The 144179-nt window shown below is 47.0% G+C and overlaps 2 protein-coding genes and 1 long non-coding RNA gene across 3 annotated transcripts; 1 reads left to right on the top strand and 2 right to left on the bottom strand.

Moving 5' to 3' along the window:
- The first annotated feature begins 26239 nt into the window (after positions 1–26239).
- Positions 26240–44364, top strand: LOC126524514 (monocarboxylate transporter 12-like). The gene is made up of 2 exons (XM_050172815.3): positions 26240–27081; positions 41379–44364. The coding sequence occupies exons 1-2, from the start codon at positions 26253–26255 to the stop codon at positions 41858–41860; spliced, it is 1311 nt and encodes a 436-aa protein (XP_050028772.2). The 5' UTR covers positions 26240–26252; the 3' UTR covers positions 41861–44364.
- Positions 44365–49908: 5544 nt separating this feature from the next.
- On the bottom strand, positions 49909–105694 carry LOC126524515 (uncharacterized). Its single transcript, XM_050172816.3, has 6 exons — positions 105631–105694; positions 96213–96299; positions 93012–93184; positions 78083–78183; positions 59879–59973; positions 49909–50069 (listed from the first exon to the last, which is right to left on the bottom strand). Exons 1-6 carry the CDS (start codon positions 105676–105678, stop codon positions 49986–49988), a joined length of 588 nt encoding a protein of 195 aa, XP_050028773.2. The 5' UTR covers positions 105679–105694; the 3' UTR covers positions 49909–49985.
- A 336-nt stretch (positions 105695–106030) lies between these two features.
- On the bottom strand, positions 106031–142895 carry LOC126524195 (uncharacterized). Its single transcript, XR_011893146.1, has 5 exons — positions 142751–142895; positions 123818–123958; positions 110522–110651; positions 108731–108819; positions 106031–106134 (listed from the first exon to the last, which is right to left on the bottom strand). It is a non-coding gene; the product is annotated as an uncharacterized lncRNA (long non-coding RNA).
- Positions 142896–144179: the final 1284 nt, after the last annotated feature.

The raw sequence follows: 144179 nt of genomic DNA, 5'->3' as shown, positions 1-144179 counted from the left end.
CCGGAAAAGTGACGTCTGGCGTGACCACGAGCGCAGGCCTCTGTGTTTCCACTGCGGAGAAGTGGGTCACCTGTATAGGTTCTGCCCGTACCGTCAAGTTGGGTTAAGGGGTTTTCCCTTAAGCGCACCATGCCCCCGAAACGGTGAACGGCCAGCGGAGATCGAAGAATACCTGTCGACGCGCCAAAGCCCCGTTACTCCTCGCCAACGTCAACCACGATCACCGTCGCCCATGCGCTACCGATCGCCTAGCCCACGCGCGTCTCCAAGATTGCCTAGGCGTCGTTCACCAAGCCCACACCAGGAAAACTGAAGCAAGCGACCTGTGGAGGTGAGGCCGCTGATAACCAGAGTGACGAAGATCCTCCAACGCGATTCCAGTGCGGTGACGAGATAATTCCAGTCTACAGGTGCAGGAACGAAACGATTACGTCAGATTTACGGTTGATAATAGACGGATGCGAGCTGAATGCCTTAGTCGACACCGGCGCTGATTATTCGGTAGTAAGCTTCAAGATGGCGAAGCACCTTAAAAAAGTTGTGACGAAGTGGACTGGTCCGCAGATACGCACGGCAGGCGGCCATCTTATTACGCCCCTTGGCCGATGCACCGCAAGACTTACGATAAAAGGCTTTACTTACGTTTCTGACTTTATTGTACTGCCAGAATGTTCACGGGAACTTATATTGGGAATGGATTTTCTACAAGCTAACGGCGCCATAATTAACCTACGTAGGTCCAGTGTATCTTTCTCGACAAAACAAGCTATACCTGTGGGAGAATCGGAGGAGCGACGTCTCGCTGCACTGCGCGTCGTTGACGATGACGTAACTGTGCCGCCACGCTGCAGTATAATGGTTCTTGTGGAGAATGAAAGATTTTCCGACCGCGAAGGCATAGCGGATGGAAACATAGAGCTCCTTTTCAACAAAGGTATTTGCGTGGCTCGGGGCCTTGTTCACTTAAGCGATGGCCGTGCAAATGTCGCACTTACAAATTTCGGTAATGAATTCCAACACATCGCACAACGAACAGCTATTGCCTATTTCCACGAGTTCTGTGAAGCGACCGAATTATGCAGCCTAACTACGTCAACTACCCTGCCAGGAACCTGCAGTGTCGACAGATCAATTGCCGTCAATCCGAGACTCCCTGAAGCCCAAAAGAAACAGATATATGCCCTGATAAAGGATTTTTCTGACTGCCTCTCCACGTCCTCGAAGGTACGGCGCACGTCTGTTGCGAAGCACAGAATCATAACAGAGGACGCCACAAGACCGGTATGCCAGCACCCGTATCGAGTGTCACCAAAAGAAAGGGAGATCATCAAGAAGCAAGTAGAGGAGATGCTTTCAGATGACGTTATTCAGCCTTCCAGCAGTCCATGGGCGTCTCCTGTAGTGCTGGTTAAGAAAAAAGACAACACACTTCGATTCTGCGTCGACTACCGTAAACTGAACAGCGTAACCAAGCGAGATGTGTACCCCCTTCCGCGTATCGACGATACCTTAGATCGGCTCCGGTGTGCAAAGTTTTTCTCCTCCCTGGATCTCAAGAGTGGATATTGGCAAATAGAGGTGGATGAACGGGACCGTGAAAAGACAGCATTCGTGACCCCTGATGGCCTCTACGAATTTAAAGCACTTCCATTCGGCCTCTGTTCCGCACCCGCAACGTTCCAGCGAATGATGGACTCTGTGCTTGCAGGATTGAAATGGCAGTCATGCTTAGTGTATTTGGATGATGTGGTCGTATTTTCCACCACATTTGACCAACATCTAGAGCGCCTGCGACTAGTATTAGAAGCTATTCGCGCAGCAGACTTGACAATTAAGCCGGAAAAATGTCAATTCGGCTTCGATGAACTTCGGTTTCTCGGACACGTCATCAGTGCTGAAGGCGTCCGACCAGATCCCGAAAAGACAGCAGCTGTTGCGAGGTTCCCGACACCCACAGACAAAAAGTCAGTGCGACGTTTCTTGGGTTTATGCGCATACTACAGAAGATTTGTGGAAAACTTTTCAAACATTGCTGAGCCCCTTACAATACGGACAAGAGATGATCAACCGTTCATGTGGAAAAGCGAACAACAAGACGCCTTTGACTAGTTAAGGAAACGCCTGCAAGCTTCTCCAATCCTTGCCCATTTTGATGAGACAGCCGACACTGAAGTTCATACCGATGCGAGTAACGTCGGCCTCGGTGCCATACTAGTGCAGTGGAATAACGGCCAGGAGAAAGTAATTGCTTATGCCAGCCGTAAGCTCTCGAAAGCAGAGGCAAACTACTCCGCAACCGAGAAAGAGTGCCTTGCAGTCATTTGGGCAATATGTAAATTTCGGCCCTACCTCTATGGTAGACCATTCAGAGCAGTCAGCGATCACCATTCGCTTTGCTGGCTGGCGAATCTCAAGGATCCATCCGGACGACTAGCAAGATGGAGCCTTAGGCTTCAAGAGTATGACGTTACTGTCGTATACCGATCCGGGAGGAAACACAGCGATGCCGACTGCTTGTCACGCGCACCCGTCGAGACAACTGTGTCAGAAGAAGAGGATTTCCCGTTCCTTGGCATTGTTGACGCGTCACAAATTGCTCAACAACAACGAGATGACCCGGAATTGCTTCCACTTATACAGCGCCTGGAGGGACTGGACGTTCAACTGCCGCGTATTTTCTCTAGGGGGCTATCCTCGTTCTGTCTGCGAGGAAGTGTCCTCTACAAGAGAAACTTCGAGAACAGCGAGACAAAGTTTTTACTTGTCGTACCCACATCTATGCGAGAAGAAGTTTTGCATGCATGTCACGATGAGCCCACGTCTGGACACATGGGCGTGAGCCGTACAGTCGCTAGGATTCGTCTGAAATACTACTGGCCCAAGTTATTAGTCTCAGTGCAGCACTACGTCAAGACTTGTCGCGAGTGTCAAAGGCGCAAGACTCCATCCGTGAAACCGGCCGGCCTCCTCCAGCCAAGAGAGCCACCAAAAGCCCCATTCCAACAAGTCGGTATGGACCTCCTTGGACCCTTCCCAACATCATCTTTAGGCAAAAAGTGGATAGTTGTGGCCACGGACTATCTGACCCGTTACGCAGAAACTGATTCCCTGTACAATGCAACGGCTGTCGAAGTTGCAAAATTCTTTGTCCACAATATCGTGCTCAGGCATGGCGCTCCCGCAGTTGTTATTACCGATCGTGGAACGGCCTTTACTGCGGACCTAATGAAATGCTTGTTGCAAATGACACATGCTGATCATAGGAAAACTACGGCGTACCACCCTCAGACAAACGGTTTAACTGAACGCCTTAACAGAACACTGACCGACATGCTTTCGATGTATGTCGACGTTGAATATAGGCTGTGGGACGAAATTTTGCCATACATCACCTTCGCATATAATACGGCCGTTCAGGAAACAACACGAGTCACCCCGTTTGAACTTGTATTCGGCCGAGCAGTAACCACAACTTTGGATGCTATGTTGCCGTTAGATGAAGAAAACCATAACTCATCTGACCTAGATGATTTCTTGCAACGAGCCGAGGAGGCACGACAGATGGCAAGGTACCGAATACGCCGCCAACAACGCATCGACTCCAGCCGGTACAACCAGCGCCGTAGTGAAGCTCATTACCAGCCCGGTGACAAGGTGTGGGTATGGAACCCAGTGCGACGCCGTGGACTGTCTGAAAAGCTTCTCTGCCGATACTTCGGCCCTTACGAAATACTTCGTCGTATAAGCAACGTCACTTACGAAGTGAAATCCGCGGGACACGAGAGCCCAAGACGGCGCAACTCCACGGAAGTTGTGCATGTTGTCCGCATGAAACCCTACCAGGAGAGGTCATGAACAACAACAAAAAAAAAAAAAGTGAGAGCCCACAGGAACCCCTACTGCCTCTCACGCATCGGGCCGATGCGGCAAGGAGGGGGATAATGCCACGACAAACTTGGTGACATTCAAGTTTCGCGCCCTTTGCATTGGGCACTGTGCACGCCGTACAGTGGTGTTGTTCAGCAACAACAGGAAGCGATCTTCGTGGCACGGGCAGCCAGTTGGACCCGGCTCGCATGCGGCACGCGCCCGAGGTGTCACGCGAGAAGAAGAGGAAGACGGTTCGAACCCAGTTTGAGAACGCGACTGCCGCGGATTCCTGCACGACCGCAGTGACTTTTACTTGTGGGCACAAGTTCGCCTTTAATAAATATCCTTGTTTTACTAACATCGTTACAATATACTAACCATAACTTCCAAGCTTGATGGTAAGCCATGCTTGCAGCTTCTATAGACACCAGAGCCAGAGTTCTCTCTTGTATGTTTTGCAGCGAACTTTGCGAAGACGCCCACCGAGTGAAGTGATTAATGGGCGAAGTTATCAGGTCACGCACGCGATCATGCTGCCCTGCGCTGCAGGGACAGAGTGCCGTTAAGCCAAGCGAACACCTGGAAAACAAACAAACGGGCTTGCCTACATCGGAGCTTGCTAAAAGCTATGTGCGCGATGTACATGTATAATGGGCCGAGCATGCTCCTCGGCCCACTACTTTAGGTCAGACAGCCACCGCCAGGCGACACCCATTTACGCCAGAGTGTACTTGAGCAAGTTATCAAACTGAGAAAATTTTTTTGGGTGGCATGAAAGGTCATCTATAAGGGAAAAGGTGAGAAGGATAAGGCAAGCTCGTACAGGTCAGTTGCAGCAACGTTGGTGACAAACCGAATGGCAGTGCAAGATATAAAATTAGAGGTGTCGCAGTGGGTGGAGAAAAACGACATACTGAGGGAACTACCCCTTGTGTTCCGACCTGGCAGTCGCTTTGAGTATATATTTGTACTAAGGCGGTGTAGATTTCAATAGCTCAGAATGGACCTTCATGGATAGCTTTTATACAGAAGGGAGCTTACGACCGCCTAGACAAGGAATCATCATCATCATCATCTGCCTGGTAACGCCCACTGCAGGGCAAAGGCCTCTTCCATACTTCTCCAACAACCCCGGTCATGTACGAATTGTGATCATGTCGTCCCTGAAAACCTCCGCCCACCTAACTTTCTGCCACCCCCTGCTACGCTTCCCTTCCCTTGAAATCCAGTCCGTAACCCTTAATGACCGTCGGTTATCTTCCCTCCTCATTACATGTCCTGCCCATGCCCATTTCTTTTTCTTGATTTCAACTAAGATGTCATTAACTCGCGTTTGTTCCCTCACCCAATCTGCTCTTTTCTTATCCCTTAACGTTACACCCATCATTCTTCTTTCCATAGGTCGTTACGTCGTCCTCAATTTGAGTAGAACCTTTTTCGTAAGCCTCCAGGTTTCTGCCCCATACGTGAGTACTTGTAAGACACAGCTGTTATACACTTTTCTCTTGAGGGATAATGGCAACCTGCTGTTCATGATCTGAGAATGCCTGCCAAACGCACCCCAGCCCATTTTTATTCTTCTGATTATTTCCGTCTCATGATCCGGATCCGCCGTCACTACCTGCCCTAAGTAGATGTATTCCCTTACCACTTCCAGTGCCTCGCTACCTATTCTAAATTGCTGTTCTCTTCCGAGACTGTTAAACATTATTTTAGTTTTCTGCATTTTAATTTTTAGACCCACTCTTTTGCTTTGCCTCTCCAGGTCAGTGAGCATGCATTGCAATTGGTCTCCTGAGTTACTAAGCAAGGTAATATCATCAGCGAATCGCAAGTTACTAAGGTATTCTCCATTAACTTTTATCCCCAATTCTTGCCAATCCAGGTCTCCGAATACCTCCTGTAAACATGCTGTGAATAGCATTGGAGAGATCGTATCTCCTTGCCTGACGCCGTTCTTTATTGGGATTTTGTTGCTTTCTTTGTGGAGGATTACGGTGGCTGTGGAGCCGCTATAGATGTCTTTCAGTATTTTTACTTACGGCTCGTCTACACCCTGATTCCGTAATGCCTCCATGACTGCTGAGGTTTCGAGTGAATCAAACGCTTTCTCGTAATCAATGAAAGCTATATATAAGGGTTGGTTATATTCCACACATTTCTCTATCACCTCTTTGATAGTGTGAATATGGTCTATTGTTGAGTAGCCTTTACGGAATCCTGCCTGGTCCTTTGGTTGACATAAGCCTAAGGTGTTGCTGATTCTATTTGCGACTACCTTAGTAAATATTTTGTAAGCAACTGACAGTAGGCTGATCGGTCTATAATTTTTCAAGTCTTAGGCGTCCCCTTTCTTATGGATTAGGATTATGTTAGCGTTCTTCCAAGATTCTGGTACGCTCGAGGTCATGAGGCATTGCGTATACAGGGTGGCCAGTTTCTCTAAAACAATCTGCCCACCATCCTTCAGCAAATCTGCTGTTACCTGATCCTCCCCAGCTGCCTTCCCCCTTTGCATAGCTCCCAAGGCTTTCTTTAATTTTTCCGGCGTTACCTGTGGGATTTCGAATTCCTCTAGTCTATTCTCTCTTCTATTATCATTGTGGGTGCGACTGGTACTGTATGAATCTCTATAGAATTCTTCAGCCACTTGAACTATCTTATCCATATTAGTAATGATATTGCCGGCTTCGTCTCTTAACCCATACATATTATTCTTGCCAGTTCCTAGTTTCTTCTTCACTGCTTTTAGGCTTCCTCCGTTCCCGAGAGCATGTTCAATTGTATCCATATTATACTTCCTTATGTCAGCTGTCTTACGCTTGTTGACTAACTTCGAAAGTTCTGCCAGTTCTATTCTAGGTGTAGGGTTAGAGGCTTTCCTACATTGACGTTCCTTGATCAGATCTTTCGTCTCCTGCTATAGCTTACTGGTATCCTGTCTAACGGAGTTACCACCGACTTCTATTGCACACTCCCTAATGATGCCCACAAGATTGTCGTTCATTGCTTCAACACTAAGGTCGTCTTCCTGAGTTAAAACCGAATACCTGTTTTGTAGCTTGATCTGGAATTCCTCTATTTTCCCTCTTACCGCTTACTCATTGATCGGCTTCTTATGTACCAGTTTCTTACGTTCTACGTTCTATGTTCTACGTTCTACGTTCTATGTACCAGTTTCTTACGTTCTAGACCCTCCTCAGGTTTAGGCTAATTCGAGTTCTTACCATCCTATGGTCACTGCAGCGCACCTTGCTGAGCACGTCCACATCTTCTATGATGCCAGGGTTACCGCAGAGTATGAGGTCTATTTCATTTCTAGTCTCGCCGTTCGGGCTCCTCCACGTCCACTTTCGGCTATACCGCTTGCGGAAGAAGGTATTCATTATCCGCATATTATTCTGTTCCGCAAACTCTACTAATAACTCGCCCCTGCTATTCCTAGTGCCGGTGCCATATTCCCCCACTGCCTTGTCTCCAGCCTGCTTCTTGCCTACCTTGGCATTGAAGTCGCCCATCAGTATAGTGTATTGTTTTCACTCTACCCATCGCCGATTCCACGTCTTCATATAAACTTTCGACTTCCTGGTCATCACGACTGGACGTAGGGGCGTAGACCTGTAGAACCTTCATTTTGTACCTCTTATTAAGTTTCACAAGACCTGCCACCCTCTCGTTTATGCTATAGAATTCCTGTATGTTACCAGCTATATTCTTATTAATCAGGAATCACTACGGGATATTCGGAAGCACAAGTGCACAGACGACAATTTCCTGTAAGTGTTGAGGGAAATAGTTAGGGATAAGCGAATACCAATCGTATGGGAAGACCGCGAATGCTATGAAGATATGGAAGTGCACCGAATATCGAGGCAGGAATTCCCTGTCTCCATTGTTATTTACGCTCTATATTAAAGGCATATAACAACGACTGGAAAGCCGTGAATTTGGTTTGATCAACCATACATCCGGAATGGACAGAATGCGCCACAAAGGTCGCTGGGCTTATGCATGCGCACCATATAGTGCTACAAGCGGAGAATGGAACGGTTTTACAGTGAGTTGCGATTATAAGTAGCAAAGCAGTGACTAACACAGTGTTGAAGTTTACCACAGAGAAATCACGAATTAGGATCTTCATTGAGGATACAAATGATGACGTGTTATCATTTCAACAGAACGTCATACCCTTCGCGAAGCAATGTGAATACCTGGTTGAATGCATAAACAAAGGAAAGGTCAACTCAAGTGCCACGCGGATAATATTCTAAATATGAAAGTGAAGCTGCATTCAGCAATATTAAAACGTGCAGTGCTTTGAGACTACAATAAATATGAGGTGATGTGAGCAATCCAGAAAGGAGTAAAGGTACCAGCGCTAACATTCAAATGTGCAATTGTGGGCTATATGTCAAAAATCTTGTCGGCGTTGGATATTGGTCAAACGTAGTTTGTACGAGTGTCTTTGGGGCCCAAGGCAAAACCTCAAATGGGGCAGTGCAAGGTGACATGAGTCGGCATTCTTTTGAAGTCAGAAAAACGCAGAGCTGGATTAGATTTCAGAAAGGACTAGGGAACATGGATGAAAAAAAATCACTGGCTTATGTGTACGAGCATGTGTACCTCAAAAGCGTGGTCCGGAACGAAGATGACAAGGTAGTTGGCGACCAATTACATGGTAACTGATAGTGTAAATAGGCAAAGAGGTGTCATAAAAAGAACGTGACAGAAACAGAGACGGTAAGTTTGATGCAAAGAACTGAAAGGAACAAAAAAAACGTTATGAAGATTACAAATACGACAGGAAAGAAATCAGGAGAGAATGTCTGTGTTATAATGCAAGGGGGAGCTCGTTGCTATTTCCGCCCAAAGCTGGCGGCCTATTCACAAAACATACCGGAGGAAGTATGTGCCAGAGGATGAGTCATGTGCCTGCTGCAAAAAGAGCCCTGAGAAGGCTTGGCGCATTGTAACAGAATGCCAATGTATTCAACTAACGACAACCGTAGGGGGCGCCCACCTTTAAGAAGTGTCAAGATATTAGGATGGTGGAAGAAATAACTGGTCCGCAGTCCGGAAAACCAAAAGACGATTAGAGTATTGGTAAAAAAAGAAAGAAAACAGGGAAGAGATTGATAGAACCGGAGCCATTCCAAGCGTAGGTAATGGTACAATATAGTGAGTTCTAAATACGCAATTTAATATGGAAATTAGCTACTGAAAAGGCTAGATACGATTATATTTAGCAAATGCTGTTTAAATAAACCATGCGAAGTTACTACTTGTCCCCACCGAGCTTCAGAGGGGCTGTCAAAATCATCATCATCATCATTATCATCATCACCATCATCATCGTTCTGTACCGCTGGACAATGTGCACAGTAGTGTACAGCACCAAATACTTGTCCAAGGGAGCATGCGCGCGGTGCGATAAATAGAGCGCTTCAGTCGTGGGCCGCTGACTCACCACAAATTTGCATTGAGTCTGCGTTCCAAATTAGGCTAGTAGCCACTACTCTCGCTTTTTGCTTGTTAAGTTATGTTTTCTGCATTAAGTGATATAGCCAGGTCTGCAGTCGCCAGCTGCAAAAAGAAGCCGTGCCTTATCGCCTTGCCCGGGCCATCGGTAGGCGCTGCAGCTGTCCTCGATGTATACATAGAGCAGCGCGACTGGCAGTCTGCATGTGTGAGGCATCCATTGCTCAAATTAAAACGGTCTGCAGCAAGCGACTTGCGCTGGAAGGAGCAGAAGAACGCGACCGTACATCACTAGGCGTGTGTGACAGGGACTTCAAAAAGGACAACACGTCATTGACTTTGCGAATGGCCCTGTAAAAGGGAACTCAATGAAAAACCGGTATTACAAGGCTTCACCATTCATTGGGACGATTGTACAGGAGGAGTAAAGCGTTTGTGGACCCAATAAGACGTCGTTTTCCCCGAGGAGCTTGTAATCTTAGTGAGCAAAAGCGCACGTCACTATGTTCTTCGATGGATTAGTACATGTTGGAAATATCTACCATACCGCGTGCTTTGGCTGCGTAAGTTTTCAGCGTTTCCTCAAAGATCGTGGTCTATAAACTTTCAACAGCGACGCCGCGTGCGTCCCTAGTTCTAGAAAGGCCTACTTTGAGCAAAAGAGGGGGCAAAGCCACGTTAAAATTTTCATTAGAACCAGATATTGACCTGCTTAATTAGTATTTGAAGGTAAGAAACGGCGATGGTGATGCACGTATAAAAATAGAATTATATATTAAATCTAACACTGTAGTATACAATGATAGTTTCCCACGAGTTTCTTGGTTCGGCAAGTGCTTTCGTTACGCTTTAACTCTGGTATACTTTCTCTACGGACTACCTGGCTTGAAGCAAAAATGAAAAGCTCCCTTGTTAGTACAGCGCCCGCTTCCAGTTAGTGTGCTCGCGTGTAATTATCAATGTCTCGCTATAAATGAAATTTTCATGCGGAGATATCAGCTCTGCAAGTGGAAAAATTGAACAATGAACTGCATGCTAAAGCCAGCTTATGCAATGTCACTCCTGTATTTGTATTTTAGGGCTTCTACTGCGTGATCCATGCATGCTCACACGATGCATAAATTCAAAATATAACTGGCGCATATGCAGAAAGCCGATACTGTAGCTTGTAGCGCCGCTAAGGCTTTGAATGCATTGTGGCTCGGAATGATGCGTTGAATGTTACACTGAGCGCCAAGCCTTAAGACAGTGCGATAGAGGCTTTTCTTTGGGTTCACATCAACGTCGATTGTGGGCTCTGGTAAACTTATTAACCATTACCACTCAATACCTTTCACGTGAATCTGGCGAATCTTTTCTATCCGACGGTGAAATGACCCAGCACCACCCGTTGCTGTGGGAGCCATACGAGTGCTGCCGTCTGGCAAGTACCTGTAAAATGGGCACATGCACGCGGTTGACCTCACCAGGATCGGCCGGTCCTCAACGACGGATGACGAGAAAGGAAGAGATCTGATCGATGAAATGAAAATAACCGGCATAAATTTATTCCTTGAAGCTCATAGGGCTGCCCTACGAGTTCGGCAGAACCACGAAATCTATTGACTGGCGCCCCTGGTAGGTCAGTGGAAGAGTAACATCGTTGCTATGGAAGGTCAGCACAATATGGTGGCTGAGTAAAGCATAAGACGCATGTTATGAAGGTTTATGTATGGACTCAACAAGTGGACTTTAGATATTGTACGAGTAGCTGCAACATTATCAGCAGGCAAGGCGCCTGCTATATATTCTGCTGTGCCTGCTGCGGCTATATTGAGAAGCCAAGTCTAAGTGATGAACAAATTTGTCGAGTGTGAGGGCTATGAAAGAACAACCGCGACTCCATAAATTATATCTCTCTAATGTGCTTCAATAGAGACAGATAAAGGTTAACGACATATGAAGAGGTCAACTCCGTGACAGCTTGGCTTGCCAGCCAGGTGAGATGACTGAGAAAAAAAAAAGCTCACGTGCATTATTACATTCACGCGCACGTACACGGTCACATAAATGGCATGCATAGTCTCATTGAGGCCTGTACACCGCAGAGGCATTGTGGGGCCTTAGTGGGGCATTCGTCGGAGCCAAGACACTGTCATGGCCCCGGAACTACCCACAGCTTAAGCCGCGTGTTGTGCTGCCTGTTTAGAGAATTTCACGAGATAGGCGTTGAGGTTGTAAAGTGTTTGCAAATACAACTTAAGAAGTAAGTTCTCGGAAACACAGTCGGTGGGACACGATAGCGTCCTTCATAAATGCAGTGTAGCCTTGAGGGTAACGCAGATTGCCAACAAGTGCCGCATAATCCCTTCCACCCCCACTGCAACTTCCATAGGGCACGTGGTCATAACAGGCCTTCGGCACATTCGCTTTGACGTTAATTACGCGAGATGCTATTTACTTAACGACATCGAAGGGTTTCTCAGTCGGTAGTGGGAAAGTAGTTACGGTTTAGATTATGGAGTAGTTGATGGTACGAACAAGAATTTCCTCTAGGAAGTGAATTAATGTCTCCTAAAGACCGTTGAGACCCTCTGCACGTGTAATGATCGCAAAGTTAGATTTGAATTGGAGGGCTACGGGCAATTCTCTCAATTTCCTCCACTCACTATCTTGTGTCTGTGCTTTACCAAAGCGGAAGCGTGTTCTGGTATGCAAGTACATAATTTCTAACAACCTGGTATTCCTTGAATCCATTTTATACAATAAAAAAATGTTTATATTTAAATATGTGAAGGTTGTCGGTGTGTGCCTTATGTTTAATAATTCTTTCCTGCAGTTACAACTAATTACTTGTTAGTGTTTTCAAAGTCGTAAATGCCTTTTAAACGTTCGTTTGCATCGTGTGTTAAATGTCGCACGCCAGTACGAAAACAACAACATCAAATACAGGAGTACTCCGACGGTGGCATTTAATTTGAGTTAATTCTTTTTTTACATACCGCACTTTGTGAATGGAGAAACACAAAGACCCGATCGTAAATAAATAAAATCAACAAAATCCTCCAAAAAGTAGTTTCAGGTGAGAAGCTACGGGAGATAACCAAAACAAACGAAGTCCTATTTGAGGCACAACTCCCGCAACTGTGAGTCAAGAGCCTTTTAACAATTTAGAGCGCTCCACATAGAAGTCAAATAGGACACATTTGGCACCTTTCTTCGTGAACTCGGCGTGGCAGAGTTGAAAGACCGTGCACATCACCATTTGTTTTCTACTTTTCCCGAAACTGCTCTACTTGCGCTTTGCACTGTCGAATCTTGGCTTATCAAATACTCTTCGGTGTGATAAAGGAAACACTGGAGATTATGTTTTCGCCGGTTTTTTTTTTTTGTGTAAGTAGAGTGATGCTATGTTTTCAAGAGAATGTAAGTGCTGTATTAGTTGGTGTCCTTCGGTTAGACGATGATTTTAGCTATAAGTATATGACTTTCATTTGTTACTTAGTTCGCTAACCCCGCAGGTGAGCTAAGTCCATCAACGATCGGTGTGTGTTTAATTAACGCGTGTAACTTTGTGAAATAAGAGCTAAAACGCCATGCACAGGCGTTTATTTAGCAATACCAAATTTTTAGTGATTGCCGGTATCAGACGACACAATTCTAACTCTTGATCTAAATCACATGATCAGGCGGCCATTACATCGAGAAACCAGCTTGTTAAGTTGAATAATTAACGCAATTACGCTAGTTAACTTTTTAATTGATTACTTTACGCTGCACATTTCAATCTGCGAATTATAGCCGTTGAGTTCACACGGCGTATCCACTTGGAACGAATTCTGTGGACAGAACCACATTCTCAGAACTGGTGCTGTACAGAGAATTCGTTCCAAATGGATGCGCCGTGCGAACTCAGCGGCTATAATTCGTAGGATGATATATACGGCGTAAAGTAAATAATTAAAAAGTTAATCAGTGTAATTACATTAACTATTCAATTGAGCATTTTCTGTCTCGTAGAAGTATTGGCCGGCTCATCGAGTAATTTCGATAGAGGGTTAGAATTGTGCTGTCTGCATAGGCAATCTTTTAAAAAATTGGCACCGGTAGAACAGAACAGCGAACGATGAAGTGAAAGAACTGTGAAAGAACGATGAAGCGCTAACATACTTCGAAATAATTGCTTATGTCGAAGATGTTGGCATCTTAGGTGTCAGCGGCGATTTCTTTCCGCTGATAACTCTGCAAGAAACAGCAAGAAAATACCAAATTAGGCGATTTTAACAACTTTAATTCAGAAACACACTCAACGGAACCTATACAAACCACAAAAATGTCCAGACAAAGTAAACACTTGAAGCACTTTTACAAGCGCTTCTTTTCCCAACTACGCCCTCTCGATGCATGTTGCTCAGTGGACAACAAGCTGAAATTTGTTCCATTCGACAGGGACAAACTGGTAGGCTAGTTTCTCTTGCACACAGCTGATGGAAATTAGCGCTAAAAAGACATAAAATGTCCCCGCTTTCTTGTGCGGTGCTAATTCCCCTCATCGCCTAACATAAACGAAACGCAAGGAAAGCTTACTAAAGTAACGTCGCGGTATGCTTTATATGTTTCAGTAAGCAATGAAGCAAAGTAGCCTGTTCCATTGCAGTAGCGTCTTTAAATTGAAGCTGACAAAACGCAACCGATAGTATATGTGGTCAAATGGCGTCACTGCTAATTATAAAATGTTTTTGACAAGCGCTAAAACTAAAAATAAGGCACCATTGCGTTGAATCAAGCTTTGCGTTGTTCAAGAGCTGGGCTCGGGGTTACAGGCTGAAGCCCATAGACCACTGCTGCAATCTTCACTTACGCAATGGACCTTCACCGAAAATGAGTTACTCATATCCTTCGGATATCTCTCTTCTCTTTGTCGTATGCAGTATTACACCGTAATCTGTGTCGCCCCGCCATGGATGTCTCTTCGGTAGGTGTCCCTTAGTCAAGCGGTATTTAGAGTGCCGGTGTGTCACGGTATTCTTTCCCGCCATTGCTTCACCACAGGCCCCAGGAGGCGGAGAAGGAGGAGGAGAAGGAGGGTCTGATGTTGGCGTCGATGCTTCTGAGGACGGCGAAGCGACGGAACTTCGGTCAAACTGGCACGTGATCCTAATAGCAGCCCTTATGGACTTTGGCCAATCGGCTGCGTTCCGGTCATCGGGATTCATCTATGTGGCGCTGATGGACCACTTCCAGGTCGACCACGGGGCCGCATCGTGGCCCGTCAGTGTCCTTGGCACTGTCGTCGACGCAGGCGGTATGTACTTCGGGGCATTACCGCACGGGAAGGATTCCTTCTTAGAAGCCCTTGTACATTCAGATTGTGCCGCCAAGGTGTCTCGTTTCTGAAATCAATTTGTGTGGATCAGGGAAATGCACGCTTTGGTAAACCTGCCACTTAAAACACACGATGTCAGTTTTCGGCTTTTCAGTAAATTGGCTTCTGGTGGTCTCCTAAATTTTGCTCGTGCTTGCAAGAAAATGGCGACAGTTTAACGAGACTTACAGCTGAGATTTGGGGACTTAGATTAGACGTCATAAAAGAATAGAATTCAGTGCTTGAGAGCGAGCCGTCTCTAGGCTGTTGACACTAAATGTATAAGCATGGTCTCACTTGTAGCCATTTCTTCAATGTTTCTTTTATCACAGTTTCGATGTCTACTTGCGCCCATAACATCTACCTATAATAACCGGATATATAAAAAATATAGGATAATATATAAAAACAGGATATATATATATATATATATATATATATATATAGATATAGATATAGATATATATAAAGCAGTACAAAAGAAGTGAAAATATAAAAAAGACAATAAAAGAAAGAATGACTGGAGGCATGTGCAAGGAGCTGCTCAATTTAAATATACAAGCGTAGAGAACACCGCATTCTAACGCGAAATAAATATATTTATCAGGAAAACCTGCTCCGTTTCGCGTGGTTTGTCAAAAGGGGCGTCGAAAGCTTCTATTTACGTTTTTTTATTAAATTGAGTTTTCGAACTCTTTCGCGTCACTATCGCGATATGATTATGAGACACGTCGGAGTGCTGGATTCCGAACAATTTTCGACCATCTAGGTTTTTTTGTTAACCGGCACCAAATGCACGAAACATGGACCTCTTCCGTTTCCCTGCCCCTGAAGTACGGCCGCCTTGTCCGGGACGATTACGCACCTTCGGGTTTAGCAGCACAACGCCATACCCACTACGCCACCACGCCGTGCAATATTTAATTTTTAACGATAAACAATATAGTATACTATATCATATTATTTAGTATAGTGTACTATTGTAGCTCTTTGTACTCATAGTCAGCTGCTAGCCGCCTGTCTTTCACTGTTTGTCCTACTTACCCATACCCCAGTGAGGACTAACGAGGTAGAGACACATTCTCCAGGCCGACCTCTCCTCGTTTCACCTCATTAAAATCTTCGCTTCTTCCTTAACCTTAACGAAGGAGGCAGTGGAAGGAAAGTAATTCTGTGGAAATTGGTCTTTACACTGACAGAAGGAAATTTGCGCACCATACTACAAAGAACCTTCTGCAAGCTCATGGATGCTTAAAATTCACATTTCCACGTAGACAAGCGCGGAACGCATAGAGTGAGTGAAACCAACTTTAGACGAGAAGCTCCTCGCACCGACCATGCATTCAAATCGGTAACTGCAAGGGCGTGGCCATGTTGCTACTACGTGCAGGCTCCCAGGCACAAATGACGAGGCGGCATTTAGACGAGGCGCGTGATCAAAGCAATCAACGTCATCTCGAGCCTTCCTTCGTGTAGTGGCGCCATCTAGTTCAAGCGCAAACAAAAAATTTCTTCCATGCACAGAACATTTATTATTTTCTCGCTGTTTTCTCTCTTCCTTCTCCTTTTATTTTCTTTACCGCTTTCACCAGCACAGGATAGCTAGCCGGTGCTTACACTGGCCAACCTCCTTGTCTTTCCTTCCCCTTTTGTTAGTCTCTCTCTCTCTCTCTCTCTCTTACTCCGAAAATTTTCTATATAGCCGTTGTATTTTTCAGACAGACATATCAAATTCATTTTAGACACTGTTTATACGCATGTGCTAAGTGTAAATGCTTGTTTTTGCATCGTATTGTCAATCTTTCTAGCGTTACATAAGTTAGAGGTGGCAACATGGCGGCGCCTTTGAGGTTAGGATTTCTTTTTTGCCCTGCTTTCCCTCTAGAGAGCGTATACTAACTTTTCGGAATGCACTTAACTCTCGGAAAGCGCACTTTCTTAGCTACATACAGAGTATCCTGGTAATCGCCGAAAAACTGTTGTTCTTGACTCACTCGCTCAGTCTCTCATATTTACGCTCACTCACTCCATCAATGAAAAATAATGAACGGTCAAAATAGCTTACTACCAATTACGGATTCTAGTGGAAAGCTTTAAGTATGCAGGACTGCTGTACCCTGTTGGTGGTTTGCACATAGCTTAATAAGTTGTCCAAACTGAGTGCGTTTACTGTTTACTCAATAATGGCAATACAAAAACAATGCAAAGGCTCTAAGCAATGATGCTAATTTGCAGCAAAGGTTACACCAACACATATTTGCGCTGTTATTGCTATTGAATACACAGTAGAACATGCCCTAGTATTTTCTTTATAGCGAAGAACAAGACCATTTTTGATGCCAAGGCATCAAACGGCCCATTGAGCGAAAAGGCCGGCGTCTCTAGCACTGAAACGGCAAATGAATTCACTTTGGCTGCGACGCCCCGTCACGTGCTCGCCTCGACGGAGCAGAAGGGGTGAAGAGAACACCGGCTGGGCACGCTGGCGCCCCAGGTGTTCCGTGAGTGTAGAGGGCATCTCCGCGTCACCCTCTCTCTCGCAGGTCTGTGTTATCCGCATGTGTTTTTACCGTGCAAGCTCCCGCCCGCGTTGTAACTGCACTTCCGTAATGGCTATATATAAATTGATGTACAAAATACCAGAATAAATCCGAAAGAAATAAGAAATAGAATTGGAGATAGTGTGTTTCGAGCCTGCAGCCCTACGCTCATATGCCGCGTGTTTGCGCCCTGTGCTAAATCTGCGCCGCCTAGATAGCAGGCCTATGCACGCTGCTTTATGACATCATGCTGTTTGGAAGGAAATTTCGGTTGCCGAGCCCGTCACGTCAAAATTACCGCGGCTTACCCGGGAGCGTCGCCATTAGATTCTATGGCAGTCGGGCACGGTATCATGGCGTCGCGGAACGAAGTGCACCGGCCTTGCGCTATCTAGTAGCCGTTGGCCAAGCACCTCAGCACGCTCGCTTGCCAGCAAGGAGTTCATAACTCGATGGACCGCTCAGTGGCGTCGCAATGCACATTAATGCTTTGGAATTCTCAATTCATAAGAAGTGCTTAGGGGTCCTCGGGTTGTTTTTAATCACGAGCAAGTATCCAGTGAGAATTCTGGGAGAACCCATCTTGCGAGTAGCATTAAAGCAGTCTGGCGATGCACCATTTTATCGCCGCCGAAACGCATCACGTCTTAAGCGTGCACTCTTGCCGGGCTCCTATCTCGCCCTTCCTACTGGACATGCTGCGGCATCTAGAGGCCCCGCAGCAAAGCCTCCACGTGGATACCGAGATGCGCGCCGGGCCGCTGCGAGTGAGCGCTGGGAATTGTTTCTTTGCTACCCGCGTGAATGCGTGGCACAGCACTAAAGCATCGAGCGGCTGCGTTCATTTACGGTGGGTTCTAGTCTGCGTAGTAACGCCAGAATATTTAATGATATTGTCAGTGGAAGACGACGTAAATTAGGTCGGATACTTACATACATACATACATACATACATACATACATGCATACATACATACATGCATACATACATACATACATACATACATACATACATACATACATACATACATACATACATACATACATACATACATACATACATACATACATACATACATACGCGCGTACGTACATACATATATACGTAAGTACACACCGCGAAGTGAATAAAATTTGCCCAGAATTTTAGTCGCATTCGAAGCCTGCGAAAAAGCGTGTGACAGGCAAGGAGTGTGCAGAGGTCGCATGAAAAATGGGGCTCTAGTCGAGATAAAAGTTCGCAGAAATAGGGGCCCCTTGCATGCGATCACTCAGGAGGTCTTCAAAACTCAAGCAAAAATTTGAAGTCATGATAAATTATAAATAGCTTGCTAATTGCGCACAATACCCGCAGCTAATTGTGCAACAGCTGTGAACTAATATAATGAGAGAAGTAAATGACTATATTTTCAAACATACTGCATGTTCGTTAATTTTGTGAGGCGATTGGGGAGTCAAAATGAAGTATTGATGTCGTACTGATTACACCGCACAGCGCTGACCAGCAATCAAAACGATCACCGCAAAAAAAAAAAAAAAAAAACAAGAATTATGGCTAGGTTCAGAATTAAAACACGAAGGACTGCAGGAGATGTATAGGAGAATGTTTAAGTGTGTTGAGAAACCTTAGAAACCAGAAAAAAACATTTCAAAAATGGTTACTACTGAGACGCTTTCTAAAGGAACAAATTATTTTATAAAGCATAGTTAAAACAGTAAAATAAACATATTAATATAAATCACGGTGTGAAGTTGGGCTAGTTAGTGCAAGTGTTATGCAATAACCACATCACTGTATGAGTGAGTGGTGTCATCTATATTTGTCCTATTAAGTTGGAAATAATTACTTAGCGTCGTAGCAAGCGGGGTCTGGCACAGCGACGATGACGAAATACGTACAGGAAATCGTGTGGCCAGCGTGTGTCATGGCAATAAGGTTATAATTCTCAGAGCGTGCAGCGCGCTATGGTGGGGAAGCGGCTAGGCGTGATAGCGTCGCTGATGTTTGCTAAGTGATTCTGTGAAACATGATCTTGGATAGTAGCGCCAAGTCACACGGACACTGACTAGAAGCAGACAGGACGAACGGAGAAGCTTGTGAAGTTTCGTAAGTTTCCCACGAAGTTCTTCTTAGGTCACGCGTAACGAAGCCTTTAAGCAATCGCATAGCGTGAGCCAGCCTAACAAGGCGGAGGAGTTACAGGAAGATGCGCACACTGATTGATGAACAGCGGGCCAACGTTTTCCTAACGAAGGCAAATCAACTAAACAGAAACTTTGGCTCTATGGGGAGGCTTCAATCACTATACCATCCCCATCATCATCATCATCATCGTCTTATCAAATCATTAGGTACAAATAAAATGTGTACGAGGTATGCTTTCAAGCGGAGGGGCCAAAGTCAGAACGGCAAGGGGCACCTCCAAACGAAACGTAGTCAGGAAGTAAGTACACATTACTCAGCCGAAAAAAAAATACAATATGTAAAATGTGGTCATGTATTCCGACTTCAAATAACAATAAACACCTTATTTAAAACAACGGCTGTATAATAGAGCCACAAAGATATCAAAGCAATAAAGTTGTAACGAGCAAATTTTAATACCTCAACAGAATGTGTACGGTGCACATGAATTTAAATCAGATGGTAACATGTCCCAAAGCGATATACATGAAACATTGCTGTTAATTTACAGCATTTGGAAGGTACGGATAGTTGGTAATGATAGATTAATTGGTGAGGATAGAGTGTGCTTTGTTCAAAACCTATGTGGGAGGCGGCGCGACAAGGTAGCCGCCGCGGCCAGGGTTTATTGAGTCCGGCCCGCAAGGTGCAGCGGGATCTCGAGAGCGGCCGTCACCATATCCGCTCAGGTGGAGCTTGCCAGAAAGTTCTATTCTGGCGCTACATGCATGTCTGCCCTCTTCTTCTTCGCCAGCTATGGGGACTATAGTTGCACCGCTACGCCTAGCGCTCTTATTGTTGAAAAGTCTAATGAGTACAAAACTGCAAATACACAGTTCATGATTTAAAAGGCGACGTTTAACGATCAATTATTTAAGACTAACAAGTTCGCATAGATGTAACAATTCAAGTTCTGAAGAATAGGTACCGGATGAGACTAAAGTGGGGTTGAAGGTGATCGGACGTAATGCATGCACTTGGAAATGTTCAATGCGTGTAAGATGCAACCGTTACGTATCGCCCCGCGCGGATAGGCAGTACACAAGATCACTATGGATAAAGGCATCATATAAATATATAAGGATTTCAGTTTGAAAGTAATACAAATTAAGTTTTTATATTATCGTGAATGCCGAAAAAGCTGTTTGAATGAATGTCTGAGTATGTTCACGTAAGTTTGATGTCTATATAATATAACCGTAAGAAATTTTGTCGTCTCTTATCTATCAATTACGTATTAAGTGTCACCGCTAAGAAAGAGGTGTTTGGTGATAACTGAGGGCAATGAAATACCATGAGTCTTGTCCTGAATGGAGTTATACGTAATGCGTTCGCTATGCACTGCTAGTGAATGTTGTTTACAAAGTTTCCTTTAAGCTGCCGTTGTCGATAAGCCAATACTTTCAAGCAAATGGCAGTCATTGTTTACTAATACAGCATATCCAGTTTACTATTTATTATGATTGCTCCTTCTGATACGTATTACGAAGTTGTTATCTTTTCAATTCCTTATAGAAGTAAAAGCTTTGTCACTCCCATTTAATTCAGCGTGGTTTGCTTCCAGGCATCCTAGCCGGACCGCTGTGCCAATGGATCGGTGCCGCTGTTACACTAAGAGCCGGAGCCCTGGTAACTGCCGTGGGAGTAATGGCATCTGTCTTTGCACCAAATATAGCCTGGATGACAGTTACACTTGGCATCATTCATGGTGAGCGATATTGCAGAGTCAAAGGAAAGGACTAGAATGAAGTAACGACGCAGAGTAGGCGCAAATGTCAATTAAAGGAAGCAGGCGCAAGCTCCAATGTTTTTGTTGACGACTGAACTGAATGCTTTGATGTCGCAACAATCTCTCACCATTACTGTCAGCTGGGCGCTGGCCCACATCAGAGTCGATAGCATCCGCTTTACAAAATACATCTAAAGGCAAATCGCACTTTTTGCAGCGCTTTCACGTCCCTAGGTCCCCAGACGTTTTTGTAAAAAGACGCAAATATTGCTTTTATTCGGATCGCTGCCTCCTCTATCCTTGCAACGCGTGATCACCTTGTGGGCGGCGCCAAGGGTGCTGGGATCACCATGCCTGAGGTGCTTTTATTGGTTCTTCCTCAGTAGTTCCCGGGCCTCCAGGTGCGGCTGCAATTGTCGCACTTGCCGTTGAACGGGGACAAAAGGTGCTAAAGCAGCCGCGGCCTCACATAGTGAGTCGCCCCAACGGGACGCCTTAGCGCGTTAGGATACGCCTACCACGGAGCTCTAGCGCAAGAGTTAGTCTTCATGCCGCTTTTAATGCATCTGCTTTCACACGAAAGTACCAATTTTATCCGGCCAGTACAATAAAAATAAGAACATTGACTTGTATGCTTTATATGTATTTCATGTTTTTTCGATTTAGTATTTACAGCACACATAAACGGGCCGGAGCAGGGTAGGCAAAAAAAGAAAAGAAAAAAAATGTATCACATTGCGGCAATGTAATTTAAGACAAGGACGACATTGTTAACATTTCGTACAGGTTACTCGATGTGAGTGTTTGGTGCATGTTCTTGTCTGTTGCATTCTATTCAATAAAAGGAGGAGTTCTTATATGTATCGGTTCTGGCATAGTACCGTGTAAAGAATGCGGGCTGCCATGTTGTGTTAGTCTAGTTGCTAGTCGTGACAGGTACTCGTTGGGGTCGACAACAAGCTTGTTATTCAGGAGCAGGGATACGAATTGAATACACTGATATTTTCTGCATAAGTATAACGCCTCCATAGCGTTATCTTTCATTAGTGGGGCGGGGAAATCATGCCGAGAATAAATTCAGCATATGAATGTGATGGCCTTTCTCAGTATTCATTCAGTGTTGTTAAGGCTGTCGTCAGTATGTGGGTCCCATACGACGCAAGCCTATTCAAGCGTGGGTTGCATAATAGTAGTGTAGTTGTTTAGTTCGACGTGGGAAAGCGCGCTGTACAACTTGTGTCTTTATAAGCATAGCTTTCGAGAGGTTGGAGTGCAATTATTGTCAATGTGCAAGTTCCAAGATACGTTATTAGTACTAGTCATAGTAGCTACCAGGTATTGTGGCTGGAAACTTCCTGCATGTGTGCAGAACCAAAAGTGTTAGTGTTAAGATGCAGTACCTTTTTCGCTCGTGACATAAAGGACGGTGTTTCCCAACGTTTATTACCATTTGTCTAGCACCAATCCCTGTATGTTGTTAAGGCAACTGTTAAGTATAACTTGATTGATGCTGCTACAGATCTTCTGGTGCAAAACACAATCGTCAGCAAACAGACGTTTGCTAGTAAAATTTGCAATACAATATCATTAATGTACAACAAGAATAGTATGGGACCAAGGACCATTCCCTGAAGTACCCGAGATGTTACTTCAAGACAGTCCGTGTATTGCCCATCTATTCCCACAAACTGTTTTCGGTTAGGTAAACATGCAGCAATCGAGGGTAATATTGTTTATGACAGGCCAATATTTCTGAGCTTAAGTAATATGTGGTTTTGAGGTACAAGGCCGAATGATTTGCCATACACTCGAGAGATCTTATATATATGGCCATTGTTGTCGAAGGATGATGCTAGTAGTGGGACAAGTGTGTGGACTACCGGGATTAATTGAGTGTATTATTGTTATGAGTGTATTGAGTGGAAGGTCTCCAGCCGGTAGTGATACACGAAGAATTACAAGAAATTTGGCAAATTACTCAGCCTAAAGCCGTGTGAATATCTTTAGAATATTTAATTAGGGCCGCAGGACTACTTCAGGTACTTTGTATAAGAGGAGGAAAGCATTCCATAATACAAGGTATAATTTGTCGGTGACAAAAAGAACGAATATGCATTGAGTGCCCCCATACTGGGACTCGCAAACTCGCTATAAGAATAGTTATTAAAATCTACAGCAATTTCTTTCGTATTGGTTATCATTGTGCTGCTGGCTGCGACCTGTGAAACTGGTTTACTTGTCTCTGTGTTCTAGTTTCAGAGTTTAACCGACTCATTTTTAGACGAATCTAGGGCAACAGATATTGGAAGCAGGAGTGATTTCAATATCCAAGCTCACGTGTCAGCTGCTCTTGCGGTTCAAGAATAAGGGTCGTAAGTGCCCGCTTCTTTTTTTTTTTGTTCGGTTCAGTAAGCGCCTGAACTTAATGAAGCTGCGTGACACCCAAGGGGTTTGTTAGATAATTGTTTGCGCTTATTTGGCAAAACATTATTCATGCAGGTCTTGCGTATTTATATAAATCTGTCCAAAAGAACTCAACATTCAATAACATAAAGAAGGCAGCTTTCAAAGTGCTCCATTAGCGCTCATCATTTGCACGCAAGAAATCTTCGGAGGAACGCAGTGAGGATTTTGGGGGCACATAGTGGTATAACTGGTAAACCACATTCTCAAGATTGTGATAGAATAACCCTTGCTCTATGGACGCATTGAGGCAGGAAAAATGTTCGAGAAAGATATACTAGATCTAAAAGAGTCTTGTGCGCTGGAGGTTTGTTGAGGAAGATAAGTGAGGCATCGGAAGACCTGTAAACTGTGTACCGAATAGAAGTAAGACCGCAGCAGCACTGTCTTTTACATAGGCATTCAAGCTCTGTGATGCCTTCTAGCAAAGCATCGTCAATTTCATTGCTTAATAGAATGAATAAGCCACTACCGTTAGTAAATCATTCATTTCTAAACCCTTGGTGAGCGGGAGAGGAAAGTTCTATCATCACTCATTTCATTGCTTAACAAGGGGTTAGTTAGAAGAGCAATATAGGGATTACGTTACATCAATGATATTTCCAATAATTCTGTCTTATTAAGAGCCCTGTAGGGGTTCAGGTTGCATATACTTAGGTTTGTTTGCCTACATGATTTGTCATGTCAAAAAATGGTGCTGACAAAAGCAGTGGGCTGCAATCGTAAGACGTTTTACCATGTTGCCATTCCAGTAATGAATGTCCTTATCTACTTTCAGTTTATCCTAAATCAAATATAGTTTTCTTTCTTTGTCCTTTTCAGCTTTCGCGCTTTGCCACAGGAGCCAGCGCGATTGTAGGTTAGACTGTGCGTAGCCGCCTTTAATATAAATGGAAAGCCTTTTTAAATACCAAATATTATTTGAACACGTTACGCGGTTTCGTAAGAGCATGAATTCACCCCTGGAAACTACAATTCACCTATAATTTATGTCTGAAATATTCTGTGACAAATTGTTCATGTAAGGATAATTTCGTTTCACATGGAATTTAAGGATTGCTGTTAACAACGAAGTGTAACCGCTTTCTTGTATAGTCGAATCTCTGTCTACTTTCTTCTTTGAAACTGCATAACCTGTTGGATAAGCTTAAGGCACCTGATTTGCGTGTTCTGCATCAGATGGACGTAAAGCAAACTGTCACATATTAGTTACTCATTATTCGTACACTGTCTTTTAAATGCAACAATTTGTTGCTGAATAGCACGCTGACCCTCGAGAAGCTTCTGGAATATTTCCTTTTGTGCCGGACTTGGTTTCCCGTTTATATCTCGGCACGGAAGCAGCTTGCACACAAAGAAGACCATTATTTGTAATCAAGAAGCTTTTCGGGGCATGGCAGAAGCATAACAAAGCGGCAATCACTACGACATTAACTGGTATCTACAATACCCTGCACAATAAAAAGCTGAGGCACAGGTAAGGCTATGTTGCCACTGATTATGTCATGCCCACAAAAGGGGAACTGCTGAGGCGCGTCTTATGTATGGCCAAGGCCAATTTGTGGTGAGGTGACGAAAGGCTGTACAGTAACGAACGCTGGTAGCGCTGTGATTGGCATTGTGTGGCATTCCTCTATCTGTGCTGACGTTCTTGTAAACCGTGCTGCGCAGCATCGCAGAAAGACAGCTTCGTGCGTACAATCTCAGTAGAAAATGGTGGGGTGATGCCAGGCAAAAATCACTGCCCAATGAAGAGGCGTGGCACGGTTAGGGCCACATTGCCCCTGGTTCTGTCTTGGCCATTTTGTAGATATAATGGCATGGCGTAAATACTGGAATTCGAAATGTCCGAATTCAACATGAAGAAAATGTCAAGAAGTTGGGATAGCATTAAAACAGTGTAATACTTTCAAATGTTTGTTCTTTGGGAATCATTGATGGACTTGTTATCTGAAATGCGCGACCGCTCATGTAGAAAAAAACAACCATTAGTGTCGTATGACATGAGTGAATCAGTAGCGACAATCAGTGTTTGTACGCCTAGCAAACTATGTTAGCAATATTCATTTGTGTGCCATTACTATTTATCGTCTATATTTTCCCAATATCTCACGCTTTTACACTGGACTATTGCAACTGGCCGCCCGTTTTGTTGCGTGCGCTGTTTTTGTCTCCTAAAAGTATTTTTATTGGATGACACCTCTAATAAATCCCTGAGTTCCCTCACGTGATGCCTCGATGGAAATAGTAAGTATGGTGACGAGTAAGTAGAAATCAGGTTACCCGCTGTGGTGACTTAGCGGCTATGGTGTCGCTCTGCTATGTACGACATCGCGGGATGAAATCCCGGCCGTGGCGGCGGGATTCCGCACCTATTCAATGGGTGCGGAATGGAAAAACGCCAGTGTCCTGTGCATTGGGGGCACGTTAAAGATTCCCAGGTGGTCAAAACTAATACTAAGTCTCCAAATACAGCATGCCTTGTACTCAAATCGTGGTTATGGCACGTAAAATTTCTCCACTCAATTCAAATAGAAATCACAGAGCCACCAATTGTAAGCTTCTGTCCATGCGTTACTTGCGTGTAATCTTATACGCCCTATTTTCATACCTTGCGCAGGAGCCGGGGCCGGAACCGTGAGCATGATGCTGCAGGTCTTCCTCAGCATGCGCTTCGTCAAGTACCGAGGCACGGCACACGGGATCATGTTCATGGGATCGATACTTTCGTCCCTCGTCATTCCTCAAGTGCTCTTTTTTCTCGAGGACTCCTACGGATTCGATGGCTGCTTACTCATATTCGGCGCCCTGCTCTTGCACTTGGTTCCCATCAGCTTTCTCCTGCGCTCTGACTCACCCACAACTACTGCGCCGCACTATGAGGCCAGGCAAGAAGTGTTAGCAGAGAAACGTGACGTCAACCTGAACAGCAAGGATATTGTTCAATCAGAGCACCGTTCCCGCACTAGTTCGTCGAGCACCGAGCGAAAACCTGGCGTCCTCGAGAGCGCGGCTCAAGTGCTACGCCTACCCATGTTCTACGTCATCCTCGTCACGTGGACAGTAATGTGCTACAACGAGGACATTTTCTTGACGACTATAGTGGACTTCGCCGTCGACAAAGGCGTGGCGAAGCATTTGGCGGTACCGCTGCTCTCATATCTGTCCATAACTGACGCCATAGGACGCATCGGCCTTCCACTGCTCGCTGATCGGAACGTCATTCGGCGAAGTACGCTTGTTGGGTGCAACGCAGCTCTTACTGCCGCCTCCATCGCCATTCTACCGGAGGCTAACTCATATGCTTCCTTGGTGGTAGCCACCCTTCTTGCTGCGTGTTTTAACGGATGCGGCATGACAATGCATGGTGTCCTCATGGCCGATTACATAGGTATGGACAACCTTCCCGTTGGATACGGCGTCGCTGGAATCCTCGTTGTACCTTTACTGCTGATCAAACCACTGCTAATAGGTAAGGATCGGTAATATCAAAGTAGAAAATGAAGGACAGTATATCAGAAAGCGTTTAACATAAACGGTTGACCGTTTTCTCTGAGTGACTGAAAGGGTTCTCTAGCGTCTTTGAATAGTCATGTTCTTGGCTCAAGGTCAGTCAGTCAAGAAGTTCAGTGAGGTCCTGAGGAGATTAAGCCGTTAGAGATCCCATACGGGGAGCTCCTCGGGCCGAAACCATAGGCGACGCCCAAGTCGGGACGGGAACGTGGTGACGCTCCGCCAGTTCTTGGGCCCTCTGGACGGCCTTGAGCTGGAGTGTGAGGTCCGGGCTTTTGAGGGCTTCTTCCCATTCGGGCTCACTAGAGAGAGGGCCCTTTGGTAACGCGGTACATTGCCATAGCATGTGCGAGAGTGAGCACTAAAGTTCTTGGCAGTCTGGGCAATTTGCCGGGATGTCCGAGTTATAGTGACTCAGTAGGCCTCGTGACGGATACGAGTCCGTTTGTAGCATTCGAAACGCGGCCGCCTGCGCGCGTTCGAGTTTGGAGTGCGGGAGCGGATATTTCATTCTGCCTTTTCGATAGTATGAGGTGATTTCGTGATAAGTGAGTAGCGGGTCATTAAACTGAATGTCCAGCCCCTCGGAGGCCGTGGGACCGTCGCGGCGGGCAAGTTCTCGCGACGGTCGTGAGCCGTCTCATTGAAGTTTGGTTTCCGCGGGTGAATGTCTTTCCCCATGTGAGCGGGGAACCAGGAGAGGCGTCGTTTGCTCTCCTTTGAGCTCGCTAGTAGTATGTGCGCCACTTCTTTACATACGTTGCCGCTTTCGTAGGCCCGAATTGCGGCACGCGAGTCCGTGAGGACATGAATAAATGTGGGGTCTGCCATGGCGATGGCTACGGCTATATGTTCTGCTTTAGCGCTGGTGGTCGTTTTAACCGATGCGGATGATCGTATGGTTCCGTTACCGTCCACGACTGCTATCGCGAAAGTGGATGTGTTGCCGTACTGGGCAGCGTCCACAAATGCGGTGGCTTCGCGATCCGCGTCGGTGCGATCGAGAATCGCGCGGGCGCGGGCCCGGCGCCTGCCCACGTTGTGTTGTGGGTGGACGTTTCTAGGAAATGGTGATACCTTGTAGTTGCCTCTAATTTCGCTCGGTAGGGTAATCGCATGCTCGAAATAGGGAGATGGGGGGATATTAGCTTCGTTTAGGATTAGTCTACCGGCTTTGGACGAGGATAGGCGTAGTATTTGCGCCATAGTCTGAGCCTCGATCACTTCGTCGATGTTGTTGTGCATGCCTAGCTGGTCAACCTTTGATGTACTTGCTCTTTGTGGAATGCCCAAGACCTGTTTGATGCTCTTGCGAATGAGTGTGTTTAGTTTCGTCTTTTCCGTTTTCGTCCAGTTGTGGGCAGAGGCGACGTAATTAATGTGGCTCATAAGGAATGCGTGGTATATACGCAAAAGGTTGTCTTCGCAGAGACCCTTTCTGCGCCCCGAGACTCTGTGGATGAGTCTGATCATGTTTTCAGTTTTGGCGGTTAAATGTTTGATAGTGTGTCCGTGGAATCCGGTGGCTTCGATTAGGAGCCCAAGAATGCGTATGTGGTCGACTCGCGGAATCTGTTGTCCGTCTCTTGTGTGTAGTGCGATCGGAAGTTCGTCTAGAGGTGTTAGGTAGCGGACTCCTTGGCAAGACTTGCGAAATAGTAAGAGTTCCGATTTCTTGGAGGATAGTTTCATGCCTGTGTCTAGTAGGTAGTCTTCCGTGGCATCTAGGGCAGACTGTAATGCCTGCTCCATGTCTGCCAAGGAGCCTCCCAGGCTCCAAATGGTGATGTCATCTGCGTATAAAGCGTAGTTTGCGTTCTTGATGTCTCGTAGTCTGTCTGCGAGTCCCTTCATCACTATATTAAATAGTAATGGAGAGATGACTGAGCCTTGAGGTGTTCCGACGGAGCCCAGCGTGTAAGGGTCCGACTTAAGTTCTAAGACTCGCAGTTGGGCTTCTCTGTCTTTCAGGAAGGAGCGTACGTACTCCTGAAATCTCTGGCCGAGGCCGAGGCCTGCAACAGACTCCAGTACGAAGCGGTGCGAGACGGTATCGAATGCTTTTGTGAGATCGAGGGCGAGGATGCCTCGAACGTCTCTTGTTTTAACGTCGAAGATCTGTCTCTTTAGGAGTAACATAACATCCTGAGTGGATAGGTGGGGTCGAAACCCTACCATGTTGTATGGGAGGAGTTCGTGTTCCTCAATGTAGCGTGACACTCGGTTGTGAATGACGTGCTCCGCTACTTTACCCACGCATGAAGTAAGAGAGGTGAAATAAGTAAGAGGTGAAATGAAGTAAGAGGTGAAAATATTTTTATATAGAAGAACAGGACGAAGCTCCGTCACACGCAATATCGCTTCCTTTATTTGTGGTATTGACGCTTATGAGAGTAAATATTTCACTTCATGTGCGCATTTTAATAGTGCACTCTTTAAAGTATATTGCAAATATTGACGATCAAAAGCCAGACTGGTGTCAAAATGGCATTCCAATCACTTTTCTTTCCCTCGCTTTCTCAGTGTTGCGAGTGACGTTATGTGCTCGTTATCACAAGCACGGGCCAGTGGTTAGCGACGAATTATGACAAAAACTAGAATGAATGGAAATCATTATATTATACTGACCCGAAGCGTGAACTTGAGAATGGTTCCCAAAGACATCCGCACTTTAACCGCAGCTATTCGACACTCGAAGGAAAATTAAGCGTGTACAGTGTTTTCGAGGCATCCGTATAATGCTCCGGTTTATTGTAACACAAAGCAACGCAAGCACAGGCTTTAGAAGAATACTATATCGCTTGCGCCAAGGAAAATAATTCCTTCAGACTTTCATTTTCTCGCTAGCAGCAGTTATTCGACGAATCTTACGTGGGCCTGCCAAGCTAGGTTCACTCGATAGAGTTAGGGTCTTAAAATTTGCCGGGTTCAGTATCCAGTTTCATTTCATTTCATTTTATTTCCTTTGAATAGTTATGTTCTTGGCTCAAGGTGAAAATATTTTTTATATAGAAGAACAGGACGTAGCTCCGTCACACGCAATATTGCTTCCTTTATTTGTGGTAGTGACGCTTATGATCCTGACAGACCAGTGATGGTCTGTCAGGATCGGGATATTCTTAGCACCCTCTGCTGCGTCGCAGGTCTGACCGCCGCCTTGGTCAGGTGCTCCGCAGCCACGGAGCACTGAGTGTGAAGGGTTAATTGAGTTATGAGAGACGTAGTGGCCGAATACTGCACCCGGGAAGTGAGTTCCTGTTCTGGTGAGGGAGTGTATTTGTTGAAGCGCAGTGGTCTTTCGTAATTGGCTTGCATGTGGACTCGTACAGCACCACTGGCTCTGAGCATTTTTTGTCGGTGTCAGGTGCAACATTGAAGCAGGACTCATTGAAGAATTATGAAGCATTGCAGGAATAGTATTAAACTTCGTGGGCTCAGAAGGAGTACTGAGACTTATGCCGAACTAACAGCCACGTTCTCTGTAGCAGAGGTTTTCCAGATAAAAAAGAATACGGGGTAGGATTTCTATTTTATAAGGGCATTGCGTGCAACACTGATCAATTATACAGCACTACTGAGATGGTAGTCGTCGTAGTCATCGTAATAAAGCTAAATCGGAGATATATATTAATGTATTACATGACTACGCTGCAACCTCAAGCGAGGATGATGTGTAGAATACTTTCATGAAGATGTTCAATTAGGAACGGCAAAAGTGCAAACTCAGTATACTGTAATCATGGGGAATTCAATGCAAAAGTAGGCTGGAGTAGGCTGGAGAGCCAACAATTGCGAACTACGGCATCGATTAGAGGAATAGTAGACGTGTGATCTTGGTAGACATTCCACAAAGAAATACACCGAATAAGGAAAACTTTTTCCAGTAAGCGGAGTAGCATAAAGTGTGCCTGGAAAAGCCCTAATGGAGAAACGAGAAATGCGACAGATAGCATACTCTCTGCCGATTCGAGCTGCGGAGATGGGTTTGCACAAGGATCACCCTATAAGCTATGGTTAGGGAAGGACATTACGTTACTCTGCAACGCACAAAGGCGCTACGGCAAGGTTTGCCTGCTCTCCGAAACGGCACAGAAAAGTTTCAGGGGCCACATCGCGAATAGACACACGCTTATTAACCACCTCGTTGCGGAACTCTGAGCATCTGCTGCGGCGATGATGCACTCAGAGGAAGAGAGCTCGGGTGGAGAGGGCGCCCTGCGCGGCCACTCGGGAGGCCAGTGAGAGCACGTCCCTATGGCCCTTGCTCGCGCGTTGACTGGACTGCGCGAAGGAGAAGCACGGTTTACGCGGAAAAGTATTTCCGGCATGCTAGTCATGCCTGATATATTGCCGCTACCGCGATGGTTCACGGAATAGAGCTAAACACAACGGGCCAGCAAGGGGACAATTCTGCAGGATGTGCAAGTGTTAGGTAAAGGGCGGGGACCATCCTTTAGGGAGGTCTAAGATTTCTTTCAGTTTGAAGAAAGAAAGAGCAAAACTAGTTGAGAAGAGGCAATCCTAGAAGCACTAAGGTTGAAAGCAAACGAACTCAGACTGGCACTCGCAAATAAATATGCAACTTTAGAGCAAGGAGATGAAGATAACGTAGAGGTAATGAATGAAACCGTAACTTTGCTGAATACAGAAGCAGCAACTGAAGTGCGAGGTAAGGCACCAATACAACCAGTAGATAAATTGAGCCTTAGTAAAAAAAAAACGTAATAAATAAACGAGAAAGTATGAAAATGTATAACTCACGAGGTCAGATAGAATTCACTATACTTTCAAAGCTTATAAACAAGGAGAAAGAAAGGGATACTCCAAAGAATAACATCGGAAACATTTAGGAAGCGATAATAATTGCCACAACAAAAAATCGTTCCGAAGAAAACCTAGCATAGGACCGGGAAAGACGTATGCCGTGAAAGATAAGCACGGTAATGTCATCAGCTGTTTAGATGATAAGGTAAAAGCAGCACACGAATTCTATCCTGACCTGTACGGTACCTAGAACAGCTGCGTAACCTTCAAATAAAGTAGTGAGGAACAGGATACAGAGGCTCCTTCTATTACTATCGTTGAGGTTAGAGGTGCTTGCTAGACATGTCCTTGGGAAAAGCGGCAAGAAAAGACGGAATAACAGCCGATTTAATTGAATATGGAGGTTATATTAGATTTGCAAAGCTTCCACCTCTTCATACGCAATGCCTCACGACTTTAAGTGTACCAGATAGCCAGAAGAATGCTAATGTTATACGCATCCAGAGGAAGAGAGACCTTAAAAACTGAATAATTATATGTCCATTATCTTTCTTTCAGTTCGCCAAGATAATTTCCAATAGAATTAGGGAAACATGGCTTCAATCGGCCAGCAGAAGAGGCTAGCTTATGAAGGGGTATTGTGCAATGGATCCCATTCATGTCATCAATCAGGTAATTCAGTGTTCTGAGGATTACAATAAACCTAGCTACATAGCTTTCAAAGAATATGAAAATGTATTTCATTCAGTAGAGATACCAGCAGTGATGGAGTGATTGCATAATGAAGAAGTACAGGACAGCATACGAGAATAATTCGGGAAATTTCTGTAACGATTCCGCAGCTGCATTGGATCTCCACAAGAAAAGTATAAATTACATGTCAAGGAAGGGATCTAGCAAGGAGACAGAATCTCTCCAATCGTATTCACTGCATGCTTAGAAGAAATATTTTATTATTTAGTGTGAGTAGGCGTAGAAATACAAAATAATGGCAAATATCTCATAAGCCTTCGGTTTGCAAATGAAATTGTCCTGTTCAGCAACGATAGTGATGAATTGCGAGAAATGATTCAGGACCTTAACCGAGAAAGTATAAGAGTAGGGCTCAAGATTATAGGCAGTAGTCAAAGATAATACCCCATACCTGACAAGGGAGCAACAATTTGTGATTGGTAATCAACCTCCGGAGTATGTGCAGGAGTACATATATCTAGGTGCATTACTCACAGGGGACTCTAAAAAAAAATACAGATTAAAAAAAAGTTCGAGTGCATACCGCAGCCATTGCCAAATCCTGCATGGAAGCTTACCAATGTCGTTGGAAAGAAAAGTCTACAACCGCTGCATTCTACCGGTGCTAACATAAAGGTTATAAAACTTGCAGAATCTCAAGAACAAGTTGTAGGCCATGCAAATAGTGATGGAAAGAAAAATGCGAGGCGTAACCTTTACAGATAGGAAGCGAGCGGTGGGCCTCAGAGAGCCGATATCTAGTTGACAATTAGACAGAAAAATAGAGCTGTGCAGGCCATGTAAAGCGTAGTGCAGATTACCAGAGGACCACTGAGGTGCCAAGGAAAAGGAAGCACCGTTTCGGACCGCAGAAAATTAGGTGTGGTTATGAAATTAGAGAATTTGCACGCGCAAGATGGAATAAGCTAGCGCAGGGCAGGGAGAATCGGAGGACGCAGGGAGAGGTCTTTGTCCGGTAGTGGAGCTAAAAAAAGGCTGCTGCTGCTGCTCATAATGATGATGCTGATGAGGAGAACCTGCATGGGTGAGGCTGTTTCTGAAGGAATTGTTCGACCACAAAGTAATTGATTCAGATATCGCGAATTGCGCATGTAGCCGAATATGCAAGAGCATACGCTCACTGTCTTAAATAGAAACATAATTTTGTTAGCAGTAGCCAAACTTTATCATTGTTAACAGTACCATTTCGCCGTGATAGAAAAGAACCAAGTTAGCAAGCCACACTTCAGAGACTTGGTACTACGTTTACAAAACCTGTCTTGCATAACATAATCCGCTCTGACAGTCCGCTATGGATGTTGGACCACGCGACATCCGAGCTGCAAGCCTTATTCGCGTTACTAAGATTCCTGCGTCCTTAGGGCCTTCACGATAGAATTTAACCACGTCATCCCCTACCACTCTACAGTGTTCGGGGTTTGTTCTCGCTCGTCAGCGTTTCTCTCTCCCTCCCCCTTCTCTTTTTACTTCCCTACTCCTTTACCCCGTGCAGGGTAGCCAACTGGAACTACCTCAGGTTAACCTCCCTGCCTTTCAATACATACTCTCACACGTAAAATATATTGAGCACGTAAAATAGCACGTAAAATATATTGAGGAATCTCGGTCACCTTTATTTCGTCATGGTCACTCAGAACTATAGGCCAACAAAGAATTCCCTTGATCCGCATAAATCCCTATCACATATATGGAGAACGGTGCGCGGTCGTCGAACATCACCACAACAACGCCGCCCCTTCAAATGCCTGGTCTCTGTCAAGGTCGCCGAGAGATCGACGTAGCGGAGGATTTCTGTTTAAGGGTAGTGGGTCTACCATCCTCGTTTCCCGCACATGACCCCCTTGACGTTCCGATCTAGCGGGATTCTCGTATGGACAATCTGTTTTCCATCGAAGAGTTACAAGGGGCGCTGGCAGAGTGTAGACGTTCTTCATCGCCTGGGCCTGACGGGGTCACTTACGCAGCTCTTGGCAACCTCGGTCAAACAATCCGGCATGCTCTTCTAGAGGCGAACACTACAACATATACCCGGACGCTACGGCAGGCTTCCGACGCGGACGCTCTTCAGTAGACAACGTCATCGATCTTGTCTTGTCTGTTGAACAAGAAAAAAGCCTAACGAGACTGTCAGCGGCGATGTTCGTGGACGTTAAAAGCGCTTATGGCAACGTAACACATCGAGCCATCCTGGACGCCTTGGGCGATGTCGGCCTAGGGGGACTTGTGTTTCGATGGATATTCAGCTACTTGACAGACAGGACATTCTTTGCGCAAACAGAGGATGGTGCATCATCACAACACAACACCTACCACCGAGTACCACAAGGCGGAGTCTTGAGTCCCACTCTATTTATCCTCGTGCTCATCGACCTCATTCACACCCTTCCACAATCGGTCCATGTTTCTATCTATGGAGACGATATATGCATTTGGTCATCAGGAGCGACGCGTCCACAGGTGGGTGCCAGATTGCAAAAAGCGGCCACACTAACATCCAGCTATCTTCGAGCACGAGGTTTGGAGGTGTCCTCCCAGAAGTGCTGTATAGTCGCTTTCACACGCAAAGCAATGAGAGAATACTTTGTTAGAATTATTGGACAGCCTATTGCCTACGAGAAGATGCACTGTTTTCTAGGAGTAATAATAGATCGAGACCTCTCCTGGGGTCCTCACGTCTCTTACCTGAAAAGGAAACTAGTGATGATAACATACGTGCTCAGATTTCTTGCAGGAAAGTCATGGGGTGCGTCTGTGAGTGCAATGCTCCAACTCTATAACGCACTGTTCTTGGGTCTCCTACGCTACAGCTTACCTGTACTAGGTGGGACCGGTAAGACCAACCTCCGAGCCCTCCAATCTGTACAAGCTCAAGCTCTGCGAATTTGTCTTGGCCTTTCCAGGCGTGCATCAACGGCAGCAACAATAGCCATCGTGCATGACCACCCTATCAATACGTATATCCATGTCCTTAAGGGAGCCCATCAGGCACTTCGCCCGACTTCCATCGCATCATCTCGCCTGCCTTCCTGCCACTCGACCTCGTTCAGCGTTTAGCATAATTATTGCCGCCAACCACGGAAGTTTACCGTCAAACTTCACACCTGCCGCACGACCATCTATACCGCTGTGGTGCCTGCATCCACCCCAGGCCCTTCTTGTTATTCCCGGCATCAAAAAGAAAATGGAGATGTCATCTTTCGCCTTCAAAAAAACCGTCCTTTCTTTCTTACATGAAAAACACAACGAACGCCCCCACGTTTACACGGACGATTCTGTCTGCTCTAAAATTTCAGCTGGAGCAGTGGTACTTCCCGCTCAATCTGTCACTATCAAATTCAAGAAGTCTCACGTTACATCATCGACGGCTGCAGAACTCGCAGCTATCCGTGCTGCTCTGAAGTTTATAGGTCCCAAATCACCACATTTATGGTCCATCTTTTGTGATTCAAAGGCAGATCTCCAGTGTCTGCAGTCCCTTTTCAACCACGGCCCAAATGTGCAATTAGTCGCAGACATCCGACTACTCCACCATTACGCAATCGACAAGGGACACAACATCATCTACAAGTGGATACCGGGTCACTGCGGAATTTCGGGAAATGACGGAATCTGGGCCCAAGATGGTGCCCAGATTGTACCCATACCGCTGTCAAGAACAGATGCAGCGACAAGTCTTCGCTCCCTCGCACGCGAGCTTACGCTAACTCTGTGGAACACCAGTGAATTCACGAACACATGTCTTCGCAGATTGGATCCAAGCTTGCAACTCCGTCTTCCACCAGGGTTGCCACGAGCGGAAGCAACACTTCTGCGCCGCCTATGGCTCGGCGTGGCATTCACGAACCCCTATTGCTTCCGCATTGGAATGGCCGACAGCCCTGCTTGCGACACCTGCGGCTGCGAAGAGACGATCGCGCACCTCCTCTGTGACTGTCCACGTTACAATGTGCAAAGAAAAGTGCTTGTGACCATACTCGAAAAACTCGACAATCGCCCCTTCACAGAAAAGAAAGTTGTAAGGCACTGGTCCTGACGGGTTTCGGCACTCAAGGCCTTAAGGGCTTTGTTCAAGTTTTGAAGGACATGCGATATGTGCGAACGCCTTTGACTATTGTTGCGCGTAACATCGCGTTACTGTGTGGATTGTTCTTGTTTTCTTATCTCTCTTCCTTCTCCTTTTATTCCATTTACCCTTTTCCCCAGCACAGTTTAACCACCATTTACACTGACTAACCTCCCTGTTTTTCCTTCCCTTTTGTCTCTCTCTCTCTCACTCCAGCATGGCAGAGCACGTAACCAGTCCTTTCGCAATTTTCCCCTATCGCGATGTGCTCAAGCACAAATGGCTCCACCATCCAAACGCAATATGATATCTACACAAATGACATTAGGCCACAGGCCTTTGATCCTCAAAAAGCTTATGGTCAGAAAATTTAGAGTATTACATATGCGAAGGCCGGCCGGTCTCCCACGATTTCTGGAATGCAGTAACATATTTGTGAGTGGGTCTTTGAAGTTTGTACTCATTTCTGCGTTATAATTCGTGTTACGCTTTCTGTGACGACTTTTTCTATAATCTGATTTGAAGCACTACGTACTTAGAGAAGCTATGTAAGCTAGCTCACCTCTCGTTATGTGTTTTTTGTGATCTCTCTTGGGGATGTTTTTATGAGATTCATGCGAGCTGACAACGCATTTTTGGGTGCTGTATGCGACCTCTTTGTGAGTTAGTTATCTTTTAGCCCTGTGTATGACAAAGACAATATATTTCGGTAAATAGTTTTCAAAGCACTTGTGCCACCCGACTTTAAGTGTTCATATTTAAGGCGTAGCGTTCGTAGCCCATTTCGGTGTTTTTGAGACCTCTTTCATTTAACCTCTATCTACGGCGGAGGTGTACATTGCCGTAGAAACTGCGTGCTTTTAAAACTAATAGAAGTCGTGCCGCCATATCTAATAATCAAATGGCTTATATAGCGCGAAATTCAAGCCAAACGTCCTGCACCGTTTCCGTACTGTTAAATTTCATCAATGTCTATTCAGTCCCTGACGACGGTGGCGTTTCTCTAAACTTGGGTGAAACGTGCTGGTGGGCTAGCTTGTTTGAATGCATGATAGAGTCTCTAGGAACGACTGAATGAGAACGTAGAATGAAACAGACACACAGAGACAGGGCTACCTTCAGGTCTAAGATTTTATTTTCGCACTTTTGCATGCACAATAAATACATACGAAATGAATGGAAACAAAAGAGACAAGAAAGAATATTCAGTTGTCTTTTTCGAGCAATCATACACGTCTCTAAGGCATGATTAAAACATACACTGCAATATTTACAGCGATAAACCAAGGAATTGTATCTATTTTTCAGGTAGCCACTCTGATGGCTTGTTCACGCACCTTTATTCCAATTTTGCAATTTTATAGGGCTCCACAATCCCTGTTGTCATCGAGTGATGAGCACTATACAAAATATTACCATCACACATGAGTTTGCTGGGACAATATTGGCAATAAATGCCCAAATGGCCGGAGATTACTCTCGTGACGTTATAGTTACGTTCTTTTAGTCTCTGATCGGTGCATCTGCCCGTTTGACCAAAAATGTGTTCTTCCGCGCTAAAGCGGACCTATATTTATTTCATTTCTTTTACAAATACTGCTCTCTCTAATTCTAGACATAGCAGGAGTGGGTAAAGATTAGAGTACGTACACAAGAAGTTACACTAGAAAAGAACAAATCAGCATGCGATATGATTAGGCAATTGCTCAACAATCTCTTGAAATGGCAATACGCGAAGCAAACGATCGAAACTTTTCCAGATTTCAGTTGTAAGCGGAACGAAAGAAAGCTAAGAACAGTAGATATGTAGGCTAAAAGGAACGATGCTTAGCAAATCACTCTGTCTGGCTGAACGTGCGCTCGAAGATACAAAAGAGAAGGGTGCCTGAATGGCAGAGGACTTGTGCATAATCTTATGCAGCAAGATGGTACCTTCATGTGTGCGTCTATGTGTGAGAGTCTGCAACGATAATATGTGAGCGTTTGTTGAAGGTGAAAAACCATTGAGCGTTTCACAACACCTTGTTTCAGTAATTCTCTCATGAAGTCATTTGGCTTCAAAGTGGAAACCAATTTCGGAGATCAGGCCAAGCGCCTAGCAAATTTTGGTAATCCGATTTGCGCTTTTTGAGATTATTGCTGAAAAAGTTGTCAAACGCGCAGCAGTATAATGTTGTACTGATCATTCTCTCATGAAGGCATGTGGCCACAAAGTGGAAAGCAGTTTCAGAGATCAGGTCATACGCCTGTCAGATTATGGTTACCCGATGCGTATACCCTAGGTCGCCGAGGGCTTACGCAGAACGTATACAGACGAATCGAAGGGAGCCAGTAGCACTGCTAGAGCTAGGAAAATTGCTGTGGTACCATGCATTCATTGTATTTCACATAATGTCTGGAAAAAAGCGGCAAAGTGTGGGGTGGACGGGGTTTTCTCTGCCCCTGAGCTTCTAAAGAAGCTATAAACAGGTTAAATAAGAGAATAACAAAAGGAACGTATGTTCTACTCAACATCGCAAACGATTTGTAACCTGCACTCATAACGTCGTCAACGTCATTCTGTTTTCGTGCGGAAGAACTAATGTTGGGTCAGGCTGGCAGATTCATCAATAAGAGGCTGAAAGAACATAGGTAGAGCGTCACTAGAGTAATCTCGGCCCATTTGGGCATTCATCGCCGATATTGTCCCTGTACAGGCATGACTGAAAATACTTCTGTTTTCTAGCGGGCTTATAACAGGATGACATGACAGATGGTGGAGACCCTTAAAATTGCAAATTTTGAAGAAAGGTGCATGAGCATGCCATCAGTTTCGCTCTGCGAAAAAGGCATACAATTCCTCGGTTTCTCGCTGTATCTATTCCACCATATGTTTTGTTAATGCCTTAGGCACGTGTACAGTTGAACGACAAGCACCACTGAATGTTCTTTTTGTGTCATTTGTTTCCGCTCGTACGGTATAAATTTAACAATGCACGCGAAAATAAAATCTATAGTTGAATGTAGCTCTCTCTCAGTGTGTGGTTCTTTCTACATCCTCGTTCAGTCGTACCTACACATTCTGGCATGGGTTCTCTGAACATTGTGCACCACATGTGTTTTAGTTCACTCACCTGATTTCTGACGACATAAACGTGTGGAAATCGTTCGCAGGATATTTTACGGCGGTAGCAAGTGCAGTTCCTTTTCGCAGAAAACTGCGGAGGGGTTCTTTGAACTACTAACGAATCGGAAAAAGACTATTGCAGCCATCAAACGCATACAAAATAGGCTTCAGGAAAGTTTTGTTTCATTTGGGAATGGCATCCCTTCGGAAAATCCACATAGCTGCGGAAAAAACAGAGAAGCACTCGAAACCATGGGCACGTCGTTATTTGCAAATGAAGTGACGTACACAGTGTGCATACCATGTGTTGTGTTTAAATGCGGCGTCCTCCAAAGCTAAGAAACTTTCATTACATGGACAGACATAAGGAATGCATTGTGCCAAAGGTTTTTTTTTTTGTTCTTGGTACTCTTTTTATACATGGTCAGCTTGTGACTCATATTTAGTAAATATTTGGTATTTGTGAAAAAGAGTAGCAGGTGCCACTCAAAGGTTTTGCGTCCCTAAATACCGGGAAATAAAAAAGAACATATATGCACCGGTGAAACAGCGATAAAAGCCAGAATATTTGGTGTATTTCATGTGGATGCACATTTATTTTGTTCTGTACCACTGCTTTTTCGCAAAGACGAGCTTGTCAACGCCGCGCAGCAGGCAGTCGATGTAAACAAATCACAAGGGATAGCGTGTAGATGTAGATATAGATGCCCCCTTGGAAATATTGAGAGGTACCCACTCTGCGTGATTGGCCGAGAACTCGGTCGGTGAAATTAAATTAAAAGTTAAGAGGACATAATTGCACGACAGGTTACTTACAATGGAAAGATATAGATGGGTAGAGACTGAACGGTTTAACGAAAACAAGAAATTAAGTTAGAGCTGTCATGGCCAGTGGTTAAAGATCGGCCTGCATCTTCCTTATCATCAGACTGTAGCCTGCACACGTTGTAAATTAGTTGCTTGGCTGCTTGGATGGCCAAGGTTTAATATTAAAAGCATTTCTTAAATTTCGCTCATTCATCACCTTTCATAAAGGGGGAAAAACACAAAAGGCGCTATAAATGGGTAAACTATTCAAGAAACTCTTTGAATGCAAGGTGGCATGGACTGTGGAATAAGGGTAGAAAGTTTCCAGTGCTGGAATGACGCGTCTTTACGCACTTCACCATCAGTGTATGTCAGACAGTTCCATTTTTTAGTGTGCATAGTTTAACTTCTTAGTGGTTGTTGCCTGTAAGATACAAGCTTCGCTTGTACATGAAGAATGGGTATCATGGTGTCACCCGCCATTTGTCTAATGTGAGCAAGGACTGTGGCACAGAAAGTAACAGTTACTGTTAATCGTGGTGGTACAAGCGCCTTTATTCAAATGCGACCGCAGTACCTTCCTTTGGCCCCATCTCCTAAAGCATAGAAAGCAACACAAATTTTAGTGGCATGCTCGAATGAACGTATTGTAGTCAATGTTAGTCTTATATTCGTACAATTGTCGTAGATTCGCTGCTGTTTCTTAACTAAAAAGCAGAAATTAAATAACGCCTTCGTATTTCCTGTTTGATCCTGCACGCAGGTTACTTCCGGGACACACTCGGATCTTACAATAACCTCTACAGAATGCTAGGAGGAATGCAGGTCGTTCTCTTCCTTCTGTGGTTGTTTATATCGTACTGGGAGCGGCGCAAAAGGCCTTCTCCGCCTGCATTACCTAATGAGGAAGCAAAGACGCCCAACCGAAAGGAGATATGCAACGTGTCATACATCAAAGAGTGTCACCACTCATCTCTGACTCCCTGCTTCTGCCCAGGAGAAGAGAAGTGCCACTTTTCCAAGACCTTCAAAGAGAGCAGAAACTCTGGACTGCCATGGATTGTGAATGCGCCATCGAAGCGTTTGCCGCATTTAGACGCAGCGAATGTAGGTTGTCAACGGACAGCGAAGAAGTACTGTAGCCTGGAAAGCACGAAAAGGAAGCCTGTGGGTGCGCAGCGCGTTTCTAATTACGGCAGTGTGACCGATTTCAACAGTGAACAAAAGATGCTGGGCTCGCTTTGACCTGGCAGTGCAAAACATTTTAATAAGCATGATTAGTAATCTGCAGTCCTGTCCTGGTATACCGTACACGTATCGTTTAAAACTGGGGAGGTTTGGCGACGATAAGAAGACGTGAAAGTGAATTATTGTTGTGAACATGACTTTCGACTGATTAGAGTGTGGCCAGCATTCGTAAGGGTGTCAGACGTGCCTGCAGGTCACATCTTTGCAACCAACATAACAGATCATTTTAGCGGAGACACAAACACCATAGGAGGAGCGTTGTACATGGATGTGCTGTTTAGGCGATGAAGCAAAAAGGTAGCAAAATTTACTGAAATAAATCAAAGGTTGTTGCTACCAGTAAGAGAGCCGTCCTAAACGAACATTTGATTTGCAGCAACTGCTTAAGTTGGTAAAATAAGTTGCCTTCTACTCTTAGCACTCCATGTATAAAGAAACATGTCCTGCACAGAACGTTGTCGCCGACAAAGCCTGCTTAGTCCACAGCTGGTTGTAAAGGTCGTATAAGTGTTCATGTCGCAGACGTTACAACAATACCCTTTTCTGTAGAAAACAAAGTTGCAGGAAGGAAACTGTTTTAATAGTGAACTGATGAACAGGCGTAAGATTTCCGTCTTCATTGTTACGTTCCCCACCTAATTCAGTTCATCAGTAGTGAGAAAAACACATTGAGGGGCTGGTATGTTCACAAATAGGTAGGGAATTTCTTTGCTAATAGCAACAAAGGGAGACCACACGAGGAAATGCAGAAAGCAATGTAAGCGCAATTGGTAGTCTGTGCTTACAATAGTGCTACGTGTCTTCTCGTGTGCTGTTCCTTCCATTGGGTTCACGCAGTAACTGCCAAGCGCAATTTTCAGTACATGATGCATTTCATACACTAATTAGATAACAGAATGTTAAACCTAAGCGGTGCAAAACTACAGACAAGAAGGCTACACATTTCATTTGATTTCCGTTATTTACTATCAAGGTGCACAACATTACAGAGGGGGTGGGTAATATGGGGCAATTTCATCAAGTGGAATTTTCTGCCTAAAAATTATTGTCATCAATGACGGAGGCCAAGTTGGCGCGAAGATAGTTACGATCCGTGCTTGTGGCCGGTAGAAAATAATGAAAGTACATATTAGTACGACAATAAGGCACACCAACTTCGAACTGATGCTCCTTTCATAAAAATTCAAGTGTGCGATGCGATGAGCGAGTTACGTAGAACAGGCTTGGAATGGTATACTTCATCGAAAAAACAGAGTCGAGCAGATTTACGCTGAAGTGAAAAAGCAGACAAATGAAGACATGATTCCATTCATGTGACACTTGCAGAACGGCAATAGTTGGATAAAACTAAACGAGCAGAACGGTTTTGTATGGCTTCGATGCAGAGGGATAACGATTGAAAATAGTACAATACGAAGATCAAAAAAGCAGCCAAGAGCAGACGAACAAAAATAATTCAGCGTATAGCCTGAAGTGTTGACAATACCGCTTATACGCCACGCTCCACCAATCATTTAAACATCCCATTTCCGGAAAATGAGCCAGTCCATAGTCTCCTTGCAGGAGTGAAAAACTACCCTTGCAAATGATAACGATACGCATCGAGGAGCTTATAGCACCGTCATAACCCTCTAAGAAGCTTTTTAAGGGTATTGTCTAGCACCTAATGCTGAAAGAGAAGCAGTAAAGTAGAAAGGTGTAAACAGTTTTATGTTTTCTGGCCCGAAGAGCTGTAGTACATTTAGTGTGAAAGAATAATTGCTTGTTCCGACACCAGGTATCATATTAATGTCATGATACACAACAAAACTCTTATATACAAGAAATTTAACTACATCGTTAAAAAAAGACTACCTCATATAAAACACGATGGCTAGCACTATCGGTGACACTGATATCAGCGTCTCTGCCGTTATTGCAACGTACTTCAAAAAATGGCTGCTGACCATTCATTATGCCGGATACTATTTGGTAATATCGGGATACGCAAAATAAGGTCCAAAAGAACAGTCTACTTTTATACCTCGGCGAAGTGCTGGTCGTCTTTGGTGTATATTTGCCTTGCCTTTTGGAGAGGTGTCACGTCCAGAAGTGTTTGTGGGTATTTCAAGCCAACATAGCCTTACCTTGTTTGTCCGTCATTTAAGCGTCCCTGTATTGTGTGCCATAATTCAACAACACGCACCTTGAAGCTTGGTGTGGATCATTTATAAAATATTGTATGGATTGCGAAACTGACCATAACAACAGAGTAATGAGGTGTAACGTTTGTGGAAAGCAGAACTGTGTAAATGAAATGTGAGGTTTATCATTCTCTCTTTTGTTGCTTAACAGCCCTATACCACTTCACAATCAATAACGCTTTTCCCCCTGCTCAGAGAGGATGTGCAAGGCGAGAAGATGACACGTGGTCTGCTATACAATGTAGTCCTGTGATTTCACGTGATTATGTTGTAGATGTATCTTTTATTATAATAAATAACTACTTACATACTTCTAAATATATGACGTTCACCTAGCTTGCGCATATGTGCTATTAATGGCCTAAAAATGGCGTAGCGGCATTACTAGGGGCTGCCTGCAATTCTTGAACTGCGGACTGATCAACTTTTCCTCGCGGCCCGGCGATGGCAGGCTGGTCAAACCCACAGTCCGACACGCTCCTTCCTTGGTTTAAGCCTGAAGCCGTCGGTGGCTGGGCCGCCATGCCGGAGGAAGCCCTAGCTGGGAACCAAATACTCCTTCAACCATTCAAGTACCAGGCTCTAAGATATATCCTCCCACTTGACCTATAAATTGAAACCTGCCGCTACGATCTCCAAGGATGACACCTTGCAATGACCTCAAGCTGCACCTCTTGACCTATTTCGGCGTGCCAGTCTTCCGAAGTCACCCTCCCCCAACGGCTGCTTTCGGCGCCCTGAATCATCAGAGCGTGAGCCGCACGACGTCCCACCTCAGATTGTCGCGTTCATACCACAAAAAAATGCCAGTGAACTTGCCTATTCCGGAGCACACCCAGCACTGATGTGTCTGGATAACATTCTCAGAGATTTCAGCCAGCACCGAGAGCCAATTCGCGGCCCTTTGAACATCTATTCGCAACCATCCAGGCTTTAACAACTACGACGGCCAAAGAAATGAGGCCATGTTGAGCCAGCCGACCTGGTTTACCAAGGCGGGCATTGCCAGCTCCTCAAGCAGCAACCTGATAGGTGGACAACGTGCGTTGTATTTCGCACGCGCGCTCTCCGGCCCCGGCCACTTGAAGCGATTCGACAACCCCTCCACGAAAGCCAAGCTCGTCGTCTGTCGTCGCCACCATGGGATTGCCTGAGCCCACCGTCCGCGACAGCAGGCGGAAGGCGAGCTCTCAATGCGCACACGTGGTGGCCGCAACGGCTCGCGCACTGTCGTCAGCTGACATCGCACGCGACACTCGGCCGCCGACGTCAATACCCCCTCTTCCGTCATGCCCCGGAACTCAACCATTCGTGCAAGAAGTCCTGCGTGAGCAAGCGTGCGCCTGAGCAAGCGGAACGAACCAAAGAACTCGGTGTCTCGGAGGGGGAAACGATGTACGCCAGCCAAACGTCGTGATCGGCACGGGCAGAGAGATAGACAGATAGTGATCTAAAGAAAGGAAGGACGCTTGATTCTGCAACCCGTGAGGCAGCACGATGAAGCATCGTCAGGGGAGAGGGAGTCCGGGCAGCGACGCGCCTCGCACCGGTCCCCGCACAGCCCCAATGCGCGCGTGGCGCGCCACCTGTCGGGGCAGCGCCGTACATTGAGAGGAAGGGCTCTTCTGTGTTTGCCGCAAGATGGCTCTGCGTGTGCGGAAAGCGCAGAAGAAATGTAGCGGAAACGCACTTCGCTATTCGTGTAACTGCGACTTTTGTAAGTCACATGTTCATAATTACCGATATACACCGCAGTATAACTTTGTACGGCTCGTTTCTAAGGCAAAACCGCATTAACTAGAGGTGCTTTTGTACCGCTTTGAAGCATCGAACTCGTGGCTGAGTGGTAGCGTCTCCGTCTCAGACTCCGGGGACCCTGGTTCGATTCCCACCCAGCTCATCTTGCAAGTTGTTTTCTATTCATAAAGTGCCTGCCGGGATTTATAGCTTACGGCCAACGCCGCGGACGCCGACACCGACGCATACGGCACCGGCTTTTCTGCGACACGAGCTAAGGCGAAGCTCATTAATGAAAGGTAAAAGAAAGTGTGGCATAATGAATACAAAGTGGAACCCAGATGACTAAAATATACGAGAAAAATCTTCGAAGTGAGCGATTTGCTTTAGACTATCGCGCTGAAACCGTAAAGTATACTGAAGTAATGTTGAAGTTGTTAAGCTAATTCTAAATATACAGTAAAGAAGAGCTGTAGTTATGATTGTTTTAGGGTGATTTTAAGCAAGGCAGCCTGTCCGGACAGGCCGGAGAGGCCGCCATTGGAATATGAACCTGGCAACGTTTAACGCTAGAACGTTATCTAGTAAGGCGAGTCTAGCAGTCCTATTGGAGGAATTAGAGGGCAGTAAATGGGATATAATAGGGCTCAGTGAAGTTAGGAGGCCAAAAGAAGCATATACAGTGCTAAAAAGCGGGCACGTCCTGTGCTACCGGGGCTTAGCAGAGAGACGAGAACTAGGAGTCGGATTCCTGATTAATAAGAACATAGCTGGTAACATACAGGAATTCTATAGCATTAACGAGAGGGTGGCATGTCTTGTTGTGAAACTTAGTAAGAGGTACAAAATGAAGGTTGTACAGGTCTACGCTCCTACATCTAGTCATGATGACCAGGAAGTCGAAAGCTTCTATGAAGACGTGGAATCGGCGATGGGTAAAGTCAAAACAAAATACAGTATACTTATGGGCGATTTCAATGCCAGGGTAGGCAAGAAGCAGGCCGGAGACAAGTCAGTGGGGGAATATGGCATAGGCTCTAGGAATAGCAGAGGAGAGTTATTAGTAGAGTTTGCAGAACAGAATAATATGCGGATAGTGAATACCTTTTTCCGCAAGCGCGTTAGCCGAAATTGGACGTGGAGGAGCCCGAAGGGTGAGACTAGAAATAAAATCGACTTCATACTCTGCGCGAACCTTGGCATCATACAAGATGTAGACGTGCTCGGCAAGGTGCGCTGCAGTGACCATAGGATGGTAAGAACTCGAATTAGCCTTGACTTGAGGAGGGAACGGAAGAAACTGGTACATAAGAAGCCAATCAATGAGTTAGCGGTAAGAGGGAAACTAGATGAATTCCGGATCAAGCTACAGAACAGGTATTCGGCTTTAACCCAGGAAGAGGACCATAGTGTTGAAGCAATGAACGACAATCTTATGGGCATCATTAAGGAGTGCGCAATAGAAGTCGGTGGTAACGCCGTTAAACAGGAAACCAGTAAGCTATCGCAGGAGACGAAAGATCTGATCAAAAAACGCCAATGTATGAAAGCCTCTAACCCTACAGCTAGAATAGAGCTGGCAGAACTTTCTAAGTTAATCTAGAAGCGTAAGACAGCGGACATAAGGACCCATAGTATGGATAGAATTGAACAGGCTCTCAGGAACGGAGGAAACCTAAAAGCAGTGAAGAAGAAACTAGGAATAGGCAAGAATCAGATGTGTGTGTTAAGAGACAAAGCCGGCAATATCGTTTCTAATATGGATGAGATAGTTCAAGTGGCTGAAGAGTTTTATAGAGATTTATACAGTACCAGTAACACCCATGACGATAAGGTGAGAGAGAATAGGCTAGAGGAACTTGAAATCCCACAAGTAACACCGGAAGAGGAAAGAACGCCTTGGGAGCTATGCAAAGGGGGAAGGCAGCTGGGGAGGATCAGGTAACAGCAGATTTGTTGAAGGATGGTGGGAACACTGTCCTAGAAAGATTGGCCGCACTATATACACAATGCCTCATGACCTCAAACACACCGGAATCTTGGAAGAACGCTAACATAATCCTAATCCATAAGAAAGGGGACGCCAAAGACTTGAAAAATTATAGACCGATCTGCTTACTGTCCGTTGCCTACAAAGTATTTACTAAGGTAATCGCAAATAGAATCAGGAATACCTTAGACTTCTTTCAACCAAAGGACCAGGCAGGATTCCGTAAAGGCTACTCAACAATAGACCATATTCACACTATCAATCAGGTGATAGAGAAATGTTCGGAATATAACCAACCCTTATATATAGCCTTCATTGATTACGAAAAAGCATTTGATTCAGTCGAAACCTCAGCCGTCATGAAGGCACTACGGAATCAGGGTGTAGATGAGCCATATGTAAAGATATTGGAAGATATCTATAGCGGTTCCACAGCCACCGTAATCCTCCACAAAGAAAGCAACAAAATCCCATTAAAGAAAGGCGTCAGACAGGGAGATACGATATCTCCAATGCTATTCAAAGCATGTTTACAGGAGGTATTCAGAGACCTGGAGTGGGAAGAATTGGGGATAAAAGTTGATGGAGAATACTCCTGAGTTACTAAACTCAGGAGACCAATTACAATGCATGCTCACTGACCTCGAGAGGCAAAGCAGAAGGGTGGGTCTGAAAATTAATCTACAGAAAACTAAAGTGATGTTTAACAGTCTCGGAAGAGAACAGCAGTTTACGATAGGTAGCGAGGCACTGGAAGTGGTAAGGGAATACATCTACTTAGGGCAGGTAGTGACCACGGACCCGGATCATGAGACTGAAATAACCAGAAGAATAAGAATGGGCTGGGGTGCGTTTGGCAGGCATTCTCAAATCCCTGTTGCCGGTTGCCGGTTGCCGCTATCCTGCTGTGTCTTACCAGTACTCACGTACGGGGCAGAAACCTGGAGGCTTACGAAAAGGGTTCTGCTGAAATTGAGGACGACGCAACGAGCTATGGAAAGAATGATAGGTGTAACGTTAAGGGATAAGAAAAGAGCAGATTGTTTGAGGGAACAAACGCGGGTAAATGACATCTTAGTTGAAATCAAGAAAAAGAAATGGGCATGGGCCGGACATGTAATGAGGAGGGAAGATAACCGATGGTCATTAAGGGTTACGGACTGGATTCCAAGGGAAGGGAAGCGTAGTAGGGGGCGGCAGAAAGTTAGGTGGGCGGATGACATTAAGACGTTTGCAGGGACAACATGGCCGCAATTAGTACATGACCGGGGTAGCTGGAGAAGTATGGGAGAGGCCTTTGCCCTGCAGTGGGCGTAACTAGGCTGATGATGATGATGATGATGATGATGATGATAAGCAAGGCATGCGTTGTAAAGACTTTTGAAAAAAGAAAGACAACACATTAACGGATGCAACCCTACAGAACTGCTTGGTGGCCTAGTTGGTGCTTGCTAAAAGACACGTTTTTTAGCCGCAATTGAACACTCACAAAAGAAAGACACTCTGACCGCTGGGTTATGTAGATTTGTGAACAGCCAGCGCATGCGTGTATGCATAAATATATTCTTGGGTCACAGCCCAAAATAAATCAGCTGGAAGAAAAAGCCGCCCGTGTTGTCTTTATGTGTCTTTCTTTTGTTAGTGTTCAATTGAGGCAAAAGACATGTCTTTTAGGATGAAACCCTGTGCGATGCCGGTGTGGCAACAATAAGATTATGAATGTTCTACCCTTGTTTTGATGGCAAGTATAGTAGTTCAGAACATGAGAGGGTTCAGCTTCGCCTCCTGCGGCATTTCGTCTCTGCGCAACAGTTTCAGGGCCCATTAATATGTGGAGATGAGTGCAGGACATGCTTTCCAGGTCTTTCGGCTTGTCCAGGATTAAGAAGATATAAATGCACAAGGAGCACATGGTCTAGGCCAAATTATTTCATGAATTTCGTGACGTTAAAGACGAAACATGGAACTGGGATAGGAGGCTGCCGAATAAGTTCCCAAGATGAAGAAAAGCAGCTTTATCTAACCCCATCAGAAGAAAATACAGATTGCTATTACAGAATTCAAGTTCAAACACTACTGGGACAGCTATTATAGTATACCGCCTTTAACGATTTGTCATACATGACTACATGGTGTTTTACGTTGGAATAATATGTATTTTCAAAACAGTCAACAAAAATATTGTCCATATTCGATCAGCTTTCCCAGAAGCTCACATATTGCCTTCTTGGATATCACTGTATTTTTCCGCACCATGTTGCAGTAGCGCTTCCTCCTTCACTTCACTCAGCTCAATCTGAAACAAAAAAAAGACCTTCTCATAGAACGCATGATCATCGTAAATATTAAAGTATAATGATATGCTGCCAGAAAACCTACCACAAAGCATAACGCTCCCAGCGTAAGTTCTAGCAGTAAAACTTAAATACCGCAGAAAGTGGATGGGAAAACGACGACGCGGTAGCTCAGTTGGTCAGATCATCAGAGCATCGCACCCATAATGCGAAGGCGTGAAATTGTTCCCCACGTGCGGGCAGTTGTTTTTTCATCTATTTCCGCTTCCATGATTTATCATTTCATTCTTTCAGTTAGTAAGTACAGGTAATTTCCCTTATGTTGTCCGAGGTTGCTGTATTGACTCCTTACACACACACACACACACACACACACACACATATATATATATATATATATATATATATATATATATATATATATATATATATATATATAGTAGTATGATGAGCAGCCAACAAAGACACCAAGGAGAAAATAGGGGAAGAAACTGGTACTTTATAATTGAATGAAATAAATGATAAGCTATCATTTCCTCAAAAATTTAAATGATCACTGACAATTATCAATTAGAAGTTATAATTTATTTATTTCAATTATTAGGTACAAGGAATTTCCTCCATGTTGTCTTTGTTGGCTTAGGATATAAAAGGAACAAAATCGGGCCCCTCGGTTGCATACACACACACACATATATATATATATATATATATATATATATATATATATATACGAGAAGAAAAAGTCTTAACCGAGGGGCTCGATTTTCATTAGTCACATCAGAAGAAGCCAACACTCACACCAAGGACAACATAGGGGAAATTACTTGTGCTTAAAAAATGAAATAAAGAAACGATAAATTAATGGCAATTAAAGGGGATGAAAAAACAACTTGCCGCAGGTGGGAACCGAACCCACATCCACTTAATTCATCCACTTTAATTTCCATTAGTTTATCGTTTCTTTATTGCATTTATTAAGCACAAGTAATTTCCCCTATGTTGTTCTTGGTGTCAGCGTTCATTGGCTGCTTCTGATATGGCTATATACATATATATATATATATATATATATATATATATATATACATATACATTTATATATATATACACGTGTGCGTGTGTGTGCAAGAATATCCTGAGATCCGAATACAAGCGCAACAGCATAATGACTTGCCCTGCTTCACGGCCAACAGAAAGATGCTGCATATCTGTTTAAACACTCGCCGTGAGTCAGAGGATTGTGCAGATCACTACATCGACAGCCTTACATTCAGACGCAACCGCTGCTGAAAAGGGGGCCATCGCGTTGGATATAGGCAAACTCATGGCATAACTAACGTCGTTGTGCTCACCTACTCACCAGCGGCTTGCACAATTACTACACTAAAAGTGGAACCTTACAGCCAGCGTTTTTTATCCTACGAAAGTCTAACCTGCATAAGATAGCCATGGTCCTCGATCACCAGTCTCGAATCTTTAAATGGGAATATCAAGGCCAACCTCGCGGCTAAAGCGCACGTCTACCGTGCCTCCAACCGAGACGATGGTGAAGGGGAAAGATTAGAACTCATCCCCAAAGAGTTTCCCGCCATCTTGCAACACATCATATATCTCCTGCCCCCGCCCCCCCCCCCCACCCACACACACATGCATAACTAATCATTGGATGCATCGAGAGCTATATCGCGCGATGTATCCCACGCAATATTCAAACCGATTGCATGCAACACACCAACCACGCTTTATCGTGCCATATGTAATGTCGATGAAAAAAAAATCGATAACGTAACACGCACCCGACGGCACAACATTGGGAAGCTCTGCTGTCGAGCGCCGACTCTGAGGACTAGCTTGATCGGTTCAAGCGAGCACGCCGGGCAGCTACCTATCGTAAGTTTCTGGACAGAGCGCTCTACTCACTTCCGCGGGGTCCCGTCAGAGAGAGTCCCAGTGCAATTTTGAACTATTAGCGTTTTTTAAAGGGCAGCTTGCTTTGCTTTTTCCTTTTATCTTTCTCACTGGTGCTGCTGCTGTGGCTGCTTCTGTCTGGCACACCGAATTAGAGGGAGCTTCAGAGCGCGTATATAGATGGAAGGAGCGTGGTAGAGAAGAAAAGAGATGCGAGCAACTCGTTTTGACCACACCGCGTCTAATGTTCACAATGTGCTTTGGAGCACCTGGGTCGTCGCCTCACTAGCCTCTTAAAAGCTGTAATTATCCGTGACCCACCGCAAGTGCTTGCCCTTCTACCAGCGTGCAAGTCGAGAGGGAAGCTAGATAGAATGGAAGAGAGGAGGGGGAGAGGAGGGGGAGAGGAGGCAGGGAGTGGGCAGAACCAACGCAGTCTCGAAACGAGTGAAGACAGCCTTGCCACTCTTCGTTTCCAGTTCCCATACAAATACAAGGCGGTTGGGGGGGTGATAGGGAAAGGTGACGTGAAAAGGCAAGGAAACGCTGGATAAACTTAATTTCAAGGTACGGTACGGTGCGTTTCTGCTATTACTGAAAGAATAAAACCATGCAAATATGTTTAGCGGGCAACTTTCGCAGGGCGTGCAGAAACACATCCGCATTAATTAAAGTGCGCCGCACGGTCTACGCGACACAACGGAAGCAGTCGCACGTCAAATCACCACTTGTGACCGCCGCGATAGCTTCAAAGCTATAGCATTGCTCGAGGTCGCGGATTTGATCGAGACAGCTGCGTTTCGATGGGGCGAAATAAAAAACGCTCGCACACTTTGATTTAGGGGCAGGTTAAAGAACAGCACGGTGCCAAAATTAATCCAGAGTTGGCCACTTCGACCTGCCTCATAATCCGATTGCGGTTTCAGCACGTACAGCCCCATAACACAATTACATTTTAATGTTCCTGCCACGATGCGATGTGCCATCTGAAGCACTAACAATGCTCCACACTCTCAGAGGTTATTATATACGGCGCACAACAACGCCTCAAGCAAACACCTCTCCCTTTGTGTTTTCTGTACTACGCAGACAAACAGCAGTGCTGCACGCAAGGTAACGTTTAACATCAACTCACCACACTTGGGTTGGACAAAGCGTTGAACGAATTCTCCGTCTAGATCAGCGTTAATTATCACCAATCAAAGCAAGCAGCCCAGAAAGCTTTGTTTATATAAATTCCCACTGTGCGTTTTTTTTCTTCCTATCTGTACATTCTCAACGTGATAGCCGTGAAGAGCAATGCACTTCTTCAACCAGGGAGGGCTAGGCCGTCAGTGGTGAGCTAGGCTGAGCCAGGCCCTAACTTGCAACGCCCTCCAGACCCCGTCTTAGGAGTCGTAACCGCCCATGCCCGAACAGCATCTCGCCGTCCCTGCGGTCTAGCCAAATGCTGACCACGCAGTGCTAGCGTATGATGCGCCGCAATGTAGCACGGGCAAGTGCCGTCGACGACTCCCTTTGGCAGAATGTGATTTCGCATGTGCTCCATAATGATGCATTCCGGCAGCCTTACATGCGATGGCGTTGTCAATGTCGGCGGCCAGACCGGAATGGTACCCTTGGTGACTGTGACAGGTGGGCTTGGTGACTGTGACAGTGCACGGACCACTAATCAGTTCACTCTCGCTATGCAAATGGTCTACCGCGTTGTGCGCCTGCTGCTGCCTGCGCTTGCGCATGCGGCATCGCCAACAACATCGGAATGCGGACTCACCGATCCTGGAAGCTACGGACCCACTGCCCAGCTCCTACCTGTCGGCAGGCTGCAGTTCCTGCCTCATGGGGCACACCGGACAGCGGAACTCTCCAAGGCTTGCGCGGCCGCATCATCGTCGACACCAACGAGTCCACCAGCCATAAAAGAACAAGCACCTTCGGCGCAATCCTGTGGGCTTGGTGACTGTGCCAGTGCACGGACCACTAAGCAGTTCACTGTCGCTATGCAGGTTGGTGAACCTTACGTTATGTTCGAAAAAAAAAGCGAGCAATTATTGCCTGGTACAGCTACCGAGCCCACGGTACTGTGTTACTATCGTTACTGAATGTTTTAATGTAATGTGCTCGCTACTACTCCAAGCTGGAGATATTGAGTGTAACCCTGGCCCTTCTACTGAAGCCCCTCTCGCTGAATTGCGTAACCTGACTAACGGCCAAGCGCTGGTAATTGCAGGAATACAAGGCCTCAAAGCTCAGCTCGGCAATACTGACAAAACAATCGGGAAACTGAACGAAAGACTAACAGATCTCGAAAATCATTATCAGGCATTGGTACCACTGCGGAAAGAAATTGAAATCATGCGCATTGGCACAGAGCGTACTGCCTCTCGAATTTCGGAGCTGGAAGCCCGTATGAATGACGTCGAGAACCGTTCGAGGCGAAATAACCTAATCTTCTACGGCATCCTCAACCGCTCCTCCTCGGAAACATTCGCAGAGACAGAGCAGTTGGTAGCAAACCTTTGCCGGGATAATTTACAGTTAACCTTGGAACCAAGGGATATAGAGCGTGCACATCGCCTCGGCCGTCACTCAGCTGGTCGCTGCCGGCCCATAATAGTCAAGCTTGCATTACACAAGACCAAAACTGCAATACTGTCAAATGGCCGGATGCTTAAAGAGACAAGTTATGGCATCGGTGAGGATTTCTCGCGCCCAGTCCAAAATGCCCGTAAACAACTGATTGCTTTTACAAAAAGCAAGAACAAGCCATTTTCCATCCGTTTCAAAACTCTGTATATGAACCAAAAGCGTTACATCTTTGACGACAGTACAAACAGCATCAAAGAATTACCATAGCAGACGAAGCACCAAAAAAAGAAAGAAAGAACCGAGCATATGCTGTCTTTAGCGATGCTCTTTCACTTTCTGCAATTTATACTAATATCCGCAGTTTTCTTCAAAAACGTGAACGTATATCTAGCATTGTATTGTCCTCTGGGAGTAATCTACTAATACTTACCGAGACGTGGCTCACTGACGACGTGAGCGATACGGAATTGCTGTCGGACCTACCGAACTTTCGTGTGTACCGCAATGACCGTGCATCTACGAGCGGTGGTGGTGTACTGATTGCATTCCACGAGCGAATATCTTGCGCAGTCATCAATATTAAGTCACAGCTGGAAATACTATGGGTGACTATCCAATCATGGCCACATACCGTGCTACTAGTCATTTGTTACGGACCTCCCCACACTACTTCCAAATTTCGCAGCCAGCTTAACCGAACCCTGTGTCAGCTTATTGCTGCTCATCCAAATGCGCACATTCTACTATTTGGCGATATTAACTTTCCGCAAATATACTGGCGCACTGACAATTTGTGTTCTTCGACAGGACTAACCGAAGCCAGGAACTTCCTCGATATCTGCCTCAATTTCAACATGACCCAGCTAGTTTCAGAAGCAACACGTGTTTCGCAGGATACATCCAGTATCTTAGATCTAATATTAACCAACAACCCCGAAAGCCTATCATACATCCGTTATCTCAATGAAATTAGCGACCACAAAGTAATTCATGCCGGCTTTTCTTTTCGACCAACAAAGTGCGAAATGTACAAGAAAACGATACAGCTGTATGGCAAAGGTGATTATGAAGCGATAAATGAGGGCCCTAGCACATTTTTCCCACATTTGAGACAACTTTCCGCCACCATAATGTTGACGCCAATTGGACAAGTTTTGAAGAAAAGCTAAAGGAATTAACCGATAGATTTGTACCTAAAGTAAGTTTCAGAACCAGTCGTCACAAACCTTGGTTTACAAAAACATTAAAAAGGCTTGAAAATAAAAAGAAATGTGTATTCCGTGTTGCAAAGGTTAGAGATCAAACAAAAGCGTGGGAGAAATATTATGAAGCAGACAAAAAGTACCTTTCTACTCTACATTCAAGCAAAGCACTCTTTTACCACTTGGAATTGCCCAAGCTACTAAAATATCATCCCAAACAGTTTCGGAAAACACTGAAAGACGACGAACCGCAAGAAATCATACTCACCAGTGACCTGAATGAAAAGATTACGGACGTGGACTGTGCGAACTTGTTCAACACCACGTTCGCTACTGTCTTTTCTGATGAAGGAACCGCACCCCCATGTTTAGCTTTGCTTGACTTTCATTGTGACATGCCAGCGATAAATTTTTGTGAAAAAGGAATTTCATCCACATTAGAATATATTAAGTTACCATCTTCAGTTGAAATGGACGAAATTAATACCAAAATCTTGAAAAACACCAAACACAACGTCTCACTTAATCTCACCCTAATTTTTTCACAGTCACTTTCTTCAGGAGTCATTCCAGACGACTGGAGGACAAGGAAGGTCGTTCCTGTTTTCAAGTAAGGCAGCAGAAATTCCCCACTTAATTACCGCCCTATCTCTCTAACAAGCGTCCCCTGTAAAATCATGGAGCATGTGATCTACTCCCACACAATAAATTTCCTGGACAGTAATCACTTTTTCCATCCTTCACAACATGGCTTTCGCAAGGGGTTGTCATGTGAAAGACAGCTTGCAGTTTTTCTACATGACATCCACACTAACCTAGATAGTAACATACAGACTGATGTGATCTTTCTTGATTATGCTACAGCGTTTGATAAAGTGTCTCACCAACGATTACTTGCAAAACTCTCCCAGCTAAATTTACATCCTACTGTCTTAACATGGATTACAGAATTTCTTACTAATCGATCGCAGTACGTTGTTATAAGTAACCACCTATCCACTCCAGTTCCAGCAACGTCAGGCGTCCTCCAGGGATCGGCTCTTGGCCCGCTCCTATTCTTAATCTATATCAACAACTTACCTTTGCATGTATTCTGTAATATGCGCATGTTCGCGGATGACTGTCTTATATACAGCACCGTACTTAACACTTCGGATCAGATAACCTTACTAAGTGACCTTACTAATATTTTAGAATGGTGTACCACTTGGTTAATGACACCAAACGTTAAAAAATGCAAAAGCATGTCGTTCACCCGCAGCCATAATCCTCGGACGTTTGCGTACGCAATTAATAATTTCGCTCTTGAATCAACCGACACTTATAAATACCTCGGTGTCACTGTATCAGACGACCTCAACTGGCGTACGCATGTGCATACCATCATTTCAGCTTCTAACAAAACTTTAGGTTTCGTAAAACGTCATTTGCGGAAAGCCCCAAATCACGTCAAATTACTTGCCTACACATCCCTTGTACGACCGAAACAAGAATACGCCTCAGCAGTCTGGAATCCGCATCAAGCATATCTCATCGACGCTCTTGAAGCGGTACAAAACCGCGCCGCTCGATTCATCCATTCGTCGTACTCATATGACATAAGCGTCACGTCACTGAAATCATTATCTGGGCTTCCGGACTTCGTTTTACGTCGGCGCATCGCTTCCCTCTTTCTTTACCACATATTCTTTCACAGTCCTATCCTTCATGAAGCACCCTATATCACGCCCGCAGCGCGCACATCATACCGGACGAGCCACTCGCTGCAAATTTTACAACCACGCTCACGAACATCAACAGGCTGGAACGGCCCCCCCTTACATCGTCGACATAATCTGCCCATCCGTATTTTAACAACAGTTTACTGACCATCTCCAACAACATCGTGCATAATTTTTCCGTATATGCCTTGCTTGTATTTACATATGTGTATGTATGTCTACATATATAGGCTTTGATATGTGTGAATACATGTGTGAATATATTTGAATATGTATACCATGTATGTGTATATATATGCGTGCTTGAACTTGAACGTTACTTGAACGAGTGTAAATTCGAATCTTGTACCCACCCCTTATGTAATACACCTAAAATCGGGGGTCTTTAAGAAAAATAAACTGAACTGAACTGAACTGAACTTCGCAGTTGACACGCTTTCCAGCCATCCACGAAGTTGTAGTTGAATCTTCTGGATGCTCATGCTTGCTACACACTGACCAAGTCGTCGGTGAATCTCTACAGCGCTTGCTATCTCTTTCCACAAGAACCACGATCGCTAGCAATGTCTTTGCCGGTTGACTTCCATGCTGTCCTCTCCGCTGGTAAACGCGCGCAGGTAATGTGTGCGCCGGCGAGCACAAAGTGGATGGTGCCGAAAAGTGGTGCTCTCTGGCGCTGAAGCAAACTGTGAGATTCACAGGTACAATTTATTATGGTGCGCCCCTCGGATACGTACATTATGTAGCCATCTTAGCTAGATTGTGAAATTTGGCGTCTGATCTATTCACCGTTTTCTTAAAACAACAGGGAGGGAGAGCGAGAGAGAGAGAAAGTACAGCGAGGTTAACCAATTGAGATTTTCCAGATTGTTATTCTGCCCAGGGGTGGGGGAAATTGGGGCTGAAGAAAGTACAGAGAGAGAGAACAAGAAAGCAATGATAGGAAGAGCAACGACACTATAATTTCTACTATGTTTTTACATTACATTACGTAAGACAGAACCATTAAGGAGAAGAAAACTACACTACAATATGCAATCTCCTTCTCGAGCTATTTGTCTTTTCCCGTCTATGGTATCCCTTAGTGGAAGGAAATCAAAGCCGCCGCTACATATTCAAAATTTTCGACCATAATACTTTAGTTATGGTAAGTGTGGCGATGATGTAAAAACATGGATTCAAAGCCTCTTCCTTCCTGTGGACCCATTTCTCATGAAAAAAAAATGCGGAAGTGTCTATTGTTCAGCTTAATGTTTAACTCGCAAAGCCGTAGGACTTGAACACTCGTAAGGAAAAATGTCAGTACGGTCTTCGCCTTAACTATTGAAACCAAATTTTCGTCCACCCATATGTAGCGCGAAGCTACAAAGGAAACCCAAATGGGTGTTTCCAGACAGACAGCTTCGCAGTTTATGAAAATTGCGCCTTACTTTGGGATTTGAATACGGAACCAACGCTTTCCGGGGCGGGCTCAAATCCCCACCCATGCCGAATTTATCTTCAACTGCGTAGCTTTCTATCTGAGCAACAAATTTTGATTTCCTTTGTAGCTTCGTGGTACAGTTGGATGCAGGACAATTTTCCCCTCTATGAGACTTTCTATACCTTGAGGGATTGGGTAGAACATATGGCTAAAACAAGATCTCTGTGGCAAAATCAATGCTCAAGAAATTGCTTAAGTATCTCATGACAATTCGTAAGGTATATTGAAGGCAATTTCTGAAGCACTCTGTGAGTGGTAATATTTGTAACGTGGCTAAGTATGACAGCACCTATTTAAGAATGGCAGTTTATGGTCCTTAAATGCAGAAAAATGGCCGAGGCCATTGTTGCAAATCGCTGTTATCGTTGTGTATAAATATTTGTGAAAACAAAAATATTTCTGACGCACAAAGTATGACATAATGAGCACTGCTACCTTTTACTATCATACCGCTAAATATATGTATGTACCTCAGCTAAGAACTCCACGAGTGAGCGCTTAGAATAGCTATATTGGAAAATCTCTTTTTTTTACATGTAACTGAACGCCTCCAAGAAGAAACCAACATTACGACGAGAACTTAGGAAGCGCGAAAATATCAGTTCAATAAAGATACACTAAGCCATTTATATTTGCTTAATAAGAGCTAGCTTTATTCGGAATTCAGGCACTGATTTTCAAAGTAGCCATTATGTTAACTATAGGTATTGTTTTTCTGTATGCGAAAAGCCTGGGCTGTGTGAATGCATAGGTGCCAACGTCTGTTGTGCTTAGGCATGAACACGTGCTCAGAACACGGACACCTTACATACTAATTCTTCGGCGTCGTAAGTGTTCAATATCTAAGGATAGCTTGGAATCGCAGGATACATTAACATCTAGTCAAAGAGATGACCGCCACTCACAATTTCGCTTCGGGGAATGAATCCGTGAATCACCCATTTTTCCAAGAACCAGGCGCTTGTGAGGTGCAAGTTTTTCTTGTACTGCATGTGGCCATCTGCATAGAGCCGTAATTATGCCCTTTTATTCAGCTTGATTCGTCCTTTCACGAGGCAAAATGGTCAACATAAAGATAGAGAGAGCTTTAAAACCACAATGTGTAGATACCACAAGACATGGTTGACCAAGGCCTTGAGCTTAATGGACGTAAAGCAGAGACCTCACTAGGCTCCTGCATAAGGCATGCTGACATCTTTCATCCGCCGGTACTAAATTAAAGGGCATGAAGTGCCCCTCAAGTGAAGGCTGCTGTGACCAGCGCCAGATATGATGGCCATTTGACTGCTGTCCCTCTCCCGCTCCTGCTATATCGTCAGAATCCGGCACGACCATCGTAAGAGGGCGGCCTGCATCGAGAAGCATGTGAAATAGAATGCGAGCGGATGCTCGTTTAAACCATTGTTGGGCACAGTGCCAACATTATAACCAATAAATCTTCCATTTATTCCTTAAGGAGTTATTCCATAAATGTGAAGCGTGCTATAATGTGTGGGAGCTACGGGGTTCTCCTCCGTACTCTTGGGACAAAGGAACGACAACACAGTAGTGCAAACAGTCACAAGGGCATTTATTGCACCTTTCATAGATCAATGCCTGCTAGCCGATTTGCTATCCCCAAAACATGCCGATGGGCGCGCGACAAATCTAGAAGTCCGACTTACCGCGACCGCATTGCGAGCGAATATGTTCGCCCCATGCTGGATCCCAACGCCTGGTCGTTCGCGTGTACGGTCACGCGAATGGTGTCCAAGGCGGCCACGCGAGACGGTCTCGCAGAAGCATGGGTCGGCGCGGCACGGCACGTCCGTCCCGCTTCCTTCCCGAACCCAAAGAGACCAAGCGCCTTCCCTTTCGGCGCCCAAGTAACCTCGCCTGTCGGCGGCGTTAGCAGCGCAACACTAGCGCCATCTCTCGCACTGCGCTTCAACCACTCCGAGCGCCGCGGGCGCCAGGCCACGCGGCGGGCGAAGCCGCCCTGCAGGAGACGCGCTATGCGGGAAAAACATCAGGGGACGCGCGAGAGTCGCGCATCCCCACATCCCCCCAACCTTAAATCACTTCTTATTCCGGCGAAACATGTGACACGGTCTAACATTAACCCGTGCTTCGCGAACAAGATAGTACATGCAACAGTGGCCGCGCTGAGGAAATGTCCACACGCTGTCCATAACATGCGAGCCGACTGTCCTTGGGGTACACCGCTGGCGTCCGCCGGTCACAGCAGCAGCTTTGCGACTCGACGGCACGATTCCAGGCCAGGACTCCGGAAACGACGCAGTAGTCGGTACGAGCAAGCGTCGCTCGCGCCGACGCGCCCTGCTGGCAAGAGCCGCAGTAGCTGTCGGTGACCGCCGGCTCCTTTGTCCGCCGCCGAGGGTTGTGAGCTGGATACAGGAGGCCGCCGAAGTCGCCGCGCCGAACTGGCCACAGCATCACCATCGCCCGGGGTGGCTCGATCGTAGTCCGGAGCAGCAGCGCAGACGATGTGCAGGTGACAGCAAGCCAGGGGTGACTCCAATTACGCTGCGTACACTCAAAACACTCGGCAAACACTAAAGTAGTGCAAGGGAGAGGAATTCTGCATGCGCATCGCCCACGTGGTACGATGTTCAACTCGGCTAGCAAAAGATCGGGCGGCTACTCAGTTGCTAAGTTCACGTGAACGAAGCTCGCTTCCTTGAGTCGAACGAGTAATTTCAATTCGTGCGAGGCTAAATAGAATGAGGGAAGCAAATTGCAACGCCTCAACGCCACGGTCCACCAGGTTGTGTCCCTCCACGTGCGGCAGGCAGCTTTGTAAAGCCTTAGGCCTAAAGCGTCGCTACTCTGACAACAACCGGCATCCAAAAACAACACCCAAAATGGGCGCAAAACAGGCAGCCGCGAGGAGACGTCAGCTCTGTGCGGTGGTCCTACTCCGCTCGGTGCACACAGCATCCGAGTTGACGGCGCCCACCGTCCCAGACGGTGTCGGAGCGCCCGGTGCCAGGCCGCAATACCAGTCAGCCCGCAGTGGCACCCGTGGCCCGCGGCCACCCGGCTCCCAGAGCCGCGACTTCATCCGAGTCAAAGAGATAGAAGAAGCTATTTACATAAGAAATTCGGACCACCCACGAGGCTTCCGTACTCACTCGCTTCAGGCCTGCCACTGCTCCGCGGGCGCTCAGCCTCGCTCTCCCAGGATGCAGACCACGTGGCTCTCGTACCGACGAATGTCATTAAAAAAAAACACTTGCGAAAAGGCTTAGCATGTTGATAAGTTCAAACACACTACAGCCACCGTCGCCTCGCTCAAGAAAGCACGCCGCCAACGCTAGCGATCAAAATCCACGCTAGGCCTACGCTTCGGTTCAAACAAAGGTCTTGAACGAAGCAACACTTAAAATTATCGTCCGATGCCCCAAGAGGCCCCACGTTGGGCGCCAGATGTGGGAGCTACAAGGGGTTCTCCTCCGTACTCTTGGGACAAAGGAACGACAGTACACAGTAGTGCAAACAGTCACAAGGGCATTTATTGCACCTTTCATAGATCAATGCCTGCTAGCCGAGTTGCTATCCCCAAAACATGCCGATGGGTGCGCGACAAATCTAGAAGTCCGACTTACCGCGACCGCATTGCGAGCGAATATGTTCGCCCCATGCTGGATCCCAACGCCTGGTCGTTCGCGTGTACGGTCACGCGAATGGTGTCCAAGGCGGCCACGCGAGACGGTCTCGCAGAAGCATGGGTCGGCGCGGCACGGCACGTCCGTCCCGCTTCCTTCCCGAACCCAAAGAGACCAAGCGCCTTCCCTTTCGGCGCCCAAGTAACCTCGCCTGTCGGCGGCGTTAGCAGCGCAACACTAGCGCCATCTCTCGCACTGCGCTTCAACCACTCCGAGCGCCGCGGGCGCCAGGCCACGCGACGGGCGAAGCCGCCCTGCAGGAGACGCGCTATGCGGGAAAAACATCAGGGGACGCGCGAGAGTCGCGCATCCCCACAAATGGTGGCAGGTCGAATACACAGCGACCTCTAATGAAGCGACGACCTGCATAAGCACAGAGTGCACGATAACGGAAGAGTCATCGATAGTTTACAGCTCACACATCGGCTCGGCAATAGGGACATGTGGAAGGTGATTTTTAAAAGCTAATAGTTGGTTCTAAAGGAGTGTTGTATAATCGTATTTACGTAACGCGCCAGTCAAAGTTTCTGTATTTCTTACAGGAGTGTACGCTCTTATGGTAGGTTGCAAGGGGTTTGCTTTTCCGCATTACGCCGGGAGCATAAACGAAGATAAATTATGTGATATGAGACAGTCATTAATGGGACGCGGGGGCGAAAGGGTAGTGGGCGCAGATTTTCAGATCTAGTTAGGTAACCACTAGGTTATGGTGATGGTGTTGCCGCTTACTAACGGCCCACTCTCCTTTGCTAAAATCGCTCTTCACACAAGAAAGGCGCCATTGTGGTGGTTTAAGACGAAGAAGCAAGATATGAAAGAATGTAGGTAGCAAATTAGGATAAGGCTCAAGAACAACGCACACTAGCGCAATGAACCGTGAGCTACTGCTTTGTGTTTTTCTGTGTGCGTAGGTAGCACTTGTAGTTTGTTGGCGAGATTGAACCATATCGTGATTCCGGCATAGCATCAGTGTAAACAACGAAACACGCAGCTCCGTAGTAGAACCTTGCAAAACCTTTTTAACAGCGAAGCTGTGTCACACACACACACGCACAAACACACACACAAATATATATATATATATATATATATATATATATATATATATATATATGTATATATATATGTATATAAAGGTGCACGAACAAAGCAGAGCCACGAGTGCAAGATAATGTATATTTACAAGTGATGTATAATATGGGGTTCAGGCAACCGTCCAGTGTTCGTATTCCTCTAGTTATGTCTCTTTCTTCTTTCCCTTCACCCTAACTTAGCCTTCCCGGCGGGGTTAGCTCCATCCCAGTGTAAGTTATAGATGCTCACCTAATGGGGGGACATAGGGCTTCAGCCTGCCGACCTGAACAACATCGCTGGTCATGTTGGGAGGCACTGAAGGCTGACCGACTGGAGCGATCTCGTGTGTCACGTCGGACAGTTGACGTAAGATCTGGTACGGACCAGAATAACGGGAAAGTAGTTTTTCTGACAAGCCGACGCGATGTGAAGGCGTCCAAAAAAGGACAAGGGAACCAGGTGAAAAATGGTGGCCTCGGTGCCGAAGGTCATAGCGTCGCTTTTGAGAAGCTTGCGTAACTGTGAGGCGATGACGGGCGACCTCTCGGGCCTGGTCGCCTAAGGCAATAGCATCGCGAGCGTAACCAGTGCTGGGTGATTGTACTGCGGAAGGTAGACACGTGTCCAAGGGCAAGGTGGGGTCGCGGCCGTATAAAAGGTAAAATGGGGAAAATCCGGCGGTGTCGTGGCGGGACGAGTTGTATGCGAAAGTGATGCGTGGTGAAGCGACGTCACAGTCACGGTGATCGTCGGGAACGTACATGGCCAGCATTTAGGTTAGTGTGCGGTTTAGTCGCTCGGTAAGGCCGTTCGTTTGAGGGTGGTACGCGGTAGCAAGCTGGTGTTCTGCAAGTAGCGGCCGCGATCCGTGAGTAAATTTCGAGGGGCGCCGTGGTGCAGGATGACGTCGTATAGCAAGAAGTCGGCGACATCTGTAAGCGCAGCTGGTTGGCATCGCTCGTGCGATGGCATATCTCGTGGCATAATTTGTTGCTACAGCAATCCATTTGTGGATTGGGAAGGGGCCAAGGAGGTCGGGGTCTACACGGAAGAAGGGCTCTGTAGGGATATCGATTGGTTGAAGCAAACCAACAGGAGGCATAGCAGGCGTCTTCTGGCGCTGATAAAGGTCGCAAGAAGTGACATAACGGTGCACAGAGCGATAAATGCCGGGCCAGAAGAAGCGTCGCCGCAGGCGGTCGTAAGTACGAGTGACACCCAGATGTGCAGTAGTAGGAACGTCGTGAAGTTGCTGGAGCACGGCCAGTCGAAGGTGCTTGGGAACGACTAGGAGGGGCTCCGGGCCATCAGGATGAACGCTACGCTACGAAGGTACAAAGTTGCATCGCGCAAGGTGAACATCCGGAGGGACGGCTCATTGGACGAGGAGCTTAGGCGTTCGATAAGTGTTCGAAGAAAAGGATCTTGGCGTTTCTCGTCGCCAATATGGAGGAAGCTGGAGAGGGATAGAATACTGATGTCAAAGTCTGCATCGGTATCGTCCGGTTCAGCCACGGAATTGTGGGACAGGCAGTCAGCGTCCTTATGCAGGCGCCCTGACTTATACATAATAGGAAAAGTATATTCTTGTAGACGCAAATGCCCAACGTACAAGTGGTCCAGTTGTGTCCTTCAAAGAGGAAAGCTAGGATAGGGTGTGATGATCGGTTACGACGCAGAAGCTCCGACCGAAAAGGTACGGTCGAAATTTCGCGACGGACCATACAAGCGCGAGACATTCCCTCTCAGTAATGGAGTAATTTCGCTCGGGCGTGGAAAGACGGCGGCTGGCGTAAGCAATGACAAGGTCTTGGCCCTGTTGACATTCAGCGAGGACAGCGCCAATGCCATGACCACTCGCGCCAGTTCGTACGTCAGTGGGCACAGAAGGGTCAGAGTGCGACAGAATCGGAGAAGTTGTAATCCGCTCAATCAGGGTAGAGAAGGCTTTCTCCTGTAGTGGTTCCTAAGAGGAAGAGACATAGTTATTAAGAAGGTCAGTGAGAGGGTGAGCGATGTCGGCAAAACTTTTCACAAATCGCCGGAAATAAGAGCATAAGCTCAGAAAATTACGGACATCGTTTGCTGAACAAGGTACAGGAAAATTTCCCACGGCGTGAACTTCCTGTGGATCAGGTTGGATTCCGGCGGCGCTTACGAGATGGCCGTGCATGTTAATTTCACGGCGACCGAAATGGCACTTGGAGGAGTTTAGCTGAAGGCCAGCCCTGCGAAACACGGAGAGCATGGTTGTGAGGCGCCGCAGGTGGCTCTCAAAGTTCGGCGAAAACGCAATCACATCGTCAAGGTAACAGAGGCATGTAGGCCATTTCAAGCCGCGCAAGAGAGAGTCCATCATGCGCTCGAATGTAGCTGGCGCATTGAATAATCCAAAGGGCATGACTTTAAATTGGTACAGACCACCCGGTGTGACGAAGGCAGTTTTCTCGTGATCCATCTCGTCGACGCTAATCTGCCAATAGCCGGTGCGGAGGTCAACTGATGAAAAGTATTGGGATCCGTGAAGGCAGTCAAGAGCGTCATCAATGCGAGGCAGGGGATAAACATCATTCTTTGCTATCCTGTTGAGGTGACGCTGGTCACCGCAGAAGCGCCACGAGTTGTCTTTTTTCACTACGAAGACAACCGGTGATGCCCACGGGCTACTGGAAGGTTCAATGACGTCCTTGTCCATCATACTGTCTACTTCTTTTTGTATGATGGCCCTTTCTTTTGCGGAGACGCGATATGGCGGCCTATGAATAGGGCTGGCGTCACCGGTGTTGATGCGACGCGTGACAACAGATGTCTGACCCAGTGGACGGTCGCCCATATCAAAGATATCCCGATAAGATAAGAGTAGGTGACGAAGAGCTGTTGTTTGCTCGGAAGAAAGGTCAGGTGCAATCATCTTACAAACATCATCCGCAGGCGTCGAGTACGGAGGAGTGGGAGACAAAGGTCCGTGGGTACTGACGAAGGATTCAGAGGTCAAAGAAGAGATCTCAAATTCTTCCAAAGGAATGATATGCGTTATGGCGATACCCTGTGGCGGCACATGCGACGAAAATCCAAAATTGAGGATGGGCACGCGAGCGCATTTCTCGCGGATCCGGATTTAGGTGCTCGGTAGGGAAATATTGCGCGACAAAGCCACGTCAGTAAGCGGTGACACGACGTACTCGCCATCAGGTAGGGGAGGACAGGGCGTCAGGAGGACTTTTATAGCCGCCTGTGGAGACAGCCATGCAAACTCAGCAGAACATAAGCGGTGGAAAGCACAAGTGGTTGCGTCTGCAGGAAGCGGCAGATTCAAATGTACAACAACTGTGGAGCAGGCAATTTGGGCAGAGTGTTTCGAAAGGAAGTCGAGGCCAAGAATTAGGTCGTGCGAACAGTGCTCAAGGACGATAAATAAAACAACGGTATAATTGCCCGCAATGGTCACACGCGCTGTGCACATTCCAAGAACAGGCGAAATACTCCCATCGGCGACTCGCACAGTTCACGGTACAGCGGGCGTCAGAATCTTTTTCAGTCTTCGGCGGAGAGCAGTGCTCATAACTGAAAGCTTTGCTTCTGTATCAACGATAGATTTAACAGGAACGCCATTAACTTCATTTTCCAGTAGGTTTCCACATGTAGGCAGGGTCAACACAGGATTTGTGGGCCGGATGCTGCACCGCCTAGTTTCCCGAAGTGAAGCGACCGGTTGTAGAAGGGGACAAAGGGCGGTGAACGAGAGGCGGACGCGACCTGCGACCTTGCGGAGACGGAGAGCGGCTGGATCTCGGTGGAGCATTGTCGGCGTTGATGTTCCTAGTCGTCGTATAGGGCGAGAAATTACGATTATCTAGCACTTGATGGTAGTGACTCGGAGACGACCTCCGAGGAGGCGACGTCCAGTGGTTGCGGCAATGAGGGGCGATGTGTCCAATACCGGAACAATTAAAACAGATGGGTTTATCATTCGCTGTGCTCCACTCAGCTGGGTTGCGACGGAATGGCGGAAAGCTTCGCGTATGCGAGCGAGCCGCCGGAGAAATCTGGTAGGTGTTTGTATGGCGGACCGAGCAGAGAGATGGCATGCCCAAACTTGCTTTTTCCTCCCGTACGACCGCTTGTATAAGATAGATAGCGGGCACGCTTTCCCGACAGTCGGAAGGAAGTGGAGCCGGAGCCATGACCTAAATCTCACGGCGAACGATGCGCATTATATCTTCCGGTCCTGTGGGCTGAACGAACCGCGGCGGGTCTTCGCAAGAAGATGTCGTGGCGGTATTGGGCAATCGGATGAAAGTTTGAGTGACGCGGCGGCCCTTCGCTTGTTCGAAGCCCCGGCACGCCTTTATAATTGCATCCACAGTGGCACAATCCTTACACATCAGGAGATGGAAGGCATCGTCTGCAATTCCATTTAGTATGTGACCAATCTTGTCTGCCTCGGTCATGTTGTTACAGCCTTGCGACAGAGGGCCAGCACATCCTGTATGTACACGACATAGGATTCTGCGGACGTCTCAGCGCGGCGCGCAAGTTCTTTTTTTTTTGCTGCCAGCTGACGATCGACAGGTCTGCCAACTGGTCTCTCATTTTTTTTCTTTTTGAAGACATCCCACCTCGTTAGGTCAAGTTCATGTGTGTCGTACCATCGCTTCGCCGTTCCTCTCAGATAAAATATCACGTTTGCTAGCATCATTGTTGGATCCTACCTCTTGTTGTCGCACACTCGCTCGTACATCGTAAGCCTGTCCTCGACGTCTGCGTTGTACGTGCCACAATACATCCCCGGGTCCCGCGGATGAGTGAGGATGACCGTTGCACGGGCTGCTGAGGCGTTGCCGATTGTGTCGGTTGATTTGCCATTGTGGCAGCAAGTAGATGACGTCCGCTGCGAAGTTCCGTGATTGCACCTCACCCCTTTCACCAAAATATTCCTCCACACCTTCCTCAAAAGAAAGCAGGCCCACGAGTATAAGATATTGTATATTTACAACTGGTGTATATGGCATTCAGGCAACGGCCAGTCTTCGTCTTCCTCTAGTTCAAGTCACCATCTCCTTACCCGTCACCGTAACACTATATATATATATATATATATATATATATATATATATATATATATATATATATATATAACAATTTCTAGCAATTTAAACTCACCATTAGATTTATTCTACCAGAACAGCAAGAATACGCACATTTAACGCTTTCAGCACCTCTGGGCGTTCTCTTCATGGTATCATGTGTTTTCAATACTAATGTTCACACTCATCTTTAAGAATGACTTACGTTGTTATACCATTATTAATATAGTAAACGATTCTAAAACAGTGTCTCTCACAACATTACGATGATGGAAGCCAGCTAAATGATATGTTTTGGGATATTCAGGCAGTGGTATACTATTTTGTTTTAAAATCCTCTTTGGGTAGCAATTTCGCAGAACAACATAGCTGACACAGCACGTTTTACTCGGCAGAAAATACATTTTCTCTCCTACGTGCACCTAAATGAAACCGTTTGTTCTCCTTGAAAAAAATCACCGACGATTATGCTACTTCATAATGCGAAATTTCATCACGGCTCTACACGCGTTTTTATTTCGCAAGATACTGGGGCGAAGAATTTGAGATGGACATGCTGTAGAGTCGGCAGTCGTCAATAACCTGATCTGCCGGTCACACACGTCAGCTTCTAAACATGACTCGGCGAAGTTTCTAGTGTAATCGCTGGTGCCTCTTGGCTTTAAGAAAGTGCCACACAATTTGTGTCGCGCCTGCAATCTGATTACAAATCAATCGATGACAAATGCGATCTAAAAAAGCGCGAATGAAACCAAACCAAGCCATGAAACAAGCGCGAGCAAGTGCTGACGCGAGCAGAAAATAGTACGAAATGAGCGGTCCGCCTGGACCAGATGCGGGTATACGCATGGAGCGGTCGGGCGGACTCGCATGAAACCAGATTCCCGCGCGCCGGTCACTAAGAGGCCGCTCCCATTGGTCTCCGTCGTTCGCGACTGGCGTCTTTCATCAGCCGCTCCGCGTACGCTGTTTCATCTTTCGCTGTTGTGCTCGTTAGCTCAGTTATGCCACCGCCGCCGACGCTCTGCGCGGAGCTGCGCAATAAAAAGAACACGATTTTTATCAAGCTATACACGATGCACTGCAATAAAAGCGGGAAGCTCAGTTCGCGTTCGCGACATTGGACCCTTTGTGTACAAGTCAGTTAATTACTTTCGAGATGAAGGCGTCATGTTCAACTCGCTAACTTATGTGTATTTACGTATTTCTTTTATTCTCGCAGGCTATGAAATAGTTAACGCGGGAATTATCTTCATATTTAAGGTCGTATGCAAAATGTTCTCGACTGAATTTCTCTGGCCAAACCCATTTATTGAAATTCAAGCTAAGTGCGTAAATTAAATATTACAATTGAAACTGTGACCTGCCACGATAGCTCAGTGTCTGCAGAGTAAGTCTGCTGAGGCAGAGCTTTAGTGTTCGATCCCGGGCGCTGCGATCGTATTGCAATGGATGTAGAACGCAAGAACGCTAACATACCATGTACTGAGTCGTGCATTGTGCATTGGCTCGCCGTAATCGAGAGTACATTTATGAAATGGCAAACGGCAAAGGAGGTTGGTTGGAGATGACGCTAGCCAAAATCTTAAAATGGGTGTCGTGCGTGTTCGCAATGGCAAACCCCACCACAACCGACCGCACCACGACATACTGTGTACTGGTCCATACGGACGATGGCCAGGTAGAAGAAGAAAACCTGCTGAAGGCCGCACGACAGGCAGCCAAAGACGCCAGGTAGACAGAGCGCAATGCCCAGCTATAAGAATAATGAATAGAATTCTGTGACTTTACGTGCCGAAACTATGATTTAATGTTGAGGCACGCTGTAGTGGTGGACTCCCGAATAATTTTGACCACAAGGGGAACTCTAACGTTCCTCAATGCACGGGACACGGGCGCTTTTGCATTTCGCCTCCATCGAAATGTAGCCGGCGCGTCCGCGATTTCATCCCACGATCTCGTGCTTAGCAGCGCAACACCATAAAGGCTAAGCCACCGTGGCGGGAAGAGGCACCTAAAGGAGGCGCCATGCAGCATGGTGCCATCTCTCGAGATGACGCAAAACCCGAGCTGCGGAACTCGTGGGCTGTTGGCTTTCAGTGCTCAGCGACAAAAAATTACAACTAAGTCTATAGTGCCCTTTATCTGCCTCTTGAACAACGCTATTGGAAGTGACCAATAAAACTTTAGCGTACTAGAAGTTACTGCTTGAGGGATATTGTGAACAAACATCATGAAGAACTCGGAAGAAATATATTTTGTAACTTCTTTGGGCAGTAACTAGCCTATGTAATGCGGTCCTGTACATAGGAATGGGGGCCAGAGCCCACATTATTGTATGCTTTGTCTGCTTACCTGAATGATCTCGTATTTGTCTCTCAAGCTATAATTTCCCTGAAGAGTTTGTAGGCATCCTGTGGATGTTGTATTCGCGAACAACAGCTGAGCTACTGCTTAACAGCATTTTAACACTTAGATTTGATGTGACAAGGGGAGTGCGGCAGGGTTATCCTTTGTCACCCATATTCTTTGTGCTTGCGATTGACCCGTTGTTAAGGCGGTTTAGCGAGAGCCCGCTCATAAGACGTCTTCCTATGCCGCGATCCGGGTGCATAAAAGTATCGGCGTATGCGGATGACATCACTTTGTTTTTACGGGATGGGGACAGTCTTGTAGAGGTATTTCGTATTTATATTCAATATGCTTCAATGTAAGGGGCAAAATAAATATGAGGAAATGTGAAGCATTAAATTTAGGTTGCGGCGAAATAACGCTACCAGGGGACATTAAACAGACCGAGCATATGCAAATACTAGGTATCAAATTTTGTACAAGTGGTGTTTCACCTCACACGTGGCGAGACATTGTCAGCTGCATTAAAGAACAGTCAGAAGCAGTGACTGCGTCGCCACTGCCGCTGGCAGAAAGGGCTTTCTTCATTAAGAACGTATTGTGCAGTAAACTGTGGTTTGCTGCAAGGGTAGCTCTCCCGCCGTCACTAACAGTACGAGTAGTAAACTCACTTATTTTCTCATGGTTCTGGCTAAACAAGTCGCAATACGTAGCGCAGCAATTTTTGCGTCTGCCAAAATCCAGCGGAGGATGGAGCTTGCCGTGCATAGTTACATTCGGTAGGCTGTTGTGCACTAAGAGTACATGTGATCTACTTGATGATGATGAGGCCACTGCTCCTTTATTGGCTGGGCCATTACCGTCGAACGCTTATGCCGCAGAGTACAGGCAACTTGCTTCCGACGGCGGTAACGCCAGCACCGCAGTATGCGGCGGCTGCGCGCTTGCAAAGCCAGCTTGTACAACTAAGAATTAGAAAGTGGCGTGCGACACCAGTTTCCAGGCTTTGTGAAATGCTGTGTGAGACAGCTGTACCTCCACGGACAGCTACTAAACAAACATGGACAGCTGTGCTTTCACCTGATTTGGCCTCTCAAGTGAAGGATTTTCATTGGCAATATCAGTGGGGCATGTTACGTTTCGCCTACAAAGCGCGGTATAGCCGGCGCGGATGCAACGGACGCCGGGGCTTCGTTCAAAGCGGCGGACATTTTGGCCCGTTCAGCGCCGCCGATACGCCTCCCCGCCAAGCGCGTCCAGGCATGTTTCAATGCCACGTGTCTTCAAGTGTGCGTGTGTGTGTGTGTGCATGTTGGTGCCCACGCTTGTCAAAGCGCGGCAGCCGGGGAGAGGAGCTCCCCAAGTGTGAAGCGAGGAGGTCTGACCGGCGCCGGCCCGGCGGATGCGTCACTACACTCGTCCCAACGTGTCTCTCAGCCTGTCCGTGCCGCGCGTCACGTGCGCCTCTATCAGGCGTTCCCTCTTGCCCTCGATTCCGAGACTATAAAAGCAGCTGCCCCCGGACGCCGAGAGAGGCTCCGATTTCTTCTGTTGAGTAACGTGCTCTCCCGTCTCTCCACTTCGGTCGACCAGACCGGCCGCTCTTTTGCGATGCTAGAATAAACAAGTTGTTCTGTTACCAGTCGACTCATGCTTTGCCGGGACCTTCGGATGCTTCCAGTTGTGCCCCAGGCCGCCAGGCCCACGCTACCCTTGGGGCTTGCGACCCATTTGCAACAACGGGTGTCAGCGCTGAGGTTCCAACAACTGGCTGGTAGCGGTGAGATCGCGACAACGGAGGCCAGCAGCGAAGATATGCAGTTGACTGTATGCTGAGCAGCACAACGACCATCCGGGAGCAGTGCAACGAGCCCTGTGTGATGACTGGTTGCCTGCAGCGGAACGACTGCGCTGAATTCTTGGCTGCGAGGTTTGGTGAGTGCGGGACTTTCTTCTTCTGAGTTTTGCGAGGCTTTTGTTAGTGTCAGAAACAGAGCTGGTAATTGTGGTTGTCGTTGCTGCCGGGTTAGTTTGCGGCAAGACAATAGTAGGCAGTAGAGAAAGCAGCATTCAGAGCAGCCATGGATTTGAAGTCGTTGCGCAAACCGATATTGCTGGAGCTTGCAAGAGAGTTGGGTCTGGATGTCTCAGACAAACTCAGAAAACCAGAACTGCTGAGGGCTATTCTTGAGTTAGAAGCTGAGGATGACGAGCTGTCGGAATGCCTTGAGACCATTGAGGAGCGCGCAAAAGAACATGAGCGCGAACTTAAAGAGCAAAAAGAGAAACAGGAGCGCGAACTTAAATAGCAAAAAGAGAAACAGGAGCACGAACTTAAAGAACAGAAAAAAGAGCGCGAACGAAAAGAACAAAAAGAAAAAGAAGAGCGCGACCGTCAACACGCTTTGGAAATGAAGCGTCTCGAGGTAGAGATGGAACGCGCTCGTAATGGAAGTCAGGCACACGGTGCAGGAGAACGAGTATCCTTCAAAATGACTGACCTGATGCGGCCGTTTAAGCTTGGAGAGGACATTGGTTTGTTCCTGGTTAACTTTGAGCGAGCGTGCGAGAAGCAGGAGTTCTCTCGGGAAACGTGGCCACAGCGCTTGCTCACTTTGTTACCCGGCGAGGCGGCCGACGTAGTCGCTCGCTTGAAGAGAGGAGGCAGAGGATTTCGACCAAGTGAAATCGAGTCTGCTAAAAAAGTACAGGCTGTCAGCGGAGGCTTTCCGTCGGAAGTTTCGGGAAAATGAGAAAGGCAGAAGTGAGTCATATACAGAGTTTGCCTACAGGCTAATGTCAAACATGCAGGAGTGGCTCAAAGAAGAGAAAGTGTTTGGTGACCACGAGAAAGTTCTGCAGTGTTTCGGGCTGGAACAGTTTTATAGTCGGTTACCTGAGAACGTGTGGTACTGGGTCTTGGATAGGCCAGACGTTAGTACGGTTGCTAAAGCCGCTGAGCTAGCCGAGGAGTTTGTGACGCGTCGGGCTCGCGGAGCTAAGGACGGTCAAAAGGGTGAATTTGGCTCCAAGTTTGAGAGGCCGAAGTTCACGCCCATGAAAGCAAAGGGGGACACACGTAGTTCGGATGCGAGTGAAAGCAGTCTGACCGAACGTAAGGAGACGGCGGCAACCGAAGCCGAACGCAGAAAGCGGTTCGAGACGAGGCAAGCGCGCGTGTGTTATACGTGCCAGAAGCCGGGTCACTTTTCGGCGCAGTGTCCAGAAACAAAAACAAAAGTCGTGTTTTTGTCATTATGCAGTACTGACGAGAACATGAAGCTTCTCGAGCCTTACATGCGAGACCTCCTCGTGAACGGGAAAGAGTGCCGAGTGCTTCGCGATTCCGCAGCTACAATGGATGTAGTTCACCCCTCTTACGTAGAACCCGATATGTTCACGGGCGAGTGCGCATGGATGAAGCAAGCCGTGGAAGCTCATAGCCTGTGTCTGCCCGTAGCAAAAGTGCTTATTGAAGGACCTTTCAGAGCACTTGAGACGGAGGCGGCAGTGTCATCTATGCTGCCCCCCCCCCCAGTACCCGTACCTATTTTCGAACAGGTCCGATCACCTCCTGCGCGAGAAGGGGCTTTTGTTTGGTGAGGCTAGCGTTCAGGCCTTAACCAGATCGAAGGTTCGGGAGCTCGCTGCAAAGGCGGTAGTTGCGGGGCCGACGTTGTCGAACAATGAGAAAGGGTCAGAGGTGCAGCAAGCTGATATTCAGAGCACGCCCTAACTGAATAAAATTGAGCCTGTAGCGTTAAAGGCACCAGACACTGGAGAGGAAATGCCCGACACGGGAAAGTTAGAAGAGCTATCTGTAGATTTGCTCATCGCGCCTACGTCAGACGGACTTATTAGGTTGCTAAAGGTCAGCCGGGCGGCTTTGATAGCCGAGCAAAAGAAGGATGGCAGCCTAGAAAACATACGCTGCATTGTCAAGAAAGGTATCGCCAAGAAAAATGCTCGCTTTGTGGAAAGAGGTGGGGTCCTGTACCGGAAGTATCTAGACCGCAGGGGAGTGGAGTTCGATCAGCTGATCGTGCTTCAGTGCTACCGTCAGGATCTGTTGCGCTTGTCGCATGGGGGTTCGTGGTCCGGACACCTAGGAGTTAAGAAAACTAAGGACCGTCTCTTGCAAGAGTACTATTGGCCAGGGTGTTTTCGGGACGCAGACCACTTTGTGAGGACATGTGACACCTGTCAGTGGGTGGGCAAACCAGGGGACAAATCGAGGGCGCCGTTGAAATTGGTACCTATCATTACGGAGCCTTTTAGACGGCTCGTTATTGATACAGTGGGACCTCTGCCGGTAACAACCACGGGGTACAGACACATTTTGACTGTGATCTGCCCAGCGACAAAGTTCCCTGAATCAGTGCCGCTTAAAGAACCCAGCTCAGTTGAGATAGTCAATGCACTACTGTCCATATTTGCGCGAGTTGGTTTTCCTGCGGGAATCCAATCAGATCAGGACACAGTGTTTACTAGCCCTTTGACGACAGCCTTTCTCGAAAGGTGTGGGGTAAAGCTGTTACACAGCTCAGTGTACCACCCACAGTCGAATTCCGTTGAGAAGCTCCACTCCGTCATGAAGCGCGTGTTGAGAGCATTGGGGTTTGAAGAACAAACTGACTGGGAGCTGTGTCTGCCTGGGGTGACGTTGGCAGTAAAGACCGCGCCGCATGCGGCTACGGGGTTTTCGCCAGCTGAGCTAGTGTACGGTCGCTCGCTGCGATCTCCGCTTCGCATGCTTCGAGACGGATCACTGCCCTCTCCAATGGCTGCAGACCATTCTTCCATAAATGGCCGCCTCCTGCGCTGGAGCCTCGCTTTGCAACAATATTCCTTTGAGGTGCGTTACAAAAAGGGGAGTCTCAACGGTAACGCCGATGGCTTAAGTCGAAGCCCCTAACGTAGGAATCAGCCTCAGAGTTGTTTGTTACTGATGTTTTTCTTCCTGAGGCAGGATTTTTAACATATTGCTTTTGTTTAGTGTTTCAAAGTGATGACGTGCTTTCTAGTGCAATTTTCCAATTTGTGGACGCGTTCTGAGTGCTGCTAGACTACTGTAAGGAACTAGGCAGTGGTACAAAAGGGGAAAGAGCCTGGCAGGACTTGGTGAGGGTTGTTTCGTGCTTGCTGACTGAGCGGTTGAGTTTCGGCGTAGTTCTAACGCTTGCCGGGAACGAGAACAAAAATGTCAACTCTCCCGAAGTCACTTTGCAGTGTCCTGGGTGAACCTGAACGAGAGAACGAGGCCTTCTCTGTGCGCTGCGCTCAAGAAACGCCGAAGGACGCCCGACTTCGGGTATGAGCATCATCGAGCGACATCCCTCCGGACAGCGGATGCAGTCCCCTGACCATCGGGATCTCCTTCCCCCGGCGGGGCGGTCTGTTACGTTTCGCCTACAACGCGCGGTATAGCCGGCGCGGATGCAACGGACGCCGGGGCTTCGTTCAAAGCGGCGGACATTTTGGCCCGTTCAGCGCCGCCGATACGCCTCCCCGCCAAGCGCGTCCAGGCATGTTTAAATGCCACGTGTCTTCAAGTGTGCGTGTGTGTGTGTGTGCATGTTGGTGCCCACGCTTGTCAAAGCGCGGCAGCCGGGGAGAGGAGCTCCCCAAGTGTGAAGCGAGGAGGTCTGACCGGCGCCGGCCCGGCGGATGCGTCACTACACTCGTCCCAACGTGCCGCGCGTCACGTGCGCCTCTATCAGGCGTTCCCTCTTGCCCTCGACTCCGAGACTATAAAAGCAGCTGCCCCCGGACGCCGAGAGAGGCTCCGATTTCTTCTGTTGAGTAACCTGCTCTCCCGTCTCTCCACTTCGGTCGACCAGACCGGCCGCTCTTTTGCGATGCTAGAATAAACAAGTTGTTCTGTTACCAGTCGACTCATGCTTTGCCGGGACCTTCGGATGCTTCCAGTTGTGCCCCAGGCCGCCAGGCCCACGCTACCCTTGGGGCTTGCGACCCATTTGCAACAACGGGTGTCAGCGCTGAGGTTCCAACAGGCATTATACCTACAAGAGACAGGCTTGAACGCTGGCATATGATAGCGAATGATAAATGCATATATTGCGCACAAACAGAGACCAACGCGCATGTAGTAAAGGACTGCGTTGTAGCACGCACCTTCTGGAAGCTAGTTGCAAGAATGTTCGGAATATCCATCGTGCGGCCACCACAGCGCCGAGATCGGTTTGCGAGTCTCGTCTACTACAGCGCTAGCTGCATTTGGTGGTGCTTCCGTAACATCGCAGAATGATCTCGGCAGTCAAATAGAGCAATGTACCCCAGAATGCGGAAACTACGGGTGATAATATGGGGTCATCTTGAAGAACAGTTGTTCACGCGGTACATAACCGTCTCCCGAGGCAAAGTCTTTCTACAGCCAGAATAATGCTCAATTCTGTTGCCTGAGTTCAGACTGTATCTGTATGTGCCCCGGGTACCTTTCATAAATTCGAGGCTGACAATAATGCTTTTGCGTGAATGCGGTAATGAGTTTTGTTGTTGTTGTTGTTGTTGTAGTTGTGTGTGGCAAAGCCAGTGTCAAGTAGACACCATATATTATTTCATTTGTTAATCTGTTTTGTTTATATCAAGTATGATGTATTACATGTGATGTACTTTATATTGTACTTTTCGTTCATACCACAGTTGTAAGCGTGCCTACGGGTCAACAAATTTCCTTGTCAGCAAACTTGCCCGGGTGTTGGCTCTCGCTTTTGGCTCAAGATCACTTGGAAGTCACCGATAACGACAGCTAAAAGCATTTCATGCTTATAAATGTTGTTCTTCAGCACATTTCTTTGGACAAATGATGTCAGCACTTCCAGTCGATCGTGAAATTGTGGAAGTTCGTTGTGTTATACGCATATATGACATGAGGAGTTGCACGCGTTAAGAGCTGTATGGTGCTTACCCGTAATTATGCTAAGAAGCAGTCCTATAAAAATTGTCACCGTCGTGCACAAGAGGTTGTTCCAGTAAGTAGAAATCATTACCACAGCCGCTTCGTTCCGTCTGAAATGAAAGAATGATTCTTCTCAGTAATTCAACACATGCGATGAACAAATCCTTTATTAGCGGTAAATAATTACTTAAATAGGAAATCAAAATTATTGGCCAGCATTTGAAATTTTACATGATAGCTATTACGCGCCTTTTACAGAGTGGCTTTCATATTTTATTGCATGAATACCACTAAACAAAGTCGCTTAAAGTTAAAATTTTCGCCAGCTGAGGACCACTTAATGGTTGAATTATTCAGCCTCGCTTGGGGGAAGACCGTACTTTATCGCCAAACAAGCCTAACTCTGTTGAGAAAATGCAAGGAAAACGCTCCTCTCCAGCCTTCTCTTTATCTTCGAGAAATGTTTCGGGCGCAATAGCGCCAAGGTATGCATTGCCAAAGCCTGCTGGTACGCAATTATCCTCGCTTTACTCAGGTAACGCTCTCCTTTCGAACGTGTTTTTCCGCACTTCCCGACTACTGCGCACTATCATCATCATTTGATAAAGTTTAAGATTAGAGTAGAACACACGCGATAGGGGAGACTTTGCTATGACTTGTTGGTAGTCCCGTTGCTTGTAGGTCTTGGTGAATTTTTACAAGTGCGAATAAACGAAAGACAATAGTTGACTGTATAAGGGATGTTGTTAGCAGGTTCAGTGTGACCACTTATACGTACATGTGCCATTTGCTGCCATTGATTTGCTAGGCAAACATCTCCCGCTTGGCAGCGTCTCTCTCTCTCTCTCTCTCGATTACTATTACAGCCATCATGCCAAACTGCCAATCCCAAGTGCTGAAAAAAAAACTGAGGATTTGCCCGAACCCATCTCACGATGACTTTTGATAGTAAAGAATTTACGATTCAATCAATACAGTTACACACCAGCATCAAGACATCTTATGTACAAGGCGTGCCAGTGCAGCGCACTCATATTTCAGGCTTCCCTATGAAGACGGCAGCGCCAACAGCCTGCGCGTGGTCTCCAAAATGCAAAGCGCGCCGGCGCGTCCGAAGAGTTACGAACGCGTCGTACCCAGCCGTCGCGCTCCTCTCTCGCGCTTCTTTCTGGACACGCTGCGCCATCTAGTGGCGCTGCCGAGAAGCCTGCGCGTGGCACCCCAGACAAAAAGCGTGGCGCGCCCGTCTCTGCGAACGCTGAGAGTTGTTCCTTCGCTTGCCGCACACCCCGTGGCACATGCTCTGTGACCTGGGTCGGCGAGAGGTTCGTTGAAGAGAGGCACATGCCCTGTGCATTTATGGCGCAGCCTGCTAAAGCGTTGGTTCGCTGTTCCTAAGGGACCTGTGTGATGTCGCTTAGATTCCGCTCACCATGGGATTACTGGAAGGGATCTTTTCTGCCTTTGTAGAAGGGGACATTCCCAATGGCACATACATAGTTGACCAAGTTGGCATCAAGGACGCCCATTGAAGAGCGGCACACAATCGCTGGCACATCTTCAGTCTGTTATTGTTTATGTGATTAACTGCTAGATGTGTGCTATTTGTATGAATGAATGCTTTGCGATGTGTATGAACGCTTGCGTTCAAGACCAAATATGGCGGCTCTCTTCGGTTTCTCGTCTTCCGCACTCGATCTGTTCGCTTTGAAGGCTTTGATTCCTTGTCTTTCTACACCCGATTGCTATCTTATGTTATTATTGATTGTATTTTCTTGTATATAGCCCCACTGCTGTTACAGCACCAAGTGGGTTAACAGTATATTCAAATAGATAAGTAACCAGTCAGCGAAATTGGCATGAAAGAGGTTTATTGTAGACCAGCACAGACCGAGTGGTCCAAACCCAGTGCTACAGATCGGCGTCAACAATGCTTTTTCCAACTGCGTTACCTACCCAGTTCCTCATCTACTGTGAGCCATGTTGGCATAAAAGAGGTTCGTTGAAGAGCGGCACATACACGGGCTGATCATTTTTAAATGTTAGGAATTTTCAAAAATGAACTGTTGCAGATAACATAATTCAAGCCCTTTTGCTGAGTTATAGAGGAATACGGACATTACTTTCACGAGAAATCAGAACACAAGATCAAACAATTAAAAGTCTGCTAAATCACTTATAACGTACTCCATTATCCAATTTACGAACTCTAGTCAATGAGTTTGCAAATCGCATTCATTTGTATTGTATTGCCAGAATGTCACTAGTTTCGAGATGCAAGCCTGCAAATTTGCCAAAGAGAATGCCCCTTTGTCTCTTTTTTTTTCGTTCTTTTTTTGCGTCTTTCAACCATACGCTGCTGTGAACATCTAAACCAAGTTTTCCTGTCGTACGCAGTACGTTTGGACAGAGAGAGACAGTAAACGTTTAGTGTATTAGAGGTTGTTTGTATATGGTGGGCGGAGCCCCTCTTCCAGGGCCCCACTGGTACAGCGGCTCGCCGGGCCTGGTCAAGGGTCGCCAGTTGGCTTCCCAATTCCACTTCCGCGAGTCGCGCCTCCCACGACCAGTTATGGAGAGTGTTGTCTAGCAGCGGCGAGGTGGCAGCCGCCGGACGTAGCGCGTACTGGAGTGTTATGTATTCCAATATCGGTGTTCCTTCGCACCACGGGCATTTGTTGCTGTATTTCTCTGGGTACATTTTGTGTAGCCTCCATAAATGTGGGAAAGTGCTTGTTTGCGGGTGGCGCCAGTCCCGTGCTTGCCTCCTGTCTGGGTCTGGGTGAGCAAGGGCTTTGGTTCGCCTACTTAGTCGTTGTAATTCGAGGATTTCTCTTGGCGCACCGGGTGTCGAGGTGTTCTCTTGGGCGGCGTGGCCCGCGGCTTGGCCCATCATGCCTCGTGCCAAGCGGTCCGACCCTTCATTCCCCGCTATCCCTGTGTGCGCCGGGCACAAGGTGACGCAATGATCCATAGTGAGTTCCGTTCCTAGGATGCGGAAGACGCAGTCCGGTAAAGCCCCTCCTCACCCCAAGGAAGAGGCGGCAGGTGTCCTGCGAGTCCGTCACCACGTAGGCGGATTGGCCCTTAGCTTCCGCTGCGCGTATGGCCAGGGCTATGGCCACAGCTTCGGCCGTTGCAACTGATTTCGTGTGTAGGATGCTGCTGTGGTTGTTCGTCCTTGGCAAGTCACGACTGCTGCAAATGTATTGAGGGCGCCTGTATTCCTGTGATACGAATTCACATCTGTAAAGTAAGTATCCGGATCGCTTCGCCGCCTTAGTAAGGTGCGCACGTCTCCGTGCCGCATGTTGGACTGGGTGCATGTGACGGGGGATTGATGCCACATGGATCCGCTCTCAGATTGCAGATGGCAGTAGTATGTTTCGTCGGCACAATATTGTGGTGTCAGTGAATAGTGAAGTCTTTCTAAAACCGAGCGCCTCTGAGGTGTCATGTTTAGCCGTTCACGCTGCGCCATTAGTGTAGGCGTTGCATATTCCTCGAATGTGTTCATCATTCCCAATTCATGCAGTCGGATCGTGCTTGTGCTTTCAGGCAGGCCAAGTGCTGCTTTACAGGCGATTCTTATGAGGTTATCCGCGTGTTCGATGTCGTTACGCCGCGTGGTTTGCAAAGGCCGGGCGTACGTTAGACGACTAATGAAGAAGGCGTTTATTAGTTGCATGGTGTCTGCTTTGGTCATGCCTTCTCGACTGCTTGTAACTGTGTGCGTCTGAGATTGGAGAGCGCTATGCTAACGCTGCCCGTTTCTTTAATGCACATTTCCAGTACGCGCAGGTGGAATGCTCTCTTGATGGGCTCTTCCTCCAAGGTGAGCTGCAGATCCGGAGCCCTGGTTGCTCGGGCATGTCTAGGTCTAATATGAACGTACTCCAACTTCGCTGGAGCACACCTCATGCCTGCTCGCCTCATATAGATTTGAATGGTGTTGGTGGCCTGTTAAAGTGCGTCCTGTCGGTTTCCGTAGAATCCTTGGCAGGCCCAGAGTGTAATGGCTGCATATATGGCGCAGCCAAGGGCCCGGTTCTTCTGTACGTCCAGGGCCATTCTACGTAAGCCTATGGTAAAGAGAAGTGGTGACAATATGGATCCTTGTGGAGTGCCCTTATCTGGTAGGCGATACAGGGCAGAACGTGCTGAACCCAGTCCAATTTTCGCGGAGCGGCTGCTCAGGATGTCTTGAACGTAATGAAATACTCTTTCAGCACAACCGACATCTCGTACTCCCTCTAGTACGAGAGGGAGAACTATTCACTGACACCACAATATTGTGCCGACGAAGAGTCAAATGCCTTATAGACGTCGAGTGCTATCAGGATTTAGTCCATACTGCCCGAAGGAGGATTGAGCACCTCATCTCTTATTAGAAGAAAGACGTCCTGTGCACAGATGCCCCTGCGGAAACAGAACATGAAATCAGGGAAGAGTGAGTTTCGTTTGATGTGGGCTTCGAGTCGGTTTAGAATTACTCGTTCAAACAGCTTGCCCATGCAAGACGTGAGCGATATGGGCCTGAGATGGTTGAGCTCGCGCGGCTATCCCTGTTTTTGTATAAGAACGATTTCTGCCTCCTTGCATTCCCGCGCCGTCAGGTCGCCGTACCCCCTTCATTGAAGAAGTCGGCTAAGTACTGTAGGGCTACGTCAGTAAGGTTGCGCAGCATCGCGTTGGTGATTTGGTCAGGTCCAGGAGCCGTGTTCTTCTTGAAGGTTTATGCCTGCTGCGTAGAACTCTGAGACGGCGATGTGGTCGTTCAAGCTGGAGTTATCCTGTCCTTGGTATTCTGTCATAACGCGTGAAGATGTCTGGGTAGCGCCGGTGCAGGTGTGTTTTTGGTGCACGAGTAGTTCTTGTTCTGAGCCCTTGTATTCTCCTAAGAGTCGTCGCATGGCGTTAGAGGTCTCGGTGCGCGTGCTTGTTGGATCTAATATGCACTGAAGAATGACCCAGGTCTTCTTGGTGATGAGGGTGCCTCTGAGAGAGTCGCAGAAGCTGCGCTAATTTTGATTATTGAGCTCCTTTTCATAGGTGTTACCTTCATTTGCCAGCAGGGACATTAGGCGCCTATGTTTGCGATTACGTCGCTGCTGTTTCCAGCGTTTAGTGAGGTTTCTGTGGGCCTCCGAGAGGTGGGCGAGATGGCTGTCTACTGCTGGTGTTTCCGTTGTGGTCTTGCTCTCTCTGGAGAGGGCAGCATGGACTTCCTTGAGGAAAGTCGTCCAACCTGTGGCCGTGGCTACGAATTAGGAAACAGCGTGTTGTCGTTCTGTATACCTTTTCCAATCAGTGAGCCTGGCCACCCCTAAGGGCTGTCAATGTTTAGCCGTGTTAACACTGACATACAATAGATAGAGATCTCTACCTAGCGTTTCGTCTAGGTTACACCAGATGACCCCGTCTCATTGTTGACAAACGTCGGTCCGGCGTGGTGTCCCGGGCAACGCTGTTTCCTGTCCTTGTAGGAGTGCCTGGCTTCGTTATCAGTACGAGTTTGTGGGAATGAGTTTCTCGTAGTAGGTTGAAGCCGTTGGCGGTGTCGCGTTGATAACCCCATGCGGAGTGGCAGGCATTGAAGTCCCCGATAAAGATTAGTCGGTCATTCGTTGAGAGCAAGGTAGATACATGACTTAAAATTAATGAAAAATTGGCCCGGTTATCCCTAGGGGGGCTATATACCTTGGGTATCAGGCACTTGGGAGGACCCTTCCTTAATGGCCAAATGGTGAGTATTCGGTGGTGGATTTCTACGCCAGGTGCTATGGCGACAGTGATTGTCAGATCCTTGCGCGCCAATGCTGCCACTTCAGGGTAGTCCGAATCGATGTAGAAACTATAGCCCCCAATTAGCCCCAAGAACGAACTACAGGGGCGCTGTGAGCGCCGCTCGCGAGACGTCAGGGCAAGGACTCGCGCCTGTCGTCTGCTACAGTTGAGGCGTTGTCCGTGCGCTTCCTGCGGTGTTTTCCTTTGTTCGCCCTCGTTCTCTCTATCTGCTATATATGGTGGTCGTCTCAAAAATATTTTTACGACGTCTTCCTTCGCGAACATTTATTCAAAGAGCTAATTTCTTAGACAGCAATGCAGCTCTCAAAGGCAACGCTACAGTGCCAGCCGAAGGAGCGCAGACCAGCCCATTGCGGTTTTTTCATGCGCGGGTGGACAGTCGCAATAACATAGCATGCAGGAATCCAGTTATGATACTATACCTGCCGCGGTGCAACAAGTATGTCACAAACGCTGGCTATATATGACTTCTACAACAGTTACGTTGACTTTAATCCGCTATAACACGTTTGCTCACAACGAGTAGTTCATGGTATAATATCGAAATTTTGCATTTCTTCACAGAAATGCTAATACTGGAGTTTACACTCTACAAGCACCACTTGCTTATTTTACTGCTTGTCAACATAAGGCGGTTCTTCACGTGTTTACCTCAAGCGGCGGAAATTTGAAGTAAAGTTAATGAAGGCGTACAGCTATTTACAGAATACAAATAGGAATGTACCAATATATATTCCCTTTTCCGTGCTAGACGTTCAACTCACTTGAGAAATTTACTGGTGCTTGTTGCTTGAGGAATATACATGACAAATCTGTTTGGCGAACTGACACAGGCTGCTCGGCCCAATTTTTTTAGACAAGTATGCCTGTTGGACCGCATGGCTGCAGCCAGAAAGAACTCGAAGCGTCAATCACTAGTAGTATGGGACACAGTGAACATATCGAACTTTCCCCCCCTCCCCCGGGTGGAGGGTCAGAAATCAAGTGAAAGTATATGCACGGCTTGCGGTGCTTTCTTTATCAATGTTTGCGATTGGATTGGAGCAAACTTTATTTAGCCTGCAGTTGGGCAAGGTTCTCTTTTATGTACCGACGAAGCGAATAGTTATCCGTTTGTGTAATTAAAGAACGCGGGATCGAAACATGGTGAGGCAGAAGGTGCTTGAATTTTCCTTTTCTAGGCAAAAGTGCTTTTTGGTTTCAATTCGAAGTTGTAGCGAACTGTTGGGTTTCGCGAACATAGCGTGCCTCGCCATACGGACAGTCGATTGCTACCGTTACGTGATCAGGGGTGTGCGATATTGTCGATAAAGGCTACTGAGGGCCACTATGAAACATTTCATCACTTTCAATTGATTGGCTCTCGATCTGAACAACGAAACTTTTCTCTCAGGTAATTTCTACTATGGTGCTTGCGAATTAACTATGTAAATACTCAACATGAGGCGCCGTCGTGTTAGCGGCCATGAGAAATTCGTTTTATGGAGGCCTTTTTCAGAGGGGGATGAAAATAGCAGCAAACGTTTTCATAAGAAATGCGCGCCTAACTATCTTTTAGGCATTAATGAATGGCCATATTTGAATAGAACAACACACTAGAGTAATAAGAATCATGAGCACAGCTTCGCTGGGCAGTGTCTCTCTAACATCGCAGAACATGCTGACGCCAATTACCAAGGTTTTTATTCCATGTAAAATGCAATGTCTCTCATAGCTAAATACTAAGGTAATGTTAAGTGTTTAGCAAGGCATCATACAGAACTTCGCGTGTTGAGTTTGCAGACATTCTTTTTACACAAAATTTACCAATATACACGGCGCATATATATACGCTACATAACTTGCAATATCCAAACCTCAATGTTTCTCGACTCACGCGCTCTTGAAGAAGAAACTGTGCTTAAGGCATGGCAGCTGAAAGAAGCCGACGTATGCTTCAATACGTACGGCTCGAGCCACCCATACCCCAAGCATAACCGAAGGGAACGAGCGCGCGCGGCAGCCGAGCGAGCCGGAGCGAGTGGCGTCCTGTCCGTGACGTCACTTGCGAGAGGGCGCCACTCCTAATTCTCGCCGCTAATATGTATCCGCATTTTCCCCACTTCCTGAAGACAAACAATGTAAGGTGGGACGAGCGCCGCCTTGATATATTGTGTAAGTGCAGCATGTTTGTTATGTCGCGATCGGCAGTTCCACTGCCAAATTACGATGATGATGATGATGATGATGAAAAACGTTTATTTGCTCTATTTTGCAGTGATTTTTGCGGCTTCAGATGGAGTCTTCCATCTTCTCTCCAGGGTCGGTTCCCCTAGCCCAGGGCTCCGCTGAGGGTAGCTGCCCTGCGTGCACGCCTTACTAGTCCTTGTTGGACTTTCAGGATGTCGCTGGATAGCATCCTCTCCCACTGTTCCGCACTCGGGTTTTTTATTATGGCTGTGTAGTTAGCCAGAGTATGGGCGTTCGAAATGTTCTGTGTCTGTGGTTACGATGACCTTTGGATCTCGGTTGTCCGAGCTAAGGCTGCTACGAAGTTTTCGTGTTTTTTTTACTCCTTTGAGCGAGTCGTCGACGTACCGTTTAAGATTGTGAAGCTGTGCAAAAAAATAATTGCATTTGTGCGTACATATTGTCTAGTTCCTTTCCGGATGAGTGATGGGTGTAGGCGTCTGCGCTATAGGCTGCTTTCGTGATAGTGGTTTGGTCTGTGTTGGTTTGGTGTGTGTGTATTGGGCAGTTGTGCGGGTGCGGGTGTGGGTGCTCCCTAGACGCGCTCTCGTGCTCGAGAGCGGGATCTGCTCGGGTGAGGTGACGCTTTTCTGGACTGTGCTTTCACTCGGTGCGGCGATGGCGATCTCGTCCTTCCCTGTCGGTCGCGTTGGTCGCTCCTATGGCCGTTTGTGGAGTCCTCATCCTCATCCTCTAAGGCAAACCACCGTGGTTTTTTTCTGCACTTCACTGTGCTCGTCAGCGCTCTTTCTGACTTGAGGTGTTTTCGGTTGCTTGAGGCGTCATTGGCAGCTGCGGTCCCCGGTGACGTGGGCCCTCTCACACGAGGCACACTTTGGCTCCCACTGGTGTCCGTCCACAGGGTTTCTGAGTCCGCAAATTCGGCACACTCGCTGGTCGGGCTGTGCACAGACGTCTTTCCGATGCCCTTTTCCATGGCATGCTTTGCACACCTGAACAGTAGCACGGTAAGGATAGCACAGGAGTTCCCCTTATTTGTAGTACACCATCCGAGGTAGAGGCGGGCCGCAAAAAGTAAGGGCGGCGCTCTTTGATTCTGTGATCATTCTTGCTTGGAGAAGTTCGACGCCTTGAGTCCGTATAAGTATGTGTGCTATGATGGTCTCCGGTGGCGTTCGGGGTGGAAGACCGTGTAGAACTCCTCGGATAGCTTCCTCTACGGTGGAAGCGTATACGTTACCGTCATGCGAACGTCCATTGATAGTGAGGGAGGGGGCTCCGCGTGCCTGATCCGCGACCTCCTGACTCGATGTCGAAAGTATGGCGATATTGGAGCCGGGCTTTATAAGGATCAAAAATTGATCACCTGTAATTTGGTAGTCGCAGGCCGTGACGATCGCTTCTGCGAGGGCAGGCGTGCTGATAGTTTTCAAAGGTAGTCTATTGTGAGGTCGGATAACTATTTTAAGTCGTCTTTAGGAAGAGGAGGAAGTTTGGGCATCCCTCTTCGTCGTTTCCTTAGTTTCGCCGGGTTAGTGCTGCCCGTTGAGTCCGTTTCTCGTATGCGCTCTCGCGCCTGTTGCTTCTTTTGCCGTAGTGTAAGGACTGTCTGCCAGTCGTCGTCCGTCCGTTGGCGTCCCCCGGCGTTGTGGCGAATGCAGCCGGCTATTCCGTCTTCTGTTCTGCCTAGATTTGCTAGATGCATGTTCTCTGCTGGTGCGGTTTGACCTTGCATTGTCGTGGTCGTCGTCTCAATTTCGCTAAGCGTTCCCGTAGCCATGGCCAGGCAGAACGGTTGCTGCCGGTCGCGTTCCTCACGCGTCGGAGCATCACCCGCTGCTGCGCCGAGCTGGCGTTGGTGTTATCGACGCTGCCCCGTAGTCCGGGTTTGTAGGATTGCTGGGCTCCGCGAGCTTCACCCAGGGCCGCGTGGGTAGCACACCCGTGTTCCTTGTATCCTCACGAGTCGACTGGTATCTCGGTACTGTGGGAGGAAGCACTAGTCTACCAAAAAACACACCGAAACGCAGAGCGCGATGCAAGCAGTACCGCGCTGCTCGGTGCCCCCTTGCGGCTCTCTCCGTTACGTGGAACTCACAAGAGGATCGCGAAGTCACCTATATTTCAAACGCTCCTTTTTCAACAGAAGGCGCTGTCCTCACTTTCTTCTAGATACTCTATTTTGTCATCGGACGCCCGATTTCATCATTCCCATAGACGGCTGCTATTGGGCGATAGCTGGCATAAGCTGCGGTCGGCTACATGGCGTAGATACCGTGGCCGCCACGGGGTGCCGCCTCGAGTCCACTGGCTAAGCCCACTGCGGCTCGCTGAGGGCAACCGCGCTTGGATAATGTTTAGCGCGTCGTTGGCACCACATGCGGTAGTGGTGGCGTATAAGTTAACATCGAAAATGATATGTGAACTGCGCGTGCGGGTGACATTCAGAAGATGGAGCGTTGTGGGCCCGCCCCACGGCAACGCAGCCTTTACAGTGCAAGGCATTGAAGGAACAGGAGCACAGCGGATGCCGTGTTTGATTGCCAGTAACTCTGCTTTTGCTCAACGCACTGAAGTACTTTTCGCGGCAAAGAATTTCAGGAATAGCTTATTTTCATTTCAAATGCCTTTCTCCACATCTATAAAATGTAGTTCAGGGCACTTTTAACGCACAGCTCTTCTTTGCATTCCGGCACACAAGTAACTGGAACGCCCATATATTTCACCCCACATTCTGGGAAACAATATCTTAAGACTGATTTCATTCTAGGGATTCATTTCAAGTGGCTAAGCCTAGTAAACTACGTGGCTGCCTTACGTAAATTGGAACATTGATCGGGAAGGTAACTAATTGAGAAATGACTTAGTGAACATTTTTTAATTAGTTAAACCTGTTCTTTTATTTCTCGTGCTGGAAATGTTCACCTGTTTAAATAATCGAACAGGTGAACAAGGATTTTTGAAGTTCCGGGAATATTAGAAAGGATCCACCCACATACGCATTCCTGTATACTCAGTTGGTCAAGTTAACATGATGGTACATAACGACGGAAAACCGGTCATAAGAACATACATTGATATAACTACACATAGAAACAAACATAAATACTTGGCCCTCGGAAAGTGCATGATGTACCTTAAAAATCGTAACGCATTCAACGGTAACAGTTGTACTGCATTTGTGCATTGTATAAGAGTTGTGGCAGAACTCATCTCACGATGACTGTCGAAGGTATTTGGTTCAGCATTGAATCATAATGTAGTGACATAACATATAGCCACCGTCGAAACGAGTTATCTGTGAGACATGTACTGCAGCGGGATTCCTCTTTCGCGTTCTCCTTGAACTCTCGGCGCCATCTAGCCCCACCACCGCGAAGCCTGCACATGGCCTCCCAAATGCATGGCGCGCCGGGGCGTGTAAAAGCTAAGAAACATGCAATTCGACAGCCGGGCTCCTGTCTCTTGCTTCTTTCTGGACACGGTACTCCACACAGTGGCACTGCCGCGAAGAGCATGCGTGGCTTTCGAGACGAGAAGCGTGACAGGCCGGCACTGCGAACGTTGTGCATCCTTCCCGCGCTTGCAGGACATTTTGTGAAATATACTCTCGGGCTCAAGTTCTTTAGATGTTCATTAAAGCATGGCACATACCCACTGCATTCATGGCGCAGCTCGCTAAAGCTTGGGCGTAAATGGCATTATTTGAAGAGTGGCACGTACCTAGCGCATTTGTGGTACAGTCTGCTAATGCGTCGGGTTGCTGTGCTTGAGGAACCCTTGTGAAGTGATTTTAATTCCTTTCAGCCTCGGTGAAATTTAGTGGCGCTTTTACATCATTGCACCAAAGCAGGCGTCAAACAGGGTTTGGGTACGGGCTGGTTGGTATTCCTTCGCAAACTAAACTACATCGCGTAGATCGACAAAACAATCGAAAGCAAGACCATGAGAGCGCTTGTCGTCGTCGTTCTTTAGGTCATTTTGTCGATGTACGAGCTGTAATCAAGTTTGCAATAGGTGTTACAGCTTCTGGCCCATACCTAGGGACCCAACTTGACATCAAAGAGGTTCATCGGAGACTAGCACAGACCGAGTGGTACATGCACAGCCCTTCAATTCGGCGTCAAAGAGCTTCTGCGGACAGTGGCACCAACCCAGTCCCACATCTATAGTGGCCCATATCGGCTCGAAAGAGGTTCGTTGAAGAGCAGCACGCTTGCACCAAGTACGCCCAATGCTCAATTTAGAATCCTGTTACGCATGCACATGATCCAGATGAGCTATCTATTCGTCAACGGACTGCCCATGGCCATATAGGCTGAACAACGGTTAGATACAATAATACATAGATTCATACATACATACATACATACATACATACATACATACATACATACATACATACATACATACATACATACATAGCCCCTGCAAGAATGTGTGATGTACCGTGAGAATGCGAACGGTGCATTAAAAGGATGAGCAATCAATGGCGTGTAGGTGATGCTCTTTGGCACGAGTCTCGTGCAAAGTATTTGTAAGCTTATTAGCAAGGAAGGATACTTGGCGTCAGACGTTTCTTTCACGTAGAAACCGAGGTGTACGGTGGATTGTGCAGGGAACATGCTTCAATCTATTCTGCTGTCCTATGGCAAGGCGCATAGAGCAACCTTCTACACGCATAAACAAAAACCTATAGAGTAATTCTGTACTTCTATAGTACTTCTATAGCCACCAAAGTGATATCGCGGGCGCGTTCCACTTTTCCGTTTTGAACCCTACCAACGGACATCTTTCTGTGACAATGAAGTGAAACGTGCAGAGGGGGAGCTCGTCCTCTTGTGTTATTCCTTGTAGTAGTCCGGCAGTGTTAGACAGCAATTACGGTTGATTGAAAAATACACTGTATCAGCGTTGCTCCTTCATGCGACAGTTCAGCATTTGCAAAGCGCCGAAAGCAAAAGTCCCGTTTAACACCGACTGGTGTATCTCAGGCTTTATCCTAGTCTACGTACTCTAGTAAATCAGGTGCATATGTTTTTCCCCAATTTAAGGTAACGCGGATAACACTTTGCAACTACATTCAGAGGCGTTGTTATTTGCACTCGCTTCACCTCCGCAGGTTTTCTTTTCAACAAAAAGTTATTAGCGCTCACGCAGACTTCTGATATCGCTAGGCAACGGTAAGTGTGTCATTGGTCGACATGGTGGCACCTATTCTGCCCGCTACAGGCCAAGCTGGTGGCTGCTTTTAATGTGTTTGCCTTTCGCGGGAAGGGAGTTGCGTCGTTGTTTCACTATCTTTCATGTAACCTCTACTAGCAAAGTGCCAGCATTACCTCGGTTTTCATCTTGCGACAGGGCTTCGATACTGGCAGAAGAAGGCATGCTATATGGTGACACAAAAGTGGCTGCCTAGTGAAAGGTAATTTTGCGTCATTGCATGCCACATAAGTATGTACACACTAGCTGAAGCCTCAGCACTACTCTGAAGCTCTTAAAGGCAGCCGTGAAACGCATGAACAATTCTGACTTTGCGGCTCTCGTTTATTCCTAGAAGCTTGCGTATCAAGACGATCAAAATGCACCTTCACGTTTGCCAACAAGCAATTCGTCAAAGCGCTTCTATACCTATTTGTCGACTCCAAGACATACGCTCGGCGACCGACGTAGCCAACGTGGTGCAAGAGAAACCTTACAGTTTCAGCTTCGATTTCTACGTCACCGGGAGGCACGTGGCTTAGCGATGTTTCACGACCTACCAAGGTGTTGTCGTGGGCAAGCGCTGGATCATTGGCAAAGAGTTTAGCGGAAAGCGTTGTGGAGTGCCGCTTGTCGTATGCCGGCGTTCGCGGAATATTTCCCTGCTTTTAAATGCTTAAAACGTTCTACCCTAAATGCCGGTGTCATACATAGTAGCTGTGGTTAAACAATGCGATTTGGTATATTGGTACGCCTTCAGTGAAGTTACATTTTTAAATAAAGAGCTGAAACGAGAAGCTGTCAGCTGTTGCAGGCTTGTCTGCATTCAGGGCATCACTCAGAAAAAAAATCTCTTGCAAAGCTTTGCATACTTCAGCGTGTTTTCGTATCTTCTTCTTGTTCATGAACTTCATTTATTGCACGCTTCAGCGAACATGAGAGCCCTGCGCCTAGGCTTACATCCCCACTCCGGTGACTAGCGGCAGCAGTGTCCTAGAATTAGTAAGGGCACACCGCAGGTCTTCAGGAACGTCAGCACGCGTTTGTTAAACAGCTGTCATTTTATTGAAGAGACGGTCATTACTATAGCAGTAGAATGACACCTGCGAACAAAGCATTTTGTACTGTTTTAACATTACATTAGCATAGTACCTGTAAGCCCACCTTCAGAAGTGAATATGGCAGTACTGCTCATCTGAAACACCATGCTGCTTTCGCCCTTATCTTTGCTAGTACCGTTGCGATAGGCATTTTCATCAACCCAATAATTTTTCATTCTTGGAAATCGCGTGATCATATCTTTACCGGTTGTAGCCGCAATCGCAAAAGGCGCGGCAATGATATACTACTTCAAGTGGCAACAACAGCAAAATGCACCATCCGGCCAATTCATGTTTCAATAGTTGAAAGGGTTCCGCAAACGTTAATCTCTCAACATCACGGGGACACGACGAGCACATTTGGCGCGCTTATGTATAGCGAAGAGCCAAACGAGGAGAGCACCTTCGAAACCCATGAAGAAGTGAGGAAGCGAGCTGAGGCAGAGAGCACGGTGGAATACTGGGCGCGTGCTATCGCGGGGGCACTAGTTGGCTACGCTAACTGCAATTAAGCATAGGCGAGTCTTTGTTCCTGTATTTTGTACTCAGCGGCTCCGGTGCAGTTTCAAGCAAAACTGATGAGCATGCTTACTTCCTAAGGTTTCACTCATTACTAAAAAAAAAAAAAAACCACTCACACTTGGGCGTATGGCGTAGATACGTTGCTGTGCGTCAGCGAGACGGCAAACTCCTCCGCATCACAGCCATCCAAGGAAGCCGCCATTCTTGGAGGGCCGGCACCGTACATCATGTTGACTACGGTATATCCGCATTGCCAGATACATCCGATGGTAGCAGCTATTACAGCCGCCTAAATATAGAAACAAACAAAAGAGAATCTAACATGCGCCCTTCACTACGGAAAGAACCTACGCTCTAATGTTTTTTCCTGATGGAGTTCTGCGCCACCAAAGTCTGCTGAACTATGATACATATGTAAGGCCTAATCATAACAAGGCAACAAATACTGACATCAAGGGCAACATAGGGCAAATTACTTGTGCTTAATAAATGGAATAAAGAAACGATAAATTAATGGAAATGAAAGTGGATGAAAAGAACTTGCCACAGGTGGGGATCATTTCCATTATTTATCATTTCTTTATTTCATTTATTAAACACAACTAATTTCCTCGATGTTGCCGTTGCTGTCAGTGTTGTGTTGTCTGGTTATGATTATGTGTAATAAAAATCAGGTCCCTCGGTTAGCCCCCTCTTTTATCGTTAATATAAGGCCTCTAACATATGATAATTTCCTGGTGTTACGCGATATTTGTCAATATCGCCACTGAGTCTTTCTTTCCTTCACGAGTGTGTGCTTACAGTGGTAATCTTAAGTGCAGAATCACTTTCGTTTTGAAAGAGGACCAAACAGCACTTTGAAAGAGAATAAATTTACGTAGTATTTTATTAGGAAAGGTTTATTATGGCAAAGCAGCGCGTCTATTTGCTTGTAGTGAGATAAAAATTATGTTCACACTGCCCAAAGTGGACACACACAATAAAACGAATGCACAGGTGTCGAAAGCACTTGAAGTGTATGCAGCGCCTAACATCACTAACTATATATTTGCATCTTTTTATTAGAGACCGTGCTCATAAATTCTCTTAAATCTTATGTTGGCTTAATTCCAAAGTAGGCATCGATATCGCCAAAGTATTCGTGCTGAACATCCGAAAGTATTCATGCAATCTTCATGTGAGTGTTCGTTGCCACTTTCTTATAGAGAGAATTTGTGTGCGCACGTATTTATACTGCCTTTAAATTAAAAGTAGATAATGTGCCCATGTGCAGCTTCTACTTAGATGCCTGTGTACATGGCGCGATGGGGACTCCGATCCCATTAGTGACAACTTCTAACAGCCTAGATCGACTTGACCGAAAAGCAGCCGGCGGGAAGTGACCCAATACAAATTATGTTACCAGTTTCACCTGTGCCAACGACATCCTTTGACCGAAATTTGCCTCAATCTACGTAGGCATTGCTGATAGGGAGGAAGTTTCCTCCGATCTCAAGTTCACGCCGTACGTCCGTGACAGTAGCGGTAGGAAAGGAGAAGGGGTGCTCATCACCATTAGAAATGCCTTGCCATCTTGGCTCATTTGTCAGGATGATAACATAGAGATACTAGATTTTTGCATTTGGTACCTGATAGAGAACCACCTCCTCGAGATAACCTTTTCCACAGCTTAACATGCACTAAACGATAGATTGCCAGCTGATCATTCCAGGTTTTTGGAGACATTGACTATCCAATAAAAAACTTATTCTTGCCTCCAGTAAAGAAGAGTTCACCGTCGAATGAAGCCAAGAAATTCCACTACTTCGTGGAGAACTTTAACCTCCACCATCGCGTAACATGCAACAAAAGAGGCGCATTACACTTGACCTTATTCTAACAATGCGACCTGAAGCCAACACAAAAATTAACAGGTTACCGGGCTTCAATGACCATAATATATTGCATGTATCCATCTTACTCCCGATAAAGAAGCTCTCACCTGAAAGCAAACTAAACGCTGACTACAAGAGGGGAAATTATGACGCTATTAAAAATGAGCTTGCAGTTTTTCTCGAGCACTTCGGGGAGCGGTGTCCGACGCACCCCGTGAATATTAACTGGGAATTATACAAGAATTTAGTACTGAATCTATGAAACAAGAATATTCCAGCGATGATAATGAGGCATGATGCTTACAACCCCCAATTTTCCTAACACCTCAAATCCCTTGCTAAAAGAAGAAATGCTTTTTGAGAATAGCATCACACTGTAATGAGCCCGCAAATGTGGGAAAAATATCGGATGAGTGTGAAAGTTTACCTTAAGAAAATAAGGGATGCCAAAGACAAGTTTCTTTCGTCCGATTTTCTCTCAAGGCTCAAACCAACCCCAGCAAATTCCGCAGGAAACCCTCCGCTTAATCAGGAGCTAACACTTTTTATCTCACTAACGCCGATGGTAACGCAGTAAAAAGTGAGCACTGTGCGAACACTCACATCAATTACTTTTCATCAGTATTTTTTACTATTCCAGCCTGCTCTAGTGAATCCACTCTACACTACCTAGTGAAAAAAATTTTCAAGTAAATTTTTACTGAGAAAGGTACTCATAAACTAATTGACAGTCTTAAGCTATCTTCGTCTGCAGGATGCGAGCACATTAACAGTAAACTCCTGAAGGACATTATTTCAATATCATCTCAGATATACTCATCAATATTCTAATAAGCAGTAAAGCAAGAAATGAGAAAAAAGCAGGAATCATTCCCTTTTTCAAAGTAGGAGACAGCGCTTACGTTTCTATCTATCGCCTGATTTTTCCAATGAGCATGCCACCAAAGCTAATGGAACACATTATAGTATGTAGTCTAGAGATCTACGTTGAATCAACTAACTTATACCCACACCAAGACGTATTTAGAAACTTTTTCTATCATGTATAAGCGAGCTCGCCTAATTTACTCACGATCTCCTGTACTGCATGCACCTACGAGTAGAAGCAATTTTTTAGCCTTCTCAGGGGCATTTGACCGCCTCATACAAGACGTACTACTTTATGAACTCTCTCACCACGGCTTACCTCAGAATCTAATTTTATGGTTCGGACACTTTCTGAAAGGGCGAAAGCAATTCACCTGAGGTAATATTCATTGCGCTGCGCTAACTCCTGTAACATAATGTATTCCCCACGGAGATGGACTATCAGCACTGTCATTCCTACATATATATATATATATATATATATATATATATATGTATATATATCACTCGACAAAAAAGTGCGAATTTCGACACCACATAAACTCAATCCATGTTGAACGGACTTTCATTACGCACCTTGGTGTCAACACAGGGAAACGCCAGACCTAGCATTGAAAGGCTTACGAACGGCGCGGTTATGCAATTCTGGAGCACCATCAACACCTGCAAGAATACATGTTTACACGCTCATGTATATTGTTCCACACAAGCAATTGTTGTAAAGCAAATTCCATGCATTTAGCCGTACTTCGCGCTACCTGCTGAACAACAAGTACTACGCATACGAGCGTCCTACAGCAGTAAATAACTAACACAACGACAACGCGAAATCCTGCTATTTTCGTGTTACATAAAACACTTTCTTAATACATCAGTGATCACCTGACCCTGTTGGCTTGTCCCATCTGTTGGAATACGGTGTGACTGCTAGCTAGTATATACCATGCGGAAGACGAAACAATCGGTGTGCGCAGAGCATCGACATAGCTCCACTTGAAAGAAAATACAGAGAAGTCTGTATTTCGAAGTCATGTGGGGTGCATTACCGATGTTGTGCAAACCACATTATGTGTTGGCGTGGTAGTGTGGTCCTGCTGGCCGAGCAGCACAGATTTTGTCGCTCGGGCAGGGCGTGGACAACCGTGCTATCAAGCGAGGCTTTGCTCAGCCTCTGTGCAAATTCGCCTGCAGGCTGTTCGCTCTTGAATAGCTGCTCCGCCTGTTGTACCGCGATCAGTGCACCGCAAGTTCTCATTCTGCCGCATAGGTCTCTCGTTTTGTTGTCGGTAACAGCATGCGGATTTCGATGGGCGCAAAATGCAATAAGATTGTGGTACTGAGGCGCCGGTTAAAGGGCAGCGAAGTCCTCGGTAAGCTCAAACGTGAGGAAGCAGTTTTATTACCCTTTCTTACACTCACTCACGGACGCTCTCTCTCTCCTCCGCTTCCTCCCTCACGTACTTCATTACAAGTAGACATAAAGCCAATACCGAACGTCACAATGGCGCTTTTTTCTTGTTTGGAAACATCATCAACACCCAATTATCAAGAGTCTGCGCTTTTCAGCTACGCGCCGCTGATGCCACGTGCGCAGTGCTAAACACGCCATGCGAGGTACAATGAGTTGATGCGCAAAACATGCAAATTAGGCAAACTTTGATGTCCCAAACATGCTGCTACGTTTCTTGAGATGAACGAGCCTATATGGCCGCTTGCGACAACTCAACAAGGAACACTTTATGGCCGCGTGTGTGCGTGCGTCACAGCGAACATTTTCTGGGCATCTCGTCTCTAAGTTGCTTTTCCCTTCCAGAGTGCAAGCATAGGAAATCGTGCCCAGCTTAGCCAGCCTTCCCTGCGTTTTTTGTATCACTTCTCTCTCTATTTCACTTTTGCGGCGTCTTCGGGTGCACAGTTCAAGGTGTCCCATAGGTACGCGCTGTTCATTATGTCCCAGCTACGCGCTGTGAGTGTCCCAGAGGTACGCGATTTCATTTCAGTCAGCTTGTTCGGATGGACAAAACCAGGCACCCCGACTGCGTTTGGTTCATTCTCACATTTTGCTGAATTCGGTGTTGGAGCACCCAGAAATGCTTCCACCAACAACATCGCTGCAACTGCAATATCGGGCCTCTTTCTGGACACGTTAAGACCATTAACCTGGTTTCATAATTGTGCTCTCCTGCTTTGTGTACCTCACGATTCAAAGCGAGTGGCCCCTTGAGATATTCCGGGGTGTTAAGAGACATGCAACGAAAGTATCGTATCCATGCGGTGAAAACTGGCTGTACTGGATCGGCCACCCGAATTTGCCACTAAACACGCTGATTTAATATATATATATATATATATATATATATATATATATATATATATATATATACATATATATATATATATATATATATATATATATATATATATATATATATATATATATATATATATATATATATATATATATATATACATATATATATATATAAATATATATATATATATATATTCTAAAGAAGATAATGAACGTGATCGCAGAAACAGCCGCATCGGCAGCATCAAGTTCCCGACAGAGGCTCGAACTAGGGCACGGTACTCGGTGCATCGTAGAACCGGCTGTCGTTACGAACCTCAATAAATCTCTTTATAAGTGGTGGAGCAGTGCCGGGTAACGTTCTACTCTACCATCCTCGAACTCCGTTCTCGGACCATACCCTCTACCCTGCCGGACGCCGACCAGCGGACTCTTCCATCGCCACCCGTCCCTTGCACTGGCACCGTTCGCCAGCGGGAACCTCACATCTTCAGCGGAACCGACGACAACGACGTTGAAGAGTGGCTGTCGTCCTACGAACTGGTAAGCTTTCACAACAAATGGAATGACTCGGACAACCTGGCTTCCGTATTATTCTACCTCGCGGGCATGGCCAGTCTCTGGTTCAGATATCATGAGGGGGTTATCCGAACGCGGTCGGCGTTCAAGACGTCGATTACAGAAATATTTGACCGACCCGCCGTCACGAAACTCCGAGTCGAGCAGCGTTTGCGTAGACGCGCACAGGACACGGGTGAGACATTCACCGGCTATATAGAAGACATCCTCCATTTGCACAGGCGCAGGAACGGTCCCATGACGGACGCGGAAAAGATCAAGCACGTCATGAAGGGAATCGATGATGACGCGTTCCAGATGCTTCTGGCCAAGGACCCGCGCAATGTTGGCGACGTTATCAGCTTATGCCAGAGCTATGCCTAATTACGTAAGCAGCGAGGTCTGACAAGGGGACATCCTACACCAAATGCAGCATCACTCTGCAGCCTGACCACCGGCCTCGAACAAGCTCCGCGATAATCTAAATTAAGGATTTCGTCCACGAAGAAGTCGCGCGACAGCTATCTCTGGCGTCCGTCACTCAGGAGTCTGTGAGCAGTTTTCCGTCTCATCTCCGTAACGTGATCCATGAAGAGGTCGCGGAAGCGATGCCGGCTGTTCACCAACAGGATACCGTAGCTACACCGGTCACTTATGCTACGGTTGCTGCAATGGCCCCTCGCAGTGTGCCCGTACGTCGCTTCCAGCAGCCTGTGCACCGCCTCCCCCTCCCGTCCCCTGGGCCTCCACTGCCATCGCTAACCTGTGGCGTACGCCGGACAATCGCCCTAAATGCTTTGCATGTAGGTATCCCGGTCATGTCGCAAGGTTCTGCCACTGCCGATCACAAGCGTTCTATTACAATCGACGAGCGCCCTATGTGCCGCCTGATCCAAATGCACCTTACCAACCCTTTGACCCATCACCAGCTCACTCCCAGACTGATCGCCGTCGTCGCGCCGAACGCCTCCGGTCACCCTCCCCACGTCGCCAATCTGTTTGCCCTATCCGTCCACGACCCGTCTCCAACTAAGAGGGAAACTAGAGGACGCAGTTCCCGAGGCAAAAACTGCGCAAGTGTCGACACGCCGAAGTCCTCCTCCTTTACCTGCTAATGCCATTGATATTTGTATTGAAGATGTCGCTACAATCGCCCTTGTCGATACGCCATGTTTTGCCGGGTGCTTCGTAAACTGACGACGCCTTTGTCTGGATTGTCGCTTCGAACGGCGAGAGCTCAGTCCATTCGTCCTACCGCTGCTTGCACAGCCCTTGTGGCCATACAAGATGTTTTATACACGATTGAGTTCATAGTTCTTTGATCGTGCTCCCACGCCGTTATTCTAGGATGGCATTTTCTCTCACGCCACAATGCCATCATCAGATGCACTCGAACCCGCCGTGGTTGCTCAGTGACTATGGTGCTGAGCTGCTGAGCACGAGGTCGTGGGATCGAATCCCGGACACGGCGGCCGCATTCCAATGGGGGTGAAATGCGAAAATACCCGTGTACTTAGATTTAGGTGCACGTTAAAGAACCCCAGGTGGTCGAAATTTCCGGAGTCCTCCACTACGGCGTGCCTGATAATCAGAAAATGGTTTTGGCAAGTAAAACCCCATAATTTAATTTTTTTAAATGCGCTTGGGCTGAGATTGAACTTTCTCACCTTGGAGATGTGGCCTCAGTCGATTTTCATCCTGCGGCTAATATTGTCGTGAAAGAGGACACCTGTATCCCCCGTGCTCTTCAGCATTCGTACCAGTCTTGTGCACTAATTTACCCGACGGGACGGTCTTCTTCATGCCCTCTCATAACTTTGCGGTGTCGGCACGATGCCCATTTACAATCATCTTTCATCTCCACTATCACTGCTCTGTCGCGAATGCCATGGTTACGTCGAGTTGGTAGATTCAACACGAATTGTCTCCGTCCTCGACGAAGTTCCTTCTTCTGCCGTCCATGAACTGAGTGCCCTCTCCATCCCCAACTCAGCATGAACTGGTATGTTCAGCCCATTCATCGCCTAAGATATTACACATTCGCAGCGATCTCAACTTGTCGTAATCATTCAGCACTTCAGCCGTTCCTTCGACGTAGCGCAAACATCTCTTGGCCGTGCATTGACAGTCGAGCATCACATTGACACTGGCTTTCACTCACCGCTGCGGCAAATACCATATCGCGTGTCCGCTACGGAACATCGCGTCATTGATGACCAGGTCGATGACATGCTCCGTCGAGGTGTCATTCAACCATCACAGACCCCATGAGCCTCCCCCGTGGTACTCGTCACAAAGAAAGACGGTTCCATCTACTTCTGTGTTGATTTTCGACGGTTGAGCAAGATCACGCTGAAGGACGTCTACCCATTACCATGCATCGATGATGCTCTGGACTGTTTGCAGGGAGCAGAGTTCTTTTCTTCGCAGGATTAGCGGTCAGACTACTGGCAGGTTCCGATGGCAGTGGCCGACCACCCGTAAACTGCCTTTGTCACACCTGACCGCTTCTATGGATTCACCGTCATGCCTTTCGGACTTTACAACGCTCCTGCTGCGTTCGAAAGAATGATGGATACTGTTCTGCGAGGCCTCAAATGGAAAATCGGTCTTTGCTATCTTGAGGAGATTGTGGTGTTCGCCCCTGATTTCGCAACGCACTTGCTCCGCATCCATCACGTGCTCACTTGCTCGACCAAGAGCGGGTTGCAACTTAACCTGAAGAAGTGTCGATTTGTTGTTAGCAAGCTCACAATTTTAGGCAATGTCTTGTCAAAGGAGGGCATTCGCCCGGATCCCGAGAAGCTACGTGCTGTTACTGCGTTCCCACAACCTGCCATTATGAAAGAGCTAAGCAGTTGCATCGGCCTCTGCTCTTACTACCGGCGATTCGTTCGAAACTTTGCGGCAATTATATAGCCTCTCACGCAGCTCCTTGGTGGCGCTAGATATCTCTCATCATGGTCTCCTGAGTGTGACGACACCTTCACAACCTTGCGCCATCTTCGCAGGATGCCATGCCACCCTTCGCTATTTTGATCCTCAAGCGCCAACTGAAATCCATACCGATGCAATCGGTGTAGGCCTTGGCGCTGTGTTGGCACAGCGTCAACCTGGTCACACAGAATAAGTCGTCTCATACGCCAGTAACACGTTACCCAAGGCGGAGACCAATTGCAGCGTAACAGAAAAGGAGTCTTTGGCCATTGTGAGGGCGCTAGGCAAGTTTTGCCCCTATATATACGGCCGATCTTTTGACGTAGTTACCGACCACCATGCACAATGTTGGCTGTCGTCGCTAAAAGACCCATCGGGCCGCCTTGTCTGCTGGGCATTGCGAATTCAAGAATATGACATACGCGTGGTTTACCGTTCCGGGCGAAAGCACTCCGATGCTGACGCGCTAATCCCGATCACCGCTTCCCCCGAAAGCCAGTCACGATTCCTCCTGCGAGTGCACATTGTCGTCTCTGGACTTTCACACTATCGCTGCCGCACAGCGTATTCATCCCTGGACTGCATCTCTGTTTTACCTTCTTTCGGATACGTCGAAAGTTCCAGCGTCACGAAGGCTTCAGCGCCAAGTTCCTCATTTTGCGATTCGAGACCAGCTACTGCATCGACGCAACTATGCCCCAGAGGGACGCACCTGGTTACTCGTCATTCCGAGAATGTTGGGATCAGAGCTCTGCTCCTCGTTCCCCGTCGACCCTCAATGTGGCCACGCGGGAGACTTCAAGACCTACGAAAGACTTCGACACCGCTGTTACCGGCGAGGAACGTACAATTTCGTTCGAGACTTCGTCCGCTCTTGTCATGAGTGCCAATGCCGCAAAACGTCACTGCACAACTCAGCGAACTCCAGCCTTTACAATGCGTATCCCAACCCTTTCATCCCGTGTGCGTAAATCTTTACTAGTCACTTCTGTTGACTCCTACCGGCAACAGGTGGATAATCGTTGCGGTAGACCACTTAACATTTTATACGCATACTGCTGCTCTACCAAATGCTACGGCGCAGGAGGTCGCCAATTTCATACTACGCCGTTTTCTCCTTCGTCATGGAGGTCCACGTGAACTTTTGAGCGACAGAGGCCCCGACTTCTTATCTGAAGTCATCGAACAACTGCTTGCGGAAGGCGCTATCATTCATCGTAAATGCACTGCTTATCACCCACAGACTAACGGTAGCACGGAACGCTTTAATCGACCTCTTGGTGACATACTTGCCGTGTATGTCTCACCTGATTACATTAATTGGGACCTAGTTCTTTCGTTTTTCACCTACGCCTCCAACACTGGGACTCCGGCCACAACCGGATTCTCACCCTTTTACCTTTTTACGGCCGTCATCCTTCGCACACAATGGACACCATTCTGCCCTACCGGCCGGACCCATTCGAATGCCTGCCGGTCTCGGAAGCCGCCAGACACGCCGAAGAATGTCGCCAGCTGGTCTGCCGATTCACCTCGGACGACCAAAACCTCCAAAGGCCGTTCACAACTCCCAGAACTGGACTACCACTTTTTACCCGGCGCCCTCGTCTGGTTGTTAGCGTCACACCTCACGCCACGGCTCGCTTCAAAACTCCTTCCGAAGTACGACGGGCCATACCCCGTTCTCGAGAGAACATCAGCCGTTAATTGCCAGGTTGAGCCGCTAACGCCGCCGTCCGACATGCGGCGTTGCAACTGCGAAGTCGTTCACGAACAGCGTCTCAAGCCATGTCATTATTCTACCGTCCTTCCAAAAAACCAGGTCGGCAGGATGGCTCGTTTTTTCCGCGGGGCCATTGTAAGGAAGATTACAAACGTGAGCGCAGTCAGCAGCATCGGCAGCATGAAGTGCAGGTCTGACCACCGCCATGGTCAGTTGCTTCGCAGCTGCTGGGGACTGAGGGCCGGGGTTTGATTGTTGTGTTCATATGGGAGGTTGTGGCCAAGTACTGCACTAGGGTGGCCAGCCCTGCTCTGGTGAGGGAGTGCGTTACCGGTTCTGGTCACCGGGATCAGGCCACACTCCAGGCCTGTTTATGCAATTTTAGCAACACGCGGATTTTTTTTTAATCTGGTGGAAAATTGCTCGGCACCGCGATTTGAACCACGGACCTCTTTTGCACGCGAGGCGGGTGTTCTACCTCTACGCCACCGCTGCAAGCTGGTAACCGCAGGTAAGCCGCTACCACCCGCATACGAATGGCATTACCGAGCGCCTGAAAGTACTCTCACCGACACACTTTTATGTACGTCGACGTCGAACAAAATACCTAGGATGCGGTCCTTCTCTACATAACGTGCCCTTACAACACGGCAGTGCAAGAAACAACGCAGATCACGCCGTTGAAGCTGCTTTACGGCTAGAACCCGACGACGAACCTCGACTCGATGTTGCCACACGTTAATGACAAAGAGAGTCCCGACGTTGCCGCCAATTTGCAGCGTGCCGAAGAAACAGAACTCACCCTCCAGTGCATCAAGAAGCAGCAAACGACGGACAGCCGACAATACAATCTTCGAGGACCTTAAGTAATACACCAGCCCGGAGACCATGTTTGGGTTTGGACTCCCATACGCCAACGAGGACTCGGTGAGAAACATTTGGGACGCTCTCGTGTACCCCACGGGATCATGCTACGTATTGGCGCACTATATGCTATGAGGTCGTACCAGACGGCATTTCGCAATAACAGCGGTGCTGCGCACGGCCCACAGTCGTCCGCATGGTGTGTGTGTCTTAAACCTTTCTACGACCGCTTACAAACTTCGGAACATTGCTTCTTTGTTGGTTTGTTGTTGCATTCTTCTTCTTTGATATGGGTACTTTTGTTTTTCGCTTTCATGTTTGTTTGCGCATCGGAACGACGTTGTTTAAGAGGGAGGCATTGACACTTCTACCTAATTATTTCTCTCCCCTGAACTTTTTACCTAATAAAAGATGCTAAACGTTATCGCTCGGCGCAAGATGCGCCATGGATCCAAAGTTCCTCAAATGTTATTGACGGCTCTATTCTTTGTCTGTTGTTACCGAATCTCATGTAACCTCATTGTATGGGCGATGCGAATGGAGTAGTAATTTCTCGAAGGCACGCGGGCGCCAGAGGTTACGCTTGAACCTTCGGCGAGTCATGTATAGATCACCGATTTCTCTCGCCGCTGTCGTTCTGCTCTGAGCGTCACTTGCTCTTATGGGTACAGGATCACCCATTAAATAGTTTGTTTCGTAATTCATTATAGAATTAGGGGGTTTTACGTACCAAAACCACTTTCTGATTATGAGGCACGCCGTAGAGGGGACTGCGGAAATTCGGACTACCTGGGCTTCCTTAACGTGCACATAAATCAAAGCACACGGGGCTCCTCGCATTTCGCCGCCATCGAAATGTCGCCTCCGTGGCCGGGATTCGATCCCGTGGCCTCGTGCTTAGCACTACTACAACATGGCCACTAAGCAACCACGGCAGGTTGTTTCGTAATTCACAGTTTTGCCATGGTGTTCTTAACCGGCACTACGAGGAGACAGTACATTAGAATGGACGCTACATGTACAAATACTGCTGAATCTAGTGCTCATAACTTGAGGTGTACGTGTTTAAAACGATATTTAATAATACTTTAGTGTAAGTGCCAGCTGAGACGTTTCAAAAAAGAAAGCGTGTTGATAATTGCTATGGCAGCCATTCCTATTGCACTGGAACAAAATAGTGACGTAGTACATACAGCAATATACCGTTGGACTCAAATATTACGTCTGCTGTATGATCGTTCATACAAGTGTAATATGCAAATGTATACAGCTTTATCGTAATGAACTAGCAGATGCTAGTGCGAAACCATGAAAAGCTAAGCCGAGTCGAAGCCTAATATCTTCCTAATGTAATATCTTCCGTCTTCGTGTTGCCCTTCTTCGTTACGCAAGTGATATAGTTTGAGATATTCTAAATGACTTTGTGAGTAGAAAGGTAGGGACAAATATTATTCAGTTTGAGCATTGACATTGTATATCTCAACGAAAAAATGGATTTCTCAAAACAACAAAATCCTTAAAATTGATATTTCCTACCTTTTACTTGCGCTTATACTAGGACTGCGTAGATCTATAAAGAAGAGCTTTATTCGACCACTTACCCTGCCAGTCGACCCCATGTATGGAATAACAATCGCATAAAGGCTCATGATTATTCCAGAGGCGAACGCTGCAGAACAAGGAGACGAGTGTGAAATAGCTAGCGTTTCCTCTTTTTTTTATGAATTACAATGACTAACTTTTTTATACGAGTAGTAAACCATAGGAGAAAATATTGAACAAGGCGTCAACATTAACACAATAGTGTCCGTATGCAAGAACAAATCTTATAATGAACGACTTGTATCGCAAGAAGTCTTTGCAGGTAAGCCATGAAAGATATTTTGTTACCACTCTAGTGCCGAACATGAAGCACTGACAGTACTTCTCACAAATCACACGTGTGGTGAATAAATTTAAATCTAGAAGAAAAAAAGTCAATGGCAACGTTCTTACCTAAAAATTTAGTCAGAAGAAGCGAACGTTTCGGTGATGGCTTTGCGAAAAGTGCGACAAACTCCACATATGTTACGGCCGCAAGTGAATTTATGATGGACGATATTGTGCTGAAAAAGATGGAAAAAGTAGCAACGGGATGGATATTATCAATAATGTCAAACTTCAAGAAATAGAAGAAATAAAAAAGCAAGGATGAATAGGGAAAGCATAATACAGACTAAATATTGATCCCAGAATATTTTGTTACCATAAAGAAATGGGGCTTCAATACAGCCGCAACATTTCTTAACGTACCTTTCAGTGGCCTCACTTTATGTGTTTGTGCGCGTGGGTTTGTGCACATATGTATTGCTCGGTGTCTGGAGCAAGTGCATCGCTTATGTCGCACTGAAGCATAGCGCCAAGCATAGTTTGTACGTTGCGTCCGCAGAAAAGACTAAAAAGGGAAAATCGCGTTGTCCCCTGCTACCTGTATTGCCGTATTGTAGGCAAACGTTATGTACAGAAGAATCTCACCCGGACTTTTGTGCTTCACATCCATGTACAGTGACCGCATGTCTGCTATGGTTTTGTTTAACCTCTCCATCAGTTCATTCGTTTGTGCATGGTTGGCTGTTATTTTTCGATGACTCGCGTAGCTAAGTTTGAAAATGTCCTCCATCATTTGTGCTGTAAAGCATGTCCCCCTTTCTGTGACCCCATATGGCGGAGCCCCATGCCGAAGGACGATGTGGTGTACGAAGAACTTCGAGACTTCGGAAGCCGAAGCCGCGGGAAAGTGCATTTGTCTCGGCATAACGAGTCAGGTAATATGGAGAAGAGACTTTCGCGGAAGCTCTCCTCAAGCCAAACCCTAAGTCAAATTTAAATCTACTGATATCCAATTTTTACCCCTATCTCGTTGGCCATTCTCGAACTGTGATGCCACGGTGCTCTGTTACCGAAGCCTGCACTTCCTCAATGACATACTCGTTTCGTCTTTTTGGGGGTTTACCTGTGCGTTGTTCGCTGTACACTCATATGCGGCCATCTCTCAAGCGATTGTAGCACTCTTTCATACGGGAGCTGCTTGTGACATCATCCCCGAAAGCCCCCTAAATCTTGCGAACGGTTTCTACTTCCATATCACCAAGCTTCTGACAAAATTTGATCCAATATCACTGTTTATACTGCTTCGCCATTTTAGTACTTACTAGAATCCGACAAGCGCTCACTATGTGTCTTCACTAATAGGCGAACCGCAAGCAAACTGACTCTTTCTGCGGGCGGAAATCAATTTCCCCAAGCACGTGAATGTCCCCTCCGTATCTTCGCCGAAGGAATCCTCCCTCTATATATTGATTTATCCTGAAAAGAAAAAGGGCCGATACGCTTTGAACACAACTCGTATAGGGGGACAAGATTCTAGGAATATGCGTGTATTACGCGGGTCCGCCGCGTCCAGCACCGGATAGTTTTGAAGAACTTTTGTAATATTGAAGAGCGGCACATACCCGGTTGTACTTAACCAGTGGTCCATGTTGGTGTGATTGAGGCTCATCGATAAGTAGCACATACACAGTGCCCCATATCTAGTGAACGAAGTTGGCGTCAAAGAATTTCTTTGAAGGGCGGCGCATACTCATAATCCATGGACCCTGGTTGGCGCGAAATGAGTTAACTGTAGAGCAGCACACACCCAATCCCTCAACTTGGTGTCAAAAAGGTTCATCGAACAAGGGCAGTTACCCAGGGGCGCATACGCTGCGATGCCAGTTCATTAAAGTTCATTAGGTATGTGCTGTTCATTAAAGAACAGCACATACCCAATGGTCCAAGTTTGCATGAAAGAGGTTGACTGAAGAGTGACATACACCCATTGTCGCATTTCTGGTGACCCCGATGGTCGAATGGCTGATTTTGAATTAGGTTCACAAAACACTGCAGACTGTTAGTTTACCCATTAAAAATGGACTACCGAGTGACTCAGGCTGGCGCTAATACGGTTGGAGACACCGATAAATACATGGTCTGTTAGGCACCGGAAAATGTTTCAAGTATCCTAAAAATGCTAATTACGTTTAGAAGAGAAGCATTAGACAATAGCCTGGTCAGACCGCCTGCCTCGTAAAGACCTTTATTAATGGCAATACACTTGGCGAATCGCGCGGCGTATGAGCTACAATGCATGACCTCCTTGGCAAGCGCTTTTGCGTTGTAGCTCTTACTGAGCACGATAGTACATACAGGAACTCTGTCGCTGCCTCGTTACTTGTACCATTAGAACCCTGCCAATAAGTATTATAACGATCATCGTAACATACAAAATAAATTATTGCCAATGGCATACCCATCATAACAAATATTGAGAATCACAATAACGTCGCTCATGATGTCTAAGAAGTGAATGCACCGCAATTTCTTTATTCCAAGTTTTGAAGGAGGCAAACACTCTTTAAGACGAGTGATATGATGGACGGGAATTTCTGACAAACTCGTCCTTCCCACAATGCTATATACAGTACTCGTACTGCTACATTCCCGTTCTGAGAAATTGTATCGACCACTACTTTTTCTCATGAAGTTCTTGACGAGAGAGATTCTTTCTACTAAGGCTATCACAAGTTGCGAATTTGGAGTGCATCAAACAGTAACGACTTACGCAATTCGGTATGTGCGAAATAATCACGGTTAAAAAAGAAGATTGTAGTGTAAATTGGGTACCTTGTAGTGGCTCCCACAACACCAGCCAGAAAGATGCCGGAAAATCCCAAGAAAGCGGCCAAATTAGTATTTACGTAGTAGGGTATTATCTGAAAGCCGATATATGTGTGTATTTAGATTTCATCAACAAACCAACTTGAAGCTACACTGTGGATCTGGGATGATGGCCAGGATACATTCAAAATTTTGGAACTCTTTCTCAGCACAGCGCAAATGCTAAATTGCACACTTCCAGAGCTTAGAATTTTAAATGTACTTCGGGTATGCTGTCATAACAGCGCCAACATTTATGCATTGATTGCTGACAGCATGCTCGCTCTCCTTCACATGAAAACATTTGCACAAAAGCTCAATAATCACTCTGTGATTGGTGAACATTATGTATTTTCCTTTGAGTTCTTTAATTTAATTGAGCCCATTTACAAGAAAATGGAGGGGGCCAAGAAAAAAAACTCCCTGGCAGCTTGAATGGTCGGTGGCACACTAAAGCCATGTAAGAACATGAAACACCGAAAAATCTTTCTTTCATTGTGGAAGCAGTTGAACTCAAAATTCTAAATGTCACACTGTAATACTTCCCTAGAGGTTTACCATATAAAATTTTTAGGGCAGCTTTAACGTGATTTATACCGTAAGCTACATTCTGGTACATGTAGATATGGCTGTCCATTGGAAAACTGGAAAAATGAGCGCGAATAAGTGAAGACCTTGCAAATCTTCAGCGTAATAACATATTTGGTGTTGCAGAGTATTTCTCACTCTTGTGAATGTTTCATCAATCGCTAGGTTTCTTCTATATAAGAAAAGATTTCGGGTGAAATCACATACGATAATGACAAATGCCCAGACACTTGTCGGTATTGCGTCGTGCTCTAATTGCCGTGAAAATGACAATTTGTTGCTACAAAACTGACACCTTGTTATTAGTTAACGAGCCTACGTGTTTCTGAACTGGCATTGTTTGCTTTCTTTTATTATTGTTCGACAGAAGGCCTTATCCAGGTATGAGCAGCCTTTATTCCTGCTCTCCTTGCTTTGTTTTCTTTTGTGAATGAATAAAAATAAAATTCAAGTTCGAGAACTAACCATAAATAGGAATGCATAAAAGTTTCGATATGTTATGGCATTTAAAAACCACGGGACATTGTGTAGTTTAGACACGATATAATATTGCAATGAATCATAGTGCCGCGTTTGGTCGCAGCTACATAATGTAAATAGTGGGAGACTCTTGATATTCGCCGTAAATCGGGAATTATGGCAGCCTTGTCTGCTTAGGGTGCAGCATCACAGATGACATATTTATTACTCTCAGGATGAAACTTGTACCATACTTTTGGTTGCGTAAGCAATAGTGCTCAAGAGAGGTCACTGTGAAGAGGTATCTATCTTGCAGTCATCCTACCGTATGCGATGCACTTCGAGAGCAATATTGTGTGAATGCGCAATCATCAGAAAATATACTGCAACAGCGGTTACTTAGTTAAAAGGACGACGTTCGGACACCGACCCAAATAATTTAAAATATATATTTACGTTTCGACTCCCCCACGGGAGCCTTGTTCATTGTGAACAAGGAGGGAGCCGAAGCCTATATCGTTTTTAAACCATTTCGGTTCGTGTTCGGGCCTCTTCCATTTAAGTATGAATCATCCCGACCAGACAGGCTTCCGTCATACTCTCGACTTCATCCATTTGCGAGCGGTGACTTAGTTTTGTACTGTTTTGGGAAAGCCTTGCTAAAGCGGCGGAATAATGACTACAGAGCAATCACTAAACATATCCACGTACCTGATCCGTAGTAGAGACTACGCCCGCTAGCAAAGGGTCGCAGTCCCGATACCAGTAAGCCATGATGAGGCCTAAGCCGGCAGTAATAATGAAGTAGGCAATAATGAGCAGGGTCCCCCACCATGCCGTTCTAGAACAAAACGAGAGATGATGAATAGTAGGGTAAATCAGTGAAAGCGATAGCAAACCTTAGGATTGGACGGGAGATTTTCAGACAGTGTTCCCACCATACGTGGAAAGTACTTGTTGCAGAGACATGTTGGTGTCGCACTATACGCGAAACAACTTCTGTTGCTAAGCAGAAAAATTATGCCGATCCCCCGACGTCTGGGAATTGATGTAAACGAAGATTTCTGTGCTGCTTGCTTTCATTGACTGTAATAAGCAGGGATGTTGACGGCGAATGTTGAATTTGTTTTTCAACTTTTAGTCCAACACGAGAATGCTGGTGTTAAGCGTTACCTTGCCTGCACCACTGCTGTTTGTCTGTGTAGTACACAGAACATAAAGCTATCTGCTTGAGGCATTGATGTTGCTTCACATGACACGTCGCATCCTGGCTGTACGTGAGGCTGCACGTTCCAAAACTACATCCAGAGTATGAAGCACGCCATACGTAATAGCGGACTCCGGATTAATTATGACACTGCGGTTGTTCTTTTACATGTCCCTAAATCTAAATGCACGAGCGGTTTTTTATTTCGTCCCCGTCGATATACGGCGGGGTGCGATAGGAGTTTGGACTATTTGAATGTCGCGGCCGAATGCGCGTGACTGCTGTGCGGCGGCGACGGACGAAGAGAAAGAGCAGGGCCGGTGTCTGGGCGGAGACGGCAGCCATGCGATCTGCCTGAGCTGCCTGGGCTGGCCTTCCGAACGAGCCGAGCAGTCATCTACCCAAGGCCGGTGTTCCTAGTTGTGCTGGCAGAACAGGCCGGGCTGTCCTTGAGCTTCAACGGGCCTGCTCCACTGCTGGGCGATCATCCGACGCCGACATGTTCCGGTGCAGCTAAGCCTTCGGAACCGTCTACCCTGTGGCGGGCAGGCGTCCCGACCCAGCTGTCGCGCGAGTGGCTCGTCGTGTGCCGGGCATGCGCCCCGGCCTCCAGCGCCTGCGCCACTCGCTGCTCCGGATTCATCTTTGCGCCTCTTCGTGCCGTGAGTGTGTTATACCGACGCGCTATCGGACGCCTTCCTACACTGACGCTGAGCGTGACTATACCTAAGCGACAGACACTCATGAAGGAAACTGTGTGTGTGTTATCGTGTACGTTATCCTAGTCCCGTCCCCGTGTTATTAAATCATCTCTGTGTTCATTGTGCCATCCCTGTGTGTTTGAGGCCTGGGCCCACATCTTCCTTATCACAGGGGACGAAATACGGCCTCACAGCTACCGCGCGGGTATAGAACTGTTGATTTGACATGCGACCGCTTCCGTAGAGCCGGCTGAACCATGTGGTGCGCTTTATTGAGCCTCTGCTTCTGGAAGACCTGCGTAAGCTGTCCGCTAGACATATCTTCATGGTGTTTATTTTTCAAAAAATACAGATACGTACATACCATAACCATATCTGTATGCTTGGAGTGACGCCTTACACCAGCAAAACATGCCGAGAGCAAGTGGGGCTATGCTAATCCAGGTACAGCCAAATTAAGAAGGCCCACTAAGTTTCAACAGGCACAGTTCCTCACCAGAACAGAAATTGGCCGCCCTGGTGCAGTACACGGCCACCCCTTCCCAAATGAATCGCACTAAACCATGGCCATCGGACCCCAGCAGCTGCGGAGACCTCACCAAGGCGGCGGTCAGACCTGTAGCGCAGCAGACGGTGCTGAGAATGTGGGTCCGGACAGTCCGCCAATGGAATCTGACCCTGTCAACCTTTACCACCCGAACTCTGTCGAGTGAGGCTAGATTAGCAGGACTCTTTGAGCAACTATGAGACATTCTTTGGGATATCATTTGCCTTTGCGAGATTGGAAGAACTGGTGAGGCTTATACAGTGCTGACCAATGGCCATGTCCTCTGCTATAGAGGTCTCCCAGATAATAAGCAATACGGGGTAGTATTGCTTATCTATGAGGGCATAGCAGCTAAAACTGACGAATTATACAGCATTATTGAGAGGGTAGCAGTAGTCGTAATGAAACTTATTAAGAGGTAGAGAATAACTATAGTCAAAGCCTACGCTCCAACATCCAGTCACTATGATGATGAAGTATATAAGTTGTATGAAGATGTTGAATTCGCGATGATAAAAGTGCAAACTCAGTATACTGTAGTAATGGGCCACTTCAATGCAAAAGTGGGGAAGAAGCAGGCTCGGGAACAAGCAATTGGCAACTACGGCGTCGATTCGAGGTATGCTAGAGGAGAGATGTTGATAGAATTCGTAGAAAGAAAGAACCTTCGAATAATGAATACCCTTTTCAGGAAGCATATCAACCGAAAGTGGACGTGGAAAAGCCCTTATGGTGAAACAAGAAATTAAATTGATTTCATAATTTTTGCCGATCCCAGCGTAGTGCAGGATGTAGAAGTAATAGGTAGGCTAAAGAGAAAGTGGTAATGGAATATGAGGGCTAGGATTCACCTCGATTTGAAGGGAGAAAGAGTAAAATTGGTAAAAAGAAACAGGAAAACCTAGAGGCAGTAAGAGTAAAAGCAGACAAATTCAGGCTGGTACTTGCCAACAAATATGCAGCCTTAGAACAGATAGATAAAGATGACATAGAGGTAATGAATGAAACCATAACTAGGTTGGCTTCAGAGGCAGCAATAGAAGTGGGAGGCAAGGCACCAAGGCAACTAGTAAGCAAGCTCTCCCAAGTAACAAAGGACCTAATAAGGAAACGACAAAGCATGAAAGTGTCCAACTCAAGAGACAACATTGCATACGCAGAACTGTCAAAACTGATCTACAAGGTGAAAATAGGTGATATTCGAAACTATAACGTGAGAAAGACTGAAGGAGCCGTAAAAAATGGACAAAGCCTGAAATCAGTGGGACGGAAACTTGCCATAGGACGATCAAAGATGTATGTATTGAAAGATAAGCAGGGTAATATCATCACCAATCTCGAAGGTATAGTCAAGGTAGCGGAGGAATTCTATACTTACCTGTGCAGTACCCAGAGGACTCAGGAGAACTCCATTCAAAACGACAATGAACAGGTTGCAGAAACTGCTCCTATACCTAGCGATGAGGTCAGAAGGGCCTTCCAGAACATGAAACGGAGAAAATCGGCAGGAAAAGATGGAATAACAGTACACTTAATCAAAGATGGAGGAGACATATTGCTTGGTAAAGGGCAGCTCTCATAAGATGTGTCTATCGACTGCAAGGGTCTCAGAAAACAGCAAGAATGCATACATTATACTAATCCACAAAAAAGGGAGACATTACAGAATTGAAAACTAGAGGCCGATTAGCTTGCTCCAAGTTTTACATAAAATGTTCACCAAGACAATCTTGAATAGAATAAGGTAGAATAAGGGTAGTACTGGACCTTAGTCAACCAAGGAAACAGGCTGGCTTCAGAAAGGGATACTCTACAATGGATCACATCCATGCCATTAATCATGTAAGTGAGAAATCTACAGAGTAGAATAAACCTCTCTATATGGCTTTCTTAGATTAGGAAAAGCCACATGATGCAGTTGAGATACCAGCAGTCATAGATGCATTACGTAATCAAGGAGTTCAGTCCGCTTACCCAAATAACTTGGAAAATATCTGCAGAGATTCCCCAGCCAACTTAATTCTATACAAGAAACGCAGGAAGATACCTATAAAGAAAAGGGTCAGACAAGGAGACACAATCTCTCCAGTGCTGTTCGCTGCGTGCTTGGAAGAAGTATTCAAGCTATTAAACTGGGAAGGCTTAAGAGCAAAGATACACGGTCAATATCTCAGCAACCTTCGATTTGCCGATGACTTTCTTCTATTCAGCAAGACTGCACATGAGTTGCAACAAATGATAGAGGTCCTTAACAGAGAGAGCGTAAGAGTGGAGTTGAAGCTTAATGTGCAGAAGACAAAGATAATGATGAATAGCCGGGCAAGAAAACAAGAATTCATGATCCCCAGTCAGCGTCTAGAGTCGGTGAAGGAGTACGTTTACTAGGTAAATTAATTACAGGAAACTCTGATCATGAGAACGAAATTCATGGAATAAAAATGGGTTGGATTGCATGCGGCAGACATTGTCAGCTCCTAACTGGAAGGTTGCCATTATCATTAAAAAGCAAGGTGTAAAATCAGTGCATTTTGCCGGTGCTGGCATATGTGGCAAAGACTTGGAGACTGACAAAGAAGCTTAAGAACAAGTTAAGGACCACGCAAAGAGCGATGGAAGGAAGATTGCTAGGCATCACGTTAAGAGACAGAAAGAGAGCGGTTTGGATGAGAGAGCAAACGGGTATAGAGGATATTCTAATTGACATGAAGAGAAAAAAATGGAGCTGAGCAATGTCATGTAATGCGCAGGTTAGACAACCGTTGGACCATTAGGTTTACCTAATGGATACCAATAGCAGGGAAACGCAGTCGAGGACGGCAGAAGACTACGCGAAGTGATGAAATTGGGAGATTCGCAGGCGCTTGCTGGAATCGGTTGGCACAAGACAGGGCTAATTGTTGATGGCAGGGAGAGGCCTTCGTCCTGCAGTGGACATAAAGTAGGCTGATGATGATGATGATGATGATGATGATGATGATGATGATGATGATGATGATGATGACCATCATCATCATCATCATCATGACCCTTCCTTACTGTGAAATTAAATTCATCCCGTTTGCCGTTAATCGCTCCCGGGTATATAGCAGTAGCGTTCCCCGACATTACGGGAAATCAGGAGGCGGATAGGATAGCTCGAGGGCACGCAACAAACCGAGCATCCAACAATCCCGACCCCGCTGAGGAACCCGAGCCGGTAGCCCAAAGCTATTCAGAGATACTAAACTACTACAGAGGCATCAGACGAAAATACCCGCCCCCTCACAAACAACTAAATAGCATGGCGGCAGCTACAAACGGGAACATTCCCGTGCCTAAACATGCTAAGCAAGATCTACCACACGCAGTACGAGAGCAAGTGCCCATGGTGTGGAGACAAACCAACCCTATACCATACCACATGGGCTTGCCAGAAAATTGATGGCCTAGCCATAATAAAAAAACCCGAGTGCGGAACAGTGGGAGAGGATGCTATCCAGCGACATCCTGAAAGTCCAACAAGGACTAGTAAGGCGTGCACGCAGGGCAGCTACCCTCAGCGGAGCCCTGGACTAGGGGAACCGACCCTGGAGAGAAGATGGAAGACTCCACCTGAAACCGCAAAAGTCACTGCAAAATAGAGCAAATAAACGTTTTTCATCATCATCCTTGCCTTCCGATGTCACCTTTTCCCTATACCTCCTCTATGGGAACTGCGAGAGTGGCAAGGCTCTTATTCAGTCGTTTCACAACTGCATCGGTTCTACTCTTTTTCTGCCCCCTCTGCAATTATATCTAAGTTCACTCTGGACTTGCACGTTAGTAGAAATGTAATGGCTGCGGTTTCCGGAATGCTGCTGTCTGCGGTCACGGATGACTACAGCTGTCAAGAGATTAATATGGCGACGTTCATAGGTCTCCAGAGGGAATTTTCACATGCAGTGTGACGGAAAGGTGCAATCAAGTTTCTACTATCTCGTTTTTCTCCGCCAAGCTCATTTCATGTACTTATATACACGCTATGAAACAACGCCGGCGCGGCGTGCAAGACAGCCACAGCAGCAACAGCAGTGAGAAAGTCGAAGGAAAAAGCAAAGAAAGCTTCGCTTTAGGGCGCTCTGACAGCCACGGGCATCTTACAAGGCCGAAATGACGAGGAGCCTTGCCACAGGTGCATTGGTGCCGTTCCATCTCACTGTTGTAGTAGATTAGACAGAAAGAAAGCCCTCAGTGTTTGTAGCTTGAAGTGTACTGTCTGTTCTGCTCCAACCATGTTGCAAACACCAGTGGCGTTGTTATACACACAGCTGCACCACAGCAATGCTGATTGGGAGCACAACACTTACGTGAGTAGTATTGGAAAACTAGAACGCGCCAAGCGTCTCCAAGAGGAATGTGGTGTTCGTGTTGTGCACTGCACCATCCACCCAAATCGTCCTATGAATCGCCTAATCCGCAAGGATGTGCAGCTCTTCGGAACCGGCGAGTCGTCTGCTCCCTTCTGACACCATTTTTATCATACATCTTAGCTAAAGAAGATGGCCACTTCAAGTTATGAAGTGGTGACGGCCTCGCTAGCCCCATCCTACCACCACTGTGTGCCGGCATGGCTGAGGACACGCCGACGTCAGATGCCACCTCCACTACAAACCCTGCCGAGTCAGATGACCTTGAAGTAGAACGGATAACTCCCGCAAAAGTACGGAAGCCTTGACTTGCCGCCTGCTCAAATTTTGACTTCCATGTGGTTTGTGTTAACCTGTCAGTGTAACCTTCCGCCGACCCCGCAAAGCTACTGAGTATTCTCTCAGCTTTCATGTTAGCGGCAAAGCTGCCGGTAAAGATTTGTGCGGAAGTTTCATTCATCTACGCATTCGCAACCGGCTCGCCATCTCCAGACCCACCACATCGAATTCGTCAGCCGCCTTCTTAACATTGAGAGCATTCCGCTAGCTGACTACACATATGCCGAAACTCCATACCTTGCAGCTGTCATCAGCTCATGCCATGAAGTTATTCAGAGTATTGGCTCTCACGCCACCCCGCAAGAACTTCTGCGTCATTTAGACTGTTACGAAGCGAATATTCCCCTCGCCCACCGCATGCTAAACACGAACATCGCCTTGACCACTCTCTCCGGCACGCATGTTCCATATTTTGTTTACTAACATCGACTTGAATACCGCTGCCGTAACCATAAGCCTCGGGCCCATCATTGCATGATCTGCCAGAAATATTGACGTCGGATGTGTGCCTGACCCAGGAATCCGCGCCTGTGCCCCACCTGCTCCACTGCCATCACCCAGTCTGGTCATCACCCAGCAGATACCATCGATGCTCATTCTCAAGGCCAGCACATGCCCTTCGCAGAAAATGCCCCGTTAAGAAGCAACGGCGTCAATCACGCACTAACGCAGACAAGAAGCAGCGCCTCCAGCACAAACAATAGTGGAAGAGCCTGAGCACGTCACAAGCACCTGAAGAACTCTCCACTTCTTCATCTACTTCGAAGGGGCCTGCCTCCTAACGCCTACTGCGGACAGACTCTAATTGATGGGACGAGCGCTCGCATCTGACGCCGGAGTCACGAATACCTGTGGTTCAACAGACACCAGCTGTACAACAGAAGGCTGCAGGATATCACCAAGCTGATCCGGTAAACAAGATTTGGCCCTGAAGAAACCTGCAGACGTCGCTAAGGCTAACGTCTCTCATGACTCCTGCACCCGGCTCAACAACCCTTCTCGCTTCTTGCCTCTTTGAGCAGTTGGAGGTCGGTCTCACAGATTACCTCGCTTAACTCCAATCACATCCCTCGTTGAGATCGGCAACCACGTACTGAGGTACAAGACTGACATACGTCCAGCCTCGTACTTTCAACGTACATCGCTAACTTCACATAGTCCCTTAACAATCTAAACTGAACCATAAACAAAGCATTTGATGACGCTCCAGAGTCTGTGGAAGACAGAAACCATCCCTTCATACGCATCCACCCCGTTTCCGCCCCGTCAGTAAGCCTGGCCCCCAAAATTAAGGCCGCCACCCTACTCGCTCCACCCAAACTTTCGAATAACTAGCATCATGGTGATCACAATGGCGCAGTAAAACGGCGGTAACCTCTCCAGGAACTGCACCCCCTTATAGCTATGGCTCCTTAGGCAATGCACACTACCTCACTTTATCACGACAGAAAGTGCATACCAAAATTATCCCAGGCTATGAAGCGCTGCACACCGACCTTACCGAGTCGCCGTTTTCCATTGATATTCGCCGTGATCACTTATGAAAAAGAGGGCGTTACTTCCGTATGTAACAGCCGTTTCCTATTGCCCAGCCTTTCCACCCACATATATCACAGCTGTGAATGTCTACAATGCCCCAAATTCTTCCGCGATGCTCTCTCCTCTGTTTAGTTTTTTGTTCGATCCAAAGCACCGTGACTATATGCTTGGCGGAGACTTCAAAGCCCTAACTTCCATCTAGGGATCCCCAAACACCTTCTTCACGTACACACTATGAGGACTCATATAAGTTCATCAATAAACCAGACAGACCCACACGAGATGGACGCGCGACACAATGCTATATACAAACACCCGAGCTCAGCTTCCAGGATGGCTACAATCTTAAAGAAACCGGGCAAGTCCTTCCAGAGTCTCTCCTACCCATCCACTACATAACTAAATATTAGTACCTAACATAACTGACAGACCTTGCTCCCGTGCCTGTAGCTAGAGTGTCGTTCTTAGTTGCTAAAGTGGCGGCTTTAATAGCCTCAATGAAGCTCCTGCAACTAGGAGCCATGCCGCGGTGCTGGGTTGCCATTACCCAAACAAACGGAGAATGGTCAAGTTATTGTCATGAAGGACTTCATCGACAAAAGCACTGCAGCGCCCCCGGCGACTGCTCACCCTATGTACTACCTCGTGCGTGCAAGCCTGTAGACCGCATCCGCTTGTAAGCTTTCACCTCACTTCGCTACCCTCGGGAAAAGGTACAAAATTTAATAATTCGCTCAATCGCCGTTTGCCATGAGAACTTTATAGCGTTCAAGACGTAAAACAGATATCTTAAGAGATAAATTGTTTGTCATTTTAATTGTTGTATTTTAACGCATTCGAATGAGGGAAAGTGTAGGTGCGAGAGTGCGCCGCATGTGCCCTGTTCGCATATTCGACGGGGGATAGAAATGTAGTGACCGAAAAAGGAGGCACCTCTTTGACGCGCCCGACAAAGGCGTGACGATCGGCCCACGGCAAGTGTGCAGATAGACAGCCGAGAAGTGACGGTATTGCTAAATTCCGATAATAGGTTGACAGCAATATGCGGCGCTGGCGTTTTTCGCTGCGCAGCCTTCTGTGCTTCAAACGCGGAAGCAGTGTGTGGCAGATGGGGCGCTCATGTTGCCATGCGCGGCTTCTCGCGAGTTTTTTTTTTTTTTTTCACCTGCTGTTCTTGCGCGTTCTGTGTTATCTCGGTTCACTGACTGCCTTCGAGCAAACTCGGTTAAACTCGTGAAAACGAGAAACTCCGCGCATCCTGCATAGCACCCAAATGTTGGGATTCGCTTTCTTGCCGATGCTCGAAGGCTCATGTCCCGTGGCATGTTGAGCCGTAGTTCAACAGAAATTCTGAAAAATTTTCTGCAATGCACAGGTTTTCACTTCTATTTGTCAAAATACAGTAAACATGTGGCACGCCTCAGGCAGCTTTGTTTAAAATTTCTTTATTTGTCCGAAATTCATAATTAATGCTGTAATAAGTAGCTGCAAATCTTTTGGAAATTTCTGGGCTTTTTCTGCTTGTCGTCGCCTATCTTTACCGCAAGAATTAAGGCGGTGATTCAGCTGTCAAAATTGGAAGCCTTCCGAGGCCTCAATCTGTCAAAGCGGATAATAGATAGGGGGATCGCAAATTTAATTTTTCTTCAAGAAAGAAATAAAGCCATCCGGTTCTACTAACATAATTTCTACTTCACCTCTGCTTTCGTCAACACAAATTACGTAACTGCAGATACCTTTATTCCTTTATTAATGTACCTTTATTCGTCAACGTCAGGATACAGTATTTTTGGTCATGATTGGAAAGATATAGGGCGTATATTCATACTTTAACTTTCAATATTCGCAGGATGTTGTACAGATGCTGTGGAAACATTGACCTCCCAGCTCAGAATCAGAGCGATGACCTCGCGGCTCGCTTTGTGTTCGAAACCAGACGACAACCTGCAGCAGCGCATTGCTTGTGCAGTTGTGGCGCTGGCACATATGCTCTTTCAAGCTTAATCGCAACGTGCTCGCATTCGCCAAAAACATTGGATGTCCTTCATGTGGCTTATATTCGCAAAAATGAGGCTTGCGCACTTATCGCTGTTGCCAGAAACTGCTCTCAGCTGTATCCTGTTCTGTGGCATATAAAATGAGCTTTGCCATTTAAATGACTTCGTATATCCCGGGTGTTAAAAGTTAAGCTTTTGGGTTTTCTTAAAATTAGGCACTGGGAGACACGCGAAGACCACCTGTGCAAATAAGTCATAGGACCAGGGGGACACAAAGGGAGATGATAATTATCGATACCAGCTGCCCATTTAAATAAAATTGAATAATGAACTTTTTATTGACTCCAGTAAGTGTGTATGTTTGTATTCAAAAGTTAGAGGCAGTCCTGTTGCTACACAGATTAGCTTGGAAAAATTCTTCTAGTATGTTTGTGCTACGGGATATCCGACTCCGAATTTTCATCGTGGTTCGCATCATTACGCACGCAAGAGAGTGAGGATCGGCTCAAACCTCCTCCCTGATGTGACGTGGCTGTGGCTTGCGACGTTTAGTCCGACCATAGGACGGAGTCATAGGCAAAGGTGATAACTGTTCCCCTTCCGCTTTCAGCTGGTGAACTCAATATATGACAACGCGGTGTGCCGTGCAGTTGTTGCTTTTGATTTCACTAAAACTTAGAGTACTTGGGAATTAGGGGCGCTATAACGTATCGTCATTCCCAAACTTTTCTATTCTGATTCCGCAAGCAGCCCTCAGCGATTGTTCAAAAACATTTTAGGCCACCGCCACTTTTCCTGTCAGTCACGCGACGTCACGCAAACAGCGATAGCTACCCATCTGATATGACGTGTACGCTCTGATTATGTACGGTTGTATTGAACAAAAGAAAAAGAGCTATTTCTGATACTACGCCTTTTCGCCATTAGCCCTCGGCTACTCGTGAAAAAGCTCTCGAGCTGCATTCACTTCACCTACCTGTCAGGCGACGTCACAAAACCGTGAAAACTCACCGCGTCAAAGTGACGTGTACGCGTTAACGATGCATTATTTTGCCGAAACAAACTGAATTTTTTTGTGAGTAGCCGCAGGCTGCGGCGTTCCGAAAGGAATGTAAGATGGCTGCGGCCGATCGCTCAGGCACTAGCCATTCGCACCGGCCGGAGAGCATGGGTGTATTTGCGTACAATAAAGCTTTTTTGCAAGGCCGTGTAACGTTTTCGAGCACTTTGAGCATGTTTACGACCTCGCCCAGCCAACTTTTCTTTGGTGAGGATCCTGTTTAGCGGCATTCTTAAGCTTCCGTCGCATGCCACCGCGATTTTCGACGAGCTACCACAAGCTAAGAAAGGGAAAACGAACCAATCGCAGACGCCGGCGCCACCCTCATCAACCGGTTAACGATTTTCGGTGCACTGGCTGGGCCCCACCCTTCTCGCTTCACTAGAGTGTGCTCCTCGCCTCTCATCGGCCAATTAGATAAGACAAGCCGCTTAGTGCAGGCAATGGTATTCGTTTTTAAAGCAAACAAAATTTACCTCCTATAAACTAGGAGAGCGTTTGATCGGTCTGTTTAGACAACCCTGCAGATCACCGCCGGATGCTTGCATCGGCTGTTACGCAAATTTGAGTTCCGGAGATGGGAATAAAAACATATTGAAGTAGTTTTACGTTGAATTTTTTTTTGTTGGGCTAGTTGGTGCATATTACTGAAGTACTATAGCGCCAAACGGACGACACAAGAAGAAGAGACACGGACGAGCGCTCGTCCGTGTCTCTTCTTCTTGTGTCGTCCGTTTGGCGCTATAGTACTTTAGTTTTACGTTATAGGGCCCCAGCAGTCACTTTATTTGCGTAGCCCAGGCAAGGACCATGCCCGCTCGTCTAGTCACCATTACGCACGCGCACTGCCCTCCGGCTTCTCCGCTTGCGCCGTTATCTCGGCATGGCAGCTGCCACCATCGGTACAGGCTGTGCCGTCACGTGTTACGACAGCGGTTCCGGGTTCTTCAATTTTTTATTTCGTCAGCCCAGAGGGAAGGGCGACAGTTGTCAGCTTTACAAATGCCTCCGCCCGTTGTCAGACTAAACGCCGCACGCAACAGCTGCGGCACATCAGGGAGGAGCTATGCGCCGATCGTAACTCTCTTGCATGCGTAATCATGGGAACGACACTTTAAATTTGGAGTCGGATATCTCGCAGCAGAGGCACGCTAGAAGAATTCTTCTAACTGGTACTGTTTAGAAACACGACTGCCTGTAACGTTTCAATACAGACATACCCACTTACTGCAGTCAACAAAAAGCTAATTATTCAATTTTAATTAAGTGTGCTGCTCACAGCGATAATTACGATCCCACTTTGTGTCCCCCTGGCCACATAACTTATTTGCACAGGTGGTCCTGGCGTGCCTCCGAGTGCCTAATTTTAAGGCAAACATAAAACTCAATTTTGAACACCCTGTATGTCTGGGTGACACATAAGGTTTTTTATCGCTACTTTCAGACCAAAATTTGCGACATATTTCTGAATAGACATCTCGTATCTGAAGTAGTCAAGTGTATGAAGTAGTCAAGGCTGGCCTATTCATGTACAAGCTTGAAATGAGATAAAGAAGCAAAAACAGGATTATTTATTGTTCAGCATGCACTGAAACTTTGCTGAGGAATAGAATTAGCTCTTTTGTTTTCATTACATACTGACTATTTCAGATAAATACAGCACGTAGTAGCGCTGACGTGACACCGCGTTTTAGCAAAAGAAAGCTTGCCTTTTACTTTATATACCCGATGAATATCAACGTAAAATACCGGTGGCGTGCTGAACACATCTTTATAAATACATAATATATATGCAGATGTTCTGAAAATTAAGTTTGATATTGGTACTGGAGTGCTTGAAGAAATTGGCTCTTGTCGCTCCTAAAGGTTTTCTCGTCGTAACGTATCTTATACGGCGCTGTTACTTACCTCTAACTGTCTGCAGATTGAAACATCTATCATTCTTTATCCAGATAGCAACACATTTCTCTCAAGGAAGACAAGTGAGCACAGAATTACGAATTTTGTCATTACACATTGCCGACAAGTTAGATTGTAGTTGTGTGTTCCCAAAGACAAGGGTGATTCCAGATGTTTTATTAGTGTTTACTGGACATGTTAAAATACGGAACACTTTCGCGCATGAAAACTAAGCTAGTTTAACAAAAATCATATGTGAGTGAATAAGCAAAATAAGCACGTCGAAATAAAAAAAAAACATATAAACGGCTATGTTAGCCCAGTAACGCTTACCTTTGTGCATCGCGGAGTGTTCTTGAGGCTAGGTAGCGTTGCACCATTACCTGGTCCAAGCCCGCCCGATACATCCAACCCCAAAACAGTCCGATGACGTTTGACCAAAGGTTCTCGTCCTGAGTGAAGTCTAAATTGTATCTGGTAAGGAAAAGTTCAACAAATCATGACGTGCATTGTTATAGTATTCTTATTTTTCAGCGGGTCAGGTTTTTCTTGGAGAAGTTCGTAAACCTGAATAATTATCAGCCTAACGGTGTTTTAGTGTTTAGCTATAGTAGCTTGGTGGTTGAAAGTGTCACTTAAAATACCTTCAAAAAGTATCAAACCAGAGGAATATGAAAATATGACGGGCCAAATATTTTCCCAGTAGGTCAGAGAATGTACGAAAATGATATTAATTAGGCGCAGATAACGTTAAACAGTGCATCTACTGAGACAAGTGGGGAGAAGAAAACCAGAATAAGGATCATTTGCTCTCAGGAACGCTAAAAATATTACAGGCAAGAAAGTTGAAGCTGTAACTTCCACAAACAAAAAATAGAAAGAGAGAGAGAGCGTTAAGGTGTATGGGAAGAGCAGGAGGTTGACCGGAGAAGATTCTGGTTTGCTATCTTGTACTGGGGGAAGGAAACGGTGATATGAAAGACGGAAATACGGAGAAAAAGCATAGACAAAAAATAAATAGAGGAGCTTGGGAACATGCATGAGAACTAGTCTCTCTAACAGGCCACCAAAAACCACTGCCTTGTGGTTGGATTACTGTATAGTTGGGCGTTCCAGGACTGTCTGCTCCGAAATTGGCCGGTCGTCAAGACGCGGCGGCGCGGTCAGAAGTGACTGCTTCTGTGCGCTGTATCAGATACAATGGTACAGACCTTATTCGACAGTATATTCGTTGTCGCAGTGACAACATGCAGTGCTACCTTGTCTTTTGATGCTGAAATCGAAGGCTTTTGTAAAAGCGACACAAAGCCCCAGTTGGTAAGGAACCGTAGCCTCGGGTCGGGATAGTCGATGTTGAGTATGAAATTCAAGACAGGGGTACAGTCGATGAAGACCTGTGTGTGCTGGAAACTAGGTGTGTTCCACAACGATTGTATGAAGTCGTTTGAAAGAACGCGAAGTTTCGCTCTGCATCTGTTCTTGACAGCGGGATTGGTTCTTTCATGCCGTCTTCATGAGCAGATCTAGCACCTTCATCCGTACGTTTGTTGCCCATTACCCCACAGTGACTAGCGATCCTATAAAACATCGCGTCATGTCCTTGCTCGAGGAGGCGGTGAAGGAGCTCTCGAATTTCTGTAAATAGTTTTTTTTTTGTAAATTCCACGGTGTAAGTCGGAAAGCAATGACTGTAGAGGTGTTTAGAGTCACTGACCCTGTGAACTTCATCATCCTACAGCAGTGCTCTCGCGACGTAATCCTCGGGATGGACTGCCTGAACGAAAACGGTGCGGTGATCGACGTGCACACGAAAACCATAACACTGACGACAAAAAAGTCAGAAACAAATCAAAGCAATCATTATCATCGCGCCGCGTTCACCATCCTCGACGATCAAGTCAGCATCCCGCCCAATGCGCGCGTCACGGCTGTTGTCGAAACATACGCGTTCTCAAGCGGAGATGCGATTATCGAAGCGAACTTGCAGCTGCTTCTGCATCGCCAAATTTGCGTCGCACGTGGTGTCGTCCATCTCCGTGTGCTAATAACCAATTTCAGCACGGAATACAAGCACCTCAACAAGGCTACAACTGCCGCTTTCTTGGAAGAGTTCGCCGCAATAAGCGACGGCTTAGCGCTCTCCGAGTAGTCCCATGACGCGTCGTCGACGGTGACTGATGAGGTGAACTTGGACCTTAACCCCGCCCTACCTCAAGAGAAGCAAGGAAAGCTATATCGCCTTCTGCGACATACCGTATGTTTTTCAATGTCATCGAGGATCCGGCAAACGCAGATGACGAAGCATCGAATTATAACCGATGAATCCGCTCGTCCCGTCCGCCGAAGTCTTTACCACGTTTCTGTGCGAGAACGTGAAACAATCAAGACACAAGTTGAAGAAATGCTTCGCGACGATGCCATTCAGCCGTCCAACAGTCCATAGTCTTCACCCGTGGTGCTCGTAAAGAAGCAAGACGGCACCCGGCTACATTGCGTCGAATATTGGCGTCTCAACAGCGTCAAGAAAAAAGACGTCTACCTGCTTCCGAGAATGGACGACACGTTAGATCGACTGTGCGGTGCCAAGTATTTTTCGTCGATGGACCTCCGGAGCGGCCAGTGGCAGATCGAAATCGATAAGAAGGACCGTGAGATGACTGCCTTCATCACGCGGGACAGTCTTTACGAGTTAGAAGTTATGCCATTCGGACTATGCTCAGCGCAAGCGACATTTCAGGGTGTCATGGACACCGTGTTGTCTGGCTTGAAATGGCAGATTTGGCTCGCATATCTCGACGACGTAGTCGTTTTCGCATCCACCTTCGACGAGCACCTTAACAGGCTGCAGACCGTGCTGGAGCCCATTAAGGCGTCAGGACTCACTCTGAAAGTTGAGAAACGTCGTTTCGCCTACGAAGAGCTCCTGTTCCTCGGCCACGTAGTTAATCGAGAAGGCATGCGTTAGGACCCAAAAAAACATGGCAGCCATCGAAAGTTTCCCAATACCCAGTGAAAAAAAAAAGCTGTTCATAAATTCTTGGGCCTCTGTGCGTATTAGAGGCCTTTTCTCCGAGATTTCTCACGAATCGCCGAGCATCTCACTCGCGTTACTAAAGCCGACATGCAGTTTACATGGAAGAAGACCCAAGAAGACGCTTTTCGCGAACTTCAAAGACGTTTGTAGTCACCGCCAGTACTCGGCCATTTCGACGTGAGCGCTGACACCGAGATCCACACGGATGCAAGCAGCATAGGACTCGGTGCTGTGCTGATTCAAAGGAAGAACGGCTTCGAGCGAGCCATCGCCTATGCAAGCAGATCCCTGTCGAAAGCCGAATTGAACTATTCCACGATCGAAAAGGAACGACTCCTTGTCGTTTGGGCGGTCACAAAATTTCGGCCGTATTTTTACGGGAAGCACTTCAAGGTCGTCAGTGACCACGATGCTATGTGCTGGCTCGCTAACCTGAACGAATCCTCAGGTCGCCTCGCTCATTGGAGCCTGCGACTACAGGATTTCGATGTCACCGTTGAGTATAAGTCAGGCCGAAAGCACACAGACGTCGACTGCCATTCGAGAGCCCCTGTTGAATCCGCCCCGCCCTGCGACGATGACGACGATGCCTTCCTTGAGCCCGTAAGCTCTAGCACCTTCGCACAAGATCAACGTGCCGATCCTGATCTACGCTGCGTCATTGAATATCTCGAAGGCAAGACCAATTTGGCGCCAAAGGCATTCAGGTGCGCGCTTTCGTTGCTGTGCCTGCGCGACAACGTCCTTGTGAAGAAAAATTTTAAGCCGTACAAAGCAGCATACCTACTTGTCGTGCCAGTCAAGCTACGGCAAAAGATTTTAGAGGCATCTCACGGTGAGCCGACAGCAGGGCATCTCGGATTCACTCGAACTCTCAGAAGAATCCAAGAAAAGTACTACTGGCTGGCCTGAACGCAGACGTCGCTCGCAACGTGAAAACCTGCCGAGATTGCGAATGTCGGAAAACACCGCCTACAAGGCCAGCCGGCCTCCTGCAACCAATCGAGCCACCATTTCATTTCATTTCACTTATTTGTTTCCTCAGGTAGATGGTACATGGTTGTGGCGGGAAAACAACGGGGAAAACGCTGCGGAAAAGCAGCTTGACTGGCCCCAGGTTCCGTTTACAGTGGCAGCAGCAGGGCAGGTGGGAAACGTTAAGGAAAGGAAAAAAGAGGAGAACAAAAGAAAGAAGAGCAAGAACACTAAGGGCAAAAATCACTAAATACAACGGTACGCAGTCAAGATTGCAGGAACATATCGCGCCGATTTTTTGCGGAACAAGTGAGCAGTTCAATTAAATTTATCGCCATGGAAACCGTTCCCAGCAGATAGGAATGGATCTGCTTGGCCCCTTCTCGACGTCTACTTGCGGGAGCAGATGGATAGTGGTAGCAACGGACTACATCACGCGCTATGCCGAGACAATGGCGTTACCATCGGGAAATGCAATCGAGGTCGCCAGATTCTTCCTAAAAACATAGGTCTCCGCCATGGTGCATCCGGGCTCCTTATTACCGACAGAGGTACGGCATTCACAACAGAACTTACGCAACAGATCTGCACTTGAGCCACACGAGCCATCGGTGCACTACAGCGTACCACCCGCAGATAACCGGCCTTACGGAGCGTTTAAATAAAATCCTTGCCGACATGCTCGCCATGTATGTCGACGTCGGGCACAAGGCTTGGGACGAAGTCCTTCCGTACGTAACGTTCGCGTGCAACACCACGCCACGGGAGACAACGAAGATGGCGCCATTCGAGTTTGTCTTCGGTCACCAAGTCGCTACCATGCTGGATGCGATGTTGCCTCACGTCGAAAATGACAACATTCATGCAGACGTAGCCGGCTTCCTTCAACGCGCCGAAGAAGCTCGCCAGCTCACCCGAATGCTTATTAAAGAGCAGCAAAACCTCGACGCCCGGCTCTACAACATACGACGACGAGACCAAGAGTACGCACTTGGTGACCGCGTTATGGTTTGGACACCGATTCGTTGCCAGGGCTTAGTGACAAGCACCTGCGTCGTTACTTCGGGCCCTACAAGATAACTGGACGACTTGGGCCGCTAGTCTACGAGGTTGTACCCGATGGAGTGACACCGTCATAGAGATGTCGCGCGCGACCTGAGATGGTGCACGACGCGCGCATGAAAAAGTTTTTTGAGCGTTAGCGGAATAACGGACCTTTCTTTTTTTCATTTTCCATGTTTGAGTACATGCTTAAAAGTTTCTTGTTTTGCTTAGCGTCGGGGCGCTGCTTCTTCACGAGGGGGTAATGCCACGTGCGCTTATTTCTACGCGAGTGACGCGAGCGGCCTCTCTGCGACGCAAGCGGCGTCGCTTGACGCGCTTCGAGATGAACGCCCTAGGCGCGCTTGCTGCTTTCGCCGTCACCGATTTGTTTGCTTGCTTTAGGGCACAAGTTCGCCCAATAAACTCTCTAAGTTTCCCGCCGACGCAGTGTCCCGTACTGTCTGCCTGCGTGCCAGGGAGCTCACCGTCACCTACATGACAATATGTTCTTTGAAAATAACACACATACCGCAATGAATTGCTTTTTCTTTCTCACGATTTTATTGTTCTTGTTTTATTAGCTTGCACACTCAATAATTTTATATTTTTCAACATTTTTCTAGCTTTTTTGTATTTCTTATTTGGTCACCAATGTGACGATCGCTTTATGATTGCTATGATATACAGTCAGGGGCTCTCTGGCGACACTGGAAACGTTCTTGGCCAATGTGAGGTCTATGCAAGACCGATGACGCGTCGTGGGCACAGTGATGTTTGTGTGACATTGCAAAAGCACTCCAAGGGGAACGCCACGAACCCCTTTGCGTCTGGCCGAGACACGTCTATGTTGATATTACCCGCAATTATGATGGGACTGTAATCGGTAGGGGTGATCCAACCAAATGTGCATATGCTTGGCGTATGCGGCACGATCTTCATCCGTATTACGTGCCATTCCCGCTTCTGTTCACGATGGTGTTCTTCGTAGGCGTACTATTCTACCGCAGTCTCCTACGCACACGGCATCCTCAGTGTACGGTTGGAAGGCAACGGAGATAAGCTTACGTAGTTTGCCTATAGCACCCGGGACGTGAAACCGCAATCTACAATAAAGAGCGTCGATTACGGTTTTACTTTTATGCGAAGCATATTACGAGAGCTGAACCCAGCTACTCAGGCGCGGCGGTGTCGCCTTCAATACCACGTTACACCGTGACGTCACGACAGAGGAGAAACGGGGCTCCACAACTCGCGCCGTCGCTCACGGCGTCGCGGCGGTATATAAGCAGCTGCGCTTGCCTCTGCTAGACACTCACGAGGTGAGATGCCTCCTGCAGACAGAGCTGCTCGTTGGAATAAGAAGCGAAGGTTGCGGCGTGCTACAGAGACTGATTTTCTAGGTGGCTTTGGCTCAACTCTTGCAAGATGGGCTGGGTGGGAATCGAACCAGGGTCTCCGGAGTGTGAGACGGAGACGCTACCACTGAGCCACGAGTACGATGCTTCAAAGCGGTACAAAAGCGCCTCTAGTGAATGCGGTGTTGCCTTAGAAACGAGCTGTTTCTAAGGCTCAGGCGTGCGTCGCTTGCTCAGGCGCACATTTCGTTGCCGCGCCGAACGCTGCGTTGCTCGACGCTCACCGCGTCCAATGCGGGGCGCGTAGTCGCTGCGCCGTAGCCCATTGTCTTACACCCCTTGGCGGGCCGACGGGAACGCTGTCGCGTTCCACTCTTGAAGGCGAAGCAGAGTAACGCATGAGTTGTTTCTTCGTCTAGCCGAACCAAATATAGCCAAGCAACAGCATTTCACCAGGCTAAACAGTGGTTCAACAACTAAAATAAAGGCTAGTATGCTTCGCATCCTGGGCTTAACCTTAGCTAAGCCACAGCCATTTTTTTTCATTATGATATTTTTTTTATCGCCATGTGTTTTAACACGTCTCGCCATTGAATGCAGCTGCGGTATACCCGACAGCACGGGTTCGCTTTATGCTTTAGCTCCTTTGGCTCTGGCGTGCCCACCATCTTTTTTTTGCCTGCGCACACAAACCGCCAGAACCTAGCTTATAACAGCTCCGCTGTAAAACAAATAGCATGTAAATTTGTGATGCGGACACAAGGAGTGCACAAGCAAATGTGCTTTAAAGCACCACAGCGTCTAGATGACTACGGAAGCGGCCACCCATAAGATCCACAATTATGTATTCGCCGTGGTAGCTTTGCCGATTTCGACAAGGGTGAAATTCAAAAACGTTAGCGTACTAATATTTACGTGTGCTTTAATTGATCCGATGTAATTACCTGCCGTGGCTATGGTGTTGCGCAGCTAAGCACGACTTCGCGGGATCATATCCCGGCCACGGTGGTCGATATTAAATGGAGACAAAATTCGGAAATGCCCGTGTACCCTCCTTTCTCGGGCTCGTTAAGGAACCCCAGCTGGTCGAAATTGATGCTGAGTCCCCGACTTTCGCGTGCCTCATAATCATGTTGTTAAATTAATTACGTTCTGGGATTTTACACGCCAAAAATGAATTCTCACACTCTGTGCGATCCGCATAGCCTTTTAGCGAAATCTGTTCCCTCCGCAGTTGCTAGCAGCCAGTGACAGAGCGATCGGTAGGCAGCCATGTTTTATTCTTTTCTGAACGGGGCAGTCTTCGGCTATTCCAAAAACATTCCAGTGTTGTTAGGCATATTAACATATTTTTAGTGCATACGCGTCACTATGAGGTGCTAAGTGTTTGCGGTTTTGTGACGTCGCTTTATATGAAGGTGAAGCGGAACAGTCTGAAAAGTTTTGATCCATAGCGGAATAATAGTGCGAAAAATGGGTAGATTCGTAAAGAGTTTTGTTCGGCATAACCATGCGTAATCAGTGTGGAGAGCTCATGTTAGATGGTTAGATGTGGTGGTTTTCGTTAGGTGGTGTAGCAGACAGGTTAAGTCGGTGTGGCCGAAAATATTTTTAATGCAGTGGTCGAGGCCTAGTGCCAGATATGCAACACAAACTGATTGGAATCGCTCCTTGAATGTACTTGGCGCTCGCAGCCGCCTGCTTCAGCCACTCCAGATAAGAATACGATATATATATATATATATATATATATATATATATATATATATATATATATATATATATATATATATATATATATATATATATATATATATATTATAATACCGAGACCGATCAAGTTGTCCAGCGCTGTTTATTCCAAAAAAGGCAACGCCCGCAGCTCACGCGCGAAGAAGTCGAAGAAGAGGGAAGATGATGATGGCTATGTACAAATGAAAACGACGAAGTACGTTAATAGTGCTTACACTAACTTCCCCCCGTCATGGAAGCGGCCAGCCTGGCCGCCGATTAGAGATTATCTAAACGGGGAGTGAAGGGCTTCATCCGCGACACGTGAACAATTTCGGCATTCCGGCGGCGCCGGTCAGTGACGGAGTGTACTGGGCGGACGAGATAGTTCACTGCAGATGTTTGCTGCACAACGGTGTATGGACCAATGTAGCGTGGAAGGAACTTCTCACAGAGGCCTGGGGTGCGGACTGGAGTCCAAAGCAGGACTTGGTCTCCTGGGTGAAAACGTAGGTCACGGCGTTTGTTGTCACAGTAACGCTTGCGCTCAGCTTGGGTAGCTTCTGTGCTTTGCCGGGCGATTTGACGGCAATGTGCAACTCGGGCAGCAAAATCTTCTGGAAGCGACGTGTCAGGCGAAGAAGGTGCGAAAAATAGTTCTCTGTCGAATATGGTGGAAGGAGATCGTCCATACACAAGGAAGAAAGGGCTGTAGCCGGTAGTCCGTTGAATAGCAGTATTATATGCGAATGTCACAAAAGGAAGAATTTTATCCCAGTCAGTGTGGTCAGGAAGGATGTACATGGCAATCATGTCAGACAGCGTACGGTGGAAGCGCTCAGTAAGGCCATTGGTTTGCGGATGATAAGTAGAAGTAGATTTGTGGACGGTATTAGTGGCTCGAAGAACTTCCTCGAGAACTTGTGAAATGAACGCCTTGCCACGGTCACTGAGAAGAACGCGAGGAGCCCCGTGGCGCAAGACGATGGCGCGCAAGAAAAAGTCGGCGACCTCAGAAGCGGTGCCGGATCGCAGAGGGGCAGTCTCGGCATATCTTGTTAAATGGTCGACCGAAGTGACAATCCAACGGTGACCGGAGGGTGTCAACGGCAAGGGACCATATAAATCAATGCCAACAAATTCAAAAGGTGCGTCCGGGCAAGGGAGGGGTTGTAGTAAACCGGCAGGAGGGGATGTCGAGCGTTTGCGGTGCTGACATGACGCACAAGAGGCAATGTATTTGGCCACCGTTGTGGATAGGCCAGGCCAGAAGCAGCGGGTCTTTATGCGGTCGTAAGTCTTGTGGAAGCCTAAGTGGCCAGCCGATACAGCGTCGTGAAGTGCCTCTAATACCCGCAAGCGAAGGCAGCGAGGTAGAACTGGGACCCACCGGTGACCTGTTGGGTGGTAAACGTAGCGGTGTAGCACGCCACCTTGAAGGCGGAATTGTCGAAGTTGGCGTCGCAAGCGGCTGTTGGGTGGTTCGGTGAACCCACTAAGGCGATCCATGAGAGCTCGACAGTAGGAGTCGGCCCACTGAAGCGAGACGAAATCAGAGCGTGATGAAAGCGTAACTTGGTCCAGGGGCGTTATCGAGAGCTGGTGGGAGGCAAGCGTAGCATCGGAACGACGTGGTTGGGAAGACGACGGCGCGTTACCGGGAGAGAGTGAGAGTGGGCAGCGATACAATGCGTCTGCATCATGATGGCGTTTTCCAGACTTGTATGTTATAGTGAAGTCATATTCCTGCAATCGCAGTATCCAGCGTCCTAAGCGTCCTGACATGTTTTTCATTGATGACAGCCAACACAGAGCATGATGGTCGGTGACGATGGTGAAGTGGCGGCCGTAAAGGTATGGGCGAAATTTCTGAATCGACCAAACGATAGCCAGGCACTCTTGCTCTGTAATGGTGTAGTTCCGCTCAGCTGGAGAAAGTGTTCGGCTGGCATATGCTATGACTTGCTCTTTAGATTCTGTATTACGTTGCAGAAGTACTGCGCCAATACCTTGTGCGCTTGCGTCAGTATGGAGTATGGTGGGGGCACGATTATCGAAGTGGCGAAGCACTGGTCCAGAAGTAAGATGCCGCTTAAGAGCTTGAAAAGCCGACTCGCAGTCGCTAGTCCACGTGAAAGAGGCACCGGTAACCAGTAGACCAGTAGCTTGTGTAGAGGAGCTGCTATTGCTGCGAAGTTGCGTATAAATCTACGAAAATATGACGCCAAGCCGAGGAAACTACGTAGATCTTTCTGTTGCTGGGGGCGAGGAAACTGAAGAACGGCACTAATCTTTTCGGGGTCAGGCTGGATGCCAGCTTTTGAGACGACGTGACCCAATACTTTTATTGTTTTGCTTGCAAATTTGCATTTTTTTGTATTGATTTGGAGACCAGCATTCGCAAGGCACTTGAGAACTTCGTCTAATCGATGAAGATGTTGGCTGAAGTCAGACGAAAAGATGACAATATCGTCCAGATAACAGAGGCATGTCTTCCATTTTAGACCACGAAGGACGTTGTCTATCATGCGCTCAAATGTGGCAGGAGCATTACAAAGGCCAAAAGGCATCACGTTAAATTCATAAAGGCCATCCGGTGTAACGAATGCGGTCTTTTCTTTGTCAGTCTCGTTCATCGGAATTTGCCAATATCCTGACCGAAGATCAAGGCTGGAGAAATACTCCGCCCCTTGTAGTGTGTCCAAAGCGTCGTCAATTCGAGGTATTGGATATACGTCCTTGTGTGTGATCTGATTGAGCGCTCGATAATCCACGCAAAAGCGAACTGAGCCATCTTTTTTCTTTACCAGGACCACGGGAGACGCCCATGGGCTAGATGAAGGTCGTATTATCTTCCGCGCAAGCATGTCAGCAACCTGTTGTTCAATGACCTTTCGTTCGGACGGCGATACACGATAGGGGCGTCGTCGTATAATAGCGGAACCATCGGTTTCGATGCGGTGTGTAGCCGCAGGAGTTTGGCTCAACACAGGAGAACAGCTATCGAAACAGGCTTTGTGTTTTGCCAAGACCACCATTAGGGCTTCGGACTGCGCGGCTGTTAGGTCAGAACCAAGAACGGCTGGAGGAGGGAAAGAATCATCCAAACCTGAGGTTGGGGCTGGCGATGAAGAAGGGCAAAGCGCGACTAGAGAGATAGGTTGAGTGTCGGCGAGGGTTGCCACAGTCATCCCTTTGGGCAGCATCACAGGATCTGGGGTCGTGTTGCAAGCAGACAGAAGGGCGCGGCCGCGTGAAAACCGGACGAGACAGGTGGCAATGAGAATTCCGCGAGAAGTACAGCGGCAAGAAGGGGCGACTAGGGCGTCTCCGTCGGCGATCTGACTGGATGTTACGGCTACAACGTCTTCGTGACCAGGAAGCAGGACGTAGTCGGCAGCGATGGTCAAGTTCACGCATGAAAGTAAAGAGTCCGCAACAGGTTCAAGCTCTGTATCCGTGATGTGGACAACTTCCTCTCTACATGAAATGACGGCTGAAGCAGAATGTAGGAAGTCCCAACCCAGTATAAGTTCATGGATACACGTTGGAAGGATGATAAACTCGATGTGGTGGCGTATGCCGTCGATGAGAACACGAGCAGTACACTGTCCGTGAGGGTGAATGAATGCATTATTAGCACCACGCAAAATAGGTCCAAGATAAGGCGTTTTTACTTTACGGAGCCGCGAACACAGATCACTCCGAAGAACAGAAACGGCGGCACCGGTATCGATGAGAGCTGACGCGGGAACACCTTCGACAGTCACAGAAAGCATGTTGGCCGGGCGAACAGGAGGAATTTTTGAAGACCGATAAGAAGCAGTTTCCCCTCCAAAAACTGCAACAGTTAGTTTTCCGAGTGCTGGTCGACAAAATGGGAAGTGGGGCGAAGCGGTGATGTAGAGCGCCGGTAAGGGGATGGAGAACGACGTCTGGCCGAACGGAAACTATGAGGCAGATTGGGAGCAGCTGGTGGAGACGGAGAACGCTGTTGCGGGGACGAGTACGGTCCGGGATAGTAGTCGTCTGATCGGCGAGTGCGGTCTCTTTCGTGCTCAGCATAGCCTCGCCTTTCATCCTGCTGGCGCCGGCGACAGAAGCGAGATATATGGCCGCGTATACCGCAGTAAAAACAAACTGGACGAGGTGGACGCCACTGAGGGTACGATGGCGCAGCAAGTGCTCTGGTTCCCATCGAAGCCAAATGGTCATAGGAAGCGCCAGTAGGCACGGAAGGCACGGTAGGGGTGGGTAGCGAAACAACATCCGCGTAGGTAGGTGTGGAGCGCGCTACCGGAGCAAGATGCGTCATGGGTGTAGTCATCGCTGTCAACTCCTGCTTTACGACCTCGCGCAAGTCGAAGGCGGGGGTTGGGGCGCAGGCAGCAGGTGGACGCCTGAGGTCTTGTAGTTGAAGCTCTTCGCGGATGATGGTGCGGATAAGAGCACGTAGATCTGGAGAATGGGGAACCTGAGGATCGCTGCAGTCATGTGGAAGACGAATAGACTGCAGCTCGTCGAGGCGTTGACACGTTGAAGTGATGTCTTGGACAGAAGCCGGATTTTGCACGATTAAGGCGTTGAATGCGACAGGCCCAATGCCTTTTAAGATGTGGCGAACGCGTTCGGCTTCCGTCATGCTAGGATTCGCACGGCGGCACAGAGCCAAGACATCCTCTATGTATGAGGTGTAAGACTCTTGGGGAAGTTGGCGCCGCGTTCCCAGCTTCTGTTCGGCGACTTCTGCACGGCCAGACGAGGAAGCGAAGATTTGCCGCAGCTTCGAGGTAAACGTGGACCAATCCGCGATGTCGGATTCGTGGTTGAAATACCACGTCTTTGCAACACCGGTCAAGTAGAAGGTGACGTGCCTCAATTTCTGGGTGTCGTTCCACTTGTTGCAAGAACTCACGCGGTCGTAGTGGTGGATCCAATCGTCTACGTCATCACCGCGGAGTCCCGCGAAGACAGGGGGATCGCGCTGAGGGCTCGTCACAGTCCAAGAGGGCGCCGCAGGCGGGGTCGTCGGTGTGGTAGGGTTAGAGGCGCCGGAAGGGCCGGGGTTGGAAGTGTCCATTGTTGTAGGGGTAGCTGGGTGCAGGCGGCGACCGGAACGGAGCTCCAGGGAGGACGGGAACGCGAGAGGACGTCGGGATCTTGACGTACCTCCACCACTTTATAATACCGAGACCGATCAAGTTGTCCAGCGCTGTTTATTCCAAAAAAGGCAACGCCCGCAGCTCATGCGCGAAGAAGTCGAAGAAGAGGGAAGATGATGATGGCTATGTACAAATGAAAACGACGAAGTACGTTAATAGTGCTTACAATATATATATATATATATATATATATATATATACAGGGTGTCACAGCTAACATGAACCACGATGTTCAAAAAACCTATACGTGCTTCAGAACAGAAATTGCGTCTGTTAGCGTTTATCTACACTTCCAGTACCATTTTCCGTGCGTCTTTCTTTTTGAGTAATTAGCTGAGATAAATAAAATGCACTTTTTTAAATATAGCTTCAAACGTTCAGACGTCAATGAGAAAGTTGTGGAGCTCCACAAATATTGCCCAACCCCGGCACTGCCAACGAGATGGGCTTAGCGTGGCCGTATTCATTCGAGAACAAAAGCCCGCACAGTTTAAAATATACCACCTGACAGCGCGCTCTGTGCACCCGAATGCGCCGCGATTACAGCGCTCTCATGAGTGATTTGTAAAACATCGCCAGCGCCGCGCCTTCCCTTCACCTACGAGAAAGGTCTTCAACTATGGTCCCTAGACCATACTTCAACTTTTGCTCGGCTCTGCGATTACCGGCAGCGGCTGGCATCGGCGCTCCGAAAAAGCGCTTCGTCAGCAGCCACTCGCGCCTGTCGCCGAAGAACGCGCCGTCATCAGCGGTTTATTCCTATATGACGAGAAGAGCAATTTTTTTTCCAGCGTTCGAGTCGATGCGGAATAGAAAAAATACACACAAAACATGCATCATACATCTGGAACTTGGGACGCTATAACGTAAAGCTATTGCAATTCTGCAATCAGCGCACCGCGATTAGTCAAAAACTTTTTTTTGGAGCACCCCCATTTCACCTGTCCGTAACGCGGCGCCACAAAAACCACGATTGCTCCCCATTTGATAGAACGTGTGCACAATGATTATGCATAATTTGATCGAACAAAACAAAGATAGTTATTTCTGATTCGACGCCTTTTCGCCATTAGCCCTCGGCTGTTGGTCAAAAGTTTTCGGGCTGCACGCACTTCACCTGACTCCCACGCGACGTCACAAAACCGCAAAATCTTAGCGCGTCAAAGTGACGTGTACGCCTTAAAGATGCATTAATATGCCAAACAAAACTGAAATTTTCTTCTGAATAGCCGCAGGCTGCCCCGTTCAGAAAGGAATGAAAGATGGCTACCGCCGATCACTCCGGCACTGGCTACTCGCCCCTGCCGAAGAGCGTGGGTTTATTTGCGTGTAATAAAACATTTTGCGTGGCCGTGTAACGTTTTCGAGAACTTTCAGCACGTTTACGAGCTCGTTCTGGCAACTCTTCTTTGCTGAGGATTCGTTTTAGCGTTAATCTTAAGCTTCTGTTGCATGCCGCCGCGATTGTCGACGAGCCACCGCAAGCTAAGTAAGAGAAAGCGGACCGGTCGCAGACGCCGGCACCACCCTCTTCATGCGGTTATCGATATTCAGTGCAGTGGCTCGGCCCCATCGAATCCCTCTCCACTCGAGCATGCTCCTCGCCTCTTGTGAGCCAATTAGACAAGGCAAGCAGCTCAGTGCAGGCAATGTTATTCGATTTCAAGCAAGCGTAAAAGTGGCCTCCTATGAACGAGGGGAGCATTTGCTTGGTTTGTTCAACCCTGCGAGTGACCGCCGGATGCTTGCGTTGGCGGTTACGCAAATTTGACGTCAGGAGATTGGAATAGAAACATATTGGAATAGTTTTACGTTATACGGCCCTTGTGCGAGAGAGAGCATCATTTGTTACAACGCCGCTTTTCTTCCAAACTGTGCCAGTGGCTACATACATGTGAGCTCGATTGTCTATTACTGTCGTGGCGCGCAACCGTTTCCAAGAATTTGTTTACAGCGCCTAAAAGCATGCCGTACTCAAGCGAGCAGAAGGCGAACGAGAACGCCTCGACTACGCTGAAACATTGAATTCGTCATTGCTCTTCGACGCCCCCTTCGACTCACATTCGTCGATCTCCGGTTATCTGGTTGTATATCTCCGGTTATATAACTGATGTACGAGTTACGTGAACATTTTGTCACTCAATATTTCTTAAATAATTGGAGGGCGTTCTTGAGGAAATTTATGTTTTTGCGTTTATTTTTGTGCATATTTCACATGTAGTCAATTGCTATGTATATGTATATATCTCCTGTTCAATCGCTGTTCGGCTTTGTGCTGGCTTTAGTCAAGTCGTTTGTCTCTAAAGCGACTTTTACTTGCAGTCTCCTCCATCACTGATGGAAATAAGGAAGCTTCTTCTTCTTCTTCTTCTTCTACTTCTTCTTCTTCTTCTTCTTCTTCTTCTTCTTATTATTATTATTATTATTATTATTATTATTATTATTATTATTATCTTACAACCACGCAATGCGCACGACTTCTTAGCCGGCTACGTGATATTACCGCCTCCTTCGATAGCCATCAACATATTTCTTGGCCGCACCAATACTGTATTGCATAGCATTGACGCCGAGTCACGCACCCCACTCTGGCAGCGTCCTTACCGTGTCTCCGGTTGTGAATGTCATCCCATTGACGAAAAAGTGAGCGGTATTTTCTGCGGGGAATGATCGAGCCGTCCCATTAGGCATCTTCAATCACCCTCGTAAACGTGGATCTATTCGCTTCTACGTTGATTACGGACGTCGTAGCAAAATTATGCGGAAAGAAGTAAATCTCCTACCGCGCATAAACGAAGCTCTGCATGGTTTGAAACCTGCCGACTCCTTTTCCTCTTGTTACTTGTACTCCGAAAGTCCCCATGACGGAGGCTGATTGCTCAAAAACCGCCTTCGCCACACCAGACAAATTATACGAATTTAATGTCATGCCATTCGGCCTATGTAATACACCCGCTACTTTCGAGCGCATGATGGACATTATCTTGCGCGGTATCGAGGTTTTCCGTATCTAAATGATGTTACTGGCCTCTAACCTGATTTCCCAATTGATCTTCAACAACTAAGTGGGGCATTAAGCTGTCTTACCAAGGTTGGTCTGCAGCTCAACATCGACAAATTATTCTTTGCTGCTCGTAAGCATCCAATCTCTAGCCATGCCGTATCAAAAGAAGGCATGATTCAACATCCGGCGACACGCCGTGTTGCTACGCAGTCCGCCAAGCCTACCAACGTGAAGACTCTACGCAGCTTCACCGGCGTCTGCTCATATTTTCACCACTTAGTGAAAAACTTGGCTATGATTTTCGCTCCTTTTACTCAACTTCTTGCTGTAGACAACGCACTATCTCTCTGTTCCAAAGCGTGTGACCGCGCGCTCACGGCCCTACTCCGTCTGCGCTCCTCTCCGACTATGCTGCAATATTTTTACCCTTCTGCCCTAACTGAAGTCCATACAGATTAGATGCCAGCGGAGTCGGTCATGGCGCGGGTCTAGCCCAAATAAGACTTGATCTTAATGAATACGTCGTCGCTTATGCTAGCCGCGCGCTCCCGTAGGCGGAGGATATATTGAGGCAAAGAATTTGAAACTGAAATTGCCGCACCGACTCGCAGTAGGCTGGTGCCGTCAGCGCATTTGCAGAGGGAGGGGCCCCATGGGAACGCTGGCATAATCAGCGGCATCGGAGCCACCTATGGAAGGAGACTCGACAATGAACGTGCGAGCAGTGCAATGAGCGCGTACGAGTGGTTACACCGAGGGGCGTTGATGAGCTAACTGTGGTAGAAGACAACGACGAACGCGACGAAGACAACGACGAACGCGACGAAGACAACGACGAACGAGACGAGCGCGTTCGCGTGGTTACGCCCAGAGACGCCGACGCTCAACCCAGGCATGGGCGCCTAAGTACTCCGCTCGAAAAGGTGTCTTTAGTCATACTTTGGGCACCTATGAAATTTGGTCATTATTATTATAGCTGCCCATTTCATGCAGTAACGGACCATCACGCGCTATGCCGGCTCTCCACATTGAAAGTTCCCTCTGACCGCCTCGCACGCTGGATGGCGGAGTACATCCACGTGGTGTAATGCAATGGACGCAGACACACCGATGCCGACGCTTTCTTCCGCTCACCGATTTATTATGGCGTAGACAGTATTTGCTGACCCACCTTTATGGCGTCAGCATTTTCCATAGATGACATGCGCTGTAAGCACCACATGTAAATACCTGTAGACTACCGCACTGTATGCTGGAACAGTAAAACTGTTCCAGCATACAGGACTCTACGGCGGCAGCCGCAACACTGTTATGCGCGACAAACACCTTTACCGTCGTAACTATCTCCCTGAGGGCAGGCGATGGCTCCTTGTATTAACGGTATAATTTATGCGCATCCTTTCACATTGATCCTTAATGTACTCACAATAATGTGCTAAAGAACTACACCCACCTTTGGCTCCGGTATTACTAGCCTGGCAGGTACAAGTTTGTTCACAAGTTCGTTCACTGCTGCCTCAACTGCCAACGACGAAAGTCAGAGCCTAATTCTACTGTAACACCTTTACAGCCGCTTCCTTGTCCAGCTCATCCCTTAGATTGGATGGGAATCGACCTTTACGGTTTGCTTTCTTGTACCAGTGCTGGCAACCGCTGGATTATGGTTGCCATCTCACACGCTATGCACAAACTCCTGCGCTCACATTTGCAACTATTCAAGACGTTGCATAATTTGTACTGCGCCATTTCGTCTTTTTCATGGAGGCCCTCGGCAATACCTCAGTGAACGAGGCAGCGCTTTTATGCCTGAAGTAGTTACGTAGGTTCTCAAGGAGTGCTACATCGTTCATCGCGCCACTAGCACCAACCACCCGCAGACGAACGGGCTGGCAGAGCGTTTCTACTGAACTCTTGGCGACATGCTCACCAAGTACGCGTCCCACTATGACCACTGGGACGCTGTGTATCCGTTCGTCTAGTCCTCCTGTATTACTGTCACTCAAGCAATCACTCGCTTTTTTTCCGTTTTTCCCACTGTATGGCCGCGAACTTTCATCCACGAGCGATACAACATGCCCTTCTACCCTACCAGCCCGGCTTCCCGGAATGTGTTCCTGTATCCCAAGCTGCGCAGCATGCTGGAGATTGCAGACAGCTCGCCCTTTGCCTTACGACGAAGGGCGAGATCAGGCCCACCAGAAGCATTGTCGTAGTGGCCCTGAGCCACCAAGCTTCCCTTCCAACACCTTGGTTGTGGGTTCCACCTGTAGCTCCCAGTGTTTCCACTAAATTGCTCCTTAGGTTCCATAAATCTTGGTGTGCGATTGCAGAATCTTACCCCATAGTACAGCCTTTGTCACCGTCTTCTGAACAGCACCACCGCGGTGGTGAAACTGTTCACTTAGATCGGCTCCAGCTCTTCTACGACCCGTCTTGGTTGGCGTATGCTTAGACTGATAGAATGGCATCTTTTTTTCCTGGCTGTAGTGTAATGAAGAAGAATCGTCGGGCAGCCTGGCACATCACCAGCTCTTAGATGCGGGGCCTGCTCTGGCTGCTCGCCAGGCTAAAACCTACGTAACAAGTTGGACATCCCTTTTATTGCATACCCCACAAATAAACACCTTAACAATACATCTATTGATATATATCAAGCAATAATCAAAATTCGAAGTTCAAATATTCTCTGTAAATCCTGACTGGCCCACTTCAGCGACATGACGAAGCCGACTGAGAGAGCACGTTGCTCATAAAGGTTACTGGGACAGCATTAATACTGCAAAGCCGACTGAGACAGCATATTGTTCATAAAGGCTACTGCGCTAGCATTAATTCTGCACTCGACATAAGTAGTATGATGTCGATAGTGCTGCACCTGCATTATGACGGAAGACGTCGTCAACGCGCTGCTGACGCTTCTGTCGATGGATAAGGCTATGCTTTAGGGATTTGATGACTTACTGAAAGACATATGGCTTGAAGTCCTCGAATGTCATTGGCCTTAGATGTCGCTTGCTGGCATCCCACAGCACTTTGATTGCAATGGTCGCTGGAGCGGCTACAATAACTAGTGCTTGTACACAGTCCGTCCAAACCACACCTCGTAGGCCACCCTGAAAAGATGGCGAACATGGACTACTCAAACCAGGCCAATACAGCAGGCACAGCGCAAGAGTGATTGCTAGGGAAGATAACAGTTGTGGAAGGCTCAGAAGCTACGTTCGACACCTAAGTCATCTTGATGTTACACTTCTGTGCAATGCCTAAAATGTTTACCCTCTAATGAATGCCAAAACTCCAGTAAGGGAAAAAAGTCAACCGTCAGGTAGGATTGATTTATTGGCGAGTTCAAGAGCTTGCGTCCTTGTTCTCGTCCCACAGCACGCTCCGACCACTGCTACGTAGCTCTTGAAACGAAAACAAGATTGAAAGTAGTGCTCTTGAGTGCAACGAGAGATTGTGCCCATATTTTCTTTTAACGGAAAAAGGAAATTTTACCTGTTGCATATTACTACTGGCAGGCCATAAACCAGAGAACATGGTTTCGTGGTCTTTCGCATGGCGTGTTTCAAACTGCTCATGCATCGTCTGCTAAAAAGGAAGACGCTAAGAAATGTTTTCACGTGAATAACATTAGAAGGTGGTGATCAAATTCGGGTGTTAGAAATGACAAAGCCATCAATTGTGCCTTGCGGATGGGCTTCAGGATAATTTTGAGTTTTACACGTTCATTAACAGAAGCGCTTCTGAACTTGGCCCGAATCGCAATAGGGCCACTGCGCTTGGCAAGTGATTATGCAACATTGTGTTCAGCGGCAGAACGCCATTCGCTTTGAGCAACCGCCGCTTTCAAAATTATTGTGATTACAAAATACACATTTTCTCGGCAGTAAAGAACAGAAGCAATTCACGTATCTTTCGGGCTGTTTGAGAAGGACTTGCGGCATGCCGGATGCAGCGCTTCGATAGGCAGGCCCTGATGTCGTAATACCAAAGATAAAGCGAATGCAACAACAACATTCGCACTCGGTAGATCATACAGGGCGAAATCGTACGCACGTGCTCGCGTTTACCACAATGCACATCAACACCAGTAACAATCGCGAACACAAGCGCGTAGCACCCTGATTCAGCAAGCAGAGGGGATCATGGTTTAGGCCACTATTGGTTCGAAGTATTTTACGCCATATGACGCTTTCTAACAAAAATGTAGCCCCTTCAGATCCGCTTTTTGTTCTCTCTGCTTGAAAATAAGTAGAAAAGAATTATAATAAAATACATCGAAGAAAATTATGATGTCGCGAAGAAACCTTCCACGCGGCTTAATTGAAATATTCTACGGGCAGACAATCTCATTGGAAATAGCTGCACAACATTTATTAAACTGCGT

Source organism: Dermacentor andersoni, chromosome 3, assembly GCF_023375885.2.
Source record: "Dermacentor andersoni chromosome 3, qqDerAnde1_hic_scaffold, whole genome shotgun sequence".
NCBI lineage: Eukaryota > Metazoa > Arthropoda > Arachnida > Ixodida > Ixodidae > Dermacentor > Dermacentor andersoni.
Note: the sequence above shows the minus strand (reverse complement) of the source record. Positions and strands in the feature narration are given on the sequence as shown.

Bases quoted from the DNA above. Each gene is read 5' to 3' on its own strand.
- LOC126524514 (XM_050172815.3), top strand. From the start codon at position 26,253: ATGATGCTGCAGGTCTTCCTCAGCATGCGCTTCGTCAAGTACCGAGGC. The intron at 27,082-41,378 runs GTAAGGATCGGT...TCCTGCACGCAG, and splicing joins GATCAAACCACTGCTAATAG to GTTACTTCCGGGACACACTC.
- LOC126524515 (XM_050172816.3), bottom strand. From the start codon at position 105,678: ATGAGCCTTTATGCGATTGTTATTCCATACATGGGGTCGACTGGCAGG. The intron at 93,185-96,212 runs GTGCGTAATGAA...TTCTATATTTAG, and splicing joins TTCCCTGTGTTGACACCAAG to GCGGCTGTAATAGCTGCTAC. The intron at 50,070-59,878 runs GTGAGTGGCGGT...TTTTTGTTTCAG, and splicing joins TCATTCCCCGAAGCGAAATT to ATTGAGCTGAGTGAAGTGAA.